This window comes from Micromys minutus (genome assembly GCF_963924665.1).
Source record: "Micromys minutus genome assembly, chromosome: 1".
NCBI classification, from domain to species: domain Eukaryota; kingdom Metazoa; phylum Chordata; class Mammalia; order Rodentia; family Muridae; genus Micromys; species Micromys minutus.
In genome coordinates this window covers 189,337,384-189,481,562 of record NC_137969.1, presented here as the reverse complement: position 1 = coordinate 189,481,562, position 144,179 = coordinate 189,337,384, and positions in this window count along the sequence as shown.

The window sequence follows — 144,179 nt, the reverse complement described above, 5'->3', positions numbered from 1 at the left end:
TTCTTTCACTTTTATGTCAACTGACTTTCTGTATTTGCATAAGGTGAAAGATGATCTCTCTGAACTCCTTTAGAATACATCACAGTAACTAAAAGAGCCTGATTGGTGACTTCTTGTCCTGATTCCAATACAATTAGTGCAAAACAACATGGTTGTCTTCACCTGGCCCTTTTCTTTCTGCCACTTTTGGCCACAGTGTCAGGATTGGTTTTAATTATAATGACTGACTTTGTGAAGATGGGTCTGTGAATGTTTAAAAAGAGAAGAGATGAACGATTAAATTTCTTTATACATATCCATTTCTAAAATCATAACACACACACACACACACACACACACACACACACACACACACACACACCATTCTCTGCTATAAATTACAAGAGGGTAGAAGAAAGGGATGGGAAGGAGGAGAAGATAGAGAAAGAGAATTTTAATAAATTAAGAAAATATTCTCAGGGGAATAGAAAGCAAACACAAGGGCAGTCATGCACTTAGACATGCTTTGAGAAGGGAGAAGAGGATAAGAATAGATAATTTTCTTTCTGCCTATAGGAGAGCTGCAGGAACATGTCAGGAAAATGAAAAAGAAAGAAATGGAACAATTGAAAATGTTTCAGTTTTGTCGAAAAGATATTCTATCTACCCCTGGAATGCTACTCAACCTTCTAGATCTCTTTGGTTTTACATTTGTCAGAAAACCTGACTGTAGATTCTGAGTCATTTAATCGAATTGTGAAACCTTTAAGATATATACCAATCACAATTCTAATTGAACTCTAGATAATGCTCACCTTTGTAACTTTTGGCTATGTTAAGCCATGTGCACCACTGACTCTACAAAAATAAACCTAATTTAAGATAAATTCATCCTGGCACATAGCTCTGCTTGTAGTCCTTCCAACTCTACCCAGAAATCTTTTTAGAAGATTAAAAATAATACTTTTTTAGAGTTCCCAAAGTTTTACAAAGAAATCTGATAGAGATATATTAGGCTTCTTAGAAGTCAGGGACTGCATTATTCAGCAGCATATATGGCATTTGTAACTGACATGCAAACTTCTCAATGTGTATTCCATTATATTTCCTGTTGTACGAACAGACAAGTACTTGCTCTGTTATTTCTAAAAGGAGAAGATGATGTAATATACTACTACAGACCTTTTATGTAGTTTTTAGGGTATAATCAGGTCATTAAAATAAATATAATTGCTACCAAATTGATTTGTAGTTTAGGCTTGGAGGTCTAGGAGCTCTTGGGTCATAAAATGATAGTCAAGGTTGAATCCACATAATGTATTCTAACTGCTGGTTTGTCCCTGAGAAATCTGCCCAGAGCTCACTGACACTCAAGAGATCAGAAATTATGAACTGCAGCCTTTCTTGACATATAATTTATTTCCTTTCATATGGCATTTACCTTGAATGTTGATAAATATATTAAAGTATCATAAATAACAAGTTTTATTAGCCAGCTTTATTCTAGAAAATTGAAACTAAAAATTTAGGGAAGAAAGGATACAGCAGTAAAATAAATTGGATCATCAAGTAACATTCTAGTAAAACAAGTTTTTAAGTGTGATGAGGGTTTCTTTATATTTACTCATATAATTAAAACCATAGAAAGTTCTAATTGTTAGGTTAGAGCATCTGAATTGAACATCTAAGGTTCTAGAATGCTCTATTCTCCTTTGAATTGTCAAGCCTAAGGAAAAGTCTGTATTTACTCTCTTCACAGGGAAGTGTAATGGACAATAGTCAAGGCTGTGTTAATTGGATAGTCTAGTTGCATTTGGCTCTGAACCATTCACTATCATCTTTGAGGACAGTCCTAGTGTAACAACTTTAGAGTATTTCAGAATTTTATTTCCAACTTCTTCTGTTTATTTAATAAGATACTACATGACAATGTTGCTTTAAAAATATTTAGGATACATGAATAGCAAGAGTGTCACCAAAAGTATTATCTAAAATTCCATTTTCCATGGGGGCAAAAAGGATAAAGTGTAAGAGACAAAGGCTTACATTTCGGTTTTGAATTGAATGTAACTTGAAACATGAGGCAATATATCCTTGGTTGACAAAGGCAATGTGTAAGATAAAATACCTTTCACAGAATCCATCTTAGAAAGTATAAGCCAATGACAGGCAATCAGTTGTTTCTCAAGATGAGATAAGAACACAGTTAAAAGCTGTAATGTTGATGAGAAGTGGTCTTACTGATGCTTCAGGAGATGAAACAACATTGTTGTAGGAAAAGAGGCTTAAGTTTGCATGAAAATTTTAAGGTCAATAAAATGTCATTAATATGAGTTGTTTCGGAATATTAACTAGCCAGTAGAACAGACCTAAGATTCATTTTCTTGGGTTCATCTTTGCCATGTTAAGGGATGCTCTGATCTGTGTGTAGTCACAACTGTGACATTTTGTGCTTTTATTTCTGTATAAGCCAATGAGTTTTGTATCCAGTTTGTACCCAGCTTTGACTACTTTCCTGGCCTTGAAAATCATAGCTATACAGTCCTGTGTACACCTTCCCTTGGATATCCTACGTATCTTGGCACTGTATTTTACATTTTTGTTCCTTTCTTCTTGCACTTCCCCAAAAAGTACACCATAGATCACTTATATTGCAGTTACCATTGATGATGATATTAGTCATCCTGTGCTACCGTCACTGTTGATGGTGTCATCATTCATCATTGTGCTGAAGTCAGAAAACCTGGAGTTCCTTATGCAGAGCATAGAGCTCTTCCTTCCTCGTTGGGCTTTGTGTAATACTGAAAGAAACAACCTTCTCTTGGGCACTCAACAGCCTGCAAAAAATCTTGGTGAGCTTAGGTCATTGGGTTTTAATTTCAGCTCAGTGGGGTTGTTGCTCAGAGCTTGACACCCATGGCTTTATAGGATGACTTCCATTCCAGATCATTCTACTTATTGGTACTAATCAATTTCAACTCACAAATATAATAAACTCTTTTTCCTTTCACCTTAAACAGCTTGGAAAGAAGAAGCATATAACTTACTATGTGCACTTTATAATCTGGTGAAAACCATTGATCTAAGAACCTCCCCTGAGCCATCACACTACTGGCATCTTACCCGGTTCTTTTTGATCTTTTCTGTCCATCCCACAGTTCACACTGCTTTCATTTCTCAGTTTAACTATTGCTGTAGCCTCCTAGTTTAATTTTAGCTTCCTAGTGTGTGCATGTCAATGCAAGAATAATATTAATACAAATTTATACATTTATACATTTCATTTTCCAGCTTAACTATCTACTGAAGCCTTCTATCCCTTAAGAGGAGACAAAAGTGTACAACATGTCAGGCATGGCTGTCTAAAATTTGTCTCAACACATGTGCTTATCTCAAACTTTTATTGTTCCAGTGTGTGGGCAGAACTAATAGTATGTCTCCCAAGAGTCCTCTCAAATGCTTTCTCAGCTTACCCAGCAAACCCTTTCTCAGATTACTGAGATTCTCTGCCTCTCTCTCTTTCTAGAATGCTAGGTCTTTGAAAAATTCAGAAAAATCTATTTCATTTATTTCTGTTTCTAATTTCATCTCTGGAGCATCATAGATTTCAACTGTCTGAGCTGAAATTAAGTTGAAGTTTTGGGTGGCTTCCCATTTTAGACAGCAGAGACAGCTAGTAGGTCTGATATGAAAGTGCTTTTCTGGGCTGTTCATGGAAAGGTCTACTCAACAGCCTGCAAAAAATCTTCTTGACACAGTGATTTCCTCTCTTTAGATTTGCCCCCTTGTCTCTGTCTTCCAGTGTACAGCTCGAGGGAGTCTTGGGAAAGGGTACTAAATTTCATCAACATTTAAAGACTTCTTTGCACTACCTGAGCTAGACAGCCCCAGAGAGCTTAGACATCTGTTTTATCAAAAAAAGTAGGAAATGGCCAAACCCCAGAGTCTCTGTATGCAGTTCTGGCTGGCTTCAAGCTTACTGTTTAGCCAAGGCTGAACTGAAACTCAAGATCCTATTGTCTCCAACTGTCAAATGCTGAAATTGCAGTCTGTTTTGGAACTTGATATACCGCCCTGGCTGGCCTCAAACTTGTGATCCTCCTGGCTCCTATGCTACCTAAGCATTGAGATTACAGTCCCATCCATTTGCCTACAAATCCTATGAATGTCATTTTTTAAAAACAAGCCTGAGCTGTTGCTGTTCTGTTCAAGAAATTGTCTCCTGTACCAATGTATTCCAGACTATTTCTGAGGGTGAACACCATCAAGACTCAGGACCCACCTGCAGATGGCTGAATCCCCAGAGAAGTCTTGCAAGTGCTCTCCTACCTGAGCCCATGGTAAGCCCTAAGCCTGCTACATACCCTCACATGCTGTCACCTGGTGATCTCTTGGGCAGATAGGGTGGTGAACTCTGGAATCTGGTCCTTTCCATTCCAGGGAGAGGGCCAGGGTGACTGTCATCAAGGTCAGGACCCACCGGCAAACAGTTCTCACAACAGCCTCACAAGAGCTCTCCCACCTAAGCCAAATGAGACAGAACAGAGTCACTGCAATAAGAACTCGCTGTCTGCTTGAAAAAAGCCAAACACCCAAAAGCAATTTCCTTCCTGAGCCCACAGGCCCCACAAGATCCACAGGAGAGACAGGGTCCAGTAAGAGACAACAAAATCACCTATAATTACAGATAACAAGATGGCAAGAGAAAAGCAAAAGAACTTAAGCAATGGAAATCAAGACAACCTGGAAATATCAGGGCCCAACTCTCCCACCACCGCAAGTAGTGAATTGCCAAACACACCAGAAAAACAAGACCTAGACTTGAAATCATACTTCATGAAGATGATAGAGATTTTGAGGAGCTTCTGGATAACTCCCTTAAACAATTACAGGAGAACACACATAAACAAATAGAAGCTCTTAACGAGGAAACACAAAAATCATTCAGAGAACTACAGGAAAACACAACCAAACAGGTGAAAAGGAATTGAAAACAGAAATAGAAACAAGAAAGAAAACACAAAAGGAGACAACCATGGAGATAGAAAACCTAAAATAGAAATCAGGAGTCACAAATGCAAGCATCACCAACAGACTACAAGAGATGGAAGAGAGGATCTCAGGGGCCAAAGACAACACAGAAAACAGACAAAACATTCAGAGAAGATGCAAAAACCAAAAAGCTCCTAATCCAAAATGTCTAGGAGATCCAGGACACATGAGAAGACCAAATCTAAGGATAATAGGAATAGAAGATGGCGAAGAATATCAACTAAAGGGCACAGTAAATATCTTCAACAAAATCATAGAAAAAAACTTCCCTGCCCTTAAGAACAAGATGACCATGAACATAAGGAAGCCTACCGAACTCCAAATAGATTGAACTAGAAAAGAAATTCTTCCTGACATATAATAGTCAAAACACTGAGTATTCAAAAGAAAGAAAGAATCCTAAAAGCAGTAAGGGAAAAAGAAATAGTAACACATAAAGGCAGACCAATCAGAATTACACCAGACTTCTCAGCAGAGACTATGAAAGGTAGAAGATCCTGGACAGCCATCATACAGATCCCAAGAGAGCACAAATGCCAGCCCAAGTTACTATATCCAGCAAAACACTCAATCATCATAGATATAGAAACCAAGATGTTCCAGGACAAAAGCAAATTTACACAATATCTGTCCACAAATCCAGCCTTACAAAGATGATAGATGGAAAAATCCAACACAAGGAAGGAAATTACACCCAAGGAAAAGCAAAACAAATAATCACACAAGGAAACCAAAAGAAGAAAAGCACACAGTCATCAGTCTATCTCTAACAACAAAAATAACAGGAAATAACAATCACTATTCCATAATTTTTCTTAAGATAAATGGACTCAATTCTCTAATAAAAAGGCATACACATCAGACCGGATTCGTAAACAAGATCCAGCATTTTGCTACATACAGGAAACTGATCTCAGAGACAAAGACAGACACTACCTCAGAGTAAAAGGTTGGAGGGGGACCCTTTCAAGCAAATGCTCCCAGGAAACAAGCTGGAGTAGCTATTCTAATATCCAATAAAATATATTTTAGCCAAACATCATCAAGAAAGACAAGGAAGGACACTTTTTAATCATCAAAAAAAATCTATCAAGATAAACTCTCAATCCTGAACATCTGTGCTTCAAATACAAGGGTATCCACATTTGTAAAAGAAATACTAATAAAGTTTAAAGAATATATTATACCACACAAAATAATAGTGAGAGACTTCAACACCCCACTCCCATCAATGGACAGATCATGGAGGCAGAAACTGAAAAGAGACACAGTGAAACTAGCAGAGGTTATGAACCAATTGGAACTAACAGACATCTATAGGACATTTCATCCTAAAACAAAAGAATATACTTTCTTTTTAGCACCTCATGGTAACTTCTCCAAAATTGACCATATAGTTGGCCACAAAACAGGCTTCAATAGATACAAGAAGATCAAAATACTCCCATGCATCCTATTAGTTCACCATGGACTAAGGCTTGTCTTTAATTACAACAAAAACAACAAAAAGCCTACGTACATATGAAAGTCGAACAATGCTCTGCTCAATGATAACATGGACAAAAAGGAAATAATGAAAGAAATTAAGGATTATTTTAGAATTTAACAAAATGACAGTACAGCATACACAAAATTATGGGATGCAATGAAAGCAGTACTAAGAGAAAAACTCATATCTCTGAGTGCCTCCAAAGAGAAACTGGAGAGAGCATACAGTAGCAGCTTGACAGCTCATCTGAAAGCTCTAGAACAAAAAGAAGCAGATATACACAAGAGAATTAGACAGCAGGAAATAATCAAACTCAGAGCAGAAACCAACCAAATAGAGACAAAAAGAACTATACAAGGAATTAACAACCAAGTGCTGGTTCTTTGAGAAAATCAACAAGAGTGATAAATTCTTAGCTAGACTAACTAGATTGTATGCTGTCCTGAAGCTGTTAGTGTTTTAATGTTAATTCCACTTCTCAAAGAAGGACTGGCTAGTCATGTGACTCCCACTCAACATTCCCATTTTAATTAGTAAAATAAAGGAAAGTGAGGGAAGTAGGAGGGAGAGGATGTCAGACAAAGGAAGGGAAAGATCATGGAAAAGTGTAGCTTCCCAAGGACCAGCTAGATACAGCTAGGAACATTAAGGATTTCATAGGTCTAGCATCTTATATGAAAGGCGCTTTGTATCATTGTCTATTTAATGTAATCTTGTTGTGTAAAGGGTTTGTGGATTGAGAGTTGAACATATAAACCTGTATAAAAGCTATTGGGCTGTTGAGTAGTGCTCGTGTGGGATTTTGGGGTACAGAAATAACTTCGGACAGAGGCAGAAAACAGGCAGTAAAAACCGCCAAGGGAAGGGAGTTGCAGAGACAAGTTGGGCCCTGTTGGCAGCTTGGACCAGGTGCCAGAAGAGCGTGAGACTCTGAACTAAAATCGGGCCTGAGTAAAGAGTTAAATATTTTTTAATATTTGGTGCAACACTACAGGGCAAAGAGTGAGTATCCAAATTAACAAAATCAGAAAGGAAAGGGGAGACATAACAACAGAAACTGAGGAAATTCAAGAAATCATCAGATCCTATTCCAAAAGCCTAAACTCAAAAAAACTGGAAAATCTAGAGGAAATGGGTATATTTCTAGACAGATACTAGATACCAAAGTTAAATGAGGATCAGATAAATCATCTAAACAGTACCATAACACCTAATGAATAGAAGCAGTCATCAAAAGATTCCCAACCAAAAAGTGCCCAGGACCAGATAGGTTTAGTGAAGATTCTATCAGACTTTTATAGAAGACCTAATATCTATACTGTTCAAACAATTCCACAAAATAGAAGCGGAAGAAACACTACCCAACTCATTCTTCGAAGCCACAAGTACGTTCATACCTATACCACACAAAGATATTATAAAGAAAAAGTACTTCAGACCAATTTCCCTCATAAACATTGATGAAAAAAATACCCAATTAAATTCTTGCCAACAGAATGCAAGAACACATCAAAACAATCATCCACCATGATCAAGTAAGCTTTATCCCAGGGATGAAGGGATGGCTCAATATATAGAAATGCATCAATGTAATCCACCATATAAACAAACCCAAAGTCCATTTAATGTACATTCATCCTTTTACTGTTTTTTAAACCCAGAGTCTGAGTTAACTTGAAGGAGGTGGTGTTAATTCTCCCCATGGTGCACAAAGCAAGTGTCAAACCCAGGGGACTTGCCTGGCATCACATAAACTCAGCTACTGAACAGTATTGGTCCAGGAAATCTTCAGAAAGGTTTAATTTAATCAGCATCCTGTATCTTCCCCTTATTTACCTTCCTTCTTTGCCCCTCCCTCCCTCCCCTCCTCCCTCCTTCCCTTTCTACCTCTGTCATCCTTCCATTCCTCCCTCTGTTCCTCCATCCTTCCTCCCTCCCTCCCTCTGTCCCTCCCTCCTTCCTTAGCTGCTAGCTGGGTTCCTAATACCCTAAAGCTGTTTTACTGTGCCCAGTAACAGTCCTGTGAGCCATTGCTCCTACAACAGTTTTGCTTGTCACAAAGTTTCCCTTCCTTCCTCTCTGATTTTGCATATATAATTTTTTCAGTCCACAGGCTCTGAGTAGAGGAGAAATCTCATTAAATTCATTCAATTAGTGTGTGAATACCTGTTATTTAGCTTGCTGCATGAACTATCTCAAGTGTGTCTCAATTTTAAAAGAGGAAACATATTTCTTCAAAGGAATGGGGCATAAACGAGGCCTTGCTCTGGGTGGGTAGTGCATAATCATGTTTTTCTAATCAGACAAAATAATGCACATGATTATTCCTTTTTCTACAAGCCGGCCTAGATTGAATGTCTAAATCTTCGACTTATTTCTTTAATAAAGAAAATAAAAAGCTTTATAAATATTATATGGTGGAAAATCAGAAGTACATAAAAAAAAAACTTTAAAACCAACTCAGTGATTCCTAACTATGGGTATTGTTACATTGGCGCCCATCCTGTACTTGAATAGTTGAGCTCACAGAAACAAGGGTAGGTCTGACCTTTCTTACTACCTCCGCAACTGTCCCAGACTGAAAAACCATTGTTAGCAAGGCAGGTTTTCCGCTTTTCTGCAGTCCAAGTGCATACTATCATGCTAACAGATGGTTGAAAACATTAATACATCTTTCACAGGGACAAATATTTGTTAAAAATATCCTTTTTTTTTTTCCAGGACAGTTGTAATGACTAAGACACGATTCCTATCATCACATAGTTTACTAGAGGTCTGGACGAAATTCAGGATGTGATCAATGCTACATAGGAGATACAAATAGCCCTACAATCTGAGGGTAAGATTAATTCTATATGACAAAGACAGAAAGGACATTGCAAAGGGTTGGCATCTGACAAATTGCTATAATCTCACAACATAGAATTGGACAAGGGCACTGCACACAACAAAGAAGGACCGTGAGCCAGACTCAAAGGCAGGAAAGAAGAGCAAGGCTAAGGATATAGTTTGGAGAGCAAATGTAAGTCAGGTACAAGAGGCATCTGAAGTCAATGTTGCTTTAGCTTTTGAACAAGAAAATGATCTCAGCACACAGAAACTCCTTTGCTCCTCTTAGAAAAAGAGTTCAATGTGTTCCCCTTTGCTACTTAACATACTTTTAATTTAGTTTCTTTCATTGTTAATGGTTTGCTTTTGGGGGTGAATATGTGTGGGAGTGTGCACTCTGTACCTTGCATACAGATGTGAGTTCATGTGGAGGCCAGAGGTTGATATCAGAAAGTCTGCCTGTATTCCTCTCCACCTTATCTCTTTGAGACAGGATTTCTCATTGAAGGAGGTTACTGATTCTGCTTGGATGGCTGGGCAGTGACTCCAGAGGCCTGTAGGCATCTATTCTCCTGCATATGTCATCATGCATAGATTCTTGGCAGTGTTAAAGATCTGGACATAGGTCCTGAGTTCATAGTTTTGCACAGTAGGCTATTTACAAACAAAGCCGGCTACAAATCCCCTCAATTGGTCTCATTTTAAGGAATACAAAAAACCTTTTATTATCAACCAGCAAGTTAAATTTAGCAAATTGCCTTCATTTAAATATTAAAGCATTTTTGTCTTTCAATATCTCACATATGTTAATGTTTAAATTTCCTATAATTTCTGATAATATTCAGAAAAAAGGTGGTGAGAGTTTTAATAGTCTGTGAGGCTTATTGTCACTTATAGCCATTTTTCAGTGGCCAAAGCAAGATAAGTCAGGTCAACAAATAGAATATGTACCTTCCATAGGGAGGAATATGAACTAGAGTGATTTTTTTTTGCAGGAAATAATCAAATATACAAAAAACATAATCAAAATACATATGGGTAAGTTTAAAATATGTAAGTATTTATGTTATATATATATAATATGTATGTATAATATATGTACATGTATATGATTATATATATGTTATGTGCAACATATACATATATGATATGTTCATCTATAATCTATATATAATATATACATTAATGAGATAATGTTGGATTAGAAGGAGAGCTTTCTTTTATATGAAGGATGAGGGAAGAGATGACTCTGTACTTGATACTCAATGATAAACAAGAGAAAGATGTGGAGAGGGGGGAAGACATTCTAGACGGTGGTATAAGTAAACAAGAAGGAACTGTGTCTTTGACATGCTTGCTCAAAGATGACTAATTTGATGATCAATAATGGTGATCAGCATTTAGAATGAAGACAGGTGTTACATGAGGTGTGTAGGCTATCTCAGGCGTCCACATTTTGCCCAAATTATTGGACTTTCATATCATGGTATTGCCTAGTCTAATTTGTGCATAAAACAATCTCTTGAGGTTGCTTAGATTGTGGAATGTGTGAGTAATCTTAGGCAAGGTTAGCAGAGATGACTAGGGAGAATTTTGGGAAGTCCAGGAAGGTGGGTATTTGAAAAAGTAATAGGAATGAGGAAGGGAATAAATGTAATATGGGACATATAGCAGGAATCCAGCTGAGTAGAATTATCATCATCTGATTATGAGAAATATAGTTATTTAATAGCCTAAACAAATGCAAGCAATTGTGGTAGAAGCGAATGCATTCTGTCTTTGAAATCTAAAGATCTTCTTTGTTTCCAGGTTGTGTTTGGTAGAACATGGTCGCCCAACACAACCATTCTGAGCCTCATTTACATAATTCTAATAACAACATATGCAAGTGAATCAATAAGTAAATGGATGCAGAATAACATCCAAGCCAGAACCTCTCAGAGATTCACGTGGGAGCTTATGTCTGAGCAAGCCTTAGATTTCTTTGCTTTAATATGACAGTCTGTTGGTATTTTCTAAAAATGCTCCGGAGGCAATTTTACAATTTGTGCTTTTGGAAAGATTTTGCAGGGTGGCAACACTTCCTTATAAATTCACCCAAGCCTTTAAATAAAATATAACTATTTGTGTCTCCTAATCTACAGGTGAGCATGGCCCCTGGCGAAGGCAGTGGCTGCTGAGGTCAGAAGTGTTTCCAATCATGGATTTATGATGTATATTCTTTGGAATCACCCTTTTATAGGTTGACCTGTCCCCTGCAGATGAGGATAAGAGGTAGCAGGCATCAAGGCCTATCAGTTAGTGCAGCAATTTGGCCTGTAATGGAGTGATTAAGCCATTGTTTTGGTGAAAACACTTTAGCGTCAAATTGAGCTGTCAGGGACTTGCAGGTAAATGTAGCAATTTTTCAGACATGGTTCTGGAATTTTCTGATACTATCAATGTTTTATATCTAATTATTGTTACTGTTATTTGATTGGTCCTTCTGAGAACTTCAGGTGGTTCATAAGTCTCAGTGTAGAGAGAGAGATGACACCTTCTCAAATGACTGAATATCTCTTTTTCTGTTTATATGCCCTCTCAATACTTGGGCTCCATAGTTTTACTATCAGCATCTTTAAAATTTTTATGACAAGAGGTACAGGCAATATCTCCTGAATAAACATTTTATTTGAGGTGGATTCTCACTACCCAACTGACCTTAAACTCCCCATGTAGCTCAGCTTGGCATCTTCTAACTTGTGTTCCCCTTATCTAACCATCCTGAGACATATGCAATATACCCAGCTTCTAAACATACATAAAAGCCACTTCTATTAGGCATTTTTAAAATAAAGATCCAGATAATTATAGTTATGGATACATGTGTGCAGCTTCAGAATTAAAAACTTCAATGAGTCATCTTAGTATAAATAATTATACTCTAATTACCCATTGTCAAACAATTGCCAGAAACAGAAGAAAAAAATGGTGGGAAAATCAGTTTCTTGGAGAACCCATACACAGGGGGTGAATGTTAAAGAAATCACCATGAAGATATCTATAAAGACTACCAAAAAGGAAGACCCACTATTCCTGAATGTAAAACAGTATAACTGAGGTTTTATGAGACTAGAGCTTTGAAGAAGGGATGGAATTTCTATTGTTTTCTATTTGCAATGGAACATGACCTAGAAGAAGAGTAGATGAAAGCACAAACAGAACAGACTCATTCCTTTCCCCTTTCCACCCTCTAGTTTCCTTTGGTGGTGCCCATTGGCCAAGCTCTACTTAAGCCAGACTGCCATGTGACTTCAATAACAAAGCCTAGAGAAGGACTGAGATTAAATTCACAGTAATAGTCAAACAGCAGCTATCCAAGGTATGCATCTCAATCTTTTGTTCTTTATGTGGAGTTATGCACCTGGTAACCTGAAAATGCTTTGAAATGCTTTCTAAATAGTAACTGACATCATCTTGTGCATAATGTTAAAAGATCAGTAGTTTTGAAATTCTCTAAACATTCATTGAATCATGAAAAAATTCAGAGCCTGTGGCTTTAGTTCTACACTGAGTATTCCCAATGAATACTCTAAATTCCATGAGGTAAGTTTACAGGATACGGACAGCTAGTCTCAGATTTTGGCCCCAACTGATAAGCTAATGGCTGAAGCCATTTAGTCTGACTCTGGACTTCTCTTTTGATGTGAGAGTGTCTAGTCCTGACGACCATAAACAATACTGAATCACAAAACAAAACAAAACAAAAACAAAAACAAAAACAAAAAAAACCCCACCAAAAACTTATGGAAAATAGATGTAGGAAAAGCAAATACACAGCTAGAATATTACATGATAGTAAGAGCTGTATTAAAAAAAAAATAAGTTATCACTTTGAGACTAACCATAACATCGCATTCAAAACAGCAAGGTTAGCTGCAAATTGGCCTAAACACAGATGTCTGTTGCATAAACAGTCTGCTATAGGTTTGTGATGTGAATTAAATGCAAACATTTGGGATCATAAAAAAATGAAGCATGAGCATTACTGGAATTCAAATACTGATTTTGTGTGCTTCTCTTTGAACACAGTCTTTCAGAGAAGCATCTGTGGGTAGATGCAGATAGCATTCATGAGGACATTGGTGGTTCTCATTGAGGTCAGCATTCCAAAGTCCCAGAAGAGCCCTCATTTTTGCTGTCCACTGGGCAAAGGTTATTTCCTCCTCTTTTTATGATTACTTCTCTCATTTTTATTCCTCTTTTTATGTGCAACTTCTGTCTTCTAAATTCTGTACATGGTCAGAAAGAATCTCATGGTTTTCTTCTGAGAGGAGATGTTATTTGCTGTTTGACTTATATTTGGGGAGGAAATGTTTACAAGAACTGCTTAAACACCGTGAAAAGGCTATTGGGATCAGAATGTTTGCTGATGCTGAGAACTGAAAGTGAATGGACGGACCCAGTGAGAGAGAAATTGACTTTTTGTTCAAAAGCATGCTGGGAGCTATGAGACAGAGACAGGATTAGGAGTTGTATTTTATGCTCACCACAACATGGGTGACATTGAAAGTTGAAGAATAACTTAGTCAGCCTCCCAGATCATGAAGATCATTCCAGCTGTTTTCTAGAGAATGGATTTTGAGAGCAACAAAAGGGAAGCAAAGAAAACTAGTTGAGGGAGATTCATTGTCAAGGTGAGAGAAGGTAATAGCTTGGGTAATGGCTTGGAACAATCTTCGTAACTACAGAGAGAAGACAGACTGTGGTGTGGATTCTACGCTGACCCATTAGATTCATTCTTGGGACAACAGAGCCTACTTCTAAGATGGCCCTTTGCCAATAGCTGTGCCTTATCCAAGGTTATTGCTGTTGATTGACCACTTTCAGCAACCGACAGAGTAGGTGTGCTAGAGTTCTTGTCTTAGTGAGACAAACCAGAAGAACTTGAGCTTCCTGTGGGAAGAACTCAGATCTCTTTTGAAACTATTTTGGTATTTTACCTCCCCCACTCTCATGGTGCCTTCCTATTCCATGAGAGAGACTGCAATGGGTGTGTCCCAATTAATCCCTTGGATACAAGTCTTCTTTTTCAAAGCCAGTTTCTAGTCTGGACCAAGGACAGCCCAGTATTGATTCAGCAGGTATGGGATTTGTAAACAATCAAGAAAGGTTTGATTATAGTGATGGGTGGCAATGGGGATAAATACAGACAAATAAATAATCTGTATGTTTCTTATGTCTCTGACTTTTACTATGGAGTCATTATACCTTTACAAAAGCTTGGAAAAATTCAGGATATCTGGCAAAGCAAAGCTTTAAGTTTGCTTTGTTTCAGAAGGAATTATGATATTCCTGCTCCATCAGGTGATATCAGGCATGTAGTGAAATCCTTCTTTAGGTATGCATTACTGGTCCTTTATTGAAGTCATCATTTTGTATTTAGAGTTCCATAAAAATCTCTTGATGCATCTTCCTGATTCTAGTAAATTCATCCTAAGCTCTTTCGCATTCTTTAGTTAGGGCAATATGATAAAGCTTGAAATGTTTTCATAGTTTCCCCTTGTCCTGAATACAAAATCAAGGCCCCTTGATTTGGCTGGCAGAACCCTGCCCATATGATGAGCCAAATATCTTGTCCCTCCTATATATGTCCCTGAATTACTCTAAATGTGTAAACATCCTGCTTTTTCTGATCACAGGACCTTTGCATATGGTTTTTATTTGCCCAGGACTATGGTTTCCATTTGCCTACTCTCCATGGGAAGGGCTCTTTCTGCTAATCTCTCAGGGTCTCATCTACTCCGGTGTTCTCAGTGAGGACTTTCTATTGGAAGATCACTGTTGCTGTGTATGTAAAGCATACTATACTTTTATTTTCATCATCTTTATTACATTCATGTTACAGGGATTTTGAGAATATATTTCTATATATTCAAGGAAAGGAATGTCTGGTATGGAAATCATATAAGATTCTGTTTCATTTTCCCATAGAGTCCTATTCTTCCTCTGATCTTCTTTTATAATAAAATCAAAAAGCACTTAAAAGTATTGGAAAGCCTCTATCTGAAACCCTATAGAGCACATTTTCATTAAAGTCAGCTCTAGGTCAGACAAAACTTAACAGATTTATCTTTCTATACCTCACTACTCTATCTCCTCACAGATGTAGTTAGTGGGAATTGTAGCAATACCACATTTTCTTTCTTGCCACCTAAGGCTCCCTGGGAAGAGAGGGGTGTCTAGCATCTGTCTGCTTTAGCTTGTTTGTGAATTTTTCTTTGTATGATGACATTCTGGCTGAAGTTATTCAAAGCTGTGTCTACCTGTGTTTACAGACACAACTTCCCTTTTGTATACGGGACTATGGTTAGTTACATTATATCAGTTTATTATTATTATTTTTAATCATGAGAGTTTTTCTTTAGTTGTTCTTTCTCAAAGATCTGTTTCAGATGTCATAAAAGAGACCAGAATAAAGGCAGACATTTTTTTCTCCCTTTTCCCTGATATAATTGGATATATTTTATTTAATTTCAAATGTTATTACCTTTCCCAGATTTTCCTCCATATCCCCTATCCCATCCCTACTTCTCCTGCTTCTGTGAGGGTGTTCACCCACCCACCCATCCAACTTCCTCAACCTACCTACCCTGACATTTCTGTACACCTGGACATCAAGCCTTGGCAGCACCAAGGGCTTCTCCACCTATTGATGCCTAACAAGGCCATCCTCTGCTATATGTGCAGCTGGAGCCATAGGTCTGTCCATGTGTACTATTTGGATTGTGGTTTAGTCCCTCGGTGTTCTGGTTGGTTATTGTTGTTCTTATGGGGTTGGAAACCACTTCAACTCCTCCTTCAATTCTAACTCCTTTAATAAATATCCCATTCTCAGTTCTATGATTGGCTGCAAACATCTACCTCTGTATTTGTCATGATCTGGCAGAAACTCTCAGGAGACAGCTATATCAGACTCCTGTCAGCATGCACTCCTTGGCATCAGCAATATTTTCTGGATTTCATGGCTGTATATGAACTGGATCCCCAGGTGGGGCAGTGTCTGGATATCATTTTCTTCAGTCTCTGCTACAAATGTTTCCATATTTCCTCCTGAGGATATATTTTTTTTCTACTTCTAAGAAGGACTAAAACATCTATACTTTGGTCATCCTTTCTCTTGAGCTTCATGTGATCTTTGAATTGTTTCTTAGGTATTCTAAGTTTTAAGCTAATATCTACTTACCAGTGAGTTCATACCATGGGTGTTTTTATGTGATTGGATTATATCACTCAGAGAGATATTTTCTAGATTCATCCATTTGCCTAAGAATTTCATGAAGTCATTGTTTTTAAAAGCTGAATAGTACTCTATTGCATAAACTGAGGAATACTCAATGACTGAGAAGCACCTAAAGAAATGTTCAACATCCCTAGTCATCAGGGAAATGCAAATCAACAATCCTGAGATTCCACCTCACACCAGTCAGAATGGCTAAGACCAAAACCTCAGTTGACAGCACACTCTGGCAGGGATTTGGAGTAATGGGAACACTCCTCCATATTTTGTGGGATTGCAACTGGTACAACCACTCTGGAAATAAGTCTAGCAGTTCCTCAGAAAATTGGACATAATACTATCTGAGGACCTAGCTATTCCACTCTTGGGAATATACCTAAAAAAGACTCTCCCAACATCTAACAAGGAAACATTCTCCACCATGTTTATAGCAGCCTTATTTATAATAGCCAGAAGCTGGAAAGAACTCAGAAATTCTTTAGTAGAGGAATGAATACAGAAATTGTGGTACATTTACACAATGGAGTACTACTCAACTATGAGAAACTATGACTTTATGAATTTCCTAGGCAAATAGATGAAACTACTAACTATTATATTGAGTGAGGTAGGTAACCCAGTCACAAAAGAACACACATTGTATGCACTCACTGATAACTGGATACTAGACCCAGAAAGTTTTGAATACCCAAGAAACTACCCACAGACCTTAAGAAGCTCAAAAAGAAAGAAGGCCAAAATATGGATGCCTTAGTCTTTATTAGATGGGAGAACAAAACACTCACAGAAGGAAATAAAAGGTAAATAGGGCACCAGGGGTTGAAGAAAATATCCACAGAAACTGCATCACTTTGGGATCCACCCCATATGGAGTCATCAAACCCAAGCACTATTGCTGATGCCAAGAAGTACTTACTGGCAGGAACCAGCTATGGATGTTTCTTCGGGGGCTCTGCCAGTGTCTTACTGATACAACTGAGCATGCTTGTTGCTAACCATTGGTCTGAACACGGGGACTCAAATGAAGATGCTAGAGAAAGGGAGAAAGGACTGAAGGAGCTGAAAGGCTTTGAAACCTCAGGGAAAGAAAAGGTTTATCAACCAAACAAACCCTTCACAACTCCCACTGACAAAAAAAACCAACCATTGAGCACACATGGAGAGATCCGTATCTCCAGTTGCATATGTAGCAGAAGATAGCAGTATCTGCCATCAATGTGAGAAGAGGCCTTTGGTCCTCTGAAGGCATATTTTCCCAATGTAGGGAAATGCTAAGACACTGAGGTGGAGAGGGTGATTAGGATCTTCATGGAGACATATGGAGGGGGAGGAGAATGGGAGTGGGAGTAAGGAAGGGGTTAACATTTGAAATGTAAATATAGAGAGTATCTAATAAAAAATAAGGCTGCTATGAATATAATGTAGCATATTTTTTTTTTTTACATGTTAGAGCATCTTAAAGGTAGACTTATAAGAGATGTGGTTGTAGGGCTGCACCTGAACATGGATTTCTTAGTCTCTAGAGTGCCTCTGATGGAACATAGTGTGAATAATAGCTTATCATTCATAATCTTAGCTTTCAACATTGAATATGGTGTGGCCTATTTGCTGCAGTATTAAAACGCACTTCTGCCCACTGGCAGAATTCATTAAAAGCATGGTATTAAGAACTTATGCCTAGACTCTGCCCCTCTACACTGACCTCTGATAAGTATATGGTTTGTAGGCCCTATTCCCAATTAGCAATTGTGCACTCCATGATGACTTATTACTTGCATCCAACAAGAACTAAGCTTGACAGTTGATATTCTGAGAGATTTCCATAGATATCAGGATTTCCTTACACGATAAGTAGAAAATCAACGATGAGACCTTAAATTCCATTCAGTGATTACTTGGACACAGGATGGGATCTATATGTGAAGGTGTTGCTAAGGGCCCCTGGTGCTACCCATTAGTCCCTAAACACTATGCTCACCTGGTGCTTATTCAATCTTGGGAGCAGGAGAGGAAAAATCAGATTTTTATTGTTAACCTGTTAAATTCACTGGTTTTGCCAGAAACAGTATGTTCAATGGCAACCTAGTTACCTTTCTATCTGAAAGTGAGAAGCTGAAACAGAAGTTGAGTCTGTTATTTACTTTGCATTTCTAGTGCCTAGCAGGGCACCTCTCCCCATAAGTCACTCAGTTGAATATCGATGCTTCCAATAGAAATGCCTGACCTTCAGATTTCAATCAGATGGCTCTATATCTGTGCATCTATTGGGCCTCCATTGGTGTTAGACAGTTTTTCTCAGTTATTTCTCCTTGATTCTTTGAAGTGCTGTTGTCTCTAACCAGCTCTGTCTACAACTTGGAGGATGCTATCAAATCTGGATCACTGAGGCTATGACTTTTCTGGTCTGGCACCTAAAGACATGAGAGGAGGATAACAGATCTCCTAGAACTGGAGTTATGGATCGTTGTGAGCCACATGTAGCTACTGGGTACTGAACTTGTATCCTTTGCAACAAGTGTTTATAACTGCTAATCCATCTCTCCAGTAAGCACATTTAATGTAAATTTTCAGCATGGTTTCTTTTAGGGTATAGACTTGAGGCTATGTGGAAAACTCTTCCCTGTTTGACCTACACATCATTCTCTTTTTTCTTTTATTGTCTGCAAAGTTTAAACTTCTTTTGAAGGCAAATACTTGACCTGCAGTAGGCTGAATAGAAAGTTGACCCCCACCCCACCTTCATCAGAAGGCTCGTGGGTTGTAGGGCTAATCTTCACTTGGTTGACCCAATCACTGACACGTAATTGAAGCACTGAAGTTCCAACTTAAATGTTTTAAACGATTGGGATCTATAAGTCAATGGCATAATGGAAAGGTGTTGGACAACTAGCAGGCATCAACTGAAGGGAGGAATTTTCATATGGTGTGTCTTGTTCTTTGCTCCTTCCACTACTTCTGCTTCCTGACCACTGTAACATAAGCAGCTTATGTATTTTCTTCTACAATGATACCTTGTCTTGCCTCCACTTAAACCAATGGATATAGACAAATCTACACGAAAACCCTTGGAAATCATGAACCAAAATGATTTTTCCTTCTTTTGATTATTTATGGCAGATATTTTGTTTTAGTAGCAGAAAGCTGGTTAACTTACTAGCAATGTAAGGATAGGGTTTGCAGCAGCCTGACATACAGTGAGAATGAAGACCTTAAATAGAGAGACAGTTTCTATAGAGCTAAGTGAATGACTTTGGAAAGTTTTCTTACCATTCTCTACCTAGTTTTCATATCATGAAAAGGAAAGGACAAATTCATATCACTAAGATTTGATCTGAATCTGGAAAACCAACAGTTGACTCAAGGGAAATCATTTCAGATCACTTGTAGAGCTTCTCCTACCCTTTCAATGCCTTTGTTATTAATCACCAGGATCACTAAGGCAATACGAGACAGAGGATACTAATTTTGAAGAGTGCATAAATCTGTATTCCTAAATTGCATCTTCCTCTTTTTCTTTGCCTAAGAAAATGACCGAATGCTGACTGTCTTTGCTTTTCTGAATATTGGACTATTGAATTAACCATTATTTTTAACTTATCACTGCAGCCTTCTAAAAGTTTGGGTACTTTGAAACTTTGTATTCAGATATGCTGACAACCATATTTGAAAAAAAAAATATTGGCATTCATCATCTATGCTAAATATCAGATACATTTCTTTTTTAAGATATATTTTATTTTATGTGCATTAATGTTTTGCCTATATGTATGCCTTACATTATGTGCATGTCTACTGGCCATAGAGATCATAGGGATCAGATTCCCTGGAACTCAAAGTATGTATGATTCTGAAGAACCATGTGGGTGCTAGGAACTAAATTTGCATTCTTTGCAAAAGTAACAAATACTCTTAACCAATGAGCCATCTCTCTAGCAAGTTAGTTTTAAAAACATGAATATGTACTTTTAATGTAAAATTCCAGTGTGGATTTTTGTTTTGAGGTTGCCATATATTTCTAACTGTTGTAGTTATTTTATTTAATGCTGTCTTAAGTGTTGGTTTAACTTACCCTTCATTCATGTATTTCTTTTGCTTTTCTTTCTTCTTCTTTTTAAAGCATAGAATAGTGTCTATTCAGGGCATGGGGAGGGGAGTTGGGGCAGAAAGAGAGAGAAGAGGAGAAGAGAAGTAGAAGTGAAGAAAAGGAAAGAGGAGAAGAAGAAAAGAGGAGAGGAAGAAAACAGGAGAAGAAGAGAAGAGGAGTCGTGGGTTAGAGGCTGGGCATGAGCAAATGGAGAAGGGGTGAAGGGAATGGAGAGAGAAGGGTCAGGGGCCTAGAACAAGAGAAGCAAGAGCAAAAGAAAAAGAGAAAAAGATCCATTCATAGATTTCTAGTGGATAATTCAATAAAACTGCTTCTTTATTCTGGATTTAGTACAATTCTAAATAAATTTCACGATTAGTGGAAAGTAAAATCCCGTTTTAAATATCATTAGTTAGCAACTATTTATTGGCAAACATCTGTCACTCATTTATTTCTTCTCTACTAATGAGATGATTTTTACTTACATTTCTTCTGACTTCTAAAAAATGTGTACCAAAGGCGATCTACATATTCAATGCAATCCCCATCAAAATCCCAACAAAATTCTTCAAAGACATGGAAAAGCAATTCTCAAATTTACCGGCAAAGGCAAAAAAACCCCAGAATAGTGAAACAGTTCTTAACAATAAAGAACAGCTGAGGGAATCACCACCCCTGACCTCAAGTTCTACTACAGAGCAATAGTGATAAAAACTGCATAGTATTGGTACAGAGACAGACTGTACCAATGCAATAACATTGAAAACCCAGAAATAAAACCACACACTTACACACACTTGATCTTTGACAAAAAAAGTCAAAATATACATTGAAAAAAAAGAAAGCATCTTCAATAAATGGTCCTGGTCTAACTTGCTTTCTGCATGTAGAAAAATGAAAATAGATGCATATTTGTCATCTTGCAAAAGCTCAAGTCAAGGACCTCAACATAAAACTAGATACACTTAATCTAGTAGAAGAGAATGTGAGTAAGAACCTTGAACTCATTGGCACAGGGGGGAATTTCCTAAAAACTCCAGTGGTTCATGCTCTAAGATCAAGAACAGATAAATAAGACCTCATGAAACTGGACAGCTTCTGTAATGCAAAGGACATAGTCAATAAGACAAATCAGCAACTTATAGACTGTGAAAAAAAAATCACTTTGTTAACTTCACATCCAATAGAGGGCTAATAATCAAAATATATAAAGAACTCAAGAAGCTAACCACCAAAATACCAAACAACCCAATCAAAAAATAGGGTATAGAGAATTCACAACAGAGGAATCTTGAATGGCTGAGAAGCACCTAAAGAATGCTCAAAGTTCATTGTGATCAGGGAAATGCAAATCAAAATGATCCTGAGATTGCACCTTACAAGAAACAGTATGGCTAAGATCAAAACCTCAAGTGACAACATTTGTGGAGAAAAAGGAACATTCTTCCATTGTTGGTAGGATTGAAAACTGGTGCAACCACTTTGGAAATTAATTTGAAGGTTCCTCAGAAAATTGGAAATACATCTAGCTAAATACCCAGCAATGCCACTTTTGGGAATATACCCAAAAGATGCTTCACCATGCCACAGGGTCATATGTTCCACTATGTTCATAGTGGCCTTATTTGTAATAGCCAGAAGCTAGAAACAACCCAGAAGTCCCAAGACAGAAGAATGGATACAGAAAATGTGGTTCATTTACACAATGCTACTCAGCCATTAAGAACAAGGACAACCTGAGTTTTGCAGGCAAATGGATAGAACTAGAAATTATCATCTTGAGTGAAGTAACTCAGACCCAAAAGGACATACATAGTATGTACTCACTAATATGTAGATACCAGCCCCCCCCAATACGTTATAGCCAAGATAAAGTCCACAGAACTCAAAAAGTTCAACAAGCTGAAGTTTCCAATTGAGGATGCCTCAGTCCCACTTGGGAGGGAGAAGAAAGCAACCACAAGGGGTGAGGAAGAGACCTGGGAAGAAAAGGTGATGGGGGGGGTGATCTGGTATTAGGTTGGGGAAAAGGACTGAAGCCTGAAGGCCAACAGAAAGAATGGAAACAGGTTACCTCAGGAGGTAGGAGGTTGCGAGAACCCTACAGAGGTTCTGGGAGGTGAGAGACTGTCAGGACTCAAAGTGGGGTGTATGTGCTAGATGAAATGCCCTACAGTGAAGAGAGGGAACTTGAAGAGCCCAACTCCAGCAGAAAGACAGGCATCAAGTGAGGGATGGAGTTGCTATCCCACAGTCAAAACCCCTGTCCATAATTGTTCCTGTCTGAAAGGACAGGTGGGAGGTCCTAAGGCCTGACACCATTACTGAAATTCCATGCACTCACAAAAAGTGACCAATCATGACTGCCCTATGAAAGACCCAACAAGCAGATGAAAGACTCAGGTGCAGATATTTGCACCCAATCAAAGGACAGAAGCTGATGACCCCTGTGGTTAATTAGGAAAAAGCAGGAAGAAGTTGAGGAGGAATACGACCGTGTAAAAAGACCAGCAATCTCAATTAACCTGGACCTCTGAGATCTCTCAGACACTGGACCACAACCAGGCAGCATACACCAGCTGATATGAGGCCCCAACACATATACAGCAGAGAACTCTCGGGACTAGGTTCAGTCAGAGAAGATACACCTAGCCTTCAAGAAACTGGAGGCCCCAGGGAGTTTAGAGGTCTGTAGGGGTGGATGGGGTGGGAACATCCTCATGGAGACAGGGGTGCAGGGAAGAGATATGGGATGTGGAATAGTAGGAAGGTATATCGGGAGGGGAATAAAATCTTGAGTGTAAAGGTAAAATAAAATAAAGAAATAAACAAACATTGTGTATAGTAGACCAGACACATGTGGCAAAACCCATTGCTATCACCCCTGGTATGCTACCACCCCAGGCTCTCACCTCCCAGTCTTTAAATGGAGATAGTGGGATGAATGGAAAGACTTCCAGAATGGCATGCTGTTCTATGCATCCGGGATAAATTTAGAACAAGAGCAAAACAAAGCCTCTAATGCATACAGATACATCGCACCTGCTCAAGGCACCTCCCTGTATGTATGCATTCACTATGGAGTGCTGATGGTTCATTGTTTCTCAGTGGCTGTTCAGTGCTTGCTTTAGAAATTGTTTCCTTCTTATTTCAAGAGCATCTCCTTTAGTACACCAAAGATTTTAAAGCATTTCTTTCTTCCTGTTTTTTATTCTTCTTAATCATTATATTGGTATAAAATTGTGCTTAGATAGTATCCAAGCCAGAAGTTTTGCTGTTTTGTCAGTAGGCATAATAAAAGCATGAGTAGTCAGTGATTTTTGGGGTCTATAATGAAGATTCTGATACCCCATTACAGATAAAGCAGTTGCATCGGTTTGGAGGAATATGGGAGCTGTGGTGGAAAGAGGCCAAGTGCTCTTTCAGATGCCAATAGTAAGATGTGAGTAAAACAGAATTAGCGACGGGATGAGTTTTACCATGTGTGCCAGGAGTGAACAATGAGCCCATGAAGATTCCTTGTTCTCAGGTGTGTGGTGCTTTGAGTGCTGGAAGATGCACGCCGCTTCAGGGGCCTCATTAGCATCAGTCTTGAGTGCCTGTCATCATGCCAAATGCAGCTGAGTGCTGCCGTGGGCCTCTCAGCACCTGCCATACATGGATCACTGATCAGAGCCAAGCTTTCATTGCTTTTGAATGCCTACCTATCCGTTCAGCTTGAGAAGGGAAGAGAAGTACACAGAAGCAAAGACAGTAAACAGTGTTTTCAGGAAGTGCTGGCTCAAAAGTCCTGTCTTTTCCTTTGTCTTCACAGTACATGAATGACAAGGGCATGCTTACTGTCGGGTTCTCTGAATACCCACTTCAGGAATGACCTAGCTGCATGTGCTCCTGGGGATTAAAGGTGCTGCTTCTCTGGAGCCTGCCCTGCCAGTCTGCACTGTCACCAATATCAGCAGTCACTGTCAATTTTAATGACGGTTCTTGAGATCCCAAGGGAACTAGTGTTCTGTATACTGAAATAGAATTTTGGTTTTCTATTCAAATCTCAAAAAAAATTTTTTTTTTTATTTTGCAACTCTAGATGTGGACAGGGGATGAGTGAGTTAGTCAATTTTAGACAAGCATCCACAAGATCATTGTCTATATGTGATCTTATTTTTTTAAAAGAAAGTGTTCTGGGCGTATAGACTTCCATGTTACAAATGTTCTTATGGAATAAGTATTTCCCCAAGTATATTAATTTTCTGTTTTGGCAAACATTATGTCACATACTTGAAATATATTTTTCAGGAGTAGTGCTTTATTATGCAGAGCTCTTAACTTTTCTTTTATAAAGATTGCATACATTTTCATCTTATCTTGACCAAGTCCTTATGCCACTTGGAGCCAATGGCAAAATACTTCAGGGTTTGCATGTACAAACTGTTTCCTTATGATATGATTCTAAATCACTAAGTTGACTGATATGATTTTAGCACCAGCTAATCTTCTTGGTGAGCAGCATTTGTCGTGGCTATGCTTCTTTCTTGCTTGCCTTTCTTTAATTATCCTTCTATTTAGGGGAGGAACAGGACTGTCCAAATGGCCAAAGCCAGGGACATTATCTGTATGCAGCACAAATTTCCTGTCAGCACTGATAATCCAGTAGCTTGGAAATAGTGACAGTTAAAACTGAGCACAGAAACCACTTTGCAAGCAAAGAATCAACCCTGGGAAGGAGAACCAGTTCAAGCTGCAAAAATGTTGGTATCCTTGCAAGTCTAACTGATATAGGGTAGTTATGAAAAAAACCCATGTTCAAAGAATGAAAGTGCTATCTTCTGGGAAAAGGGGAGCCACTGCTTTCTTATCAGCCAACTTCTAAATGATCTATCGCAATAGAATTCGTTTTTTGTTATAAAAATGTTATATAGTTGCAAACACATGACTATACTTTCTTGTAGAAACAAAATGGGGGGTTACATGTGATCCCTCCAAAGGCTGACTCTGTCTAGAGGTCAAAACGCATCAGGATACATTTGTGTTTTGTACTCAAATGACCTTTCACCCTCTCTACATCATGGTAGAATCTATCAGGACCTATTGGGCCATCTGAGAATCCAGTGCTTCTTGATAGTTCACGGTTCTCACCCTAAGATGGCTGTGCTTCTGAGGGTTCAGTGAAGAGCGGAATTTGAAAACTCAGAAGTCACTCTATGACTTGAGCTAAGAAACTGTAATAAATATAACACACTAAAACTTTCTATGAATATAGCAGTAAAATATTCATTAGTAATTTGAAGCAGACACCAAAGACTACATTGAAGGAATGTAAGGCATGAATAGATTATCTTAAAGATATTATACTGGTGGCACTTTCATCCTGATATGAGTCACACAGTGACCCACATTATTTGCTGTTGCTGTGGATATTTTTTTATGATGTCTCCTGCCTAAATGTCAGGAAATGCCAGGTGGGGTCTGGGACTGGAAGTGAGAAAGATGAGGGATGAGAGGTGTATTCATTTTTTACCTTGTTGCAGGATCTAAAATTTGAACTCTTGGAGGAAGGGGTTACACAACAAGCAGAGAGAACCACTTGAGAGTTGAAGAGATTTATGGTTATAGAAAGGATTATGTGGGAGACAGATTTTGGAGACAGTGTTCTTTTGCATATGTGAGAAACTTTGGGGCAGGAAACTATCTGGGGAACCGAGACTGAACCAAGAACAGGTTGCCTGATATTCTCTGTTAGCCATGAGTTTTCTACTCACTGGCTGTTAAAAGTATTGACTATTGCTTGTTCTTCCTCTTCACCTGGATGCTAACTGTCGTAGCCTCCTGTGTGTCTCAGATCTGCTGCCTTTCCACAGGGAGCCCACAGAGCTCTTTGTGGGTTCCCTTCCTTGCAGTCTAGATACTCTATCTGGACATTCTTTATTTATTTCTTTTCCCCTAGTGTATAGTGTTATATGACCTGAAGAGCAATATCTAACAACCATTCTCTTTATACCTTTTTTCACTGTTCTAGGCATGGGGAATCATTTGGCCTCTTTCTCCACCTTAGCTAGATGGAGAAGGCCTTAGGTACTTCTTCCTATTTTGCTGGCTTTTCTTATCCAGCTTAGTGGGAAGAACTGTAAATGTTCTGAGACTTTGCCTTGCATTTAATACAGCAAGTAAGTTTGCCACAGTTTAGTGTGCAGGAAGAAGCCATAAGAGTCTTATCAATGTGAATTTGCTGCTTTTATGATTTCCTCTTGTTCTCTTGACTTGTTATGGGGCTGTGTACAGTGGTAGATGTAAGTAGCATGCCCATAGTGGACCCTTGCCACAACTGAGGAATCTGCAGCCCTAGGCTTATAAAAGAGGCTGCCAGCTAATTTGTCAAACTTTGTCATGAAAGGACATATTGTAAAAGTACTTTTGTTGTTATATAAACCTGCTGCTTCCCCAGAGGGACACTCTATTTTTATCTTTTCAGGACTATTTGACATGCAATCATTCTTGGAAAGATAGGACAAAAGTTGTCACAATGCTATGGAGACTATCACTGGGACACTGCCCAGGTTAGTGACCTTGGTGAGGGCTTTCTATATGATGATTATGTCAACTATATTTAAAAACCAGATATTATGAGATATTTGTACTTGTGCAGGGAGACTTACATGTCAATAAATTTCTAAGTCAGTTTGACAATGAACATTTGGTATATACACGATTTTTTAGCATTCACAGGATTAAAAATAAGGAATTTAATATAGATTTCACTAGAAGGAACTCAAACATTTTATTTGGCAAAAGCAACATAAGAAACAAAGCTTAGTGCTTCTGTCTTCCTTCCTTCCTTCCTTCCTTCCTCTTTCTTTCTGTCTGTCTGTCTGTCTGTCTGTCTGTCTTTCTTTCTTTCTTTCTGTCTGTCTGTCTGTCTGTCTGTCTTTCTTTCTTTCTTTCTTCCTTTCTTTCTTTCTTTCTTTCTTTCTTACTTTCCTATTTTCCTCCTTTCCTCCTCCCCCTTTATTTCTAGATTTATTCAGGATCTCAGCATAGGCAATGTTTGCTGCATGGATTCAAATGCAATGATTTGATGCTGAACTTTAAAATGATGTGATGGCACAATTGAATACATTGAAGATGATTCCCATCTTTATCACACTCATGATTCTCTTGAACATTTACTAAACTGGAAAGGAAACATTGAAAAAAAGAAACCTGCCAGGGTTCAGTGAGTACCTTGACTTTACACTATAGACAATTTTGGCTTTTGGTGAGCCTTCACCTGCGATGTGAAAGAAGAGAGTCTAGCAGAGTATTGATACACCATGACTAGATTCAAGTATAGAAACAGAGCTGATTTATTGACTCCATTGTTTGAAAAGCACTATGAGAAGCCAGAGCCATTAGATAATATTATCTTGAGAATGTCACTTTCAAGTTTACAGAAGCCATACAAAGGCTTATGTGGCTCATATAGCAGCTTAAAAACATTGCATTCCCTAAAGAGATGGAGAGGCCTGCTTGTTTTTTTTTAATCCATTTTCAAGATATAACCACATAATTAGAAACACATCATTCTTGCTACATGTTTATCTGGCAGCAGAAAGGGAAGAGTCTAACATCTGTAAATGACTTGAATGATAAGTTTGTGTATTTTTGCCATGTCATGGATCTTAAGCTGGTTGTGACTGCCTTGGGGAAGTATGTAATTTCTTAACAACCTGGGACTCTTACGTGGTTAAGGAAACACGATGTTTTGTATAGTTAGTGCTTTTATAAAATTTGGTGTTGATGGGTATGCTTTTTCCTTTTTCTTCTTTTTTAAAGAGGGATTAAGACTTTAATTTTTTGTTTTATTTTTGTTTTTTTTTTAAACCAAATTTATAAGGGCCAGCCACTGAAGGTTAAGAACAGTGCTTCAGTGCCTAGAGTAGTAAAAGAGAAGCTCAGAGATATCATGTAGGTATTTATTTAGACTTTCTCAGTTCTTTTGAATGAAAATGTCCATCCAAACATTAGCTAGTGGAGCAGTGAGAAGACTCAGTAGGTTGAAGTGCTTGGCATCAAATCCAAGAACCCGAGTTTGATTCCCAATTCTCGTGGTGTAAGGACCATATACTGAGGGGTATTCATGACAATTGATTTTTGCATGTTGTCCTCTGGCTCTGTGAATACATTGTGGCATATGTGCTTCCCCCACAACAAACAAGCAACAAACAAGTAAATATTAAGTGTTGGTATGTGAGTTGGTAGATGAAGTATAGGACAAAGTTAAAAATGAGATGGAAAAAGAAAGGGGCAAGGGAAATTAAGAGAACTGTATTAATTTGAGAGAAGAAAATATGACTTGCATATTTTAAGAGCAAAGAATTTTCTGGTGGCTAAAATATAAGACAGTCTGGAGTTTTTCTTTTGAAGTAGCCAACTAGGGCCAAAAATATGCATTTGTATTTGCTGCAAAGTTCTCTAGAAAGCCGTGGGAGCCAGGCCAAGGGGTATACACATCAGGCATGTTCTTTCCACAGACTCGCCCACCAGCATCTGCAATACTTGCTGACCACACCGAATGAAATTTCAAGGGGAGAATTCATGGCCACATCACTTCTCCTCCTGTGCAATGCTCTCTGATCATCAACAACTCTGAGCTTGAATTAAGCTTCACATTATGCCTGTCTCACCATGAAGATCCTTTCATTAAGTTCTGTTAGCTTAGAAATGTTGAGTCATCATTTCTCACATTGTATTTTAAAGGAAAACCTGGATTTAAGAACACATGTTTTTATTATTGACTATTACACAAAACAATTTCATATTAATTAGGAAAGTGTCAAAGACACACAGACACATGTGCAGAATAGCTGCAAATAGGTGGGACGTGTGCCAAGATGGAAAGGTACAGCACCAGCAACAGCAGAAACCATAAACAAACAGAATATTTGTTTTTTTCTCACTGCTATAAATAAATACCTAATAAGAAGCCATCTGAAGGATGGGTGAAGAGTTACAACCTATCATGCAGGGAAGAAAGTGTGGGAGGCATGGAAGCAGGCTGCTCATATTACATCCACAGCAGTCTGAAAGCACTTAACTCACTTCCTGTTCTTTATTCAGATTCCTTTCCCCAACCATGAAATAGTACCAACCATGTGGGTACTTCTACATGTATTAAATTAATCTAGAACCTCATCCACAGACATTTGTTTTCATGGTGACTTTCAATCCCATCAAGCTGCAATCAAGATGAACTGCCACATTATTGTTATTGCATGACATCTCCAAACCAAGATAAAAAATAACTGTAATAAAAAAGAAAAAATACACATCTATAGAAAATTTGAAAGTGTAAGAAGATTGGATAAAAAATGAAAGGTACGGTATTGATGTTTTATTCTTTATCATAACAATTTTACTGCTAATTTTAGAAATCAGGCATTAAGCTCAGGTGCTGCTAAAAGTAGTATTTGATCTGGGTCCTTTAGATGGCCTGTCTCACTTTTCTCCTGATGTATCATATTTTGCATTTTGTGGTACTATTTAAATTACTATAAGATTTATTTGAAACAAATAAGGCAGAATGTCAATTAATAAAAAGCACGAGTACAGTCTCAGTGGAGCTATGTGTATAATTTTGAATTGCATATTTTAATGCTCACAGTGATGAATTGTAGACTGATTTATGAGCATCTCAACCATGTAGATGAATCAGCAGCTTTGCAATATTGGGCCATAATAAATTTATTGCCATTTTTAATCTAAAATCTTCAGTTTTAGGAAAGATTTAAAAAAAACATCACCAATGACTATTCTTCTTGATGAAATGGAAGTAAGGCTTGCCAAAAAAAAGAGAAACAGTTAAAAATGGCTTAATGGTCTTAATGGTCCTTGCTTCCTATCAGGGGTTTCTCCTGAATGTTTTCCCATTAGCTGTCATCAAAAAGTGGGGGGGGGGGGAAATATGGTTTCTATAAATTATGTTGCAAAGCAATTGCAGTAGAAAAATGGCGGCCACTATTTTATCAAATTATTTTTTTATCTATAGGACAGTTCTCCTTGCTGCCACTTTGTTGTAAATTGGGTGTAAAGTGTGAAAGGGGAGTTGTTCCTTTATTTCTATTATCTCTTATTACTGACAAAATAACTTTATCTCTTAAGTAAAGTCTCATAACATTGTACTGATCCTTTGTGGTTTTGGCTTCTGCCCTTGTTTGGTGCTGATACATCCACTAGATAAGTATTAGGCTACAGAAGGCTTTCCTTTTAGTAGTCTATGGAACAATGGCAGTTAATTAAGCACCCAGTGTCTATGTCTCTTGGGAGCCTCACTTCAATTTACTTCAATGAATGGAAATTACAAACTCCAACTTAATACTTCTTCATAAATATTATTTGTTTGTGAGCAGAAGTGTTAGTTTAGAGGAAAAAAAGAAAATCCCAATACTTGTTCAGAGTTGCTGATATATTAGGTGCTTTATCTACATCAGCATCCACAATTCTATACCTTATAGATATCCTGTAGCTGTCTAAGTACATTCTTATTTTAGATGATCATTTTTTTCTAATACAAAATAACATAGTTACAAAGAAGCAGATTCAAGGTTTCTCAGATGCTTAAGCTATGATTTTGCACAACCTGTCTCAATCACGTTGCGTTGCTATAACAAAGCATCACAGAACGAGAAGCTTACAAGGTGGAATTTGTTTCTCGGGATTCTAGAGGTTCCAGGGTGCCAATGAAGTTGGGCTTCAGTGAGGCCAATTTCCTGGGTCTCAAGCTGTTGTCCTTTTGTGGTATCCTCACGCGGTGGAACAGAGCAAGGGCAGTCTCTGAGGTCTCTGCTCATTCCATTCATAAGGACTCTGAATCTTTCCCTTTCATAAGCATTCACCCTCATGACCTAATACCTACTAAGACCTATCCTCTAATGCTACCAATTTGAGAAGCAGGAGTTTGACATATGAATGAAAGTAGAAAATACAAATCCTCTCATTGTTCCATCCAATATCATCTTCACACATTTTGCATAACAGGAGCTGTAGAAAAAAATGAGGATAATTTTGCTTTCCAGTTAATCAAGAATATAAAGCACATTTTAAAGCAGTTTTCATGAGTAAGGTGAACAGTGGAATGTGGAATAGTTTTAGGTACTTTGCTTCTTTGTAGACAGAGAAAACCTATGTATAAATAAACAACACAGTGGGAACACACGTGGTCTTCTAAGAGATTCAATACTTGATTTTAATATTTCTAAGTCTGACTTGTATTGAGTCTGTGATGGTGAAGGATTGTTTATTCATTTACTACTATTGTAATGTTGGATACAAGGAGAAAATGCTACGGAAAATATATGTGCACTGAAGACAATGCTATAATCAGAGGCCATGGAAACACTTTTCTTTCTGCTTCTCATTCATTCTATTCTTTATCTCTGGCACATTCTGATCTGGAGTTGATCTTTATCCAGCCATTGGGAAAGTGTGGCCTTCTCAAGTTTCTGGGTATCATTATCCATCTCAGTGTCTCAGCACTTGTCTAATGTAAGGGCAGTTGTCACCATCACGTTCCTTGGGATCCAGTCATTGCCTATAAACTCAGGCAATGACTGGAGACCATCAAACCAGAATAATATTTACCTCCCCTCAGGGCTCGACTTTACATTTTAAAAATCTTGGTGTATAACTATGCTGGGAATGAGACTCAGTTTCCAGTTTGATATTCCCTCACATTGCTATACACACATCCTCATTTTATTAGGCTTAGAAAGTTTGGTTTTCTGGAAGACAAAATGTTGTTCTTTCTATTTTATTATTTTTAATCTTTGTGTGTGCATATGTCATATATTCTTGTTATTGCAAGATTGTGCTCATATGTGTGCACATGCATGTGTAGGCCCAAGTTTGATGTCAGAGGCTTTTCTTGATCATTCTCTACTTCTCTCTTTTGAGGCAGACTCTCTCATTTAATGAGAAGTTAATTGACTTGAATGGGCTGGTTGGCTAATGAGTGTCATGGAACTGCTTTTCAGTGCTCTCTAGTGCTAATATTATAGATACCATCCCTGGCTTATTAGTGTAGGTGTGGGGGAATACTAACCCTGTTCTTCTTATGTGTGCTAGTAGCCATTTCACTATTGAGATCATTTTCTGCTCATTGTATCTCTTTCTTTTGAGACAGGACCTTACTATGTATTCCAGGCTGGCCACAAATTTCCAATCCTTCTCTTTTCTCCTGAATACTGTATTACATGTATATGCCATAATGCTTGGCCCAAAATTCTGCCTGAGCAATGTACTTTTTTTAGCATGTACAACTCTGACGTTGGGGCTATCGTCATGACAATTCTTGGAGTGTTATTACTCTACAGTAATTCAGTGTGATTGAATTCTGTTTTATAGCTGAAATTTACTCAGTTTCACTTTTCTAGGTGAATGTGTCCTTTGTGTCAGATCTATAATAAATTTTAATCTAGTATACAGTAGAATATATCACCTAAACATATCCTGCCATATTCCTTTTAAGGAAACTTACCCATGTGTCACCATCAGAGAACCCAGTACAGGGAATCAGATGTAACTACTAAAGTTTCACAGCATCTTGAATTATTTGTCTGAAAATTTTAAACACAGTATTCAATCAACATATAGACACACTTTACAGCCATCTTTTATGTAACCTTTTGGTTAATCATCTCCCTTAAAACACTTTGAAATTTCTTTTCCTGACCAACTCAAGATATTAGGCTCTCACTTCACAAGGCTTTTAAAGTTAGTATGAAATAAGTTGTGCTTGAAAATATGGAAGAAACAGAGAAACAGGAACTTCTATTTTAGGAGTTACGAAAATCACATGGGATTAGTAAATGTTGATTGGGAGTCAGATTATAACTGAAAATCTTAAATGAAACTCACAGAGAATAGAGAACTGAGCTGTGTCTTCAGGGGTGGCTTTGTCAGTCTGGAAGAAATAGGAGATTAATGGACCTTTATAAGCCAGTGAGTAAAGCTTGATACTATGTTTTTTTTTTTTTTTATTTGAATTCTTTCTGAAGAATAAGACCAGCTAGTTCAAGCAGCAGAGTATGAAGTAGACAGTGTTTTAGAAGGAATGTTGCCTCCTCTTAAAGAGATTAATATTTAGTCAAGTGTTGTGAGGGAGGTTATAAGAGGAATAAAATGTTAGAGCTAACTAAAGTAGTGAATTTTTAGGTACTACTTCTTGTGTTCCAAGCAGATCACATAAACACACCTGCGCAGGAGCTATTTGGATTTGCGAATGAAACACACACACACACAAAGACACACACACACACACACACACACACACGCGCATACACATTAATTTTAAAATACCTTGGGTATTGCTGTGATGAGACATCAAAACCATGGTAACTCTTAATTTTATTTACTTATTTATTTTTATTTATGTATGTTACATTTTACTTGTGCCCCCTCCCAGTTACACCTCCCACAATCCTTCCTGCCATCTTCCTTCCCTTCTATTCTGAGTGAGTAGGAGCCCTCATGCATATCTCCCGTTCCTGGTACATCCTCTTCCACTGAGGCCAGACAAGCAGACCAGCTAGAAGAAAATATATTTCAGATATGCCTTTGACCATGGCAACTATTATTTAAAAAATGATTAATTGGGGCTGGCTTATAGTTCATAGATTTAGTTCATTATTATCATGGTGAAAAACATGGTGACATATAGGCAGACGATGTGCTATAAAGGTAGCTGAGAGTTCTATATCTAGATCAGCAGGCAGTAGGAAGTAAGAGAGACACTACACCTTGCTTGAATATTTGAAACCCTAAAGCCCACCTCTAGTAACAGTCCTCCTTCAACAAAGCCACACACCTACTTCAACAAGGACACATATCCTGACACCAGGATGCAGGCCTTGAACTCTCAAGGATAATCCTGCCCCACCCTCCCAAGCTTTTGGGATTACAGGCATGCACTACCACTCCTGACCAAGGACACATATCCTAACTCCATTCTCTACACATTCAAATATATGAGCCTATAGGTGCCATTCTTACTCAAATCATATTCTACTCCCTGTACTCCACAATTTTATATTCATATCACAGTGCAGAAATGCATTCAGTATAACTTCAAAAGTCTCCATGCATAGTCTAGTATAGTCTCAAGATTGTCTTAAAAGACCAAAGGTAAAACTATATGTTTTTCTTTTTTCTTTTGGAGAGTCATGGCAGTCTTTTATCTGTAATCCTCTATAAAATCAAAATAAAAAAGCAAATCACATTCCAACATTTCAAAAATGATGAGAGGGAGTATAGTTAGGAAATACTGAACCAAAGCAAGACCAAAATCATCTGAGCAAACTTCAAACTCTTCATCTTCATGCTTGATGTCAAGGTGCTATTCGGCATCCAACTCCTTTCACCTTTATTGACTACAGTGCACTTTTTTCTTTTGAGCTGGTTCTACTCTCTGTTAGCAGAGTTCCTTGACAGGTATCCCATGACTTCGGCATCTATGACATCTTGGGGTTTCTAAGGCAATACAGGCTTCATCTTCAGAGCACCACACAGTGATCTCTCTGGGCCCCCATGCAGAGGCAACCCCTGACATACACCTGGCCTTGGTATCTTTCCTTAGTCATAAAGGGGAAATCCATAATCTTTTTTTGTATAGCCTTAACTCCAAAAACAGAATCACATGGCCAAGTTCTGTTGCTTGCTGGGGCTAGAACTTGGTTCCTTTGTTTAAACACATTTTCACTAGACTTCTGTTTTGAATTGTTTCCTTCACTGTCTCAGCTTGTTTGTTCTGGAATTAATCCTGCAGACCAAATGGTCTCAAACTCAGAGACCTACCTGCCTCTGCATCCTGAAAACTGGGACTAAAGGCATATAACAACATTCCCAGCCTTAAACTTTTATTTAATTCATTTTCACAAGTTGAAAACTTAGCTAGGTGGGGGTTTTACCCAGAGGTTGCAACTCACTTTATTCTACTTAAAGCCAGGCTTTTCTTCAAAAATTGTTTATCTCCTTCCACAATGAGCTTAGCTCCATATGCTTCCTGGTGCCCCCTTTCTCCTCAGACAGTATATTTTTTATTTTACCTTGCTTTCCTTTCATCATAGATCTACATAAGACTAGCTATGAATAATTATGTGATACAATACTAGGAAATCTCCCCTGCCAGTGCCAAAGCTCTTAAATTTATCCATAAAGAGAATTTCAACAAGGACAAAAAGCAGCCACATTCTTCAAAATATCACAAAAATGATCTCTAGGCTACTTATTAATATTCTTCTCCTCTGAAACCACTTGAACCAGGTTGTGGATTGCTGTCTATATCCAGGTGAGAGCAGGGACAAGATAAGACTAGAGCTTGTGATTGGGCAGTGGAAAAAGAAGGCAGGCTGAGAGTTTTAGAGATGGGACAGAGAGGACAGAAGGACAGAGAAGATGAAGGAAGGAGAGGATGAACCCAAGTCACATGGCTTTAAATAGCCAAAGGTAGCTATGAATATCATAGAAGGAATAGAATAATATAGGATAATTTGTCCAATCTAGGTGGGCAGCCTGTATTAATCAATATCAATTGGCTCTGAGTTCATTGCGGACACTTAGTAGGCTGAGAATTTACTGATATAAATCTGACCGATAAATTACAAGCCTCTGCATTTCCTTAATATTTCTGAGGTGGGTGGTTGGCCCTATCCCTCAACTGGGGTCAATGCCCATTCACTGAATATGATCTTTATAAGTTCTATTTCTCCTTTGTTCGAAAATGCAGGGACAAAGAGGGAAGCAGAGACTGCATCGCCTGGGAATTCATCCCATCTACTGACATCAAACCTAGACACTATTGCTGAAGCCAAGAAGTGCTTGCTGGCAGGATTCCTGTATAGCTGTCCCCTGAGAGATTCTGCCAGAGCTGGACTAAATCAGATGTGGATATGCACAGCCAACATTGGGCCGATCTCTGGGACCCCAACAGGGAAGTTAAAGCAAGGACTGTAGGAGCTAAGGGGTTTGCAACCTCATAGGATGAACAACAATATCAACCAACCAGAACCCCCAGTGCTCCCAGGGACTAAATTAACAATTAAAAATGCACAGGGGGTACCCATGACTCCAGCAGAGGATTGATTGCCTTATCTGGAATCACTGGGAGGGGAGCCTTTTGGTCATGTGGAGTCTTGATGACCCAGGATAGGGATATACTGGGCCATTGAGGCAGGAGTATGTAGACAGGTTGTGAAGCACCTTCATAGAAACAGGGGGGAGGTAGGAGAAGGAAGGGGACTTGTGGAAGGCAAACTAAGAAGGGGGATAACATTTGAAATGCAAATAAAGTTACCAATATGAAAACCAAAAAAAAAAAAAAAAAAAAAAAAATTACATGCCTCTGGGGTTTTGATTTTACTGGGTTACAGGGATTTGTGGCAGCTGACCACAGTGGACATGTGACTGGGAATGTGAGCAGGTTGTGCAGTAAGGAAACCCTGAGTTGGGCAACCACAGTGTGGGAACCATGGGGGTGGAGAGACCAGTTTATAAGAGCATAGCTGGTGATACCATGGACTGTTTTTTTTTTTTTTTTTTTAAATATTACATACCATCATAATCTTCGTTGTTTTCAGCACCACTCTTTCCCTTGCCCCTCCTGGTAGGAACTCATTCAGCCCCACTAAAAGTGTTCAACTACTTTCCTAATTTGAAGTCCCAAAATCTACATTCTGCCAAAAAGAAGCATGTCATGCATGTCAGAGCAGTACCCCACTCCTGGTATCCACTTTTGTCTTAGGGCATTCATTTCTATAAAGAGATGCCATGATCATGAAACTCTTATAAAGGAAGACCTTTTTTGAGTGGCAGGCTTACAGTTTAGAGGTTCAGTCTATTAACGTTATGATTGGAAACATGTGGCATGCAGACAGATGTGGTGCTAGAGAGGTAGATGACACACTTCTTCCAACAAGGCCACATGCATTCCACAAGGCCACATTTCCTAATGCACTCACTAAGCATTCAAGTATGAGCCTATGGGTCTCTTTTGTTCAAGCCACCACAGTTATACAGGTAAATTATTTAAAAAAAAAAAAAAAGAACTTCAAAGTGGAAACATTGGAGCTGTTTCTGAGAATTAGTGCCACCTTAGTCATATATTAATATACCCCATTTCTTTCTAAGTATCTTTTAGTGAAGTCATATAGAATTTTCATTCTGCTTACAAACTGGAGAAATAGGAAATATCTAGCAGTAAATGAGTAAGACAAGTTTTTAGAAGGGACTGAACGCCATATAGAAAAGCGTGATTATTCATTCATTGCATGAATTTCATTAGCTTCATGTATTATATTGATATTGGTCTGTTAGGCATAGAAAGAACAGAACAGCACAAGACAAAACCTCTTCTTGTACCCTTTGCTTATTTTTATTAGAAGAAAAGGCCATATATAATCAAGAATGGTTTGCTGCAAGGTTGGCAGTAGTAAGACCACTACTGCAGCTCTGAGGAACCCTACCTTCAGGACATAAGAATCAAGAAGACTTTTTAGAACAGGATCCTTACAGTTTCTGCACCCAGTGCTGACCCTGTGCCACAGCTCTCTCTACCCTGTTCCTGCTGGGAGAGAGCTCGTCCCCCATTAGTACTGACATATGGGCTTATAGGAGGGTCAAGCCACTGTCAGAATCAGTAAGACCAGCTATCACCAGAGATAAGCAGATGGAAAGGGACAAGTCCAAGAACCCAAGCAATAGAAACCAAGGCCACTTGGCATCATCAGAACCCAGTCCCCCACTACAGCAAGTCCTGGATACCCCAACACACCAAAAAAACAAGATTCTGGTTTAAAATCACAACTCATGATGATGTTATATTACTTTAAAAAGGTCATAGATAATTCTCTTAAAGAAATACAGGACAACACAGGTAAATAGTTAGAAGCCCTTAAAGAGGAAATACAAAACCCATGAAAACCCTTTAAATAATTATAGGAAAATATGAGCAAACAGGTGAAGAAATTGAACAAAACCATTCAGGATCTAAAAATGGAAATAGAAATAATAATAATAAAAAAAACCAGCCTACAGAACTCTAAATAGACTAGACCAGAAAAAAATTCCTCTTGTCAAATAATAGTCAAAACACCAGATGCAGAAAACAAAGACTATTAAAAGCAGTAAGGGTGAAAGGTCAAATAACCTATGAAGTCAGACCTAAATCACACGAGACTTCTCAGCAGACTATGAAAGCTGGAAGATCCTGGACAGACATCATACAGATCCTAAGAGAACACAAGTACCAGCCCAGGCTACTATACCCAGCAAAACTCTCAATGTCCATAGATGGAGAAACCAAGATATTCCAAGACAAAACAAAATTTACACAATATCTGTCCACAAATCCAGCCCTACAAAGGATAATACATGGAAAGCTACAACACAATGAGGAACACCACATCCTTAAAGAAGCAAGAAAGTAAACTTTTTTCAACTAAACCAAAAGAATACAGCCACACCAACACAATTCCACCTTTAACAACAAAAATAACAAGAAACAACAGTCATTGGTCACTCATATCTCTCAATGTCAATAGACTATTTTCTCCAATAAAAAGACATAGACTAACAGACAGAATACACAACATTTTGCTGCATACAGGAAACTCACTTCAGTGACAAAGACAGACATCACCTCAGATTAAAAGGCTGGAAAACAATTTTCCAAGCAAATGGTCCCAAGACACAAGCTGGAATAGCCATTCTAATATTCAATAAAATCAACTTTCAACCAAAAGTTATCAAAAAAGATAATGAAGTACACTTTATACTTTCCAAAAAAAATTCCACAAAGATGAAATCTCAATGATGAATATTTATGCTCCAAATTCAAGGGCACCAACATTCATAAATGACACCTTACTGAAGCTAAAAGCATGCATTAAACCTCACACAATAGTCAGAGACTTTAACACCGCAATTTCATCAATAGAACATGGCAAAAGTAACTAAACAGAGACATGGTGAATCTATCAGAAATTATGAACCAAATGGATTTAACAGATTATGTAAAGAACATTTCATCCTGGAATAAAATAATATATCTTTTTCTTAGCACCTCATGGTACCTTCTACAAAATTTGCCATATAATTGGTCACAAAACAGACATCAACAGATACAAAAAAATTGAAATAACCCCATGCATCCTATCAGATCACATGAACTTTAATAACAACAAAACATGAGAAAGTCCACATACACATGGAAGCTGAACAATGTTCTACTCAATGATAATATGATGAGGAAAAAAAAAAATAAGGAAATTAGAATTTTTTTATTTAACGAAAATAAAAGCACAACATACCCAAACTTATGGGATGCAATGAACGCAATACTAAGAGAAAAACTCATAGCTCTGAGTGCCTCCAAAAAGAAACTGGAAAGAGAATACAGTAGCAGCTTGACAGCTCATCTGAAAGCTCTAGAACAAAAAGAAGCAGATAGACCCAAGAAAATTAGACAGCAGGAAATAATCAAACTCAGAGCAGAAACCAACCAAGTAAAAACAAAAAGAACTATACAAAGAATAGTTGTATAGTTCAGGAGCTTTTTATTTGACAAAATCAATAAGATAGATACATTTTTAGACAGACTAAACAGGGGGCACAGAGACAGTATTCAATTTAACAAAATCAGAAATAGAAAAAGAGACACAAGAACAGAAACGGAGGAAATTAAAGAAGTCATGAGATTGATCCATTCTCATCTCCCTGTACGAAGCTCATATCCAAGTGGATCAAGGACCTCCACATAAAACCAGATACACTCAAACTAATAGAAGAGAAAGCATGGAAGAGCCTTGAGCACATAGGAACTAGGGAAATTTTTCCGAATAGAATGCCAATGGCTTATGCTCTTAGATCAAGAATCAACAAATGGGACCTGATAAAATTGCAAAGCTTCTGTAAGGCAAAGGACACTGTCACTGGGATAAAATGGCAACCAACAGAATAGGAAAAGATCTTTTCCAATCCTACATCTGATAGAGGTCTAATATCCAATGTACACAAAGAACTCAAAAAATTAGACTTCAGAAATTCAAACAATTCTATTAAAAATGGCGTACAGAGCTAAACAAAGAATTCTCAACTGAGAAATATGGAATGAATAAGAAGCACTTAAAGAAATATTCAACATTCTTGGTCATCAGAAAAATGAAATCAAAACAACCCTGAGATTCTACCTCACACCAGATAGAATGGCTAAGATTAAAAAAAAAACAAAACTCATGTAACAGCAGCTACTTGCAAGGATGTGGAGAAAGAGGAACACACCTCCATTGTTGCTGGGATTATAAGCTGGTACAACCACTCTGGAAATCAGTTTGGCATTTTCTCTGAAAATTGGACATAGTACTACCTGAGAACCCAGCTATACCACTCCTAGGCATATACCCAAAAGATGCATTAACATACAACGAGGACACATGCTCCACTCTATTTATAGCATTCTTATTTTTAATAGCCAGAAGCTGGAAAGAATTCAGATGTTCTTCAATAGAAGAAAAGACACAGAAAATGTTGTACATTTATATATTTGAGTCCTACTCAGGTATTATAAACAATGACTACATGAAATTCTTATGTCAATTAATGGATCTAGAAAATACCTTCCTGAGTGAGGTAACCCAATCACAAAAACAAAACAAAACAAAAAAAAACAAAACAAACAAACAAAACAAACAAACAAACAAAACAAAACACCACCCATGGTATGTACTCTCTGATAAGTGGATATTAGCACAAAAGCTTTTAATACCCAAGATACAATTTACAGACCACATGAAGCTCGTGAAGAAGGTTGACCAAAATGAGGATGCTCCAGTCCTTCTTAGAAGGGGAAACATAAATAGCTTCAGGAGAAAATATAGAGACAAAGTTTGGTGCAGATACTGATGAAAAGGCCATCAAAAGACTGCCCTACCCAGGAATACAGCCCACATACAGCCGCAAAACACAATATTGGGGATGCCAAGTAGTACATGCTGACAGAACCATGGCATAGCTGTCTCTTGAGAGACTCTGCCAGAGCATGCCAAATACAGAGGTGAATGCTTGCAGCCAGTCTTGAACTGAGAAAGGGGGTCCTTAATGGAGGAGTTAGAGGAAAAAAACGAAGGAGTTTAATGTGTTTACAATGTCATAAGAAAAATACCAACCAACCAGAGCTCCCAGGGACTAAACCACTATTTAAAGAGTACACATGGATGAGCCCAGGGTTCCAGCTACATATGCAAAGAAAGAAAGAAAGAAAGAAAGAAAGAAGAAATATAAAGCTGTGAGATTTTGTGTTTTATCCTGAAGTCATAGAACATGTTTGACCGACTTTAGGCAAAGAGATATTAGAACAGCTCTACATGACATTTGATTAAGCCTATGCAAAAGGGGATGCATTTGGAGTATATAATTGAATAGACAGAGGGCTGGCTACTTAGTGTACAGTCAGATTTTAAACACCTCCAGGATAATTTTGAATTTACTTAGAGCAGCGAGTCCACTTTTTCTTTATTAGAATCGTCTTGAAAACTCACTGATTTATTTTAGCTTTTTCCTCCTCAGGTCACATAGAAGAAATTCAGTTGTGTTTTTATATAATACTATGTCTTTAGAACTGTGGAAAAGATGTCTCAGGAGTCTTCTCTTCAGCTGAGTCTTTCTCACCTAATGTAGGTTGAGTGACATGACTGTGAACCATTCACCATGCAGCTAACTTTCAGGCTTGCCCAGCTTCCTTATCTCAATGTGTTTTTCATTACATTTTACTGTATTTTTACTAGCATAATAATGAGACAACTTATTCTTTTCTCTCTGTAAATACATTTTAAAATTCATCTTCTTATTTTCCCAAAAACCTGTGGAGAGCTGTTAGGTGCCACACCCTGAAGTCGTAAACAACTCCTTATTTGGCTGTGCCTGTTCAGTTTGCCTGCTTCCGCATTGAAGCAGCCTATCTGCAGGGCCCACAAGGCTTACAGTTGGCGGGGTGCAAGGGGATTTAAGCCTGTGTGGGTGTTCCCCTGGGGGCGGAGGCAGAGGCAGAGGCAGAGGCAGAGGCAGAGGCAGAGGCAGAGGCAGAGGCAGAGGCAGAGGCAGAGGCAGAGGCAGAGGCAGAGGCAGAGGCAGAGGCAGAGGCAGAGGCAGAAGCTTGTTCAAGGATCCTGAATAAACTGCTTGAAGATCTTTCCCGGGTCATGTCTTCCTTGCTGGTCGAGGTTGGGCCTGACAAAAATTTTTTAGTAGGTTTCCAACATTTTTGTGTTTACAGTCAACTGAAACCTTCATTTTTTTTTTTCAGGTACATCACTGTTAAGTTTCTCCGTATATTTACAAATTTACCTGAATAAGTTTTGTCTATATTGTCCTATTTACTTGATTTCTGATTTGGCAGCAAATATATTTATTTTCTCATCCATCCAAGTTCATGTCTAAAGTCATGTGCATGCTACAGATATTAGTGGTTAGCGGGCTTTCATTTGTTTTCTTCATGTAGAAGCTCCATACTTTTTCTCCATTGATCTGTCTTTTAAAAAAGAACCCTGTGGGTTTGTTTGAAAGTTGGAAACATAAGAGGTCGAGTTCGGTCAAAGCCCGGAGGACAGGTGACTGTCAACTGGCAGGTGCTTTCTGAACTCCACTTTGCCTGGATGCACCACAATGGGGCAGATGTACAAGGCACTAGGCATGCCTCAAACCCCACCTCCACAGGAGAGAGTGACATAGACTCTAGCCAGATCAGCCACTCCTAAGTCCCTCCCCTGCACACACACACACACACACACACACACACACACACACACACATAGCATTAGAAAAACAATTATGTCCAATTTTAGAGGCAAACGTATGGGAATCTGGTGGATGGATCCTGGGCTATTTAAAAAGAACAGAACAAAGGAGAAAGGCAAGCGAAAGTAAAGACACACTCTGTAACCTTCTCCTTGGTCCTGGCTCCTTTGTGGTCCTGACGCCTTCGTCTTCCATGAGCGCTTTATCCTAGAGCCTTATCGCATGCTCTGCACTTCTCTAACAGGAAGGTAGGGGTTAATGGCCCTGGCCAGCTGGGCTATAAGTTGACCACCAGGCTGAGCATTAGCCTGCCAGAGTTCACAGGCCTGGTGGCACCCAGCTGGGATTTGTTCCCTTGCCTCCCAGTCTGAACTCCTCTGGGCCAGGCAGAGGCCTCCAGAAGCAGCCTTCCCTTGGACCTGCAGTGTGAGGAGCTACCTTCCTCTGGAGGAGCAGAGCGGCACCCCTGCTCCCCTCCAGACCGACTAAGTGCAACAGAACCCCAGTATCATGCACTATACTAGAACCTTCTAGCCTTTCTGCCAACTCCATATCATCCTCCCTGCAGAGAAGTATAGATTCAATGTGGAACATGCTCTAGGTTCTGTGTAATAAATACTTCTGATATTGCTTTCACTTGTCAAAATGCTTTCTCTTTTAATAAGGTCTTTAATAATAGACTCTTTAAACAGGAGGTTATTGTACATGTTTAAATTACCTTGATACATTAGGTCTTTTCCCCCCTCAAATCTAGGAACTGAATTCATTCATTCAATTTTTTTTTTTTTTTTTTTTTTTTTTTTGAGTATCTGTTCCATATTAACAAATGTTCTCAACATGGTCATACGTAAATGAGAAGGACTTCCATTTTTATGGAGTGTGTATCCTAGTGGTTGGGAGAGATTCTAAGTAGACAAATGCTTTATATCAGTGAGGAAGAAATGCAATGGAGAAAAATGTAAGGGAAGGAAAACATGGGACTCTGAATGCTTGCTGCTTTATAATGTTAGTTAGGGAAGGATGCTTCTGCAGGCTGGTGTATGGAACCAAGATGGACACAAGCTACATGGACATTACAGCAAAGAGGTTTCTGAGCAGAAGTGCCAACATGTACAAGAAACCCAAACTAGAGGTAAATGTAAGGACTTTTACCTGGATCTGTGCAAAGAAAGCAAACAGGAAAACAGGAGGAGAGGATGGAAGACATGGTTTTCTGAGGCTGATGTTTTCAGACATGAGCTTTTTTCAAGAGGGCGATTGAAAACATACTTCTGGTCCCCAGAGTTACATATATATACATATATATATATATGTATATATATATGTATATACGTATATATATATACATATATATACATATATATGTATATATATACATATATATGTATATATATGTATATATATGTGTGTGTATGTATAAGCTGTATATACTCTATGGTAAAGCAGGAGTTCTGTTAAGTAGTATGGAGCACACTTGGTGAGAGAATGTGGAGGAGAGACCTAACATTACAAAAAGTATGTTTGTACATATTATGTAGCAAAAAGATACAGAGACTCAAGAGAAAGCCAAATGTCATAGGAGCTATTATTATGATCCAATAAGGCAAAATTCTGGTTTTGTAGAGTAAAGAATTGGAGAAAAAGTAAGGTCTGAGTAAATTTGTAAGGAAAGCTTACTTCATTAAAAAATACCCAGGTAAATATTAGTAAGCCATAGCAAGAAGAGTTTCTTTGCTACCGTATCTTAGCTGATTGGTCCATGTAAACTCTCTGCTATACGACTCAAGCCAAGGCACTGATATACACAGAACACGTCAGAGACACTGAACTCTACTGATCAGATTCAAGTGCGTTCTCTTAAATATTCGGCATGTTCTTTGGATTTTTACTTCGTTTCACCTTTGTTATTTTGACCTACTTTATATATTGCTGACAACCTCAAATTTCGTGAAGTTCCTTATTTTATAGAGGAAGACAACTACATAAGGGTCTGGTTCTCCTTTGTTCTTTTATGTGATTCCTGGGAATATCATTATGATTACAGATATTTGCTAAACAAAAACTGTAAGAGCTGCTTTATATTTATAGAAGAGATAATATCTCCTCCTTACCTAAGTTTATATCACTGCCTATGAGTCATAATGCATCTGCTCATAATTTGCTTACTCAGGCCATGGCGATCTCAGTCCCAGGGATCAAGTCCGTTTGTCTCGTGCCAGATCCATCCACTCTTTGTACCTATTGTTCAAAGCTATAGTTATCTCTAAACGGCCATGCAGGATGGTCATTGCACTTCGTAGCTCAGCCAAGTGAAACCGTTAGTGTGTGTTCACATCATGGACTGTTGAAGCTGACAGAAGGCCGTAAATTGTCTTGTCTGCTCTCTCATCTTATGGAAGTGGAAAAGGAGGCTGGGAGTGGCTAAGATGAAAACATTATTTTTTTTCTTATTTAGTTTTATCATTATCAGCAAGAGGATGTGTGCATTTAAAAAAATCTATTATCCGGGGCTGAAGAGCAGAGACTAATAAGACATCTTTGTAAGATGTCACAGCAATCATTCTTGGGTAAAAGCCACGGTGCTAGAGTGTGTGGAGAAATTACATCTGCAACAACTGTACAGAGCAGGTGCCTAAGAGATGTGCCTCAATCTCCCTCTGTACAAAGTGGTACTTCATTTCTTCTTGGAGACAAAATTTATTTTTGAGCTCTTCCAAATTAATTTTGAAAGACCGTTTTATTAATAACAGCTAATACATCTCTGGGGGATAAAAACAAGATTAATGTTCTGTAATGAAAAAGGAAAAATAATGTAGGATGTTACCTTAAGCTCGTATCGTGTCTTCAGGCATTTCATATCTGTCCTCCATTTAGCCATCAGCCCAGCACTGATTTCATTTTCTCAGATATGTCTAAGCTCTGAGAGATGGCTGCCTAAAAGGCAATCTGGGAAATGTTTCTAGAATAAGGTGAAAATTGACTCTGGGAAAGAAAACAACAGAAATTTCCTACAGTGGGTGCAAGAAGTGGAGCTTCCTTTAAAGATTTTTAATGTAGAACTGAGGCTTATCCAAAGCCCAAATTTGCTTTTTTTTTCTTTTTTTAAAAAATATATTATGTGCATCTGTCTACCTGTATCGATGTGAGTTTGTACATGTGAGCTCATTGTCTCTGGAAGCCAGAGGGCATCAGATTCCCCTTGGGCTTGAGTTATAGGTAACCAGATATAAGCTACACAACATAGATGCCAAGAACAGAACTCCTGTACTATGCAAGAATTGCTACTGCTTTTAATTACTGAGCTATTGCTCCAGCTTCTTAGAATTATTTTCTCAGAACTTAATAACAATTAGAAAAGAAAGTTATACACTAATGTTTTTTGATGGTAGAAATTATTTTTTTTAAACTTTATTTTAAAAAACAAAGATAAAAGAAAAAAAATTTTAAACATTTTTGCATAAATGTATACAAATACAATTGTGTCAGTGCTTGGCTTTTTTTTTTCTTCTTTTTTTTTAAGGTTTGATACTCTGCATTAAGGTCTTACTATTTATAATGAGCAAAAAGTACATGTAAAACAGGGTGTAACCCGGAATTAGTCAACGTGTTCTTGTTGTGTAAGGATTGAGCATGACTTTTTTTTGTTTTGTTTTGTTTTGTTTTGTTTTGTTTTTTTCTTGAACTTCACACAGTCTGTGAGTTGTTTCTGGGGCAGTCCGAGCCTCTGGGGTTAGCATTCCACTATCAGTGACTGCATATTATGTCTGTTCTTTTGTGACTGGGTTATCTCACTCAGGCCAGATTTGCTTTTTAATAATTGTATTTGAGAATGAAGTGGGACCCAAATGCTCTTTCCATTTCCCTCCCCATGAATCCAAGGCTGGATTCCTTGGTTTGCATTTTTTTTCTTCAGGGAGGTTTGCAATGCTGGGAATTGGGATCAGTGTCCATGAAAGGCTGATGTGCTAGAGTTAACTGAGATGCCACTGGCAGGCAATGGAGCCAAAGAGGTGGAGCTTATTGGGAGTGAGGTGCCCGTGAAAGGGATATTGAGACCATATTCCCTATTCTCTCTTTATGTTCTGGTAGCTACAAAGTGGGAAGCTTCCTTTGCCCTTTGATTTTACTCCCTCTTCCCGAGACCAAAAGCTATGAGGCAGTTGGCCCTGCTCTGAAACAGGTAATTCTGTGAGCCAAATTAAACTTTGTCAAATTTATGTTTCTCAAATATTTGTTATACCAATGGAAAACCGTTTAATTCCTCCTGTCTTGAACAATACCTTTCATCTTTCCCTTTGCAATTTGTCCTTTTAGCATGGCCCTGCTGTCCTGAGCTTTGTAGCATCTCCACAAGCCTATTTTACTTCTAGGTGAAGAGAAAGGCTTAGAGAGTGAGAGGAAGAAAGGAATGCTGAAACAGTCTTCTTGCTTTGTTTTTTTTTTTTTTTTTCACTACAAGTCATTTTAATTCGAATACTTATGTCAACATATACATAAACAGCATAAATCACTCGTGTTATAAAAGAATCATTCCTTCAACTAGAATGTGAGAGAAAATACAGATATTGGTAAGCAGGAAATAGGAAACATAAATACCTCAGTGTTTACAATAACTGAGGCATACTATATCCTCAAGTGCAACTCTGTGCATGTCTGATGTATATATGTTGAGTACATGGTGTGGACCAAGAGGACATCTTCAGGCACTGGTCCTCACCTCCTAACTTGGGACAGTCTTTTGTTTGCTGCTGAATGGATCAAGCTAGCTGGCCCATGGTCAACCTTTCTTTCTGTACTAAAAATTTACAGCAGCAATGGGATAAATCTTAAGTAACAGTATATTCAGATACACTGTGTAGAGCAATAAAAAGGTACAGTGATGTATTCTCTTTCTAAAGACACACTATCGTTCTGGGGATGTGGCATATGCCTCTAATCTGGCACCATGTCTAGTTTCATTATGTAAAATTAGCCTTTACAAAGATCTACATCAACATCTAGAAGAGATCCACCAATCAGTGATTAGGAAAATTGTATTTGCTCTTCTTTCTTCCTGACTGGGGAATTTTCTTAAGCTACATTATTATGGAATAACTGGAGAACGAACAAAATTAAAGTGAAGGTGAACAGTTGTTTTCATGGTCAGGCACCATCTGAAGGTGTCTAGAACAAAACCTGAGAAATTCTTTAAAAGGACATCTGAGGACAAATCTGATAGATAAAGTTTATACTTACTTCCTAAGCAGCAAGGGTTAAACTGCAGAACCCTAATGCCAGCATCACTTAAATGGGAAAATAGTTAGGTTTATCTTAAATTGCAGAGTCTAATTCACAAAAAAGTCTCTCATAATATCCTAGAAATCATTCAGTAACTAATTTCTTATATACCAGAAATATAACGAACATATTAAATAGAAAAATCATTTTTTCTTTTTTTCTTACAACTTTATTTAATAAAGAGAGATATATGTACAAATTTTTAAAGCATTTTGGCATAACACTATATGAATATATTTTTGTCAGTATTTAATTCTTTTAGAGGTTTGATAGCATGGATTGAAATCCCACTAATTACCATAAGCATAAAGTACATGTAGAACAGAATATAACATGAAAACACTCAGAGTTTTCTTGGTGTGTATAGATTAAACATAATGATCTTTGAATACCTAAAATTGCCACAAGGCTATATTTCTAGTTCTTGGACTATTAATGATTTAAGGTCCAGGTGTCCAACACTCTGAGAGGTGCTATATACTTTTTTTTTTCCTAAAAAGGACTGAGGCTTTCACTTTTTGGCCTTTGTTTTTCTTGAGCTTCATATGGCCTGTGAGTTGTTTCTGGGGTATTCAAAGCTTTCTGGGGCTAGTATCCAATTATCAGTGAGTGCATATTATATCTGTTCTTCTGTGACTGGGTTACCTCACTCAAGATGATATTCTCTAGAGGCATCCATATTCCTAGGAATTTCATAAAGTCATTGTTTCTAATAGTAGTACTCCATTGTGTAAATATACCACAATTTTTGTATCCATTCATCTACTGGAGGACATCTGGGTTTTATCCAGCTTCTGGCTATGACAAATAGGGCTGCTATGAACATGGTGGTGCATTTGTCCTTATTGTATGTTGGAGCATCTTTGGGGTATATGCCCAGAAGTGGAATAACTGGATCTTCAGGTAGGACTGTGTATAATTTTCTGACGAACCACCAGACTAATTTCCAGAGTGGTTGTGCCAGTTTACAATCCCAACAGTGGAGGAGAGTTCCTCTTTCTCTGCATCCTTGTCAGCATCTGCTGTCATCTGACTGTTTGATCTTAACCATTCTGGCTGGTGTGAGGTGGAATCTCAAGGTTGTTTTGATTTGCATATTCCTGATGACTAGGAATCTTGAGCACTTCTTTAAAAATCATCTCAGCTATTCCATATTCTTCAATTGAGAACTTTTTGTTTAGCACTGTACCCCATTTCTTAAGAGGATTGTTTGATTCTCTGGCATCTAACTTCTTGAGTTCTTTCTATATATTGGATATTAGACCTCTATCAGATGTGGGGTTAGTAAAGATCTTTTCCCAATCTGTTGGCTGCTGTTTTGTTTTCTTGACAGTGTCCTTAGCCTTACAGAAACTTTGCAATCTCATTAAGTCCCATTTCTTGATCCTTGGTCTTAGAGCACAGCCATTGGTGTTCTGTTCAGGAAACTTTATCCTGTGCCTATATGTTCTAAGGTTTTTCCTACTTTCTCTTCTAATAGTTTCAGTGTACCTGGTTTAATGTGGAGGTCTTTGATCCACTTGTACTTCAGCTTTGTATAAGGAGATAAGAAAGGGTCTATTTTCATTCTTCTGCATGCTGAGTGCCAACTGAAGCAACACCATTTGTTGAAAAGGCTGTGTTTTTTTCCGATGAATGTTTGCAGCTCCTTTGTCAAAAATCAAGTGACCATATGTGTGAGGGTTCATTTCTGGATCTTCTATTCTGTTCCATTGATCAATGTGCCTATCTCTGTACCAGTACCGTGCAGTTTTAAACACAATTGCCTTGTAATATAGCTTGAGGTCAGGAATGGTGATTCCCGCAGATGTTTTCTTGTAGTTGAGGATGGGTTTTGATATCCTAGGTTTTTTTGTTATTTCAGATGCATTTGAAAACTGCTCTTTCCAACTCTATAAAAAACTGGGTTGGAATTTTGATGGGGGTTGCATTGAATCTGTAGATTGCTTTTGGTAAGATGGCCATTTTTACAATGTTGATGGGAGATCTTTCCTTCGTCTGAGATCTTTTTCAATTTCCTTCTTGAGAGGTTTGAAGTTCTTGTCATACAGGTCCTTCACTTGCTTAGTTAGAGTCACAGCAAGGTATTTCCTATTGTTTGTGACTATTGTGAAGGGTATCATTTCCCTAATTTCTTTCTCCACATGTTTGTCCTTTGGGTAGAGGAAGGCTACTGATTTCTTTGAGTTAATTTTATATCCAGCCACTTTACACAAGTTGTTTATCAGCTGGAAAAGTCCTCTGGTAGAATTTTTGTGGTCACTTAAATATACTATCATGTCATCTGCAAATAGTCATATTTTTACTTCTTCCTTTCTGATTTTTATCACTTTGATTTCATTTTCCTCTCTAATTGCTCTGGCCAGGACTTCCAGTACTATATTGAATAGGTAGGGAGAGAGTGGGTAGCCTTTTCCAGTCCCTGATTTTAGTGGGATTGCTTCAAATTTCTCACAGTTAATTTTGATGTTGGCTATTGGTTTGCTATATATTGCTTTTATCATGTTTAGGCATGGGCCTTGATTTTTGTTCTTTTCAAGACTTTTAACATGAAGGTGTGTTGAATTTTGTCAATGCTTTCTCAGCATCTAGTGAGATGACCATGTAGTTTTTTTCTTTGAGTTTGTTTATATGATAGATTATGTTGATGGATTTCCATATATAAAGCATTGCTGCATCTCAGGGATGAAGCCTACTTGATCATGGTGAATGATCCTTTTGATGTGTTCTTGGATTCGGTTTGCAAAAATTTTGTTGAGTATTTTTGCATCGATATTTATAAGGGAGATTGGTCTGAAGTTCTCTTTTTTTGTAGGGTCTTTGTGTAGTTTAGGGATGAGGAATATTGTGGCTTCAAAGAATGGGTTGGGTAGTGTTTCATCTAACTCTGTTTTGTGGAATAGTTTGGAGAGTATTGGTATTAGGTTGTCAATAATTGTCTGATATCATTCTGCACTGAACCCATCTGGACCTGGGATTTTTTTGGTTGGGAGGCTTTTGATGACTGCTTCTATTTCTTTAGGTGTTATGGGATGATTTAGATTGTTTGCCTGGTCCTGGTTTAACTTTGGTATCTGCCATCTGTCTAGAAATTCATCCATTTCTTCCAGATTTTCCTGTTTTGTTGAGTATAGGCTTTTGTAGTAGGATATGATGATTTCTTGAATTTACTCACTTTCAGTTGTTATGTCTCCACTTTCCTTTCTGATTTTATTAATTTGGATACTCTCTCTTTGCCCTCTACTTAGTCTGGCTAAGGGTTAATCAATCTTGTTAATTAAGAACATTGTATTTATATGAATATATTTTAATTCTGTTTCTAGAATCCTCCATTTATAAAATAGGAACCACCTTTTCATTAAGGTATGGCTTCTTATCTTTCAACCTAAACTTAGTTTAAAGAAAACTTTTCTTGTACAATAATATAACTAAATTTAATCAGTACATAGTAATTAATTATCCAAAGCCTCAATACCATAGCTAACTTTTTGGAAATGACTTAACACAAACAACCTACTTAGCAATGTAAAAAATATTTTGTGTTAACAATTACCTTTTTTGAAAATTTCTCTATTCAAGTATGGGAACAGATTTACTTCTCTTTTTATTTCCATTTTCTATATTTTGGGTATGTCTTTGAAAAGTAAAACTATATATAAGCATTGTCCACTATTATATTTCTAACGTCAAGATAATGGATTATCTCCTCTAAGTATTTAATTTCTGCAATGACTAATTTTTAAAACTCAAAATCGCTACCCATAAAATTTGAAAACTGCACTGTAGAATTCTTTTCTATGGGTCGCAACAACTTAAAGGATAAATGAATGAATAGAACATGAAAGTATAAAATGGCATGGCTCCACAAATATAAAAATAGCTATATTCTGTTTGACTCCACATGCAGACTTACTTTTCTGTAAGTCAGATGAGAAGTCTCAAATGTAGCCAGATGATTAATATAGAGGTGTGTGCTGAACTAGGACTTACTTCTGCTCACAATGGTCACCTGCTGACAAAACAGTCATGGGCTAGATATGAAGCGTCACAAATGGCAAGGCAGTCTCTTAACAGTGCACACTGCTGTGCCCTAAGTTCAATTACATTGATAAGCACAAAATGTTAACATGCCACTTTAAGATAACTCAACATTTTTGGTTTTCAAAGAAATATATTACTTCAAAAATAAAATTCATCAATTTGCATTAACAAGTCATAAACATGCCAAATGAAGCTTTAATTAACAGGTAAAGGTCAAGATCCCAATTGTGCAGAGTTATCTTCAGAGAACTTAGAATGTAACATGTTAAGGTCAGGTTAGATATCATCAATGTATTCATCATCATCTCCAATATCATCAAACTGGATTTCATGATCATCCCCAGGACTAAATGCGTCTATTTCATTGATTTTAGCATGTTTTGGAAGCTCTCCGTATGCCTTTAGACTTCTTGCTTCATCTGCAGTCAACAGATTTGGAAAAGATCTTTACCAACCCCACATCTGATAGAGGTCTAATATCCAATATATACAAAGAACACAAGAAGTTAGATGCCAGAAAAATCAAATAATCCTAAATAAAAAATGGAGTACAGACCTAAACCAAGAATTCTCATTTGAGGAATATTGAATGGCTGAGAAGCACCTAAGGAAATGCTGGACATCCCTCCATATCAGGGAAATGCAAATCAAAACAACCCCGAGATTCCACCTCATACCTGTCAGAATGGTTAGGATCAAACACTCAGATGACAGAATATGTTGGTGAGGATGCAGAGAAAGAGGAACAATCCTCCACTGTTGGTGGGGTTGTAAGCTGGTACAGTCACTCTGGAAATCAGTCTGGAGGTTCCTTACAAAATTGGACATAGTAATACCTGAAGACCTAGTTATTCCACTTCTGGTCATGTACCCCAATTGTTGGTAGGGTTTTAAGCTGGTACAATCACTCTGGAAATCAGTCTGGAGGTTCCTTACAAAGTTAGACATAGTACTACCTGAAGACCCAGTTATTCCACTTCTGCTCACGTACCCCAAAGATACTACAACATAGAATAAGGACACATGCTCTACCATATTCCTAGCAGTCTTATTTATAATAGCCAGAAATTGGAAACAACCCAGATGTCCTTCAGTAGATGAATGCATGCAGAAATTGTGGTATATTTACACAGTGGAGGACCACTCAGCTATTAGAAAAAAATGACTTTATGAAATTCCTAGGAAAATGGATGTATCTAGAGACTATCATCCTGAGTGAGGTAACCCACTCAGAAAAGAACAGATATAATATGCAGTATCTAACTGATAATTGCATACTAGCCCCAGAAAGCTCTGACTATCCAAGAAACAACTCACAGGCCATATGAAGCTCAGAAAAAGAAAAGCCAAAATGTAGAAGCCTCAGTCCTTCTTAGAAAAAAAAAAACACTAATAAATATATAGTACCCTCTCAGAGTGGGATACACGTAGACCCTAAATCATTAATAATTCAAGAGCTAAGAAGATAGCCTTCTGGCAATTTTTGGTATTTAAATATCATTATATTAATCTTTCCACACCAAGAAAACTTTGACTATTTCCATGTAACATTTTGTTTTACATGTACTTTATGCTCATTGTAACTAGTAAAATTTCAAGGCATACAATCAAACATTTAAAAAAATCAAGTACTGACAAAGTATATTCATATAGTTTTATGCCAAAATGCTTTTAAAAATATGTATATGTATCTCTGTTCTTTTAAAAATAAAGCTGTAAGAAAAAAAAAAAAAAAAGAGCAGACTCCACCTCCCCTAGCAACCATTAACTGCCTATAGTTTCTCCTGGAGGAGTGAGGATTCATGAACCTCTCCTTCATTGATGTCCCTTACACTTTTCTTATTTTTCCATTTCCACTTGCATTACTTGCAATTAGAATGACCACTTGGGACCCTGGGAGGTGACTTGGAGTTAAAAATGCATACTACTCTTGTAGAGGATTTGAGTTTTGTTTCTAGAACCCCTGTGTGGGCCATCACAACCACTTCTAATGCTTCTGCAGGTTTATGAGCTTACATACACATACCCTCTACCCCATATACATATATTAAAAATAAAAATAAAATAAAAATGACTTGTCAAAAAAAAAAAAAAACCAAAAACAGTTTTCATTGTCAATTTGACTTGAAACCATAGATAGTTTTGCATGTTTCTCCATTTTTTTTAACAGAGGTGTTGTCTGTAAAAAAGCATATTACTGTGTGAAACACTTTGAAGAATGAAGAAAGTATAACTCTGTTCTTCAAAACTATTAAAGGCTTAAAGGCATGTACAGGTGTGTAAATAGGTAATTCTAGACCATTAGTAATATTATATTAGAAAGTAGATGTTCGATAGAGGCTGAGCAACCGGTGAGTGGGAGACCAAGACTGCAGGGGAGCAGAGAGATCTCTGCAGAGTGCACACGGAAAGTGCAAACCGTAACTTGCCCTGCCCCGCCCTGCCCAATCCAGCGATTGGGAACAGAAAATTAGAACTTCTTTTTCCACCTGGAGGTGACTTCCGGACGCAGAGCGGAGCCTGGCCTACCTGCCACCCGGATCAGCGGCTCATAGAGGCTGAGCAACTGGTGGGTGGGAGACCTGGGCTGCAGGGGAGCAGAAAGATCTCTGTGGAGTACACAAGGAAAGTGCAGCACTTGCCTTGCCCAGCCCTGCCATGCCTGATCCAGCAAACAGAAACAGAACATTGGAACTTCTGCTCACACCTGACAACTCTGAGGCATAAAACAGGGCTCGGCCCATCTGACACCTCAACCAGTGGACTACCAGGGACACAGACCAGATACAAGGGAAAGGTAAGAACATATCACTGACAACAAAATGGCAAGAGGAAAGAGAAAGAGTATATCCCAAGGGAACCAAGACAATCTAGCAACACCAGAGCCCAGCTCTCCCATAACAGCAAACATCGGAACTCCAAACACTCCAGAAAAAGAAGACACAGACCTGAAATCATGCCTCAAGACGATGATAGAGATACTTAAACAAGAAAAAGAGGAAAAGGAAAAAGATTCAGAAGCTTTTAAAGAAGAAACAAGAAAAACACTCAAAGAACTCAAAGAACTAGAGGAAAACAGAACCAAAGAAATAAAGGAATGGAAGAGGGAAATTAAAACAGAGATTGACACAATAAAGAAAACACTAAAAGAGATAACCCTAGAGTCAGAACACCAAAAAAAGAAATCAGGAGTCACAGAAGCAAGCATTTCCAATAGATTACAAGAGATCGAATAGAGAATCTCGGGGGCAGAAGACAACATTGCAAACATAGACAAAACAGCCAGAGAAAATGCAAAAAACAAAAAGCTCCTAACCCAAAATGTCCAGGTAATCCAAGACACAATGAGAAGACCGAACCTAAGGATAATAGGCATAGAAGAGGGAGAAGAGTATCAACTAAGGGGCACAGTAAATATCTTCAACAAAATCATAGAAGAAAACTTCCCTACCCTCAAGAATGAGATGACCACAAGCATAAAAGAAGCCTTCAGAACTCCAAATAGGTTGGACGAGAAAAGAAATACCTCCCGACACATAATAGTAAAAACATCAAGCGCCCAAAGTAAAGAAAGAATACTAAAAGCAGTAGGGAAAAAGGTCAGGTAACATATAAATGCAGACCAATCAGACTCACACCCGATTTCTCAACAGAGACTATGAAAGGTAGAAGAGTCTGGACAGATATCATGCACTCCTTAACAGAGCACAAGTGCCAGCCCAAGCTGCTAACCCAGCAAAACTATCAATAACCATCAATAGAGAGACAAAGATATTTCAAGACAAATCAAAATTCACACAATATCTGACCACAAACCCAGCACTACAATGAATTATAGGTGGAAAACCCAATACAATGAGGGAAAATACAGCCTAGTAAGAACAAGAAAACTCCTAAACAAGAAAACTAAAAGAAGAAAAAAACACAGACACAACTCAACCCAAAAAAGCAATAATGGCAGGAAACAGAAACAACTATTCCTTGATACCTATTAACATAAATGGTCTCAACTTCCCAATAAAGAGACATAGACTATCAGAATGGATACATAAACAAAATCCAGCCTTTTGCTGCATACAGGAAACTCATCTCAGAGACAAAGACAGACACTATCTCAGAGTAAAAGGGTGGGAAAAAAACTTCCAAGCAAACAGCTCCAAGAAGCAAGCTGGAGTGGCTATTCTAATATCGAATAAAGTAAATTTCCAACCAAAAGCTATCAAAAAAGATAAGGAAGGACACTTTTTACTCATTACCGGGGAAATCTGTCAGGAGGAACTCTCAATCCTTAACATATATGCTCCAAATAAAAAATCACCCACATTCATAAAAGAAACCCTACTAAAGCTCAAAAAATACATTTTACCCCACACAATAATAGTGGGAGACTTTAATACCCCACTCTCACCAATGGACAGATCAGGGAAACAGAAAGTGAACAAGGACACTGCAAAACTAGCAGAGACTTTGAACCAACTAGAATTAATAGATATCTACAGAAGATATTATCCTAAAGTAAAAGAATACACCTTCTTCTCACCACCCCATGGCACCTTCTAAAAATTGACCACATAATTGGACACAGAACGAGCCTTCATCGATATAAGAAGATTGAAATACTCCCATGCATCCTCTCAGATCACCATGGTCTACGGCTGGTCTTTAACAACAACAAAGACAACAAAAAGCCCACATACATATGGAAACTAAACAACGCTCTGTTAAAGGATAGCAGGGTCAAAGAAGAAATAAAGAAAGAAATTAAGGATTTTCTAGAATTCAACGAAAACGAAAACACAACATACCCAAACCTATGGGATGCAATAAAAACAGTATTGAGAGGAAAACTCATAGCCCTAAGTGCTTCCAAAAAGAAACTGGAGAGAGCTCCCATCAGCAACCTGACAGCACAGCTAAAAGCCCTAGAACAAAAGGAAGCAGATATACCCAAAGAGAGTAGACGGCAAGAAATAATCAAAATTAGGGCAGAAATAGACCAAATAGAAACAAAAAGAACCATTGAAAAAAATCAACAAAACCAAGAGTTGGTTCTTTGAGAAAATCAACAAGATTGATAAACCCCTAGCCAGACTAACTAGAGGGCAAAGAGAGAGTATCCAAATTAACAAAATCAGAAAGGAAAGTGGGGACATAACAACTGAAACTGAGGAAATTCAAGAAATCATCAGATCCTACTACAAAAACTTATACTCCACAAAATTGTAAAATCTGGAGGAAATAAATGAATTCCTAGACAGATACAAAGTCCCAAAGTTAAAGCAGGACCAAGTAAACCATCTAAATAACCCTATAATACCTAAAGAAATAGAAGAAGTCATCAAAAGCTTCCCAACCAAAAAAAGCCCAGGTCCAGACGGGTTCAGTGCAGAATTTTATCAGACTTTTATTGGGGATATAACACCAATACTCGCCAAACTATTCCAAAAAATAGAATCAGATGGAATATTACCCAACTAATTTTTTGAGGCTACAATGACCCTCGTACCTAAACCACACAAAGACCCTACAAGGAAAGAGAACTTCAGACCAATCTCACTTATGAACATTGATGCAAAAATACTCAACAAAATCCTTGCAAACCGAATCCAAGAACACATCAAAACGATCATTCATCATGACCAAGTAGGCTTCATCCCTGGGATGCAGGGATGGTTTAACATAATGAAATCCATCAATGTAATCCACCATATAAACAAACTCAAAGACCAAAATCACATGGTCATCTCACTAGACGCTGGGAAAGCATTCAACAAAATCCAACACCCCTTCATGTTAAAAGTCCTGGAAAGAACAGGAATCCAAGGTCCATACCTAAACATAATAAAAGCAATATACAGCAAACCAACAGCCAACATCAAAATTAACTGTGAGAAACTTGAAGCAATCCCACTAAAATCAGGGACTCGACAAGGCTGCCCACTCTCCCCCTACCTATTCAACATAGTACTGGAAGTCCTGGATGGAGCAATTAGACAGCAAAAGGAGATCAAGGGGATACAAATCGGAAAGGAAGAGATAAAAACATCACTCTTTGCCGATGACATGATAGTGTACTTGAGTGACCCCAAAAATTCCACCAGAGAACTCCTACAGCTGATAAACAAGTTCAGCAAAGTGGCTGGATACAAAATTAACTCAAACAAATCAGTAGCCTTCCTGTACTCAAAGGACAAACATGTTGAGTAATAAATTAGGGAAAACGGACCCTTCACAATAGTTACAAAAACTATGAAATACCTTGGTGTGACTCTAACTAAGCAAGTGAAGGACCTGTATGATAAGAACTTCAACCCTCTAAAGAAAGAAATTGAGGAGGATCTCAGAAAATGGAAAGATCTCCCATGCTCATGGCTTGGAAAAATCAACATCTTAAAAATGGCCATCCTACCAAAAGCAATCTACAGATTCAATGCAATCCCCATCAAAATTTCAACCCAGTTCTTCATGGAATTGGAAAGATCAATGTGCAATTTCATATGGAATAACAAAAGACCTAGAATAGCGAAATCCATCCTCAACAACAAAAAAACATCTGCGGGAATCACTATCCCTGACCTCAAGCTATATTACAAGGCAATTGTGCTGAAAACTGCATGGTACTAGTACAGAAATAGGCATGTGGATCAATGGAATAGAATAGAAGATCCAGAAATGAGCCCTCACATATATGGTCACCTGATTTTTGACAAAGGAGCAGTAAACATTCAATGGAAAAAGGACAGCCTATTCAACAAATGGTGCTGGTCCAACTGGCACTCAGCATGCAAAAGAATGAAAATAGACCTGTTCTTATCTCCTTGTACAAAGCTCAAGTGTAAGTGGATCAAAGATCTCTACATTAAACCAGATACACTGGAACTATTAGATGAGAAAGTAGGGAAAACCTTAGAACACATAGGCACAGGAGAAAATTTCCTGAACAAAACACCAATGGCTCAAGCTATAAGGTCAAAGATTAACAAATGGGACTTAATGAGATTGCAAAGTTTCTGTAAGGCTAAAGACATCGTCAAGAAAACAAAATGGCAACCAATGGAATGGGAAAAGCTCTTTACCAACACCACATCAGATAGAGGCCTAATATCCAAGGTGTACAAGGAACTCAAAAAGCTAGACACCAGAGAATCAAATAATCCTATTAAAAATGGGGTACAGAGCTAAACAAAACGTTTTCAGTTGAGGAAAACCGAATGGCCGAGAAACACCTGAGGAAGTGTTCGACATCCTTACCCATCAGGGAAATGCAAATCAAAACAACCCTAAGATTCCACCTCACACCAGTCAGATTGGCCAAGATCCAAAACTCAGATGACAGCAGATGCTGGTGAGGCTGCGGAGAAAGAGAAACGCTTCTCCACTGTTGGTGGGGTTGCAAGCTAATACAACCACTCTGGAAATCTTTCTGGCGATACCTCAGAAAATTGGATATAGTACTACCTGAAGACCCAGCTATTCCACTTCTGGGCATATACCCCAGAGACACTTTAATACACAACAAAGATATATGCACCACAATGTTCATAGCGGCTCTATTTATAATAGCCAGAAGCTGGAAGGAACCCAGATGTCCTTCAGAAGATGAATGGATACAAAAATTGTGGTACATATACACAATGGAATACTACTCAGCCACCAGAAACAATGACTTAACCAAATTCTTAAGAAAATGGCTGCATCTAGAGAATATCATCCTGAGTGAGATAACCCAGTCACAAAAGAACAGACATAATATGCAGTCACTGATAGTGGGATGCTAACCCCAGAGGCTTGCACTTTCCCAGAAACAACTCACAGACTGTATGAAGTCCAAGAAATAAAGAAAACAAAAAAATATACATACATTTACAAAACAAGAAGACTTTGACTATTTCCATGTTTCGTTTTGTTTTGCATGTACTCTAAGCTTATTGTAACTATTAGGTTTTCAATGCATACTGTCAAGCCCTTGAAAAAAATTAAGTACTGACTAAAAAAATATATTCACATGGTTTTGTGTAAAAATTATTTCAATGTCTGAAAAAACAGTACTGACAAAAATGTATAATTTTAAGCAAAAAATGTTTAAAATCTGTACATTTATCTTTGTTTTGTAAAATAAAGTCATTTAAAAAAAAAAAAAGAAAGTATATGTTCTGCAGGGCTGTTGCTTTCAGCAAAGCCCTTTGATACTGCAGTGGTCATTGTTTCACAAATGCACAATACACACTTTCCTCTGAGCAACTAAGCTTATTCCTGTCCTGCAGTCTCTTGTGACTATCAGTGCTTACTCTAAGAGGTTCTGAGAGATTTGCCTCTCGATCCTTTTGCTCAGTTTTTCTGGGCTGTCAACAGTGATGCCTTTATTTACGGCATTCCGTTCTGCTCTTGCAAAGGGTAGATGTTTACATTCACATCCACAACCCCAGACTGTAGTTTTAGTGAGCAATGGCACATTATCTTGTCTACCTGACAGAGTGATTATTGTGACATATGCTTTCTGAATGAAAGAGGTAGCTGACTAATTTTACTTTCTATTTTCTAGTAGGATCCTGAAGGAAGTACAGAGGCCATATAATGTTTAAGCTTACACATCAAGAATCAAAGACAGAAATGAAATACATAGCCTTGATTTCATTAAAATAATGTTATGATGTTTTCAGTGCACATATCCGTTCATCTTTTATGTGTCTAAAAACATGTGGTTTGGTTTTTGTTTTCTTGTAAAGTTTTCTTTGTTTTTTCAATTTTAAATAACATATTATTGAGCCAAAAAAACCTGATAAGATACATCATGCATATTGTGTCTAATATAACCCTGACTGCAAATAACATGGAAAAAATAAGAACATAAAAATATTACATATGAGAATTCAAACATTCCCTGTAAAGTTTTCAAATAAAAAAGGGTGAAAATTTGTTTACTTCGGTCACTTCCCTATTCATAAAGTATGCCTTTATGCATGTGCATGCACATGCACACGTACATGCAAACAAACACAACACATATACACGTACATTTAAACACAAAGAAAGACAAATATGCAACACATACATATATATTTAGTCAATTATATAAGCATCATCATAAGTGTTGCTGTAAATGAAGACAGTCTATGCCTTATGGATTTGAGAAGACTGAAGCATCAGGATAAGGTTCGAAATTTAACAGCCATTTTACTCTCTGTGGTGTCCTCCTTGGAAAAGTTATGAGTATATTCTTACTTGTAAAGAGAGTGAGTATGTAAATGAACCAAAGATTATTTATAATCACAAACCTTTGTTTTTTCCAAAAGGTTCCAATTTCTCCTTTTCTTTCTTCTGTCCTTTCTTCTGTCTTTTACTCTTCATTAAACATCCTTACTGTCTTTGTTCTTTTTAGTCTTAGTTCCCTGTTCCTTCCTTATATAGATTCTTTTATATGTTTCACAAAATATTTTTAAAAATCTCTAGGACCTAAAACTAATGTTATTGTTTTGTTTTTAAGTGATGGCCTTGTGTGGCCCAAGCCAGCTTTAAATTTCTGGTCCTTGCTTTACTAGGTGAGAGACAATAGAAAGAGAAGAGGTGGGAGAGTATTTGGGGATGAAATAACCAGAATTTGGTGGCTGCACTTCAGCGTGAGGGTGAGCATGTAAGGGAGGCTAGGATAATTTTCATTTGCTACATCAGTTGGTTGCTAATAGAGAATTACTAAGAAACTTGCAACCTTAAAAAAGATGGAGTACATTTGAAAATAGGAAAAAAGATTTAGATTTGAACATTGAGTATGAGCTCAAAGTGTGAGCCAACTTAATAGAGTTTTGCAACAGTATAATCTATACACACAGCACTAATGTTATAAATTCTTACTTTAGTTAATTTCTATTGTATGACACAACAGAACACTATGAGCTACCCAACTGATAAAAGAATTAATTTGGGTCTTAGAGTTTCAGAGGGTGAGTCCATACCATTGGGGCCAGAAGCATGTCAGGGAGGACGGAATGCCTCTGGAGCAGTAGTTGAGAACTTATGCATGCGTGTGTGTGTGTGTGTGTGTGTGTGTGTGTGTGTGTGTAGGGAGCCGTTTGTGCCACACCCAAACATGGCGCCGGCTTCCCGCCGAGAACTTGGCAAACAGAGCTGTTGCCCAGCCAAGAGACTTAGAGCGCATGCGCCATATACGTCACAGCCCGCTCTCGGGGCATGCTATTGAGTTACTGGAGGGCATTATACCAATCAGGTAGCGACACGAGTCTCCTGGGCATATATGAGCAGTGCATTTCTCTCCCACGTGGAGAAGTCCCCTGCTCAAAGGAGAAGTCCCTTGCTCGGGAGATCCCCTGCTCAGAGTATTGTAGAATAAAGGTTGTTCACAGAAGAATCCTGTTGTTGCACGCCTATTCCTGCCGGCAGGACAGGGGGCGCGAGATGTGTGTGTGTGTTTGTGTGTGTGTATGTGTGTGTGTGTGTGTGTGTGTGTGTGTGAGAGAGAGAGAGAGAGAGAGAGAGCACAAGCGAGAGCTATGTGGCATGTGCTTTTGAAACCACCAATCTCACTGCCAGTGACTCAACTGTTCCAACATGTCATATACCCTAATTCACCAGAAACAATTTCACCAGCTGGGGACCAAGTATTCAAATATATGACCTTATTAATGTGTTTTTTATTAAAAACTTTACAATTCTAATTATCAAGATATGGGGAAGTCAGACTAATGGGCATGACGGAGATAAACCAAACAAAATAGACAATGCATGGTAGAGATAAGCCTTGAGACTATTCTGCTTGTGATGTTGTGGCTAGCAGTTTGTTTGAAGTTCTTCATTTAGAAGTTTAAGACTTCTAGCTGATAAGAATTGTAATATGGTTCTGAATGTGGAATATTAAGAGGGGTTAAATGGAAGGTGACCAGATGAATCAAGAGACCATGAAACTGCCTAGTAATATTGGTGACCGGACAAAAGTTGAAAGTGATTTGGGTGATCAGGATTCTAGCAAGTACAGTTGAGTGTATAGTGATTTTGAAATGATATCAGAAGGGGATGGGGATCTGTAGAATCTCCTCTCATGTAAATCCTAAGAAGAGTGTTTTCACACCCAGGAATGAAATAATTTGAACATTCTCCCTGTAAACCAAGAAAATGAGCATCTCATCTCCCTTTCCTGATGGAGGCAGGTTATGAGTACATGAGCAGCTTCCAGAAGGGAATCTTAAGAGAATCCCCACCTCAAGAGAAGACTCATGTTTTTCTTTAAGCTCAAAGAGCTGCAAAACATAATGCAGAGACATCAAGGTCCACACAGGGCACTGGTAGTAGAACTGAGTGTTCAATAACCGCCAAGTGTTAACAGGGTCAACGGGAAGATAATGAGCATCAGTAGTGAAGGAGTCTGTGCTGGGGAAATAGGGGAAACATGCACAGAAGGATGAGAGGCGATGCCTGTGCTCTGTGGAGTTCACGGGGGAATGCGGACGTTTACAGGGTTATTCAGAACTCATGAGTCAGGGTGTTTAACATACTGCATAAATAGAGAGCAAGAAGGGGCTAAGCAGCGACGATAGAAAGATTACATGACTTTCTAAGAAGCATTTAGAAAAGTTCACAAAATGGTCAGACCTGAAAAAACATACATACAAAGCAACATATGGATGCAACTGCTCATATTTGGGTAAAACAGGCTCACAAAAGGATGTAATAGGAACACATGAGCATTGTGTCACTGTGACAGTAAACTAGGACAGTTTCTAAAATCCTTTGATGGACTCGCTGCTCATGGTCTTCTAGGAAGTTCTGGAAATTTTGGATGCCCAGATTTGTGTTTTCTCTGTACCAGGTCAGATTATGATGATGAGATCTCTCTTTTTTCTCTTTCCATTAAGTTGTATTTTAATCTTATAACCCTACTTCACTTTGATACTACACTTTCATGGCAGTAAACAGACATGTGAATAACACATGACCAATAATGACACAGAATAGGTCTCATTTGTAATGTTAAAGAAGCAGGGACAATTTGTTTAGAAAGTCGTGGGACATGTTTTATTTGAAAAAGTACTGATGCTGTGGATGATGAATGTTAAGAAAATATTCTTTTATCTGTAAATAATATGAACTAATAAACTTCTGGTGACAAGCAATTATTCTATTTGTGTAATTCAAATGAATGCACTTACTATGTTGTGATTTCAAATAAACGTACTAAACGTTTGGTAGAAATAAAAATCACATCTGTCATTCTCTAAACATTAGTTTTGTTCAATGTTGAGAAACATTCACTATTATTATTTAATACGCACAGCTATATTTATCTACAATAAGATATTTACTTACATAGAAAAGCGGAATGAAAGCGTAAGGTTTCTTCGGAGAGTCAGCTGTGTTGGATGGTGTTTTACTGGGGCAAATGCATGGAGTGTTTTCCTGAAGTAGGCACAGGAAAGTGGACTAAGGCAGACTTGTGAAGGAACGTTTCATTGAAGCACACACCGGAGAGAGGATGCTCTGCTAAAGCAAGCACGTGTAAGAACACGTGATGAAGGACTCTTTCCTAACGACACGGTGGACCAATACATTGTGTTGGTCTGCCTTATACTGTGTAGTTGAGCTCTATTTGTTGGGCTTTTCAAACTCACACTGATTGGACACACATGCTGAGGCAAGACAGGAGGAAGACACATGGTGTTTGGAAGATATAGAAAGGACTCCAAGGAGTAACAGAGACAGAACTTGGCTTGCGGGTACAGCTAGCTTTGCAAGGCTTTCGGGGTCTCGCATCTTTGCTCACCTTCACTTCCCTGAGAGAGTCACAGTCTAGGCACTGCTCTTCCTTCTGGTCCCTCCTGCTGACTCAAGCCTAGGCTGAGGCCTGGCTGTCTCTGCTAGGTCATGCTACCCCTGCTGATTCCTGTTTGTTATCCAGACTCTACAGAACTGAAAGGCTGGTGTGTCTGTGTAGTGTTTGGGAGTGGATCGAGCTGTTGTTGTTAACTTGTGAACTGAACTGAACTGTCAATTTCCAGATAACAAAGACGAGTTGCTCCAAAGAACTCTTTTTTTTTTTTTTTTTTTTTTTTTTTTTTTGGATTTTTAAAAATTTACATTTTAAATGTTATCCCCTTTTCCGGTTTCCCCTTCGGGAACAACCTATCCCACTCCTCCCCCCCATCTGTTTTCTAGGGTGCTCTCCCTCCACACTCTCTTCTGCCTCCTGCCTTGGCATTCCCCTACATTGGGGCATCAAGCCTTCACAGGACCAAGGGCCTCTCTCCTCCCATTGATGCCTGACAAGGCCATTCTCTGCTACATATGCGGCTGGAGCCATGGGTTCCTCCATGTGTACTCTTTGGATTGGATGGTGATTCAGTCCCAGGGAGCTCTGGAGGTCTGGTTGGTTAATATTGTTGTTCTTCTTATGGAGTTGCAAACTCCTTCTAAACAGGTCCCTGTCCCTCAACCCCCAATCCTTTTTTTCCCACTACATCTGGTGGGTGATAAGCTACAAGAGAGGTTACAATGTTTAAGAACCATCTTTGAAAATAAAGTTTGAAAAAATTAAAGTTACAGAAAACCATTTATTTTTCTATAATATTGATTTCCAGTTTCTGTGAATTAATAGCTATTAACTTCTAAACTTATAAATATAACTTTCATAGTCCTTTTTATACCAAATAATTATCTTTAGCTTTGATCTTCTGACTAAAGAGAATTTCTTTTAGTATGGTAGATACTCTTGAATCACATAGTAACTTATTTTATGCTGTGTATGTATTTTATGATCTTTGTAAAAGCTTTGTGGCCAACTTTCAGACTTCTGCTTGCTTTTGGATCTGTCTCAGAAGCTACCATTAAGAACTACCTAATTCTGATCAAGAATTCTGTTTCTCTCTAAAAAATGTCCTCCTGTTCCTGATTTTGGGTGACGTGGTAATGATTACCTTTGTTCTTGCTTAGATGTATTGAAATTGCTTCAAAGCTTTGATGTTCAGAGATTTCAGGCAGAGTTGGAATGCAAATATATCCGCGCTGTTTTCATATGGAAATGATATTCCGAATCAGAAATATACTGCTTTGTTGGCCTACACTGAGTCTTACAGAATAAATTAAAAACACTTATAAGCAGGCTTGTGAGTTTTTTTTATTAACTATGCCAAAATATATTATTAAGTAACTAGATTCTAAAACTTCTAGGATTCTAGAGGATGACCAAAATTTTTATACATAAGAATTTGAGGGTTTTATTTGTTTATTTCCACATGTGTAGTTTGTCTACTTCAGTGTTAACGTTCTAATGTTCACCGTTTTTGGAAACAAGCTTTGTATTTCACCATTACTGATTGATCAAGCCGTTAATCTGGTTATGAAAAAAATCAAATTAGTCAATAGGAAAGGTGCAGTAAAAATGACCTCCAGTCTCTACCCCAGGACTTCACCACTACTAACCACTTAGTTTATCTCCTTCCAGATTCTTGATGTGTTATAGAAGTATGTGTGTGTGTGTGAGTGTGTGTGTGTGTGAGAGAGAGAGAGAGAGAGGGAGAGAGAGAGGGGGAGAGAGAGAGAGAGAGAGAGAGAGAGAGAGAGAGAGAGAGAGAGTCAATGTGTGCATTTCATTATGTCTATTTGTATTGGACTGGTTCTTTCTTGGTTGAAAATTCACTAATTTTCAAATATTATCTCTATTCAGTCTAATTGATTGTCTCTGCCTTTAATCTTTATTGTTCTGTCTGTTATGCACATTCTATCTTTCTGTTATCTATAGATATCCACACACAGTATATGTTCAAATGCCTATGTATTTATATAGGGACATATATGTATTCCATATTATGTTATATGTTATGTATTCAAATATGGGACTGTACACATATATAGCATAACTAGGTGGGCTGTTTAGTTCTTTGTCTTTTATGATTATTCATTCTTTCTGTGAATACCTTTATATATTTATACAATATTTTCTTCCTTTGTGATTGAAGTAAATGCTAAAATAGTTTTTAACAGTTTTTTAAAGGACAGGATGGTGACATATTTCATTATAATTCTGAGTTGCTCAATTTAGTTTATTCTGCTGTTTAGTATGAAATAAGACATCATCTTTTGCAGAAAACCGATGTAATAATATTTGTCTTCACAAAAGCCCACTGTTTGTGTTATCTGATACTGAAATGGAGGATGATGTAGTTTACTTATTATGAGTGCTATTTTCCCTTTCTGTGAAACCTTTGGTTTTCTGGAAAAGGTTTATGTAAGTGAAGATGAAAAAGGAAGGTAGACTCTAGGTACACTCCATAGGTACATTCAGATGGACTGTGTCATGTATAGCATGTATCTGATGACAGAAGAGAAGTGTCTTGGCTTCTCAGAGATTTGTGGGTTAGGATATGAGAACAGGGTCCCAAATGGAGGAGTTAGAGAAAGGATTGAAGGAGCTGAAGGGGTTTGTAACCCCATAAGAACAATACCAACCAACCAGAGCTCCTAGGGACTAAACCACAATTCAAATAGCACCAATGGTCAGACCCATGGCTCCAGCTTCATTTGTAGCAGATGGTGGACTTGTTGGGCATCAGTCGGAAGAGCAGCCCTTGTTCCTGCCAAGGCTTGAAGCCCCAGTGTAGGGGAATGTCAGGGTGGGGAGGCGGGAGGGGGTTGGCTGTTAGGGGCACCCCATAGGATAGGAAGAGGGGAGGTTTATGGAGAGAAAAACAGGAAAGGGGCTAACATTTGAAATGTAAATAAAATATATAAAAAAAACCAATTAAAAAAAAAGAATCATGGACTTTGTACAAGGCTGTTTTGCTCAGTCATGTGGTGAAATTAACTAGGAGACACTTCAGGAAAGAAGTTAAACAATCAATGTTCAGAAAGAAAAAGATGGGAATCAATATCAAATGCATCTTCTAAAAAGATATTTTTGGAGGCTGTAGGATTTGAGTAGATGAAAAAAGTGGCCTTGAGTCATAGCAAAGAAGTTTATTTCAAGGAAGCTTGTGTAGTACACCAAATCAAATTTAAAACCCCAAACAAAAACAATAAGAACAAAAGTACCAGGGTAGTCCCTTCCTGAAGTAAAGTTCAGTCTATGTACAGATCTCTGAGCCTTTTGTGTAACTGTCAGCTTAGCTTGCTATATAAGGCAAGAATGCCCAGGCTTTGACCCAGGCTTTCACTAACACAGGGCTTATGGCCAAAGTTCCTATTCAAGGTAGAGGATTTAAGGGAGTGAAAACTAAAAGAAAAAGGGGATGGAGGAGTAGAAGAATAACCCAGTGATCATGTATATGTAAAGTATTAAAGAGGAAGGTAGGCCAGAAAAAGGGAGCTGTTAAACCACAACACACTACAAGGATACTATTGAGATACTTTACAAAACAACTTGAAAGCATGATCACAAACATGCCATTTTATCCACAACTATTTGTTAATGGTGTTCCAGGAATTACCGATAATTTAAAGTTTAAAAACCAAGATGGTTAAAAAAAAAAAAAAAAAAACCAAGATGGTGAAAATGACCAAGAGTCATACAGGGAGAGAGAGATAATTAAGGACACTGAAGTACAATAAACATGTATTTTACTAATAACTTCAAGCTTACCTGAGTGTTATATTTGTATAAAACAAAAGTGGTGGCTCCAGAAATAGAATATATTACAGGGAGTCAAAATGTTACTCAATAAAATATACATGGATGTACTGAATAGTAAAACTATGGGAAAGCTCGTGTGGAAGGAAATAGCATTACTAAGGTGAAGAGAATGTGCCAAAATCAAAGCAAGAGAACTAATGGATAGGATAACAACTCTGAGCTCGAACACACTATTTGGTGAGCATCTGAAAATAGACGGAGACAGTGGCAGGGAAGAATTTACCAATTCTAAGGACCATTTCACTGAGCTAAATAAAGGCTTAATAATAATAATAAAAAGATATATGGAGGCCTGGCTGGGAAAACAAACTTGGACACTAATTTCTAATTGATACCAAAAGCTGGTCAATTTTCCAAAGTGGAAAGTACTATTAAGCTGCAACCGTGTTTAGTTATTTTGAGAGGATATGCTCAAGAAATTCTGCTTTCTAAAGCAAATTTAATTTTGAAAGTAACCAAAATACTTAGTATTATCCTGAAATAAGGCATTACTTGCCATGTAAGCACTCCAAATCTACACCGCCTATGTGAAGAAGTCACCAGGTGAAGTACTTTCCCACAGGTATGTAGTGGAGTTTCCTCAGATGGTTACCCCTTCTTAGACTTTGCAATAGATATGCCTTGCTGCCAGATATACAATTTGAGTGTTTGCTAATGTATAGAAAGAAAATGTATAGAAAGAAAAGAAGGAAGCATATCTTGATCTTTCTGATTTGCCCTCCAAGAATCCTGCACCATTTTCTTCTTTGCAGTGTATCCTCTGACTAGCCTGAGAGGTCCTGTTAAGGGGTAAAGAAAGAGAAATCTGAGTGTTTTCTCTATCGACTCCAAATAGTCAGGAACTACACAGAGTATTTTGGCTATGGTTAGAAAATAACCTCATGTGTCTTAACTAAGTTTATTTAAAATATCTAAAGATATAAAGTCATTTGAGGCCCTATTTTTAAGTCAGTCTTTATAATGGCTAAATTGCCTATGGCTCTATTTAGTTTTGATGACATAATATGGTACTATAATTGGGTAAACTTAGAGAATTGCACACAAGATTTCAGAGTTTTGGCTTCCTTTGGATGGTTATAACATGGGCATCATAGAGTTTATCTTTCCTGGTATTATCAACCTTTCTGAGGGACATCTGCCTCCTTAGATTGGATCTCTATGACAATGCATCTCTATAACAATGCATCTCTATGACAATGCATCTCTGTGACAATGCATTTCCATGACAATGCATCTCTATGACAATGCATCACTCTTCAGCACCACTCTCTCATACACAAATGCTCCATTTCAAATTTTGTTACTTTCCTTGCACTGCAAATATTGTAGTGGACCCCATAAGTACCAGACTAAGTTAGATGTTACAAGATATATAAACTAAAATTCAAGTTAGACCCAATTCATGCTCAATATGGTTTTTTATTGGAGTTATTTTAGGAAAGGGCAGATTTTTTTTTAATAATTAAAATGTCACAAGATGTAGTTAACCAATTAATGGTGAGATGTATTATTTATTATTATTTTATTGTTTGGTTTTTCTCACACTGGGTATATTCCAAGTGATCTCCTTTATGATCAACAGGGAGCAGGTTTTGAAAATTCCATCAGAGTTACATCTGCTACTTGTGAATGCAACTTACTTCTTGGTCCTAACTACTCAGATCGATTCTTTTCTTTTCTCAGTAACAACAGGCCCTCCTCTTAAGTTTCACTTCTCTGTTATTTATCTAAATAATCTCTAAGCTGCTTGAGACAGGGTTCTTGTTTTCAGTGTTTTGTTTGGTGAAATACCATATGCTCACATGACATTTTGTAGATAATAAAAGCAGTAGTGATTATGGGCTTTTGGTCGTATTGTGTTGATAACCCTGCTGGTAACAATATACAGAGCTATCACTTGACATTCCATTGAGTTAACAGAATCCATTGTGATGATTTTTTACTGCTGTTAAGAGCAAGAAGAATATTGATTTTAATCAGAAGAAACAGGGGGAGATTGCTTTAACATGTGTTTTTCACTTGGTCACTGAGAATGTCATGAAGTAATGAAAAGAATAAATAATAATCTGTGTTGAGTTCTTTCAAGAGACCTGTAAGGTTGTTTGAAAATAGGGACCCAAGGATGAGAAATTCATTTTTGAAATGAAATGTTTAATCATCTGCCTTAGAGCAAGCTCTTGCATGACTAATAGAAGTGTCTTACTAGAATATTAAACCATGGTGATTTTCATTAAATGGGTTAAAGTGGAAGAAAATAGCTTTATTTATTTATTTTCCAAGTGTATATTGATTTACTCATTCAACAAATATGCAATGAACAATTATAGTATAGTTGATGTTGTCCTAGATCCTGAGTTATAACACAGAACAAGGCAAAGTCCTGCACTTGTAGGAAGCTCAGAAAGGTGAGTTCTGGAGTGTTTGTCAAATCACAGGTTGGAAAGGTCGGAAGTGAAGAGCAAGAATGTGTAAAATGACTGAGGTACAAAAACCACCAAGGGGAGTAATATTTTAAAGGCCAAGTGATATAACTTTTCTGGAAGGAAGAAGAGATATGCAGTCAAAGCTCTTGGTGGTCTTATGGAAAAAAGATGGGGTCTGGCATGGAGATTGTTACTGAGCATATTGTGACTCATTCAGAGTGATGGAGGTGGCGAGGCCTTTCTGAGATGATTTAAGAAGGTAATGATGGTAAAAATATACATAGGAAGTTTTGATCACATGTTTTAAGGTGGTTTTCTATAAAAAGGAGGATGGCACTGTTGAAACAATGGTGCTGTTGGAATGGTACCATTGAGTGAATAGTTAGGTAACACACATAGCAAGTCTCCTCGCAGTCTCTTGAAGAGATCATAAAGGGACACCCAATATCAGAAGAGTCTCTTGATTTATAGGATGTTTCTTCTTGGAGAGGGCTTGGGTTACATATGTATGCCACTGGGTTTGATACGAAACCAGAGCTCTGTAAATAATCAACCAACCAAACAAACCAACCAACCAACCAAAAAAAAAAAAAAAAAAAAAAAAAAAACTCCAAAAAGTATGAATCACAATGCTCATTGTATTGTAAAGCAGTATGCAGAGAGAGATCTACACAGTCTGAGTATCAGGTGAACTCCAGGAGCAGCACTGGAACCTGCAGGTACTTACATGATCATAGAGTGCTGCAGTTTACTGGTCTTGGCTCAGGTTCTTTCACTTCTTGCCTTGATTGATCACAGGTCTGGGAGTCAAGCCTGTTATTGAGCAGGTGTTAATGATAACATGCACTTGGTCCTCAGTTCTATAAGAGCTCTGGAAGACAACAAATCCACTTCTCTCTCTCTCTCTCTCTCTCTCTCTCTCTCTCTCTCTCTCTCTCTCTCTCTCTCTCTCTCTCTCTCTCTCTCTCTCTCCCTCTCCCTCTCCCTCTCCCTCTCCCTCTCCCTCTCCCTCTCCCTCTCCCTCTCTCTCTCTCTCCCTCTCTCTCCCTCTCTCTCCCTCTCTCTCCCTCTCTCTCCCTCTCTCTCTCTCCCTCCCTCCCTCCCTCCCTCTCCCCTTCTCTCTTAAGCTCAAAAAAGAAGAATGTCCAGAATGTTGATGCCTCAGTTTCTCTTAGAAGGGAGACTAGATCACCCATGGGAGGAAATACAGGGACAAATACAGGAGCAGGGATTGAAGAAAAGATAATTCGGAGACTGTCTCACCTGGGGATCCACCCCATATGCCCATATGCAGACACCAAACCAAAGCACTATTGCTGATGCCAAGTAGTGCTTACTGTCAGGAACAAGATATGGATGCCTCCTCAGAGGCACTGCCAGAGTCATACAGATACAATTGAGGAAGCTTGCAGCTAGCCATCGGTCTGAAAACGGGGTCCCCAAATAAATTAGAGAAAGGACTGAAGGAGTTGAAAGGGTCTGCAACCCTATGGAAATAATATTTTCAATCAAGCAAAATTTTTTGATGCTTAGCCTAAAATAAGTTAGTATAGGAACCGTGAGCCTTGTAAAGAAGAGAGGTGACGTACAGGTGTAGGAGGCATCTCTGAAACATTTGCCATTTGTCTCCTCTCTTTTCTTTTCCCTCTTCTTTCCTCCATCTTTCCCCATACTTTGTATTTCCTTATCTCTTTCTCTCTACTTTTCTTCTTTGATATATTATAATTTAGACTATTTTATATTGCTAAGAATCTAATTGGAGGAAAAAGTCACTGTAAAAAATACACAGAATGAATTTGAGAACTGAGAATATTCAGGGTAAGTTGAGAGTGTGGCTTCTGAAAGGAGAACAAATTGTTCATTTGTATTAAAGAGAATTTAAAGAGTTTGGAGGTATAAATGTAATATCTCTACCTACCTACCTACCTATCTATATCTATCTATCTATCTATCTATCTATCTATCTATCTATCTATCTATCTATCTATCTATCCATCCATCTATTGACTGAGATTTGGCATTCCTTTAGAACAAGTTAAGTTTCTCAGTAAACTGTGAACTTTAAATGCTAAGAAGTGAGAAAAAGGCTTGGGAGTGACTTTAAGGGTCTAAAATTAATAATTCTGTTTTCTTAGAGCGAATTTCATCCAACATGTGCCCTTAATAAAGAAGCTTCTCTTTTCCTGAGGATTCTGTTCTGTGGGTTTCTAATGGGCAGTCTTGGTTAAGTCCATTTAGAATTTGACTTAATGTCTATTTCTACACCCAATCTTTTATAGGAAAAAATCTCATTGTTAAAGTATTTTGAGATTTGAGCCATGTTAGATTATTCTATCTATAACATAAAAATGCACACGTAATTATACAAAATGTGAAGAAATAGCTGTGTTTATCAAACATAAAATATGGTTAAATTCACTAACATGGATGTAGCTAATTGCAGGCAAAAATTATGATATTTGAAATTACATCTTCATTGCATTCTGAGGGCATGGGATGATTGCATACCCCGACCTAAGTGTGGCTTGGAACCAGTTATATATATCAGCTCATATGTTTATATATTGCCTTTAGACAATAGATTAAATTATAAGAAAATAAATCAAGCAAGTTCTATATACAGTCTCTTGAATGGACCAGAAATTTAGCTACTCTAGCAAAATCTGGGCACTTAAAAGTGTCTTATTGTGTATGATTCTTGAGAAGTATGGAAAATGATACATTTTAAAATAAACAAATGTCCATTTCAAGGTAAAGATAATAACTGGTTTCTCTATCCATTGGTATTCTAAACTTTAACACAGAGGTCAAGTTAAGGTTGCAGTAATTGACTTCTGTAGGATTGTTCAATTACAAAATTTATGATCACTAAAAGTAGTTTTAGTTGGTGACCCATCTGCATATGTTATTAAATTACCAGATGCTATATATTGTATTTCCAAGTAATCTCTGTTTTCTCTAAGATGACCTTGCATGTTTACTTTAAGTTGCTTCTTTCTTTTCTATGCATGTGAAGACACTTTGCAGGGTCACAGGAATTGACATAGCCATATGAGTTTGTTTGTCTTAGTCACACTGACAAGAGTATCCAACTGTCTTGATGCTTAACCTAAGACTAAAAAATGTAGCATATTAACAAATGAACATAAAATAAAGCACAGTAGATTTTCTGGTTTCCTATGGTTTTGAGACAAGTTTTCTATGACCTTCTTCATTGATGGATTAATCTATTTTAGAATTAGAATCCTCATTTTTCCAATTACCAATCAGTAGTTCTACCCGGGACATAGTTTTTGGGACAGAGAATTCTAAAGGATGTTCCAGATTCAAACCATGAAATCTCTGTAGTTTCTCCTCATTTACTTCCCATCTATGATGACTATTCTGGAATTATTTTTACCTATTGGAAGACTTTGAATGGCTGAATTTTAAAAATATAATCTATTCTATAAAAACAAATCAATGAAAGAATGGATTTAATAATTAATCATGTTAATTTTTTATACATGCTAATAAATATTGAAGGTTTTAAAATATATATCTTGAAATATATATTTAAGATGTATTTTAACATTGTAATGCATACATACATCATATTACATGCATCATATATTGTATATTGTATATATTATATACATGTGTATATATCCCCAAATTTATCTCAAAACCTAGGATGTATACACTGCCCTTTGGGAAAGATTTAGGTGTTTAGGTGACTTTCATGCCCAATCCACCTGAAGCTCAGCTTATATCAGGATGAACACATGCATCAGACATTACAAGGAGTGTTGAGAATGGTAGTACCACTCTAGAGGCAGATGAGTAGGTTTACACCCTGACCTGTCACTCCTGCTATCTATCTGGAACATATTAACTAACCTTTGGAAGCCCATCTTTCTCTTTTGTAGAATGGCCTAACAATAGTTTCGACTTAAAACCATTTTCTGTGTAGTTATCAGGATGATGTATAGAGAGATAAATATTTATTACTGGTTTAGCTCTCTTCCTCCTCTCCCTATCATTAAACCAAAATCAACACTTGCTTGATTCACTTATTCCAAACTATTTCCATCAGGCAACTGATGAGAACAAAAAGTAAACTGAGATCAAGTCACAGTGTACTCTCGTGGACGTTTTTGTTTTGAAACAAGTACAGCCATATTTTGCTTTCCTGGATCGTTAAAACTAAAATGCTTCAGAGCCATGTTAATGATGTATAGTTGCCTCTGAGCATCCTTTCTTTACCTGTCTTGTCTAATCTATAGAGTTGCTTGACAAAGTCCCAGTGGAAATGAATCTGAAGAGCGTAGAGTCTAACTTATTTTTCTACAATAGCTTCCCCTTTAGCCATCCCATTGCCCAATGAAAACTAGACTAGAAAACTGGAAAATGAACATCTATTTCTGTTTTAGGATTAGAGAACAAAGAAATCGGTTCCACCTCTTGGTCTTCTTAACCCTTCCAAGTCTCTCATGTCTAAGGATTCTTTTCTATACACTGTTGTATTCTTGAGTTCTTTCGGAAGCCCTTTGGGTGTAGAACTGGCCTCTTTCTTTCCTTTTGTCTTTATATTCTTTGTATTTATTTGTATGAAAATCTTTTGTGAAAAAAACTAAAGGAAGTACAGAGAAAGATAAAAGCACAGGGGAACAAAATAACAAAAAAGGAACAAAAAGTCAAAAGCTACCTGACATTCTGTGTTTCCATGATATTCATCTGAAAATAGTGGTTTTCTGACTGTGTGTAAATGGCTTTATATTTCTTAGTAAGTCCCCTGGGAAGAAATCATTTCACTGTTTGCCTTGGAATTGTACCAAGGACAGCATGGACATCCTGTAATGAGGTACCTCATGTGTTCATGTTTGAATTTAAAGGTGCTTTTTGGAATGTGAATTATGCACATGTGAAGGAGAATGCCTTCTTTCAAGTCTGATCCATTCCAGTCATAAGTATTGACTAGAGAAAGATTCAGGGTTCAGTCTTCTTTCTATGCTAGCATAAGGGCAATGATGGCTCTTGCTTTCTTTTAGAATGTTCCCAATTTTTTCCTAACATTAATAAAAACACTTCTTTTCTATGTGGCTGCTTTTTGCTGAATTTATAGTTGCAAGCTCTTTAGTAGACTTCACAGACTGCTAACATTTAACCATCATGAACCTGATATTTGAGATGAAATAGGTGGTATGACTCGGATACTTGAAAAGCCAAGGCTGCAGCATTTCTCAAAGACCTAGTTTCAAGTTCTCCCGATCCTTTCAGAAACATTAGACCTTCTGATCCAATACAGTGTTTTGTTTAAAAATAAAATACAATTAGGTTGTTTGTCAATGCTCATTAAATGAAAGGCCATTTCTTTTGTTATGAAATATTAATTATGGATGATAAAAAAGTTAACTAAATAATTTAAGTTACATTTTGAAAGAAGTTCATAGGTTAGTTTAGTAAATGGGTCTTAGGTAAAATTGATCAATTATGTTAAGATAATGGCTATCTGAATACAGAAGCAGATTGTACTCCCTTTGGCATTGATTCAATTCTTTATAATTTCCACCAAAAGTGATACATCAAACACAACATTGCTTTTATGCTGTCATAGAAAAAATCAGTAAATATTGTTTTTTCAAAGTTATTAACCTCTCTAGAACAGCACACCAATTTTAATTGCCTGTTTTCATAAGAATTTTGTAGAATGAAATTGGGTAAAACAGAAGACAGCATCTTTGACCAAGAATACGTGGTAGAATGTTTGGTACCTTGGGGAAGCAGACTGTCAAAGGTATTCAGCTAGTCATCTAAATTTTAACAAGTAAAATAAAATGCATATGTAGCTTCTAGGAAGATAAACAAGTTTAGTTCCTTTTGTAAAATCCTCAACTGCATAGTCTTCCCCCTATTAAATAATTAGTGTACTACTATGAAGGCCTTCCAGGCAATACTGCCTTCCTTTCTAAAGCCTGGAAGCCAAGTGGGAGGGGTTTGGCTTTTATGAGGGACAAGATCAGCTATATTAGGGAAAATCTGGCCATGGGTAGGATCTGGACTCCGCTAAGGTAGGTAGTTCTGGAAGCAGATAAGACTAAGACTAATTAGATAACGTCTAATATCTTGCTGTTTTAGCACTGCAACTATCTTTCTGGAAAAAATATTGTTTGAGGTTGAGGAAGGCTCTAGGCTAGCAGCTGAACCTAGCCAAGGAAAGGTGAGATCAATATTGTGTGGTTCAGGGCCACATGCATGGAGACTAACTCTTAAGAAGTGTACCTCATATCAAGATGGAGTTTCCTGTATTGAGAAATGAGGAACACATGTGTTATGAAGATCTCAAAATGTAAATGGTAGTCCACTTGGCTGGAGGAGATAAGGGAGGAGGAATACAAAGACACACTTTAGAAGGCTGTATAGTTTTCAATAACTATTAGGCATGGATACTATGAACTCTCAAAGTATACTCCACTATGTAGTTATAAGTTATTAATGTGAGTTAAAAACTTCAAAGGCTCTGCCAGATCATGACAAATACAGAGGAGGCTCACCATTGAACTCAGAACATGGTCCCCAAATGGAAGAGTTAAAGAAAGGAATGAAGGAGCTTAAGGAGTTTACAACCCCATAAGAACAACAATACCAACCAACCAGAGCCCCCCAGGGACTAAACCACTAGCCAAAGAGTACACATAGAGACTGGATGCCTCAGTGTAGGGGAATGTCAGGGCAGGGAGGTGGGAGAGGGTGGGTAGGGGAACATCCTCATAGAAGCAGGGGGAAGGAAGATGGGATAGAGGGTTTATGGAGGGGAATCCAGGAAAGGGGAAAACATTTGAAATGTAAATAAAATATATCCAATAAAAATTCCAAATGCATTAATTAAGCAATGTGGTAAAGTAAAAAGAAAATAGGTTGAAGGTACAGGTGACTGGCAACTATTTCCTCATATCTCCAACCCCACGTCCTTTCTCTAAAATCAGACTGATAATGTCTACTCTATCAAGTATTTGACTACTAAATATAATATTCTTTTTAAGAATATTAAATACCTATTTTGCAGTTCCTGGTATACATCAGGACCTCAAAAAATTGTCACTACTTGTAACAATCTCTTGGGTAAGTTTCCAGTGACCATGAGTTAGTTTAAGGAAGTAGTAGCAAGAATGGGTCCAGATCTGGCAATAACTTTGTGTCTGTAATGAAAATGTCTCCTCATCTTTTTTTTTTTTTTTTTTTTTTTTTTTTTTTTTTTTTTGTGGTGAAAATAGCCTTTTCTGAAAACCCCGCTTGCCTTTAGAAGCTGAGCTTTACCAGACCTATAACCAAGTTAACACTGTTTTGAGACCATTTAAAACTACATACTCAGTTTCCCTGCTGCATATTCAGCCTATTTAAATTTAACTGTCCTTTATGAGAGCAATGTAACCAACCTTATGATAGCTTAGACTTTCCATGCAATTGCCTTCTACAACCTAAGCAAAATACAGTCTTTTATGTACTTTTCCATACTCCAAACACCCAGAATTGTGTGTGTGTTGACAATTATGGTTGGCTGCTTAGAAAACACAGAGATTTTATAAGAACATGTCTTTATTTTAATCCTGGGTGTGGGATATGGGGCTGCTCCAGACTGTCCACAGCAGCTGACTATTATTTGGATCATGCTCTGATGGAGGCATGATTTTGCCAGATGCAGATAGTTTCTACAATTGTGTAATGTTTGGAATTCTGGGGACTTTTTGAAGTGTATGTAAATGCTCAGGCTTCCAGAGGCATTTGGGGCTAGATATTTGTTGGTTGTTGCTTGCTGCTAGTCCCTGTTTCTTACTGTCTGTTAAGTAGTATGCAAAAAAGAAATAACAACAGGAAGTAATTAGATATCCTGATGGTGAAGATTAAATTTGTTCAAAGGAACTCGATGTCCTTAATCAGTTTAATGATAACATTGCCCTTTTCAGACCTCCTATTTTATTCAGGGACCTGTTTCTTTTCCTCTCTATTCTTTTGTCTTTTATCTAGCATCAGGTTGTACAGAAAAGGAGTGAAAAAACCCACAAGGTAGAAAAGACCTCTCTGTCTGTCTGTCTCTTTCTCTCTGTCTCTGTCTCTCTTGCTGTGTCTCTCTGACTCTCTCTCTCTCTCTCTCTCTCTCTCTCTCTCTCTCTCTCTCTCTCTTTCTCTCTCTCTTTCTCTCTCTCTCTCCCCCTGCCCCCCAGGCCTTGGGTCTGAATTAAAATCGGTCTTTACATGTGAGGATACATGTTTTCTATGGCAGTACCATAGGAACATAGTGAAGAATTGGTGAGATTATAAAGGCCATAGAGAAACATCTCATTCAATCCAGGATTGTTCCCACACACTTTCTCACAGGTAGTGTTCTGAGGGCGGGGGGCGGTGAAGGGCTTCAGAAATGGCCAGAGAATTAAACGAACTCAGAGTGGCAGAGGTATTCTGAAAAGATGAGATAAATTTAAAAGTGGGAGTGGGTACATGGTGAAAGAGGTGCTGTACAGTTCTCTCCTGCTTGAAGCAGCAAGTGTGGAGAGGGGCTAGAACAAAGGTCAGTAAAGCTGCCCAGTAGTCTGGTAAGGGATGTGGATGTTTCATATTGAATAGCCATACATCCCCAGGCAAAGGAACGATGCTTTTTGGTATGAGAGAAGGGTGTTCTGGAAGCCTCTGTCTTCTGGATGTGTCCTCTCCTGTTTGCCTTTCTGACATTTGTGTGCTCCAAACTGTAAATACGTCTCACTTATTCTGAATGGTCATTTTCGTTTTGAATGTGTGCTATTGTTGTAATTTCTCCAGCTCTGCCAAAGGTAAACTAGCTTCTGTGTCCTGCTCCCTTTGGGGGCTGTCACTGTCTGGGATTCATTTCATTTTTGTCCCAGTGAGTTTGATTTTCTGCCTGACTCATAAAACATTATGATTTTACAAATGTTCCCGTTCCATTTTCTTCTCCTTGTAGAGGAATGATGGCTTGGAGTGATGCTATTTTGTTCCTTTCTGCATCCTTGGTGAAAGTCACTTCAACACCTGAGACTTTTTGGAAGTTACATAAGAGATAATTGATTCAGGCTTTCATAGCTGGGAAGTAGTGTTGAGCTTCCAAACTTACTTCCTTCAGTTCTCTCTATTGAATTATTGAGCTCTTCGTAGACCTGGTATGATGTTGGTAAATTATATTTATATAGGGGTTTTCCAGTTAGGAACACTTTAGCTTTACACTTAATAACTAATTGAATCTACATAGGGTTTTAATTTATATGTTATTAAGGTCCCCAGTCTACAGGTGAGAAAACTCATGATTTAATAGCTAAAGCTAGTAAAGTAATAAAGATAATCTACCTCCCAGCACAGAAAGCTTTTTGAAATTTCCACACCCATGCAGCAATTTAGAGTAGACAAAGCCAAGAACATTACTTAAGTATTGCATTTATCCCCTAAAAGGTAAAAATTAGTTAAGAAGAAGTTTAATTCCTTGGCTGGAAAGCTAATTAGTGAAAAGTGACATTTAATACAAAGTATATTAGTTCTTGACATTTATATCTATTTATACAGATATAATTATTTTTAGATTAATATGAAAAGGATGAATTTATACTATTATTTTATCAAACAATTTTTGCAATAAGCTAATAATGTCAAGATGTTAAGAAATAACATTTGTCTATCAGTGGGACACCACTTAGAGCACAAATCACTATTTTATTAATATCATCACTTACACATACCATTTTAGCAACCCACACCACTTGATGTATTACCAAGATGCACACAACAAGATGTGAAAGCCAACATCAATTTGAACTTGAATACATTAGACTCATAGGATTTAATGTTGATACAAGTAGATGATTCATTTATGCCAAACATATGATAGCCCAAGTTTAAGTACAATGTTCTTTTAGTGTACACTATAAGTGAACTGCACTTTATTTCTAATTTTTGTCCAAAGTCAGGCAAAGGAATGTGAAAAATTATTATGTTGAGTTTTAAGACAGGAAATGTCTTCCCCTATCATTAACCTTTTGATATGTTTTAGTTCAAGATTCTAGAAGTAGTTAAGACATGGAAGAGTTTAAGTAAATAACAAATCTTATCTCTTTTGAAATGTGTTCTAAAGTATTTAAATTCAAACTAGTGAGGTCCCTTTGCAGGGTTACTACCTTGCTTCTAGATGAAAGCTGACATCAATTTACAAAAATGATGGTGACCTTGCAAGGGTGGGATTGTGGCCAGAAAAGTATGATTAGGAATAGACCAGAAAAGATACAGAAGGCAGAACACTTTCTCAGAAAGAAGGCGCTCCTGCATAATGACATTGATCATCTGAGATAAATTACAGTACTACTAATAAAGGAAAGAATTGTTTTCAGTCTCCAGAGTGTAGAGAATTCACTCATAAACATATATAGCATGTATTCCCATGAATACCAAACTAAGGGATGCATGTCTTTTACAAAATAGCCATCACAGCCACAGCATTACTCTAGAAACCATGAGATGTAAAATGAGAATATTTTTTATTTAGATAGTCTTTATATGTTTGGGGATATATTGGTACAGAGTGGAGGGGGAGCAAGGACAGATAACAGCAAACATACACATTGACTAAAGTTACAGAGAATTTCACCAAATGATCCAGCCAAATGACCTTTTTCATTCCTGGAATCAAATCACTGAGACCAATGAGGCAGTAAGATATAAAATGGTTTCAGATGATCAGTGAAGATAAGAGACTGAGGATAGAAAGGGCTTGTAGCCTCTGTTGCTCATATCTCTTTTCCTGGTCTTCAAATATTGGCACTGCCTTAGTCTATAACCTCTAACTCTTTCTTTTGCATAATTTCTCCAGAGATGCATACTCTTTCAAATATTCAGTTACGAAGAATGTGTTGACAGTGTTTTATCTCTGGCCACTTTCTTCCTGTATTGCCTACAGACTAGTATATCTAACCTCTAAGCATACTTAATAATTTGAGCATCTTACTAGCAAGAATATGACAGTCCAGTCTGAGTTTATAAATATTTTTACAAAAGCTCCTTCTATAATCTTGTCTACCCTACTTTATACCTGGGTGACACACATGTTATTCTTTGTATTTTGATTGCTGCATTTGGGAAAGAAAGATAAAATATCTTCAGGCACGTGCTAGTTAGTTTTTGTCAACTTGACACAAGCTGGTGGCATTCATGAAGAGGGAACTTAGTTGAGAAAAATCCTTCATTATTTTAGCTTCTAGGTAAACCTTCAGGCCATTTTCTTAATTGATGATTGATGAAGGAAGGCCCATCCCACTGTGTGTTGTGCCACCCCTGGGCAGGTGGTCCTGGGTGGTAGAAGAAAGCCAACCGAGAAGCCATGGGGAGCAAGTCACTCAACCATTTTCCTTTCTGTCCTGTTTCAGTTTCTGCCTCAGGTTCCTGAATGAGTTCTTGCCCCAATTCCCCTTTATGGTAAGCTGTGATTGGGACATAGGAGCTGAAATGAATCCATTCTTCTCCAATTTGCCTTTGGTTGTGGTGTTTTACTACAGCAATAAAATGTTAAGTATATAAGGATTTACCTTGAAGCAAAAAACAAGTCAGTCCACATAACCGTCCCCCAACTAATGTTGTCAGACATAATCAAGTTTATTCCAAAACTTAGTTGGTCACAGAGCTATCAAATATATGCCTCTCTATGACCTGCTTTTAGTGTCATCCATTGATCTATAACAACATTAGTTCAGTTGTTTATTAATTTTTGGCAGCATTGAGAAAACTATTAAAAACTGGTAAATATTCTCCCTGTCTTCAATTTCCCTTCTTCTCTGACTCCCATATCTCACTGCTATAATATTTTGGGGCTGCCTGGAGAAATACTTCAGGGAATCATATGTCATGCTCATAAGAAGACTAGATTTCCTTGACTAGCATTTCTACCCCCTCCTTTGGCTACTTGTTCTATTACTTTTCTGTGTGTCCTGATGCCCCAGGCACGTCTGATACATTCTCTACATTTTTGTAGATGCAATTCCTCCCACCACAAAGACTGTTTTCCACACTGTTCTGCACTGTGACATTTCCCAACCTATTCAAAATTAGGTAATAGTTCTAGAATTCATAGATGGGGATAGAAAGATGACTTAGCCATTAAGAGCCTGTTTTGCTCTTAAACAGGACCAGAGTCTGATTTCTAGTTCCTAGATTGGGTGGTTGAAAACCATTCATAACTCAAACTGGCATGCACAGCTTCTGAATTTACGTGCTCAAACACATATACATGCATATACATGGTTTAAAATAATAAATATCAATCTTTTAAGAAGAAAAATGTCAATAGGAAATAACACAGAAATTTTAGTAGAATTTTGTATTGAGTTTATTTATAAAGATATGTATCAAGTTAAGGGGACCACATGTAGATTAGGATTCTAGCATGAGCAGTAGCTGAGCACCATTATTAGCTCTTTGCTGGGGCGAGAGTAGTGCCTTTGCTTTCCCCTTACAAGAGACATGACCTACAGTTTCCCCTTAAGGGGGAACTGGGCATAATCCTTCCCTGGGTTTGTGCTCAATATAGAAATAGAACTTACAGTAGTTAAAGCTGCATTACTTCCCTTCTTGAGGACACTAAACACTCGAGGGAGGTTGAGAAGAGACCTTCTGAAGAACAACTGAAGGACATTCACCCCAGATGCTTCTGCTCGACCTCAGAACACACCTTCCTTATAACACTCCCCATGAAGTGCTTGCTGGTCATAGCTACTTTGTTATAAGACAGGAAGCCATTGACCACAGGGACTGCCATAAATACTCTTAGCATTTTGTCAGAAAAACAATATTAGCTAATTGAATGAATGGGTGAATGAATGAATGGTAATGTCACAGTGAGGATGGGATATGTTAAGAATGAGGTTAAGTATCTATTTTACCTCCAAGCCCTCCAGGTTTGAGTTTCACATCTTTCTATTTCATGTCCCCTCTTCTTGAGTGAGATGTGTAAATGAGTACAAGTCTTCTTCATAATTTTTAAAAAACGATGGTAGGTCAGACAAATACCAGACAAATCACAAGCTGTAGATAAATAAGAGAAAACAATTCCACTGAGAAAATGATCCCCATGTAGTCATTTATTCATTGGACTTAACCCCATGCTGCTATTAGTTATGCAGTGAAAATAGTGTTTTAATGACTCTTCAGAAAGTGTTCACTGCAGGAAGAAATACTGTATGACAGGAATAGACTGAGAAATTATTTGTCTTTCTGTGCATTCTGTGGCTCTTAATGTCATCATACCTTGGTGCTCCTAGAAAGATACTGCAGAGGAACAGGTGCAAGAAGCTGCATGTCATTCTTATGCAAATTAAGACATCAAAACACATTCAGTTATCCAAACAACAAAACTGTCACCATTTGCCCCTTCGACTGAACAGTTTGACTGTGGCTGCAATTAAAGATAACTTAAAAAATGGGAAAAGTTAGTAGTGCAGCTCTGCATGCTGTTTTATTTTTAATGAAGTTCTTTCACCAAGAAAGTGTTATTAAATAGTTATGATATTTATGAACAAGTTAAATTCTCTTATGAAAAGAAAAGCAAGTCTCAAAAAATGTAGAGACAAAGTAGTTTTTGTCATAAATTAAGAAACCAATTTTTATAAAATTGGATGCAGGGTTGGATCCCAAATCTAGATTTTTTACTCAGGACATTCTTTGTCATATTATGTTCTATCCTAATAGTATGCTCTTAAACAAAAAGGTATCATCCAAAATTTGGTAGAGCTGGTTAGATGACTCCACAGGTAAGACAACTTACTGTCAAGCTTGATGACCTAAATTCAACTCCAAGAGCCTTCACTGAATAAGGATAGGACAGATACTTGCAAATTGTCTTTTGATTTCCACACATTCCCAGTGGCACCCAAGGTCCCTCTGCCTAATGGATAGATAAGATAGATGGTTGGATAGATAGATGATAGATGGATGGGTGGATGGATAGATAGATAGATAGATAGATAGATAGATAGATAGATAGATAGGTAGGTAGGTAGGTAGGTAGGTAGAGACAGATAAAGTAGGGGTCGGATTCCTCATAGCTTTTAATGTGGGGTTATGATTTCTGAAGGCAACCAGGGATCTTGTACTTCATACAATAAATTGTTTATGAAGTGCTTGAATACAGATGTCTATATCCACTTACAAACTATGATACAATAAAATTTTCTGTTAAGGAAATATTATGAGTTCATAATTGTGAGATAAGAGTAATTATTATTTCACTTCATCACAGGACAGCAGAAGTAGTCTACTTTTGTCTGAGAAAAATGGTTAATTTCTATTGTTGTAAGAAGAAAGGACTATTGTTATCTAAAATACTTCTTACAGTAGTAAATTGGTATGAAAATTCTACTTCTAGTGACATTTTTTCTTGTTAGTTTGATGGAAATATGGCTCTAATTTGGAACCTAGAACCTTATCCTACATTCTCTTCATAATTGTATTAGTTACAGTACATCTAGAAAATATTTTTGTTTCTCTTTTAACATTTTATTTAAAAAAATACAATGTAATTATGATATGTCTTTCTTCCCTTTCCTTCTTCCAAGCCCTCCTCTATATCCTTCCCCATTCTCTTTTAAATTCATGATCTCTTTTTTTCACCAATTGTTATGGTATGCCTATATGTGTATACATATATGTTTTTAAATATAACCTGCTCAGAAATTTAATGTTACTTGAATATATTTGCAGGGCCAACCTTTTATACTGGACAACCAACTGTTCTCTAGGGAAGACCATCAATCCCAGTTTTCCCTCTTGCCTATAGTTCTTTGTGTATGATTTGTGCCTCATGAGTTTTTCCCTGTCCTGCTTGACATGTCCATTGGTGCCATCCTTGTTTATCTCTCATTTGGGCAGTCACGTTGATGAACATTTATAAGTATTGCTTCTGATATTACTATGAGACACAATCACACACACAAATCACACACACAATCACACACAAAAGAGGTTGCTCCTCCATTTTTTAGAAATTTAAAAGTCATTGAGTATTTCTTTTTGCCTTGAGGCACCAACTACACCTACATTCTAATGTGAGAAGAACTGAGACTCTGTTGTCATTTGGAAAGCATCTTTTGATGGAAGTGTTATGACTTGTCTGTGAAAAGATACGCAGAAAATTCAATGCAAACTCAATGTGAGATACATTTAAAAAGTAAAGGTAAAACAAGGGCTGTGGTTACAGTTTTTTGATAGAGTATTTTCTTAACGTGAACGAAGCTCTGAGTTCAGTTTCCAGTGCAGCATAAAACTGAATGTGAGAGAGAACATGTCTGTGATTCCAATACTCTGGAGAAAAAGTAGGAGAATCAGAGCAAGATCATTGCCAAGCATTGGAGTAGGCTTGAGGCCAACCTGAACTACACAGAATTATGGATCAAACAAGCAAACAAATAGAACAGTTGTAGTCTGTTTTGTGAATAGTGTCTTTTAAAGGGGAATCTGGGAAATGTTAGAGAGAAAATTCGGTTACTTCTTTCTAAGGTGTTTTGTGAAATAATTGGGAACAGAGAAGGGCTTGGCTTTAACAAAAATTGAAAAGCCTTTAGAGCCAGCATTTGATGTCTATAATGGGAAAAAGTTGACTGCATGCCATAAATCATGCCAGTTTATTGGGAGTGGGTGGGATAAATCCTGAACTATGTGAAGAGGAAATTAACAAGAAAGTGCCTTATTCTGAAAGCACTTTATAAGATATATAGCAAGTGAAACAGCTTTAAATAAAAATCTGGCAAGAAGAGCAAAAGGGAGGGCTGCAGGCAGGTGCCATGCTCCTAAACTAGGTATCTGCCATCTGCTAAACCCTTTGATTTGGGAACCTGGGTTACCTGAGGTTGCAAAAATAGTGGGTTGTGTATCTGAAGAGACAATACAAAAGGACAGCCTGGGAAGAGCCAACTATTGTGTTTAAAAGAATTTAGTATTGTCTCATAGCACAAGTGAACTGAAGCTATTTGAAAGATATTGAGACATTAAAATAAAGAAAAGGAAAACCTGTATGCAGAACTGAGCCCCATTACTCATGATTACAGTCTCCACACCGACCTGCTTCACTTCCTCTTTGATATCTTCAGAAATTTCTTCTTCACTGGCTCTTTATCAGCTTGTCAATATGTAAAAGCTGCAGCATTTATTGATACTCATCTCAATATTTCTGTAGCCAAATTATAAAGATGCATATATGTTCACCACTTCAAGTTACTTCAACCTTACCAGGATTTACACATTCTTTTCTGCTGAACCCCATGTCTTGAATGTCCCTGATAACCCCACACTGCCATGTCTACTGGTTGCTCAGCTGCTAATCTCCTGGAGTTCTGAGTTGTATTTACCATTGCAAAGCAGTATAGGGCTTCTGTCACTGTCTTCTTCCTCTTTTGGTCCAATTTTTTTTAATGTTCTTCATTCCTTTACTTTCAGAGGTCTTTAGAAGCTGATATTAATCAAAATAGTGTCTATTGGTTAGTACTGTTCTCTGTCCATTGCTGTGCAGGTGACCATGTTGATTTCTGCTAAACTCTGTCCTCATCCAGACCTGGTACTAAGCATCCAATATCATCAGACTTTTTTGGCCTTGGGCTGTCTAGGAGGTCATACACCTAGCTCTTGTTCTTTCTTACCCATTCTCCACTTCTGCATTTCAAGCCTTTAGTGGGATTCTTTTGCAAGTGTATCTGGTGGAAATTTAGATAGCTATAACTTTCATTTCTCACACCCTCACAAACCATATTGGTAAATGTAAGTTTATAAATATATTTACTTTAAGGTGCTATATAGTTCAAGGGATCTAAGAAGTAGGTAGGAAGAGAGAGGGAGGGAGGAATGAGAGGGGGAGAGAGAGGGGGAAGAAAGGGGGACAGAGGCAGGGAAGGAGAGAGAGGGGGGAGGGAGGGATCGAGAGAGAGAGAGAGAGAGAGAGAGAGAGAGAGAGAGTCTATATTCATAAAACAATGAACTATATCTGTATATCTGTGCTAAGAGGGAGAAGAAGGTGTGGTTTTTGAAATTGGAGCTGTTCCAGGTATGATATAGAAGGCCTAACTAGAGTACAAGGATAAGAAACATGTTCAGAATAGGAAACAGAGGTTCAAGCCCAGACCAGTGAACAGAGAGACAGGCCGGCAGTTCAGTAGGCCCATGAACAGTAGGGGAAATAAGCCAAGTCATAGTCCTAGGGACAGTTGGGCAGTCCTTGGTCCTTGATATACACAGAAAGTATCAGGTAATACATTAGTATAAAGTCATGCCATCACAGAATTATATGGTTGGTGTCCATCACTTTCTGGAGTTAGATAAAGGTTTTACACCTTTTCTGTGGTTTGTTGTGTTCTATAAATTCTTGGACCTAGTTTCCTTGGCATGATTTTAATATTGCCCTGTGGCCCTATAGTCTCAATCACCCCAATAAATTTATAGAGTAGTTCCATTTCTATTTCTAAGAATAAGTCATTTATCTGTCTTTTGGTTGGTTGGTGCCTGACATGTGCTGCTTTGGGGTCCACTCTAGCCATTATTCTCTCTCAAAATAAAGTCAAAGTTGCTTGTAAAAATGAGCCTCCTGGGGTAAGGCACATCTTGCAAAACTACTGTGTTTATACAATATGAAATGACACAGAGTAGGGCATTACCTTATCTCAACAGATTATGTGAATTTTTATCATCCCTTAATTTGATGTTAATGATATCAGAAAGGTCATATGTTCTGAATTAACATTTACTATTAAATGTGAATTTGATAACCATATAACAAATATTTAGTGGAAATTTAGAATGTTCCAGACTTTTTATTTCATGTAAAAGATACAAGACTGATTTAGAATAAGGAACTTTTGGATGTAGTGTAATTACTTGCCTTCCAAGTGCTTCCTAGTAATCCAAATCTCCTGAGAGGGTTTGATGCTTTGACATGAGAGGCAGGATGTGGAAGTAGAAGCATAAATCTGACTGTCACTGTTTCTGCTTCTCAAGATTGTTTTATGCAGTAGAACAAAGAGAAAAGCTTCTCCAAAGTCCATCCAAAAGAGAATGTATGGGGTATGGAAACATCAGGCTACAGCATTTATTGCCCCATTGGTCATCCAAGTTGAATTGGCTGATCTGGCTCGCTAGGTAGGTGTTTATTTCCTTTCTCACTGCTTATGTATGTCCTTCCCAAATCTACCTTTTTTGGTGAAGAATATACCTACCATAGCTGTATTCTTCTACTAAAAACTCCAAATAGGTTCTGAGAAGACCTGCATGTGTGACTGATCATTCATTTATAGCAGAATGATAAACTCAATACTGAGAAGACAAAGATTCATGGATATTAGCCATAAAGTAAAGGATAACCATGCTAAAATCCACAGACCCAGAGAAACTAAGTATAAAAGGTGGTCCAGGGGACATGCATGAGTCCTACTTTGAAGGGGAAATACAATAAATATTGTAGGTGGATATCTGGGTGATTGTGGCAGGCATGGAAACAGGAAGGATCAGGTGAGGATTTCATTGAAGGAAAGACAACTGGAAATGGGGGCATCTCTGAGATGAGCTAGAAACCTAGTGCAATGGAAACTCCCAGGAATCTACTGAGGTGATCCTAGTTAAGATTTGTAGCAAGGGGGGAAACGGAGCTGAACAAGTTATTTCTTATAACTAGGAAAGACTTCTAGTGGAGACATTGGAATACAAACCCAGCCACAGAACCTTCGAAATACAATTTGTTCTGGATATAAGATGTGCTGGGATAAAGGTTGTGAAAAAATTGTGAGAGTGGCCAACAATGGCTGGCTCAACTTGAGAATTATGCTGAGGGTTCCAACCCATGACACTGTCTTCACAGCCAGGACCTAGAGACTAGATAGCGCAGAGACATAGGATAGAGCCAAACACAACTGGAAAAAACATTTATGAAATTATTCCTATGATATTCTGCTACCCTAACAACTTAACACTTATAATTTTTTTTCAGTGCTTGGATTTTTTTTCTTCTTCTTCTTCTTCTTCTTTTTTTTTTTTTTTTTTTTTTTACAATGAGCAAAAAGTATATGTAATACAGGGTGTAACCCGGAATTTGTCAATGTGTTCTTGGTGTGTAAGGATTGAGCATGACTTTTTTTTGTTTTGTTTTCTTTCCTTTTTTTCTTGGACTTCACACTGTCTGTGAGTTGTTTCTGGGGCAGTGCGAGCCTCTGGGGTTAGCATCCCACTATCAGTGACTGCATATTATGTCTGTTCTTTTGTGACTGGATTATCTCACTCAGGATGATATTCTCTAGATGCAGCCATTTTCTTAAGAATTTGGTCAAGTCATTGTTTCTGGTGGCTGAGTAGTATTCCATTGTGTAAATGTACCACAATTTTTGTATCCATCCATCTACTGAAGGACATCTGAGTTCTTTCCAGCTTCTGGCTATTATAAATAGAGCTGCTATGAACATTGTGGTGCATATATCTTTGTTGTATATTAAAGTGTCTCTGGGGTATATGCCCAGAAGTGGAATAGCTGGGTCTTCAGGTAGTACTATGTCCAATTTTCTGAGGAATCGCCAGACTGATTTCCAGAGTGGTTGTATCAGTTTACAACCCCACCAACAGTGGAGAGTGTTCCTCTTTCTCCATAACCTCACCAGCATCTGCTGTTTAACACTTATAATTTATCCTTATAAATTGACCCAGTTATCAGAGAGGATTTGCCGAGGAACTGATGGAGACAGATGCAGAGATTCAGAGCTAAATAGGTGTAGTTTGGAGAATTCTGCAGAAGAGTGGCAGGAAGAATTGTAGGAGCCAGAGGGGTCAAGAACACCACAAGGAAACCCACGAAAGTCAGTTAATCTGGGTTCATAGGGGCTCATAGTTACTGAAGTGGCAACCAGGAAACATGCATAGGACTGACCTAGGGCCTCTGCACACATATTATTATGGTTGTATAGCTTGGTCTTCATGCAGGACTCCTCGGCGAGCTTTATCCAACACACTGTCTTAGATGTCTATGAAGCTGACTTAAATTTATTCATTTCATTCTTTAGGCTCACAGAATTTCTCCTTGTCTTGAAAATTGCAACTGATTTTGTTATCATAATTTCTTTACACAATTTTTGTATAAGGCTACCCCCTCCTGCCTTCCTGCCACGTGTACATTAAAGGTAATAAATAGAAGCAGCGCTGTCTTCCTGACAGTCTTTCGGTGGTTCAGTCAGCCTTGTGCTTACACTTCTGAGTTTGCTCTGTTTGGAGGAATGGTCATATCTTCAGACTCTCTCAGCAAGATCAGTCAGCATGATTCTGAGTAGAACACAGTGGGAATCTAAAGGGCTTTTCTTCTTTTCTATGTCCTAAAAGGATAAAAGCCATTGGCACTTGCCTAGCAGGATTGCTATAGGGCTTGAAAGTTCTCCACATGCTGTGCATAGCTGTCTTGCAGTGAACTTTGCTTCTAGACTTAACTCCTGGAGATTGTAGTTCTAGGGGAGACCCTGCCTCACAGATTAGTTTGCTAGAGACAGTTGACAGGGAAACTTATGAAATTTTTACTACGGTTGGCTTTATATTTCACTTTTCTTTCTTTTAAAATGTTTGTTTTCTTGGAAGGACCCAAGAATATTACTAGTGATATTATGATGTTAAAAAATGATCAATTTCCTTATGACATACTCAAGAAGGACATAAGGAGTATGTCATAAGGAAAATGACAAGGAATAAAACTAGGTGGGTTTTACTTAACCCTCACCGAATGCAGGGAATTCTGTATTCTAGAAACTTTTCTGTGATTTTATCAGGTCTCAGGGAGCCCCTGCTTTATCCTTTAGAGAAGGTAATATTTCTAAACATTCTAAATCCATATTATACTCTCCCCCATAAAATTCTTCGCAGTGTCTAAGTATGTTGATAGTATGAAACTTATATTAAAAGACTCACTTTTCACATAATAGACAACAATTTTTCCCACACTTGTCATTACCTACCCTCCATGTCTTTTCCTGAGGCTTGCCTACCCCCAGCATCCTATAGTTCTCTATCACTGACCTCTGTACCCACCAACTCTAGGTCAGTTGCAATGTTATCTGTTCAGGGAAGGCTATCTTCACTGATAATGTTTTTCTCCCTTTATATCTAGTTCTGTATCCCTTCTTTCATAAAACTTACATATCCCTTGCCTTGGCCCAAGAAGTGTTTTAATTCCTGATCTCATTATTTATCAGACTAAGAACACGATTATAAATTCAGGCATATTTGTAGCTTTTATTCCTCTGTGCTTAATAGTGTCCTTGAGATTTAGTATCATAAACCAACTTTGTTGCATAAGAATTAAAAGTGATGAATAAGGGGCTAGATAATCAATGTTTAAGAATGCTACTGTTTAAAAGGACCAGAGATCAGTACCCAGCATCCACAGGTAACTCAAAACCACTAGCTGCAGGGCCAAGGTGGCCTCTTTTGAACAAACCTACATTTACATACACACATATACATAATAACAATCAGAGAAAACCACACAAGACAAAAAAATTTCCAAGTTCAAGTACAAAACGATGCAATCTTTATTTTAAATGAAGACTCACATTTTTTAAAATTATCCCCCATAGACATCATTGTATTTATAGTGTCATACTTTGTAGATGACTTGTTGCATGTTGAAGTTGGACTATCCAGCTAAAATTAATTTTAAATACATGTTTATAGGTTTCTTAGTAGCTTCCAAGAAAGTACCCTAAACATTACTGTAAGTTAAACCCTACTAAATGTTCCCAACTGTTACTAGCTTAGCCTCTTAGGAAGTTGGCAATACTGTAGATGCTGCTTTTCTTTTCATCAGGGATGGGATTGGATCAAGACTAAATTTTTATGTACCTCTTTGTAGAACATAGAAAAATACAAAGTTTAACTTATTTTCTCATCCTGACTGAAATAGGGGAGATTCGGAAGACTTTCTGCCTAGGTTCATGTAAAAAGGCAACCCAGAAACACAAAAATTAGAGGACAGTGCTCTCCTATGCTCAGATAGCCATTTTGTTTTCATTGTTAGCCCTGAATCAGCAAATATGAGTATGTTTTCTTAACATGAAGAATTTCCCATTTTTCAGGTTTACCAAAAAGTGTCAGACTTCTCTGATCTCGGAAGGTGTTAAAATGAGAGTCTCCCTGACCAAGAGAGCCCAGTGGTGATGAGCTGTATCAGCCACAAGATGTCACTGAATTGTCAAACAAATGGCTTTAAACAAATTGGCTTAAAAGGTAGCAGGAGACCCACATTTTCTGTGTTCTTCTTCATGGCATCTATGGAGTAAGTAATGGAGCTATCATTCATCAGAACACATTTTCTCCATTTAGGTTTGGGAAATTATTTTACCTTACCCAACCATTGCATTGGGAACTGGCTACAATTCATGAGTGATGTTTTTCATAATGCATTGCCGCTCCTATCTTCACTTACAAAGATATGGAAAATATTCAGAAGAACAAAACAATATATATTTAATAGCCTTTCCATTATAGAAAGCTAATAAAAATTCCACCATGAATAGATTTTACTTAGGAAATTACATTTCCATTTCTCTTGGGAAAAATAGGTACTTTATTTTTATGTTCCTCTGTAAATGACTACAAAATCTCACAACTTCTGCGCCTTCTAGTTGTGCAGCAATTTCATCAACTTTTAGAAAAAGTGCTAGTAGATTATTGTCATCAATTATAAACTTTCTTCTATGAACTCCTGACATTATGTTAGTTACATTTGATCAAGGGGCTGAACATGCATCTGTTTTCCCACAAGAAAAGTAAGATTAAACTTAAGAAAAGGTAATCAGTGAGGCACAGCAATCTCATCCTTGCATATTTTATAGTCTCTGATCACAGCAGGGATAATAGTTATCTAGCTGCATATTTAAATAATAAGCTTTAAAAGTCCCAAACCAAACAGTGCCATTCTGAGCTGATGCATGTTTCTCATTTATTTTATTTTAGTTTTTGCAAAGATTGTTAATAAGTTGAACTTCTTACAAAAGACTGATCTTTAGTATTGGAAACCTCATTTCCTGCTCAAATATTGTTACCCTTCTGTCTGTTTAACTGCAGGACATAGACATTTGCAGATCTAAACCTGAATAGAGATCTCCCTTCAATGCCTTCATCCTATTTAATTAATTTTATTTCTACACCATTCCTGCAATAGTGGAATTGCTTCCGGGATAGTCAATTTTTATCAGTTAAAACCTCTACATAAGTGAATGGCTATTGTTATAGTTAGTATTCTAAACTCATTCACCACTGCTAGTTAAGTTGGTCAATGTTCAGATAGATTGAACACTAATCAAGGCCTATCCTGGAATCATGTACCCCTCTGAAACTGTCTCTGTGGGGATGAAATGACTGGTACTTCCTCCCTACAGTGGTCCCTTCAGGGAGTCATGGAAGTATCTCCTTGTGTTGTGAACAGTATATAAGGAGGGTAATTTTCACCTCTGTCAGAATACAGGTGAGTGACAGATAGACTTTCTAATGAATGATAAGGATCAAAATTATTATTGTCCTGAGCAGATGATATTATGCACTTGGCACCTCAGTCTCACTGGGCAGTTTGTCACCCTTTGCCCATATGTAATGAAGGAGCTGGATAGACAGTTCAATTATAAAAGGAATTTAAAAATACATTTTGGTGTTTCTTTGCTACTACTATGAGGTCATTAATTCTGTTTATAAAAATTATGCTATGGTTTTAGTAAGAAAATGTCTTAACATGGTACAGGCAGTGTCATAAATTTAAGAATCTTCCAAGGTAGTTGAATTTGGTGATGGTTAGATTATGGTCTCTTGTTCTTCATTGGTTGCCTGCATTGCTTGAAGAGAAAAGGCTGGTATAGGGAGGACAATATACTTTTATGGTATATGTACTCTTTTCATAGTAATATGAAAAGAAAGGTCCTCAGAAGGAGAAAAAGGCTGTGCATGTGTAAAGGAGTTTACTGCAGCAAAAAAATGCAAAAGTTGTCCTAGAAAAAAAAACTTAAGTTATGGTATCTACCACATGAAAGCCAAAAACATGACTTTAGCCATTTGAATGCATGCTTCTGTCCACTGTGATAGTCAGGCATTTCTTGGTTAGTAGAGAAGAGTTATTTGCTCACATTTCCCCACCATCATGGCACATCTACTGCACTTACATGTCATTGTTCTGAATGTCTGCTGCTGTCATAGGGCTGTTTCTGTTTGATATTGTACCTCTGCTTGAGAATAAAAATGTCAAGAAATTGATTTTTATCTCTTTTAGATACATATGCATTCTAGATACAGTCTGAGGAAGTTAAACATACAAAGGTTATGTGAACTTAAAAGAATTAGTTGATAAAGGAAGAGAACTTCACTGAGTTCTTCTAAGAAAAGGTGCATTTCTAGACGTTTATTTAGAACAAGTTATAAAGGAAATTTCACACAGAACAGAAGACAATATGCAGGATCCTATTCATTTCTTTCCACCCAAGGCAACTCTACTGCATCCATTTATCCAGCTTCCATTGGCGCAGAGTGTGACTGGGATACTGAGATCTGCCTCCTGGGCTCTGTGTCCTTCCATCAAACATGAGTTGATTCATACAGTTAACTTGATCTCAGTATCAGGTATCATCAGGTTATATTGTAACCTTTGAAAAAACTGATAAATACATTTAAAAAGTTCCAAGTGTGTAAAAAACTCACTGTTGTTGTTGCTACTAGTACTGTTATTATAGTATATTTCTACCTACTAATTATTTTTGAAAAAAAAAGTCAATTTTCTTCAGCTAAGGAAATTTGAACCCTTCCAGGTTTGACTATTATATGAATTTCTCTTTCACTACTCTAAGCATTTTGCCTGGTAAAATTGGAATGGGTCCTGCAGATCAAAGCAATGAAGAGCTGGGTCAGTGCTCAGTGAACTCTGAAAATCGTTCCTTGATGAGTTGTCATTTTCTATTCTTAAAAGAGGCATTAAGAATTTATAACAATGTTCTAGTTACATTATCATTTGGATGGTGTGTTTATGGTAATTTCTACTGCCAATCCTAATTACCAGATGTTAAATTCATTAAAAATAATATTTTTCCAGTCTCTTGTCTGATTCACCTTGCTTCCTAGAATATATCAATTTCCTTGTGGTACACTTGCCACAATTATGAAATAATTTATTCACCAAGTGGAGGGACTCTGACTTATTCACCAGGCTGTTTTCAGACACTTCTGGATGCATTGTGGGTGTCCACAAATTTCTTCTAGTACCTTAAGGGTGACCTAGTTTAACAGATCAAGCTACGTCCATGTGCTCAGTGGCAGGTGATTCTCAGTCTGCTTTCTTGTTCTTACTTCCTTCATTCCTTCCTTGCTTGCTTTTCCTTCCTTCCTTCCTTCCTTCCTTCCTTCCTTCCTTCCTTCCTTCCTTCCTCCCTCCCTCCTTCCCTCCCTCCCTCCCTCCCTCTCTCTCTCTCTCTCTCTCTCTCTCTTTCTTTCTTTCTTTCTTTCTTTCTTTCTTCTTTTCTCCCTCCCTCCTCCCTCCCTCCCTCCCTCCCTCCCTCCCTCCCTCCCTCCCTTCCTTCCTTCCTTCCTTCCTTCCTTTTAATGGGGTGAGGGTTCTAGCCTGGAAATTGCATGCACAATAGTTAGAGAGACTATCTTAGAGGCAAAGTAAAGTTATAAGCCCTTACTCATTTTAGTATGATTAGCATATGGATCTTACTAACAAATGTCACTAAATGTGTTGCGGAGGGTCAGGGAAACTATTTCGATGTTACAATACTAAAACACACTACTGTTATGCCACTTTTTCTCAGAGCAATTGCTTTCTATACAAAGTGTGATCACTGGCAGTTAGATGGTTAGGTAGGCTAAGGCACTAGACTTTAATAAAGAACATTTGTTTCTATGTTCAGACACCCTAGGTGTGAGGCCAGAGTTTGTTACTACAACAGACATGTGAGATATATAAACCCCCCCCTCCTTTTTTAAGGCACTCTGTCTTTACAGTGGAAGAAAAAAAGAACATAGACTGTTCTGGCTTAGTCTGGAAGCATTCAGGTCTCAATGTTGTAAACCACACACTTGCTATTCCTGGGTGACCTGGGAAGAGGCCTTTATCTTATAAGAATTTTATGATGAGGAAAATTCCTTTTTTACCTCCATTCAAGAAAATAGTGGATCTGCTATTCTTTTGGGTGAGAAAGCTTATAAAGGGGCTTTATGGTTTCTATTTCGAAAACCAAATCTCTATGGGATTTGAAAGCTGGTAGTTTCTCTGCATTAAAAGAACCCATTAAAGACTGATGGGGAGTAGGGAGAGGACTGTAAAACACACACACACACACACACACACACACACACACACACACACACACACACACACAGAAAGCTAGAGGGTTACATGCTCTCACAGTTTCAAAGAAGTATGGGAAAAATTGATTCATGTTTCAGAGAAAATATGAAATGAGCCCCACAATTTGTTAATTACAGAAGGATTACAGTGATTTTTAAAGTTTTGAAAGCTGGTGAGCCACAAGCATGAGGACATCTCAGTGGTTCCCATCCACCTTCATAAACAAACATCTTGGTCTCAAAATCTGCTGTGCCTCCTTAGCTGATACCATGTCCTGGGGATGGTGATGGATGCCTGTAAATGCTGTTTGTGTTCTTCATTATTGGCCTACCGGTTTTTGAATAGATTTTAGATGTAAAGAAAGTGAAATCATTAAATGGCATTTCTGCATCTGCTTCTCCTTTGGATCAAGTTCTAAGTCTTTTATAGGCTGTCTTAGTAAGAAGATAGGACTCTAGTCAATTCTGGAGATGCAGGTTAGTCACAAATCCATTTTCTAAAAAAATTGAGCATAGATCTCAATACTCTTTTTAGTCTGAAGGAACATTCTGGGGATATCTTTCTCCAATCAAATTTATTTTGTTCAAAGTGCTGAGCTTATAAAATCTATCAGGATGACAACCAAGTGCCGTGATAAACAATGTGAATCCTGTCCTCTGCTTCAATAGTAGTGAAGACAAAATAAATTATGGTGAGCCATAAATTACGCCCTTACAGGATAGTGTTCCACATGTCTTAGTCACATATACCTTATCTGTAGGCTGAGAACCAGCCAATGAGAAGTTAGCCAAGCATTCTGTCTTCTAAATGTCCATCTGCCTTGTGGTGACTGGTAGCCTGGCCGGCAAGTCTTTCTGCTCTGTTCCACCTGACCATAGAAACCTTGGCCATGTGGCTTCCTTCCAGGCTTTGAGCATTCATGGTTCCAGCTTGGTCTGCTGCCAGGAAATCTGCTCAGATTCTCCTCTGGGAACCCTCAGCTTCTCCCATGCTCACTGTGTTTTTTCCTTAAACTCCAGGATGCACAGGACTGGTGAAAAAAATTACCTTTCATTTTAGAAAAGGGAATGGTGATTTTTCTCTCAATTATAATAGCGCAACTATTTTTCTTTCTTCCCCATGATGTCTGGCATCTCCTATCAACCTGCATTCCAAAATCCCTGACATAAAGCTCAACTCACAAATCATTTTATGAAGCATACAGTGCCTCTAACAGAGTGGGTTTTTTTTTTTTTTTGAAATAAAATAATTGTATTCATAAAACTTTGATTTTTTTCCGAACTAATTGAATTTGAGAGGAAAAAATGTTAGTTTTGAATAGAGGAGAATAAAGCAGGCAAATGATTTTGGACTTTTTCAAAAGCTTTAGAAATCAATAGCTGCTATTCTTTTTGTTTCTTACATTAGAGTAACTGTGAGGAAGTAGAGTCCAGGCTATAATATGCAACTGCACTGTAGGATAAAGTTCCATCAAAAGACTCAGATCATCTGTCAAACAGTCCTCAGAATCAGTACAACTGGGAGTCTGATGGGCATCTGCAGCTGCTGCCACCGTGAGCAGGAAAGGTTGAAATGCTTATATCTCTTGCTGCTGTGAACAGGCATCTGGTCTGTGGGAAGACCTGCTTTTAGCTGTGAATCTAGTCATGGTGTTTATGTTTTCCATAAACATAACATAAAATCTTCATAAACAATGAGAATGTTTAAGACATTCAATGTTTAGTTGCTGTTCTTATCAGATGGCAGCCAGAACATTGGAATCACAATGAGACTGTCAGGCTGTTCTGCAGAGGAGATTCATAGAGTATTCTAGAGGACACTTTTAAAGACGCAGAACTAAAGATGAACTCTAAGTGATTACTTGCTAGAGATAACCTGGGTATTCATGCCTGATGGTGTGCTTCCTCCCCTGGAAATCCTCATTTTCTATTTATTGCCATCATCATAAAGATGACTAAGGTTTCTGAGAAGCCACATGGTATAATTTCGGCTTGGTCTATTATTTCAGGTTCATTACAAAATACTTTCACTATTTCTCAACCTAGTCCTGTAAAATCCCACACATTAGCTGTATGGGATAACTTGTTGCTTGAATGTACAGAACAGAGTGATATACTTATACATAAATCCATATGGTAGAATATTAATAAAAGTATATTCAAATCATAAAACCTTATGTTAGTATCCAGACATGAATTTGTACTGCTTAATTCTACTAATCAGAAATTCAGGCAAAAGGAATTCATGGTGTTATAAATTAGAACAGAGTTGGAAAATGGCTGATCTAGACTGACTTAAAGAAGTTACAGGAGCTCTGAGGGAGGCAATTATGCATATTTGTAGTATGAAGAACAGAGTTGAGTATGTTTGTCAAATTTCACCAAGGAATTTCTTATATTGAAAATATCATCTCCTCTTTGTAGGTCAAAGTACACTACCCCAGGAGTCAATCCTTGTGCTGATTCCTGGTGCTGAGACTTCTCACCAGGCAACTTCAGACATATCTCAAGGACTAAATTCTTACTATTCTTGTTTCTATAAGATTATTAGTTAAGTTGCAAAGGAACACTGTGGGCAACATCCTCATTGTCTTTTCTAAAGCTCAATGTAGGGATGAAGATGATGAAGGTAAACTCTGCTGTCAGTTTCGGGATCCTTCTTTATAAGAAGCAAAAATTAGAATAATTTTCCTTTTTTGCTACAAAAATTGCAGTGCTTCTTCTAACTAGTATGTGCATATGATCAGTGTTATTGTTAAATTGTAGAGTTTGGGCTTTTTAATTCATACATTAAATGAATGTATCAGGAACACACATTTCCATGATAATAATGACTAACACTAATTATTGAGGAAACATGGCATGAATGAAGGGGTAAACGAGGCATAGAGGTAAAATAATATGTTTGTATTAGTTACCTTGCTTATTGTTATAAAATACCTGATGAGGAGCAATCCAGAAGAGAAAGCTTATTATTGTGTATAGCTTGAAAAGATGCAGCTCATTGTTATTTGGAGAACATGGTTATAGAAGGATACATTATCTGCAGTGAGAAGTAGAAAGAGGTAGATGCTAGTGCTCAACCTGCTTACTCCCTTCTCATGATGGTGCCTTACCCCATGGAATGGTGCCACAATTTAAGGATAGTCTTTTCTCCTCAGTTGAGCTTCCTGAATACACCCAGAGAGATAATGTTTCCACGGTGATTCCAAATCCAAGCAAGCTGATGATGAATAGAAACTAACTATCATAATATGTGTTTTATATGAGATAAAGTCAGGGCACTTAATTACTGTAATATGTGTGAGGAGGGTAGAAAGTATGGGCAATATAAACTGTCATCTATGCCTTCAAGACAGAAGAAAGGCAGCTCTTTCAAAGAAGACAGCTATTCACAGTGACGCCATAGTCAGGAATAGTGAGAAAGAAGAGAATTTGGAGCTGCCCACAGGGAAGGTGATAGAGGGCAGCAGTAATCTGGAAACAGACTAGTGGGATATATGATCCAACATGCTCCTTAAAATTATGTCTTCCAATGCATCTGTTGTTATTCATAGGACATTGAGTGTGGTGCATTTCCATAAGAAGCACAACTGGAAAATTAACATTGTTGAGACACTATTCTGTTAGACGGCTCCATGCCTTGATCTGTTAGTCTCTGATCCAATCCTAGCTTCTAATGATACTTTTAATAAGATTGTAAAAGATCCACTTATGTCCCCTGTGTTGTGTGACAGACAACTCTCTCTCTCTCTCTCTCTCTCTCTCTCTCTCTCTCTCTGTCTCTCTCTCCCCCTTCCCTCCCTCCCTCCCTCTGTCTGTCTGTCTCTCTCTCTCTGTCTCTGTCTGTCTGTCTGTCTGTCTGTCTCTCTCTCTCTCTCTCTCTCTCTCTCTCTCCCTCTCTCTCTCTCTCTCTCTCTCTCTCTCTCTCTCTCTCTCTCTCTCTCTCTCTCTCTCTCCCCCTTCCCTCCCTCCCTCCCTCTGTCTGTCTCTCTCTCTGTCTCTGTCTCTGTCATTCTGTCTGTCTCTCTCTCTCTCTCTCTCTCTCTCTCTCTCTCTCTCTCTCTCTCTCTCTTTTCTTCTCATTTACTTGAAAGGAAACTCACTACAGACCAAGGTAATGATCTCACCAAAGTCCAGCTTCATTAACCAATGACTTTTTATTGGGAGTACTCAGAGGTATCAAAATGAGGAGAGATGGGTTGCTATAGAAACAAGGGTAACTCAAATGCAGTTGCATTATCAAAAGGCCTGCCCAACATGGGTGACCTCTTTCAAAAGCTGCATTAGCATGACTTAGAGGTAGACTCTACAAGTCTGAGACATCTCCATGCAGTACCTATGCTGGTTAGAGTCACAGCCCATAGTAATTGCTTACTACTTCTATAACTCATATCTCATGAACCTTTTTCTATGTTTCAGTTTGGAGGAAACTGCCATGTAACAGCCCATTGGTCTAGATTTACAAACAATATTAAGTAAGATTGAGTAGCTGAGCCCATTTTTATAAATTATAAATATTAGTTGTATTAAATATACTTTGTGTCAATACATGAAGAAATGCACTATATGAGTGGGAATGAAAAATTTGGATGCCAAGAAATATTCTCTTGTGGTTTTGTTCTGAGTTTTCTTTTCTTTCTTTCTTTTTATTTTTTTTTAAATTCTGTGAATAATCTTCTATGTTTTCTATTATCTTTCTTTATAATGTGTTTGAATATATGCTGATTATCTTATTCTTGGTTATTTTATTTGTAATTGATAAAAATTCACTAAGTATAGGTTTTGATATTAGTCATCTTCTTAATATGAGATATTGTGTGCTCACCATGAGGATTTTCTTAACAGAAACAGTTAAGTGGTAATGGCTACTTAATAGTCAGCTCGTCAATAAATTATTCTTTACCAAAGCCCCATGAGGCATCCCCATTTTATTGTTGGGAATGTCAATATTATGCAATATGTCAACAAATTAAATTAATTTAGGAACTTAATAAACAGATAATAAATCAATATATATTAATTTCATCAATAATCATAGTAAATTATTGATGTAATTAATATACACACCTGGTATCTAGACTCATGAACCAGGTGCCTTTATAGAGTATATTAGTGCAACTCCTGAAGTGTCAGAGTGATCACATTTGAGTGCCTTGCTGAATAACTTGAAAGGAAGATTTTGATTGTAGATGTTGAATATAAAGCAAGAGTTCAGAAAATAAGCAGAGAACTCTGTTCCATGAGGAATAAGAAAGTGATAGGAAGACTGGGATGGAGAAGTAAGTTTGAAGCCTGGCTTTGAGAAAAAAATAGATTTGAACTTATATCATGATACTAAAGCAATGTAGGTGAGTGAGAGTCTGGGACATGTTTAAAGGGAAAAATGAGCAAGATGTGGATCATCTGCAGTAGTTTGTTGCACTTTTTCCCTACCCAATCCAACAATCTCCATTATTATGAAGCTGCTGTTTGTTTCTGAGATAATTTTAACTTCTTTTACAAATGTTATCACAGCTTTATCTTTATTGTGACCAAATGTGACAAGATTCCAAGCAAGGGGAATTGTCTATAAACATTAGAATTGTGCAAAGCAGTCACACTAGTCAGAGGTGGACGGTGTTAGATGGTAAACAAAACCTAAAACACTTTGTACAAATTACAAAATGGAGAAACAAAAATCTCCATCAAGACACACTGCTAGTTGTATCAATATATCTGTTGAGTGTTATGCCACCTAGTTTATTAGATTGTAGACTTCCTATAAGCCATTATCTTATGAGCTAGTGCTATTTAGGATTAGTCATTCATTTGTTCTTATATTGGAGGTAAAAGCCCCATAAAGCATGAGAATCATAAGGACCTGAGAGACTATTGGATCCAAACCTGTGTTTTCGCAAATGAAAAGGTAGAGTTACAAACAAGTGAAATGATCATCCCATGGTCATGCCACTGGAAAGTAAGAGAAATTCTGGAGTTATGAAATAAGTACTTGTTTTCTAAAGACACACTTGGGTGGTCTCAATGACAATATTTGTAAGTTAGTACTTTAGGAAACTAGTATGAATCACACCATTCATTATACACAAGCATTAAGGTGAATTATAAGTCATTTGAAGGCTTTATGAAATAGAATAAAATATAAGCAAGATTGAAGCTTTGTTTTATAACACATTAGGGAAATTGGAATTAAAGACAAGGACAGAGCATTAAAAATAAAAGAAATTTATATAGTGGCAGATCAAAGAAGATTCTTCATCAGGGAGTGATGCGATTATTATTTGTTCTAGAAGACGAGTCTGCCTGTTATACAGATATTGGCAACAAGCTACTTATAAAATCAAGAAAAGTGATAACAGAGGCATCTGAGATAATCTAAGCTTGAAGCAAAAGTGCATCATACAGGGATGGTGGAGACAGTATTGGCTCTGGCTTGCCTGTGATTAGAAACTAGATAAGGGAAATATGAAAGAAGATAAAAATAATTTTACTCAGCATTGTTCCTTACAAGGGCTATTTGAATCTCTAAAAAGTTTAAAAGTTACAGCTACCCAATCCTCAACATTTGTGACTGTGATTTTGTCCTGAGTGAATCCTGTAAAATGAAGTTTATATAGTAATAAATAAGAAAATGCTGGGAGTGCATAGGAAAAGGATGAGTTTTTAAAGTAGAGTTAGGAATCCCAAAATTTATAAAGGAATTTTTATTCCTTTTCTTTATGAGGTTTTGAGTCAGTTAAACAAATAAAGGCTTTGGTGTTAATGAGATAAATTATGAATACAGTGAAGATTAGGGCTGTATGCATAGATTCCTAATAAATTTGGTTGTCCATTTAAAATGAGTTAGTATTACAAGCACACACTTTGAATGTCTTTTAATCCATACTTCATCCTTCCTCTCCTTTTTCATTATCTTTCTTAAATTCTTTCCTATCACCTGAACTGTTGTAAGAGTAGAGAGTTCAGTAATGATAGGGAATGTTTTTATATAACTGCACCTATATCTTCCTTGTTTTTAGATATACATATCAGGCTTCAGTTTACATAGAGAGTCCTCTGTGAGAAAGGGTGAGAAAGGAAGTTAACAGTACCAAACTTCTTATATAAATTACAGGAAAGATGAAGTCCATTGTACCTTTGCTTTGAGAGTAGTCAGAGTGGTAGGAATTGCTAAAAACACATTTTTTTTTTCTCTGTTTACCTTTTGCTCTATATCCACCAAAAAGCCCTAGATGAAAACATGGAGGACATTGAAGGATGTCTTTAATTTAAAGTTTGTTACTCTTTTAATTTTAAGGTAATATGCCTCTCCACCTTACATTCTCTAATGTCTAGGCTAAGCTCTCACACACTCATGCTTCCATATTGTATTAATTGGAACCACAGACATTTATATTTTACTGTCTACTCATCACCATTTTCATAACAAATTGAACTTTTGACAAATCCCCCCATGTGCGTGTTTATGTGTGTGTGTGCTCAGATACAAGTGTGACATGAGGGGTATTTGGAGACCAAATCACAACCTCAGTTTTTAGTCCTCATTGTCCCCTTGTTCAAAACACGACTTGTAGTTTTGTACCGTGTGTACATGTCTATCCTGTGAGCATTCAGAGTGTTCTAGTTTCTTTTATTTTCTTTCACTATGTAAAATATGCTGACAAAAATAACACAGTGGTAGAGTAGATTTTATTATGTTTATGATATTAAGTTTTGGTCTTGTCATTTTAAGGATGTCAAGGCAGAAACTCAAGCAACTAGTTTATATACTGGGGCCTCCAAGATGGCCCATGAGGGAAGAACATTTGTTACACAAAGCTGAAGAGCAACCCATGAAGTCACTGGGGAAAAAGAGAGAACTAACCAGGGTATTTATGCACATTGATCTGTTACTGGAGATGACAATGGGGACAGCTTAGTCACACAGATGTGCACTGTTGACTCAGCTGCTGTGGCTGAAATTATGCTAAAGACCATATTCAGGAAAAATAGAGGAGAAAAAGTGGAATCTAAAGTAAAAACTTAATGGGAATTTGAGAACAAAAAATTAATAATTTTTCCAGTAGCAATATTTTTTAAAGTCCTTTTTGTTGTTCTTTTTTTCTTAGTAAATCAAAGAGTTTTGAGGTGTTTTAGAGATCTCTAAGAATTCACTTTTGATGGAGTGATGGTCTCTAGAGAAGCAGTTTTAATCACTGCCTTGTTTCTAGTAGACAGTGGTAAAATATCCAATAAGCTGCTCACGACTCAGTTTTTACTTTTGGAAAATAAAATTTGTAGATTGAGTGTTTTATTTCTTGGGTATTGAATGGTAATGAGAACTATGTGTTTAATGGCCATACATTGAAGAGGATTGAGGCTTTGGAGAGATGTCCAAGCTTGAGTTGCCAGCTAGACAGTATCATCTACTAGGATATGTGAATTGAAAGGTAGAGGATGAAACAGGAGGGACAGCATGAAAGGGACAGGAGAGTTCATCCCCAACTCTATGCATTCTAAATCACCCTTATCAATCTTAAAACCAGATAGCTAGACAAACTTCTAACAGGTTGAAAAATAGAGTAGGGAGTTGCAAGTCATCTGGCATGAAGATACAGTCACATGAGAAATAAACTAGAGTTTCATCCTGTTACATTGTATCTATAGAAAAAAACAAGGTCCTTCATACTTACCATTTTTACTATGGGTAAACTTAATGTTTTAGTACAATAAAATATAGTTTTCAATAATTCACATTATCAAATGACCAAAGTACATTATATATGTACTATGGATTGCAGAGGAGACCCTGACTGACTGTGTGATGTTGAAATGGGATAAGCAATGTCAAAAACCCAGTACCTCAGACACATGGTAATGGTAAAGACTTCTCCTGATCCACATTCAGATCTTGACCTTTTTTTTTTTTATTTTTATTTTTTTAGAAAATGTCAGTTGGAAATTTCTTCTCTAAGATGTATACAGCCTAACATTGCTCCCTTATAGAGACCCTCTACCTAGGTTATCTAAACTTGCTTCCTTGTTTAGCTGTATACCATAAAATATTCCTCTGTTCACATGGATAAAATAAATGTGGTGCTGTGTCACATTGCCATCAGAGTGCATGGCCCACCCAACTCCAGATTTTCTGTATGTATGTATGTATGTATGTATGTATGTATGTATGTATGTACGTACGTATGTATGTATGTATGTTTATTTCTTCATGCTCCATTGTCCCATGTCATTCCCATTGGCACAGTTAGGTCAATCATATAGGTCTCAGAAATGGATGACACTTGTGAAGAATATGTCACACCAACTCAGTAGCCTTTCTCTACCCAAAGGACGAACAGGTTGAGAAAGAAATTAGGAAAACTACACCCTTAACAATAGTCACAAATAATATAAAATACCCTGGTGTGACTCTAACCAAGAAAGTAAAAGATCAGTATGACAAGAACTTCAAGTCTCTGAAGAAAGAAAACAAAAAAGATCACAGATAGAAAGATCTTTCATGCTCATGGACTGGCAGGATTAACAGTAAAAACGTCCATCTTGCCAAAAGCAATGTACAGATTTAATGCAATTACCATCAAAATTCCAACTCAGTTCTTTATAGAGTTTGAACAATTTGCAAATTTATTTGAAAGAACAAAAAATCTCGGGATAGTGAAAACTATCCTGAACTATAAAAGAACTTCCAGGGGAATCACCATTCCTGACCTCAAGCTCTATTACAGATCAATTGTGAAAAAACTGCATGGTATTGAAACAGAGACAGGCAGGTATATCAATGAAATAGAATCAAAGACCCAGAAATGAACCCACAGACCTATGGTCACTTGATCTTTGACAAAGGATCTAAAAACATTCAATGGAAAAGGGACAGCCTCTTCAACAAATGGTGTTGGTACAACTGGCAGCCAGCATGCAGAAGAATGCAAAGTGATCCCTTTTTATCTCCTTGTACAAAGCTTAAGTCTAAGTGGATCAAAGACCTCTGAATAAAACTAGGTATACTGAAACTAATAGAATAGAAAGTGGAGAAGAGCTTAGAACACAAAGGCACAGGGGAAAACTTCCTGAACAGAACACCAATGGCTTATGTTCTAAGATCAAGAATTGACAAATGAGACCTCATGATATTTCAAAGCTTCTGTAAGGCAAGGAACACTGTAAAAAGGACAAAACAGCAACCAACAGATTGGGAAACGATCTTTACCAATCCTACATTTGATAGAGGGCTAGTATCCAAAATATACAAAGAACTCAAGAAGGTAGACTCTAGAGAATCAAATAATCCTATTGAAAATGAGGTACAGTGCTAAACAAAAATCTCTCAACTGAGGAACATCAAATAGCTGAGAAGCACCTAAAGAAATGCTCAATATCCCTAGTCATCAAGGAAATGTGAATCAAAACAATCCTGAGATTCCACCTCCCACCAGTCAGAATAGCTAAGATCAAAAACTCAGGTAACAGCAGATGCTGGCGAGGATGTGGAGAAAAAGGAACACTCCTCCACTTTTGGTGGGGTTGTAATCTGGTACAACAAGTCTGGAAATCAGTCTGGCTGTTCCTCAGAAAATTGGACATAGACTACCTGTGGACACAGCTATATCACTCCTGGGCATATACCCAAAAGAAACTCCAGCATTTAACAAGAACACATGTTTCACGATGTTCATTGCAGCCTTATTTATAATAGCCAGAAGCTGGAAAGATTCCAGATTTTCTTTAACAGAGGAATGGATGCAGAAACTGTGGTATATTTACACAATGGAGTAGTACTCAGCTATTAGAAACAATGACCTCAAGAAATTCCTAGGCAAATGGATGGAACTTGAAGCTATCATCTTCAGTGAGGTAAACCATTCACAAACAAAACAAAACAAAACAAAACAAAACAAAAAAACAAGAAAACACTCGTGGTATACACTCACTGATAAGCAGATACTAACCCAAAAAGCTTGTATTACCCATGAATCAATTTACAGAAACTATGAAGGTCAACCAGGAGAAGGGCAGAACATGGATGCCTCAGTCCTTCTTAGAAGAGAGAACTCATGGGAGGAAATAATGGGACAAATTGAGGATCAGGTTTTGGAAGATCATCCAGAGAGTGACTCACCTGGGAATCCATCCCATATGCAGCCATTAAACCCATGCACTATTGCTGATGCCAAGTAGTGCTTACTGGTGGGAATCTGATATGGATGCCTCCTCAGAGGCTCTGCCAGAGTCATACTGATACAGAGGAGGATACTTGCAGCTAACCATTGGACTGAACATAGGGACCCTAATGAAAGAGCTAGAGAAAGGACTGAAAGAAATGAAAGGGTTTACAATCCCATGGAAAAAACAAAATAATCAACTAACCAAACCCACCACAATTCCCAGGGACTAAAACACCCAGTATAGGGGAATTCCAAGGCATTGAGCCTGGAGAGAGTGGTTGGGAGAGAGAGTACCTTTATGGAGGTAATGGGAGAAGGGTGGTGGGATTTGGGGAAAGGGGAAAACATCTGAAATGTATATACAGAGAATGTCCAATAAAAAGAAAAGGGGAAGTTGAAGAGCCATGTGTAGCAATGGGGGATGGGGAACTGGGGTTAGCCACCAGAAAGTCCAGAGGTCAGGAAAGCAAAAGGATCCTAGGACCCAACAGGGAAGAGATTAGCTGAAATTCCCAACAAAGAAGATGGAGAAATGGTAAAGACCATATCCAGAGGTTAGGCAAGGATCACGGATGGGATATGGGGCATCTACTCATCTCCAAATATTTAGTCCAAAATTGTTCCTATCTAAAAGAGACATGGAGACAATGTTTGAAGCAGAGACTGAAGGAAAGGGACCCAGAGAATGCTCCACTGGGGGATCCATTCCATATACAAACACCAAACCCAGACACTATTGTAGATGCCAAGGAATGCATGCTAAAAATAGCCTGATGATATAGCTGTCTTTGGAGAGGCTCTGCTAGACCCTGGCAAATACAGCGGTAGATGCTCACATCCAACCATTGGAATGAGCACAGTGTCCCAAATGGAGGTGTTAGAAAGTAGACTGAAGGAGCTGAAGGGGTTTGCAACCACATAGGAAAAACAACAATATCCACCAACAAGACACCCCACAGTGCCTAGGGACTAAACCACCAACCAAAGAGTACACATGGAGGAACCCATAGCTCAAGCTGCATATGTAGCAGAGGATAGCCTTGTTAGACATCATTGGGAAGGGAGGCACATGGTCCTGTGAAGGCTTGAAGCTCGAGGATAGAGGAATACCAGGGCAGGAGGCAGGCAGCAGTGGGTGAATGGAAAGCACCCTCATAGAAGCAGGTAGGAAGGGAGAGGGGATGGGTTAGAGGGTTTCCAGAAGGGAAATCAGGAAAGGGGATAACTTTTCTTGGAACAACTTTATTTTAAAAAACAAAGTTAAATGTACAGATTTTAAGTATTTTTGCATAAAAGTAGATGAATACATTTTTGTCAGTGCTTAGTATTTTTTAAAGGTTTGATAGTGTGCATTAAGATCTTACTAGTTACGATGAGCATAAAGTACATGTAAAACAAGATGTAACCTGGAAATAGTCAGAGTGTTGATGGTGTGTAAGGATTAAGCATAATGGTTTTTTCTTTTCTTTCTTTTTTTTTCTTTTCTTGAACTTCATATAGTCTATGAATTGCTTCTGGGGTGTTCAGAGCTTTATGGTGTTAGTATCCAATTATCAGTGACTGCATATTATGTCTGTTCTTTTGTGACTGGGTTATCTCACTCAGGATGATATTTTCTAGATGCACCCATTTTCTTAAGAATTTTGTAAAGTCATTGTTTCTGATAGCTGAGTAGTACTCCACTGTGTAAATGTACCACAATTTTTGTATCCATTAATCTACTGAAGGACATCTGGGTTCTTTTCAGCTTCTGGCTATTACAAACAGAGCTGCTATGAACATTGTGGTGCATGTGTCTTTGTTGTATGTTGGAGTGTCTCTGGGGTATATGCCCAGAAGTGGAATATGTCACCACCGTCTCCGACCAGCGGGGATGACACTGAATCTGTAGATTGCTTTTGGTAGGATGGCCATTTTTACAATGTTGATACTTCCAATCCATGAGCATGGGAGATCTTTCCATTTTCTGAGATCTTCCTCAATTTCCTTCTACAGAGATTGATCTCCCATGCTCATTTTCATCTGGAATAACAAAAGACCTAGAATATGGAAATCTATCCTCAACAACAAGAAAACATCTGCAGGAATCACCATCCCTGACCTCATGCTATATTACAAGGCAATTGTGCTAAAAACTGCATGGTATTTGTACAGAGAGATAGGCACGTGGATCAATGGAATAGAATAGAAAATCCAGAAATGAGCCCTCACATATATGGTCACTTGATTTTTGAAAAAGGAGCTGTAAACATTCAATGGAAAATAAACGGCCTCTTCAACAAATGGTGTTCTTCCAACTGGAACTCAGCTTGTAGAAGAATGAAAATAGATCCTTTCTTATCTTCTTGTACAAAGCTCAAGTTTAAGTGGATCAATGATCTTCACATGAGTAAGATCTTAATGCACACTATCAAACCTTTAAAAAAAAACAAGTATTGACAAAAATGTATTCGTATACTTTTATGCAAAAATGCTTAAAATTTGTACATTTATCTTTGTTTTTTTAAAATAAAGTTGTTCCATTAAAAATAAATAAATAAATAAATAAATAAATGTGGGTGAAAAAATGGGGTACAGAGCTAAACAAAAGTTCTCAATTGAGAAATATCGAATGTAGGAGAAGCATCTAAGGAAGTGCTGGACATCTTTAGCCATCAGGGAAATGCAAATTGAAACAACCCTGAGATTCTAACTCACCCCAGTCAGAATGGCTAAGATCAAAAATTCAAATGACAGCAGCAGTTGTCTAGGATGCGGAGAAAGAGGAACACTTCTCCATTGTTGGTAGGGTTGTAAACTGGTACAACCACTCTAGAAATTATTCTGGCAGTTCCTCAGAAATTTGGATATAGTACTACCTGAAGACCCAGTGATTCCACTTCTGGGCATATACCCCAGAGATGTTCCAACATACAATAATGGCACATGTACCACAATGTTCATAGCAGCCATATTTACAATAGCCAGAAGCTGGAAAGAACCTAGATGTCCTTCAGTAGATGAATGGATACAAAAATTGTGGTATATTTACACGATGGAGTACTACTCAGCTATCAGAAACAATGACTTTATGAAATTCTTAAGAAAATGGGTGCATCTAGAGAATATCATCTTGAGTCAGGTAACCCAGTCACAAAAGAACATACATAATATGCAGTCACTGATAATTGGATACTAACCTCAGAAAGCTCTGAACACCCCAGAAACAACTTTCAAGCTATATAAAGTTCAAGAAAAACAAAGTCCAAAAAAAAAAAAAAAAAAAAAAAGAAAAGAAAAAGAAAGAAAGAAAGAAAGAAAAATCATTATGCTTAATCTATACACACCAAGAAAACTTTGACTATTTCCAGGTTACATCTTGTTTTACATGTACTTTATGCTCATTGTAACTAGTAAGATTTTAACGCATACTATCAAACCTTTTTAAAAAAATCAAGTACTGACAAAAATGTATTCATCTACTGTTATGCAAAAATGCTTTTAAAGTCTGTACATGTATCTTTATTTTTAAAAATAAATTTGTTCAATTTTTAAAAAGACACTATCATCTACTATTTAAATCTTTCTTAAAACATATGGGATTCATGTATATGTTTGTATATGAATGTTTAGATTAAACTATAAATGAACAGAAAATTTTGTATGAACTGGTATCAGCTCAGAACACAAGACCAAGTTCTTAGCATAATGGAGATTTATTTGCTCCAAAGGGACCATAGGTGGAGAATAAGAGAATAAGGAGATAGTAGAAAAGAAAGGGAGAAGGGAAAAGGTTTTGTCTCAGGGGCAGAAGGGTAGGGGACTATGATGGGGTAGGGGAAGACCACAAAGGACTGTTGCTTGATATAAAGACAAGTGTGATCTATAAGCAAATGGGAGGTTATAAAATTAAAAGGAAAAACCCCTTGTTCAGATGTGCTCTTTCATTTTAATTTAGCATTTTAACTAGTTAAGTCTCAGGGGGCTTTTGATTGCTGCACTTCAGTACTTTGGAAGATGGACCTTGGTAGTCAGTCTCAGGAGGAGGAAGTGGCCAAATAAAGAAATAAACTCTGGTGGCTAATTTTTGGAATGTAATATAACTGTTCTTAGCAACGAGAAGGGAATGGGGAAAGAGGGCAAGGCCTGTCAAGGGGCCATGTTTGCTATTTGCTGCCTGGTTAGAGTTTTTTTCAGTTTTGAGGTAACAACAGTGAAAACGTGTTTTAAATGTCTTGGTGGGTAAGGACACCTGCCACCATGCCTGATCTTCCTTCTATCCTTAGGACCCACATGTTGGTAGGAAAAAGCTGACTCTTTCGTATATCCCTACTCTCTCTCTCTCTCTCTCTCTCTCTCTCTCTCTCTCTCTCTCTCTCTCTCTCTCTTTCTCTCTCATTATTTGAATGGCCTGGACTAACTCTAAGGAATATGCATATGGGGAAGTTTCCAGATGCATATGACTTAACAGCAGGTGTTATATTACTAGGAAAAGATTCCATGTGTCTATTGAAGGCACATATTTATCACAACTTATGTTGTCTTTCAGTTATTCGCTGTGCGTAAGATTGAGTGCTTTTAATTTCTTGAACATATTGACCATAGTGTGTGAACCTTATGAGATATTAGTCAAAGGCCTCTAATCTCAAATTGGAAACTGTGCTGATCTGGCATGCTGTGTAAGAAGTTCTCATCTTCCTACTATTATCAAAACCCTGACAAGCTTTTCAATAATTGTTGAAATTAACTATGACACCTGCTTTAGTATACACATTGCCTTACAATTTACAATGTATTTACCATACTAGAAGATTGATTTCAGATGGGCGTAGCTTGTCTAGCTGGGGAAAAATTGTCATTCTGTTTTATGGAACTAAAGCAAGATTCCACCAGACACATTCAGTTAAAATGAAGCAAAAACTGCAGTGTTTGAAAATGGTAATGCCTTGTGTTATCTGGATTTATTGATCAAAATAAAATCAGTGTTCCATTTCAAATCAGCCTGCAGCAGCATGCTTTTCCCCCCAAAAGTTCAAATTTTTGAAAGGCTTCTCACTGTACCACGCCCACTTTCTTTAAGCATTTAAGTTCTTGCAGAACTTCGTACTAACTGGGAGGTTATTGAGTTGGTTTCTATAAAGTTAAGATAGAAAGTGAGCTGATAAATTAAAGATCCAAGGCAGGGCAACTGTTAAAGGGAACTTTTGAGCACCCGAATCATAAAGTAGTTTCCATATTACCCAATAGGTCAGATGTGAAAAAACATGTAATTTTTACGTTATTTTCTCATATCAGCAGAGAATGTAGAGAACTCTCAGGTAGGCTTTTACATTTTCATTTTGAAATGAAATTTTATAAATGATGTGTTGATTATTAAATATACTTTAAAATTTTTACTTACTGTGTCTCTGTGTGGATGCTATGTGTGTAGATCAAAGGATTACTTGCCAAAGTTGTTACTCTTATTTTAGGTCATCATTCTTGGTAGCAAGGACCTTCACCTACTGAACCATTTCTCTGGAACAAGATACTTAAATTCAATTAAACAGGAGAGAAATGCTGAGGAAATAAAATAAGTACCATCTATTTTAGATAGCTATTGCTTTTAACAACTCCACAATTAATGTCTAAAAGGACTCCTTTGACATTTCACCTCTAAATTACAAGGATGAAGAATCATAGGAAGCTTGGTTGATGTTGGCATTGATGATGGAGATGACTTGGAGGAACTTAGCTGACAGATGTAAGCATTTGAAGGATCTTATTTCCACTGGCATTTCTAAACACCTGATGTGAAAGGCTGAAAGGTCACTCCTGCTATTTCTACCTTTTTAAAAAGAATTATGCATTAATCTTTTGTTTGTTTGTGACATAATTTAGCTGGCCAGAAAGTCACTGTGGACTTTAGTCCATGACAATCCTCCTGGCTTAGCCTACCTAATGCTGAGATTATAGGAGTGAACAGCTATACCCAGCTGATTTTCCTTTAACACAGCAAAGACAGGAGGTCAGTGCAATTGGGTATTCAAGTTATCGAGAGGAAACATTTGTGAAGGCTAAAAACCAAGGAAGCAAGATAACTCCGAGTGCCTTCCCACCACCATGGAGGTTAATGTGCATGAACAAAAAGAGCTGTAGAAGACTTGGATAGAAAAACATAGAAAGTTCCGTAAGTCTCTGACAAGTCTCAGCTCTGTGGAGAACTTTACCCTTCGAGGCAGAAATAAGTACTGATTCATTGGCTGTGAGCAAGAAGATAATCCAAAAAGGCAGCAAGTAGAGTTGTCAATCAGCTCTGTGTTTGACAAGTATTTCCCACTGAATTTCTATGCAAATGAGACACTTCCATGGCTAGAATATTTACAGAGTCAGGGAATATATAAACAAAATATGGAAGATGAAGGTAATAAGAAGAAGACTTAAATTTATGGCTAACAGTCTACAAAGAGAGAGGGAGTTCAGCTCACTCTCCTCGTGATCTAAGAGAAAATCAGCAAGCACTCAAGTTTTGAGCAGGCCAATCTTATGGGATATTTCTGTCTTAATACCTACCCTTCCCAATTTTGTCATTTCACAGGATATTGGCCTGGGCCAGAGCTGTCAGGATGATTAGGGACTAAAGTGGTTGAGGCTATAGGGAAACAAATGTAAGGGAAATACCACTGAACACAAGCCACATATACCAAGCTAAGAGCCATTATGCAAAATCACTAAGGCCAGAACAATTCTATTTGACTTATAAATTATTTATGCCCCCAGGAAAAGTGAAAATAAAGTTTCTTGGCAGCGGGATGCTAATTTTCTTGCTTTGCTTTTCAACTGGAACTGTCTAAATGACTTCCGGGACCTCCTTTTACCTTCCACTTTTGACTGCTCTTTTTCATTTCTTTGTCATCAAGAGAAGCGTGCCAGTTGTGACCACCATTGATTGTCCTTTGCTGCCCTGGGTAGTAATGGGCTTTCATGTCTACGCTCACAAAGAGGAAACAAATAAGAATGGATATTTGGTCTTTGTCTTGAGACAAAAAGTTATTTTTGTTAAATCTTGAGGCCACAGTGCATTACTCAACTCAGCAGCCTATCAAAAACATGGACATCAAGGCTTTTAGCCCTAGAGATTCTGGCTCAGTAGTCTGGAGGCTTCATTTCCCTAACTCTAAGAAAACTTTACTGGTATTCCTGGTACACAGAGAACTTCCAGATAATTGGTGTCCAAATTAGGAAAAACTAGTTTTTAAAGGTAATTACCTAATTTCTCATTAATATCCAATTTATCGTTATAAGGTAACTATGGGCCTATCTGTTTTCAAATTGGTCCTTTGTAAAATACATCGTGAATAACTGTTCCATACTTGGAGCTCTTTTAGAAGATGAAGGTAATCCCAAAGAATAAAACACTGTATTTCCCTTAAGAGACTCAGAGTTCATCGAGGCAATAGGCAAAACATACAGTACAAATGTGTCAGAAGCAGAAAGTTTACAAAGGGAAGTTATACGGCATGAAGCCATGGATAGAGTCTTACAGGGGAAAGGATGTATAAGCAAGATTTTTAAGGATGCATCGATAAATGCTAAATATATTAGGACATCAATAACTTAGAAAGAAGTTCTGCTTTGCATTCATATAAAATAGGGGTAAAGAGCAATGGGATAAACAGAATGAACAGTTTACTTTTTGTACACAAAATAAATTGAATGAGTCTCAGAGGCAGGTAGTGAATAGACTATGAAGGGTCTTGTGTTCCTCACTAAATATTCTAGTGTCATTATTTCGAACTTTAATAATTTTTAAATAGAATTACTGGTCCAAAAAGTTCTGTGGGATAAACAGTCACTGGGTTACACGTTTACAGTCGAAGAATTTTCATTTGACTTTATGATGGGAGTTCTCATTGTATGAGCCTTTCTTCCAGGCAATGAAGCTTTGTGTTTTAGATTAACTGCTCCTGTTAGTGACAGTTCAATAACTTGTGCTAGATGAGAAAAAGCCCTAGTGGAGTGAGGGAAATGTACTTGGAACAGTGGCCCTAGAATGAAAGCATCAAGATGACTAGATTTTGAGATTGTTTACATTGAGAAAATAAGATGGTGAATAACTTTCTCAGGCATCTTGTGGGGGGGGGGGGAATCTACACACACGTGTGGTGTATGTGTGTGTAAAGATGTATCTGGTCCTGCTTTCATGCAGAAATACCAGTTGACAATGTTCAGTGTCTTCTCTATTTTTCTCCATAGTTTTTGAGACAGGGTCTCTCCTTGAACTTACACCTGATAGATTTGACTGAGTGGCTGGCCAGTGATATCACAGGGTTATCTCATCTTTCTACAATCCCGTAGTAGTTGAGTTATGGATGTTTGCAATCATGTTCAGCTTTTATGCAGACACTGCATACAAATATTTAGGCATGCATGGAAATGTTTTTCCCACTAGGTCATCTCCACACCCTCCCCTCCTCCCTGGGATATTTTATTATTTATATGGAATGTGACACGATGCAACAGGACACATAAGAAGATCTTACAAAAGAGAAGGGCACAGAACTTTGCTGAATTTGGCAAAAAAAAAAAAAAATGGACACAGTTGTACATGAGTCATAAGTTTCTGGCATGCAGCAGTGTAGAACATGAAGCCTTTACTGTATCCATCCTTTCTTCTTGCTGACAGAGTCATGCATTTGTGCCCTTACTCTCCTCTGCAGCCACATGTTCTGTGAAGAGGACACTCCTGAAGAACTTGCAGCAGGAAGGATGGAGGTCTGCTGTTGCTGCCTTACTTAGACTCACTTAGCTTACTTCTTTGGATAGCCCAGGACCACTTGCTCAGGGACCACTCACAGGCAAATCTAAGACAGTTATTCAGATGAAATTCTTTTGTTTTCCAGGTGATTCTAGGCTACATCAAGTTGACAGTTGATACTAACCAGGGCATCACTTTCTAAAAGTGAGATACCATTTACACTCATCCCCACCAACTCATCTCGCCTATTCCCAACTTTATGCTGTAGTGAGCATTTCCAGGCAGCATGGCATTAACTTGAATGAGCAAATGGATCTAGAACAATTTTGTGCCAGGTTTGCCTTATCTTGGTAAAATCAGTGATTCCTTTGGCTTACACTTACTGAAGCACTGGGGAACAATTACTGTATCTTTGATAGTTAAGAGTTATAGGGGCTGGAGAGATGGCCCAGCAGTTAAGAGCACTGACTGTTCTACCAGAGATCCTGAGTTCAATTTCTAGCAAACACATGTTGACTCACAACCATCTGTAATGGAATCCAGTGCTCTCCATTGGTGTTTCTGAAAACAGCTATAGTGTACTCATGAATAAAATAAATCTTTAAAAAAGAAAGCAGTAGATGACCACGAGCATAAAAGAAGCCTGTAGAACTCCAAATAGGTTGGACCAGAAAAGAAATACTTCCCGACACATAATAGTAAAAACATCAAGTGCCCAAAGTAAAGAAAGAATACTAAAAGCAGTAAGGGAAAAAGGTCAGGTAACATATAAAGGCAGACCAATCAGACTCACACCCGATTTCTCAACAGAGACTATGAAAGATAGAAGAGCCTGGACAGACATCATGCACTCCTTAAGAGAGCACAAGTGCCAGCCCAAGCTGCTATAACCAGCAAAACTATCACTCACCATCAATGGAGAGACAAAGATATTTCAAGACAAATCAAAATTCACACAATATCTGACCACAAACCCAGCACTACAACGAATTATAGGTGGAAAACCCAATACAAAGAGGGAAAATACAGCCTAGCAAAAACAAGAAAACTCCTAAACAAGAAAACTAAAGAAAAAAAAACACAGACACAACTCAACCCAAAAAAGCAAAAATGGCAGGAAACAGAAACAATTATTCCTTGATATCTATTAACATAAATGGTCTCAACTCCCCAATAAAGAGACATAGATTATCAGACTGGATACGTAAACAAAATCCAGCATTTTGCTGCATACAGGAAACTCATCTCAGAGACAGAGACAGACACTATCTCAGAGTAAAAGGGTGGGAAAAAAACTTCCAAGCAAACAGCTCCAAGAAGCAAGCTGGAGTGGCTATTCTAATATCGAATAAAGTAAATTTCCAACCAAAAGTTATCAAAAAAGATAAAGAAGGACACTTTTTACTCATTACCGGGGAAATCTGTCAGGAGGAACTCTCAATCCTTAACATATATGCTCCAAATAAAAAATCACCCACATTCATAAAAGAAACTCTACTAAAGCTCAAAAAATACATTTCACCCCACACAATAATAGTGGGAGACTTTAACACCCCACTCTCACCAATGGACAGATCAGGGAAACAGAAACTGAACAAGGACACTGCAAAACTAGCAGAGACTTTGAACCAACTAGAATTAATAGATATATACAGAACATACTATCCTAAAGTAAAAGAATACACCTTCTTCTCACCACCCCATGGCACCTTCTCGAAAATTGACCACATAATTGGACACAGAACGAGCCTTCATCGATATAAGAAGATTGAAATACTCCCATGCATCCTCTCAGATCACCATGGTCTACGGCTGGTCTTTAACAACAACAAAGACAACAAAATGCCCACATACACATGGAAACTAAACAACACTCTGTTAAAGGATAGCAGGGTCAAAGAAGAAATAAAGAAAGAAATTAAGGATTTTCTAGAATTCAACGAAAACGAAAACACAACATACCCAAACCTATGGGATGCAATGAAAGCAGTATTGAGAGGAAAACTCATTGCCCTAAGTGCTTTCAAGAAGAAACTGGAGAGAGCTCACATCAGCAACCTGACAGCACAGCTAAAAGCACTAGAACAAAAGGAAGCAGATATACCCAAAAAGAGTAGACGGCAAGAAATAATCAAAATTAGGGCAGAAATAGACCAAATAGAAACAAAAAAAAAAAAACCATTGAAAAAATAAACAAAAAAAAGAGTTGGTTCTTTGAGAAAATCAACAAGATTGATAAACCCCTAGCCAGACTAACTAAAGGGCAAAGAGAGAGTATCCAAATTAACAAAATCAGAAAGGAAAATGGTGACATAACAACTGAAACTAAGGAAATTCAAGAAATCATCAGATCCTACTACAAAAACTTATACTCCACAAAATTGGAAAATCTGGAGGAAATGGACGAATTCCTAGACAGATACAAGGTCCCAAAGTTGAACCAGGACCAAGTAAACCATCTAAATAACCCTATAACACCTAAAGAAATAGAAGAAGTCATCAAAAGCCTCCCAACCAAAAAAAGCCCAGGTCCAGACGGGTTCAGTGCAGAATTTTATCAGACATTTATTGGGGATATAACACCAATATTCGCCAAGCTATTCCAAAAGATAGAATCAGATGGAATATTACCCAACTCATTTTTTGAGGCTACAATAACCCTCGTACCTAAGCCACACAAAGACCCTACAAGGAAAGAGAACTTCAGACCAATCTCACTTATGAACATTGATGCAAAAATACTCAACAAAATCCTTGCAAACCGAATCCAAGAACACATCAAAACCATCATTCATCATGACCAAGTAGGCTTCATCCCTGGGATGCAGGGATGGTTTAACATAAGGAAATCCATCAATGTAATCCACCATATAAACAAACTTAAAGACCAAAATCACATGGTCATCTCACTAGACGCTGAGAAAGCCTTTGACAAAATCCAACACCCCTTCATGTTAAAAGTCCTGGAAAGAACAGGAATCCAAGGCCCATATTTAAACATAATAAAAGCAATATACAGCAAACCAACAGCCAACATCAAACTTAATGGCGAGAAACTTGAAGCAATCCCACTAAAATCAGGAACTCGACAAGGCTGCCCACTCTCTCCCTACCTATTCAACATAGTACTGGAAGTCCTGGCTGGAGCAATTAGACAGCAAAAGGAGATCAAGGGGATACAAATCGGAAAGGAAGAGATAAAAACATCACTCTTTGCCGATGACATGATAGTGTACTTGAGTGACCCCAAAAATTCCACCAGAGAACTCCTACAGCTGATAAACAAGTTCAGCAAAGTGGCCGGATACAAAATTAACTCAAACAAATCAGTAGCCTTCCTATACTCAAAGGACAAACATGTGGAGAAAGAAATTAGGGAAAAAGTACCCTTCACAATAGTTACAAAAACTATGAAATACCTTGGTGTGACTCTAACTAAGGAAGTAAAGGACCTGTATGACAAGAACTTCAAACCTCTAAAGAAAGAAATTGAGGAGGATCTCAGAAAATGGAAAGATCTCCCATGCTCATGGATTGGAAAGATCAACATCTTAAAAATGGCCATCCTACCAAAAGCAATCTACAGATTCAATGCAATCCCCATCAAAATTCCAACCCAGTTCTTCATGGAATTGGAAAGATCAATGTGCAATTTCATATGGAATAACAAAAGACCTAGAATAGCGAAATCCATCCTCAACAACAAAAAACATCTGCGGGAATCACTATCCCTGACCTCAAGCTATATTACAAGGCAATTGTGCTGAAAACTGCATGGTACTGGTACAGAAATAGGCAAGTGGATCAATGGAATAGAATAGAAGATCCAGAAATGAGCCCTCATGTATATGGTCACCTGATTTTTGACAAAGGAGCAGTAAACATTCAATGGAAAAAGGACAGCCTATTCAACAAATGGTGCTGGTCCAACTGGCACTCAACATGCAAAAGAATGAAAATAGACCCGTTCTTATCTCCTTGTACAAAGCTCAAGTGTAAGTGGATTAAAGATCTCCACATTAAACCAGATACACTGGAACTATTAGATGAGAAAGTAGGGAAAACCTTAGAACACATAGGCACAGGAGAAAATTTCCTGAACAAAACACCAATGGCTCAAGCTCTAAGGTCAAAGATTAACAAATGGGACTTAATGAGATTGCAAAGTTTCTGTAAGGCTAAGGACATCGTCAAGAAAAAAAAACGGCAACCAACAGAATGGGAAAAGATCTTTACCAACACCACATCAGATAGAGGCCTAATATCCAAGGTGTACAAGGAACTCAAAAAGCTAGACACCAGAGAATCAAATAACCCTATTAAAAAATGGGGTACAGAGCTAAACAAATCATTTTCAGTTGAGGAACACCGAATGGCCGAGAAACATCTGAGGAAGTGCTTGACATCCTTAGCCATCAGGGAAATGCAAATCAAAACAACCCTAAGATTCCACCTCACACCAGTCAGATTGGCCAAGATCCAAAACTCAGATGACAGCAGATGCTGGCGAGGCTGCGGAGAAATAGGAACACTTCTTCACTGTTGGTGGGGTTGCAAGCTAATACAACCACTCTGGAAATCTGTCTGGCGATACCTCAGAAAATTGGATATAGTACTACCTGAAGACCCAGCTATTCCACTTCTGGGCATATACCCCAGACACACTTTAATACACAACAAAGATATATGCACCACAATGTTCATAGCGGCTCTATTTATAATAACCAGAAGCTGGAAGGAACCCAGATGTCCTTCAGAAGACGAATGGATACAAAAATTGTGGTACATATACACAATGGAATACTACTCAGCCACCAGAAACAATGACTTAACCAAATTCTTAAGAAAATGGCTGCATCTAGAGAAGATCATCCTGAGTGAGATAACCCAGTCACAAAAGAACAGACATAATATGCAGTCACTGATAGTGGGATGCTAACCCCAGAGGCTTGCACTCCCCCAGAAACAACTCTCAGACTGTATGAAGTCCAAGAAATAAAGAAAACAAAAACTATACATATATTCACAAAACAAGAAGACTTTGACTATTTCCATGTTGCGTTTTGTTTTGCATGTACTTTACGCTTATTGCAACTAGTACGTTTTCAATGCATACTGTCAAGCCCTTGAAAAAAATCAAGTACTGACTAAAAAACATATTCACATGGTTTTATGTAAAATTTATTTTAATGTCTGAAAAAACAGTACTGACAAAAATGTATAATTTTAAGCAAAAAATGTTTAAAATCTTTAAAAAAAATAATAAGCTGTTAGTCTTTTGTGTAGATGGAAATATCTCAAGAAACACTTCTTGTTATGATTAATAATTTGAGTCTTATTTGTAACAGATAAGAGACCAATGTATTTTCCATGTATTTTCATGTTAAAAAAAAATAAATCTTGTTTTGAAGACAAAAAAAAAAAAAAAAAAAAAAAAAAAAAAAAAAAAAAAAAAAAAGAAAGCAGTAAAAAAAATAAATAAATATGAGTGGAGTTTGTAATATAAACATTGTCCTAGTCTTTAGTCTGTCTATGATGGGAGACACATTTAAATCTTTATATTGCTGTATCTAGAAAGTCTCATCTGCTTTATAATTAAAACACTTTATTATAATCTTTTTATATTCCTGTTTACAGTGGAAAAATTAGTTTTATATAGTAACAAAAACCACTTTCTCTTCACGTTTTTCCTCTGTGTGTACAAATGAATATTTTACAAAGGATTGTAATCAGTTTAATTATAAACCCAATGATAGTCAAGCCAGTTTGGTGTGCTAATGATATTTATTCCTAAAATTATAAGTGTAGAATATTTCTAAGAGATCTTGTATATGTCCAGGGTAACTTTGAAAATAAATATATTTTAAACTGCTTCCTCCTAACCAGAGTGAATTTTTATCTTCTCTTAAAGAGATTAGTGGACAAAGATGACCTTGAACACAGTGGAAGAGACATCAGCATATTTCAATAAGAATCAATCCTAAGAAATTATGTTGAATATGAGACTTGGGTATCATCCATAGACCTCTCACTCGATCATTTAAAATATATTAAATAAAGAAACTTCAATGTATAAGACATTGAAGGCATGTATATTTCAAAGATGCCCTGTGTGAAAAACCAATGTTTGTAACATTATTTTTCTGGGGGAAAATGGAGGGGGTGCACCTGGAGGAAGGGGAGGTATGGAAGGGGGAAATAGGAAGAGAGGAAGGAGAAGCTGCAGTTGGATGTATTGTGTGAGAGAAGAACAAATGATGGTGATGATTATGATGATGAAGATGATAATGACAATGACGATGAGGATGACGAGAATCAAACAGAAAAGCAAAACAACCAACTTGGTGTTTTTGACAAATTAATTTATTCACACTCATGCTTTTTAGTATAGGCACAATATTAGGTGATTCTTCTCTGGTAGAAAATGCTTCTCTTCCAGTTCTAAATCACTACTTCTGACTTCCCATCGTAAAATGATTCCCTTGACTGCTGCTTAAAATTCAGAAGCTGACTCAAGAGACTAAGTATTATTAAGGCATTCAAACTCTTTGAAATATGCACTAGAACTCAGAATGTGAGTGAACTACCTTTGAAATAGTGTGCTTAAAAAACAACCTTTGTAGAGAGGAAACAACCTTTGGAGATAGAGATTGTTTCATGGAGTGTTTTGTTTTTCAGTGAATGAAATAAATTTTGGAGCAACTCGAGGCAGTAAACAGCAATTAATTCCCACAAGGATAGACACATGTTTAGATAAAATAGAAAAGGATCTGGGAGAGCAAATCATCTTGGGCTTCTGACTATAAAAATGAAAATATCTCACTGTTCTTCCCAAATAATGGTGTTAAATAAAAGGCAGCTCCTGTAAGCAATTCTCTTTGTGTTTATGTTGCTGTTTTGCAGTTAGGGTGTTAGCTAGAATCCAAATCAGATGTCTGTTTATTCATTTGCTCAAACCCCATAAAGGCCTCAACCTTTCTTCCTGACCTTTATTTAGCCTCTGTGTGTTCTTGAGGTTTGAAGATTGAGTCCTGTTCGCCTTATTATGAAATAGCCCGTGAAGCCATATCTAACCTGAATATCACTTAAGAGAACCCTTAGCTCTCACCTTGATGATTTTAATTATTATTGGTGTCTTGTAAAATAGAAAGTCAATCTAAGCTGTCTTCAAGAATTTCTTGCAGTGGGAAAGGTAAGGAACACATTTCTAGGTTGGGGATGTCAAGACAGAAAGGCAGCCTGAGCACAAATAGACATGAGCCAATAGACATCTGTTCCTTCTTCAAATTACCAAGAAAGACAATTTAGTCTGGGAAGGATTTCCCTGCAAGGGAGCAGGCATTATTCTCCCATTCTTAATGATGAGAATGTATGTGTTTAATTAATTAACGTTATAAAGTAAAATTTGTATATAAATAAAATTAATTAATAGTAAAATAAATTATTAACATTATTGTGTTTTTAAAAGGAAAGAAAACCAAAATCCAAAAGGAAAAACGAAATAAACTCTATGAAGTGTTTAGAACTCAATAGGCCTGCAGAATGAGTTTTGTCCTGTGCCACTGATGTCCAGTCAGTTTCAAAGCTCTCACTGAATATCCAGGGAAATTTTTTTGCTATTCTAAATTCATATAACAATTGTTGTCTGCACTATCCATTTGGAAATTAATCATGAACTGCCTCATGACATCTTTTCTTTTATTTCTTGAGCTGTTGGTTAATTTTTAATATGTCTAAGACTTTTAACTTGTTTTGAACCTCTGATCAAATTTTAACTCCCTTGGTGAAGAATCTATGTCTTATATCTCTCTATTTCACCCCAATTCCAAATCAATGAAGCCCCAAGAAACTAGTATCAGTTTCTTTTATCTCATACAAATATCTAGTTTTATAAATCTACATTCACTTTTTTTCAAGAGTATCAGGAGTATTGCAAATGAAATACTTATTGAATGTTGTTTATTTTACCCTGGAAATTACTTCAGCATTTTTAAGGACACAAACATTTGAAGAAAGTCAGTAACTGATTCACACAAAGCTCCTGCTTTTCTCTTTCCTTCATTACAGTGTGAGTCGGCTGATAGATGGAGGAGGCATATGTACCCAGCTCTTTAATTCTGACAGGTGTATCAGCAGTAATTCTGATTCCCAGTTTAAAGCTGTGCAAACGAGACTTAGAGAAGTAATAAAGAAGGTTGCCCAGCTACCGTGAAAGGTTGGACTTTTCAAAATTCTGTTTGCTGAGCAAAATTTAACTATTTTGTTTTACCCAGTCAGCTTCTCCTACCTTCTCCAAGGCCAGAGATGCTTATAAATGTTCAAAGTGAAGGAGTCCTGGTCCAGGATCAACACTGTACCAAAATGATGATCCACCTGTTTTTCTTCAGCAGCTCCCTTCTCCTGTTCTCCCTTTTTTGCATCCTGCTGGCTTCATTTCTCCATGTTCTCCATGAATTTAATTCTCAGTTCTAGGACCTCACACAGAATCCAGTATAGGTTTTGAATTTGCCACATTCTTATTCAGCTTTATTTAGCTCCTAGCCCTTTAATTGTTTTTATTAGGTCAGTTTTTACATATTGATGATTGTTCCTGGGGAGAAAGCAGGTCTGGTTAGGAATTTTGATTGTGATGGGAAGCAGGTTGGAAATTATGTCTAACTCTTGATTAGGAGTGGATGGTTTTCATCCCAAGTTCATACGGATTTACATGAAAAGAGAAAATGCTTCCTTTATCAGGTACTCATTCAAATTTCTTATTTTTCCATAAATGAAGATTAATTAAGCAACAAAAGCTATTTTAGAATTACATTTATTAATCCACTTATATCACTCCTGGGCATATATACAAACAACTGCATCCCACCACAGAGGTCCTTGTACATCAAAGAAAACAGAATCAGCTTAGAAGCTGAAAGGGTTTGCAACCCCATGGGATTGCAACATTATCAACCAACCAAACCCTCCAGAGCTCCTAGGGACTAAAAACACCATCCGAAGAGTACTCAAGGAGAGCCCCATGACTCTAGCTGCGTATATAGTAGAGAACAGTATTGTCTGGTATCAATGGGAGGAGAGGCCTTTGGTCTAGTAAAGGCCCATTTTCCCAGGGTAGGGGAATGTCAAGATGCTGAGGTGGAAGAGGGTGGTTGGGAGAGGGAGCACCTTCATGGTAGCAAGAAGACTGGAGGTGAATGGGGTAAAAGGGGATAACATGTGAAATGCAAATACAGAAAATATCCAATAAAAATTAAATAAAGAATTCTAGAAAAAAAAATCTACCAACTGATGAATAGATAACAAATATCTGTGCAATGTAATTTTATTTAACCACAGAGTAAAATGAAATTACAAAATTTCTTGGGAATGGGATGGAACTGGAGAATACTATATTTAATGAGACCACCCACATTTAGAAAGACAAATCCCACAAATTCTCCCTTAGGTGCAGATTTTCATAGGAACATTTACATGAGCATAAATGTGGGCAGAGGAAAGGATGCTAAAAGAGAAATAAGAGGAAAAGAGATTCTTTAAGTGTGGTGCATAGTGATATGAATGCAGAAGGGGAAATACTGGGGACAGAGAATGAGAAGGTGCAAGGAAATGAGGGAAATTAAGGGGTTGAGCAGGAATGCCCTGTGTGGTGGAAAAAGCTGTTCCCAGAACCCCTGAGTCTGTTAGATAAAATTCCCAGTGCCAGAGGTAGGGTACCTTCTTATGAGTCAATTATGAGAGAGGTTTGATGGTCCCCCAAACAACATAGGCAACTGATGCTACAGTTACTTGCCCCAGAACTAGGTTGTATGAAGGCTAGTTTTATGTCAAGTGGATGCAAGCCAGTGTTATCTGAGAAGAGGAAACTATAATCAAGAATATGCGATTATCCTGTAGGCGAGTCTTTTGGGCACTGTCTTAATTAAGGATTGATGTTAGAAAGGCCTTCCTTCCCATGTTTCTTGGTGTTTTATCAGAGCAAGGCACTAAGGTGGAGAGGGTGGTTGGGAGAGGGAGCACCTTCATGGAAGCAAGTGGAGGTGGAGGAGGGAGGGGAGGAAAGTGTAATATCTGAAATGTAAATACAGGAAATATCTAATAAAATAATTAAAAATAAAATTCCAAGACAAAGAGTCAGACCTTTCATTAATGATCCCACATTCCCTGGTCATGAGATATAGAGAAATGTACCTAGAACTATGTTGGGAACTTTTTACCTGCTGGCTAGCCTTTGTAATGTAGAAAAATATGCCAGCTGCTGGGAGTGAAAATTAACAATCTTTCTCATCTGTGGACCACTGATTCAATACTGTTGACTTTCAGACAAGATGTAACTTAGGTCTATAGAAGAGCAATACCATCGGATCAATAGAGAAAATGGTTCCTTGTCTTCCTTTTCTGTTTGCTCTTTAAGACTTCAATCTCATTGCATCAAACTGGCTGACCTCAAATACACAGAAATACATCTGCTTCTGCCTCCAAGTATTAGAATTGAAAGTGGGTGCTACTATACTCAGCTTATGGGAAACATTTTTTACATTAAACTTTATGTGTGTGTGTGTGTGTGTGTGTGTGTGTGTGTGTGTGTGTGTGTGTGTGCATGCGTGCGTGTACATGCATGCATGTATGTTTCGGTGTGTTAAAGATGGTAGGCTAGCTTCTTCCTATAAGTGACCAGAGGTGACCTGTGAAGATGGCTGGCTATTCTCTTGACACAGAAAACCCCACAAAATCATGCAAGTCCAGAGGTTCAAACCTTCATGTTCACTTTAAGAACACCCAGGAAACTGCCCAGGCCATCAAGGGTACACATATCCACAAAGACACCAAGTATCTGAAGGATGTCACTTTAAAGAAGCAATGTGTGTCATTCTTGCAGTTTATTGATGGAGTTGGTAGGTGTTCTTAGGCCAAAGAGTGGGGCTGGACACAGGGACGGTGGTCAAGAAAGAGTGCTGAATTTTTGCTGCACATGCTTAATGCAAAGAGTAATGCTGAAGTTAAGGATTTAGATGTAGTCATTGAACACATCCAGGTGACGAAGGCAACTAAGAAGTGGTAGACGTGGGATGGAACCATGACTCATGAGTATGGGATGGTTGATTTACTTCTGAACTTATGGCAGCTGTGATTTCCTTGTAATCAGACAATATTTGGCTCATCAACGTCCTATCATGGGACAAGAATGGGATTATGTATGGGTCTCTTTTGACCTTCCCTAAGGTCATAAAATTAATGATTAGTGGGGAATAGATGGACATTTTCTTCAGTGGTCTAGCCATTGCTAAAGTGTTCATCCTCCAATATGCAGCCTTAATGAAACTCATTGGATCATATATATAAAACAAACATGAAAGTAAAAGAGAGGGCTAGTTAGGAAGATGAGGGCTCTCAGTGACTCAGAAGGAATGGGAGTACAAGAGAGGGAAACTAGGATGGGTAAATGTCATTGTAAATGAGGGACATTATGTATGTGTACGAAAATATCATAATGATATTCATAATTATCCAAATTAGCATTTGCTAATACAATATTTTTCAAAAAACGCATATGTCAGAAGGACAAAATTTGCCCTTTGGGGATCAGATGGACTTCAGTACTCTTTAGTTTTCTCCCTGCCTTTGTCAATCAAGCTAGGTCTCCTGATTGATAACTCGCAGTGGTTCTCAACCTTCCTAATGCTGCTGCCCTAATATGCGGTTAGTTCCTTATGTTGTGCTGACCACAACTTTAAAACTATTTTGTTTCTATGTCACAACTATAGTTTTACTGCTGTTATGAATTTCCATGTGAATTTCTGGTATGCAGGATGTCTGATATGTGCCCCCCTCCCCAAAGGTTAATGAGCCACAGGTTGAGAACATATACATTAGGTCTTTGGAATTGGTATTAGACTTTAAATTTAATTAAAGATAACTGGTATTTATCTTTAATGCCATGCATTAGAGGGCATTCATAAGCATGCCTGGCATTTACTCACCCTATGCTAACAGCAATACCCTCCTCAAATCAATTAGAGAGTTCTCCAAACTTGGAACAAACACCTTTTGGTGGACAAAAAGCTCCAGGTGAAACTTCATGGGCTAGAGTTAGAGTGTGAAATAAGGATCTGAGTTTATTTACTTCTAGACATCTACCTTTGCCAACCGCATCTATTAAATAACTTCAGTTAGATGCAGTGGCTCATGCCTAAAGGGTTTGTTATATAGGTGGGTGAGGCAGAAGGATTGTCATGCATTTGAGGTCAGCATAGACTATATGTATGTAATCCTCGATTACAATCACATTCACCCATCCTAGTTTCCTTTTCTTGCCCTTCCATTCCCTCTGAGTTTCTGAGGTTTAAATCCTAACACCTGTCTTATAAAATATTAAAATGAAGTAAATAAAATAAAACAAAGCAGGAGCCTGCATGATAGCTCCGTAAATAAAGGTACTCACTCGATCCTAAGCCCGTTGCTCCCTGGGGGCCCAATGGTAGAAGAAGATAAGCAACTGTCAAAAATTATCTTCCGTTGCTACAGACTGTCCATCCTATTTAAGGGTGAGCTCATGATAGACTCTGACATCAGCAAGGTCCAGTTGTTCCTGGAACCCAAGGTTACTGGAAACTTGGAATGATTCGAAACCTCCAGGGGTACTTTAGGGGTCTGGATCAGGACACTGTAAAAGCTGATAGCAAGAAGCACCTTGTGCCTTAGGCCTTGAAAGTATTACCAGTTTTTAGATGGACACTCTTTGAGTGATTAATATTCTTATGTGCAGGACTAAGCCAGTGACTGACCTCGAGTAAAGTAGATCAGTACTGAAGGCTTAGATGCCTGGCTTTAATCTGGTTCTTAGTCATCACGTGGGCCCAAACGGGTCGTCACTGCTTCTCAGCAAAAGCACTTTCTAAGCACTTGTTACAGAAACTTTTAAAGTGATGGTTGAAACTCTGTTTGCAACAGATACTTTGGGATGATTACATTTACTTAAGTGAGTGTTGATTTAACAACACCACATGCATGAAAGTGCTGCAGAGGCATCTGTCTAAAGTAAGTGTCTTAAAATGAGGGCAGGAGAAAGATTACACAAAGGAGGGATAAAATAACTTTATGGGCAGCCAGAGGCTCAGGTGGTTCCAAGCCCAGGTTCTCATGCACACAGAATGAGACTTAAGCCCTGCCACCAGGAAGGGCTGACTGAGCATTAGTGGAATAATCAGGGATTATCCACTGGGATAATCCAAAAGAGGCAAGTGCTCAAACTCTAACTAATCACAGAATTGCTTCCCTAGGCTTCCAAATGCATCCCTAGAGCCTTCCCTTTATACTCCTCCCTCAGAGCTTCAAATCACTTTTAGTTAGACACCACCAAACTCACATGCCCACACGGGCACATATATACACATCATTAACCAGGAAATAAAATCTTTGAGTTGTTGTTACCCAGATTCAAAGGATCATAATTTTTAGTTTTTTGAAGTGTGGTGGATGAGAGGAGGAGATGGAAGCTGAACAGTCAGTGCCCTGCCAGGAACCACACAGTGAGCCGCTCTAACTCTTATCTTTGGCCAGAAACTGGTCGTGGCTTTGGTTCTTTCTTGGCCAGAGGTAAGAAATGTGTTTAAGGGCTTTTAGTTTCTGGTCTAGTCTCTTGTGACCTGTCTTTTCCTTTTCCACAACTACCAGAGCCAGTTTCTACCTCCTGTTTTTTCCAATGAGAGCAGGAACCTAAATAAGGAGTCCAGAGTTCCTTGGAAATATTTCCTTGGGCTGGTGAGGTGCTGTCTTTACAACCTTCCACAACTAATTTCACCATCTCACCTGGGAAGACACAGTTCTTTAAATGACTTACATTGTTCACCAGTGCCAAACATGAAGACAAAACTCCTTAATAAAAAAGGGTATAGGACAAAACATTATCATTACTATGTCACCATAGTTTAAAAGAATCTACACAGTTGTTTTTTTTTTTTTTTGTATATTAAACACAGGTAGCATGCATATACTGTTCACATTGCGCAAAACTACGGTAAATGTTTATCTTTTTTGTTTATTTGTTTTTTGCTGTTTCTTGAGACGGTTTCTTACAGCCTCCGATGTCCTGGAACTTCCTGGACAGACCAAGCTGTCCTCAAATTTAGAGGTCTGTCTACCTCAGCTTTCTTTCTTTCTTTCTTTCTTTCTTTCTTTCTTTCTTCCTTCCTTCCTTCCTTTCTTTCTTTCTTTCTTTCTTTCTTTCTTTAAAAAAAACAAGCAAATTTATTTTCTTTAGTAATTTTCAAACCAATCAAAGGCATTCGATTTCACACTCTATTCCAATCACAAACAGCAACAAAATGAAGAGAAATAATGCTTTCTTTCTTTTGGGGGGGGTTGTTTTGGGGTGGGGACAAGTTTCATTATGAAGCCTTGAGTGGCTTGGAATTCACTATGTAGAGCAGGCTAGCCTTGAACTCGCAGAGATTTGCTTGTGTCTCTGAGTGCTGGGAGTAAAGGCACGTGCCATCACACAGGGCTCCTATTATTAAACTTTAACTGATTTTTAATTTAGTTTTTGAGATGGAGCCATGCTATATTGCCCAGGCTGATTTCAAGGTCTTTAACTTAAGCAATCCTTCTAGCTCCTTTTTTTTCTTACAACTTTATTTAAAACAAACAAACAAACAAACAAACAAAAAACCAGATACATGTACAGATTTTTAAAGGCATTTTGGCATAAAACTATAAGAAACAACTCACAGACCATATGAAGCTCAAAAAGAGAGAAAGGCCAAAAAGTGAAATCCTCAGCCCTTCTTAGGAAAAAAACCCCAATAAGTGTATAGCGCCCTCTTAGAGTGGGGGACATCTAGACCTTAAATCATTAATAATTCAAGAGCTAAGAAGATAGCCTAGTAGCAATTTTTGATATTTAAAATTTATTATATTTAATCTATACACACCAAGAAAACTTTGACTATTTCCATGTTACGTTTTGTTTTACATGTACTTTATGCTTATTGTAACTAGTAAGATTTCAATGCATACTATCAAACCTTTAAAAACAAAATCAAGTCCTGACAAAAATACCTCAGCTTTCTTAGTATGGGATTAAAGGCATGCACCACCAAAGCCTGACATGATTGTGTATCTTAACATTTCCCGAAGGATGACTGATATTACACAAGGCATGCATCCCTGTACAGCAGCCATCTGTACAATCACTTAAAACCTCTGTTTAATTGTTGAGTGTTTCTTTTATGTTCTTTTTCTTTGTTTTTGTTCTGCAAGCAGTTGTTGAAAAAGGTGCTAAATTAGCATTGGCTGAGTTGGTTCCTTGCTAAGGTTATCATGGTGTTTTTGTTGAAGTCTCCTGTGAGTGGTAGTAAGCTCTACACGTCAGAAAGCATGGCTTTGGAGCTCTAGGCCATTGGGCAGTGGGCTGATGTTCTTCATCCTGGAATGAGGAGGCTAGAATGGCCAATTTCTGTTGTCCTTTCCAGTTGTGCCTTTGAGTAATCAGAAGAGACTGTCTTTGTAATTTTTCATGTTAGAATATGCTAACATTTTCAAATAGCTTTTACATTTTCACTATAAAATAATATGCATATTTTAAAGAGATGACTTAGAAACAAAACATAAAATGTATCATTTGCATTTAAACTAGTTAAATAAGATGGAAATTACCTATTGAAGCGAATCAGCATTTTCTCTTACAATGTATTATGCCATCGCCCATTTTTTAAGTTAATCACTTTAGGAAGATGTCTGTGGAGGTGGTGGGTGGGTCGAAGCTAAACAAGGTAGTTTAAAACATTCTCTTAATGTGTATCTGCTTAAATTAGTGCCTTCTTTAAAAAAATGAGTCTGGTCAGCATTTCAGAGCAAAATCAAGCAGAAATAACACTAATGCATTCTCTTCCTTACTGTGTTGTTGTTCCTTGTTACATTTCTAGGGAAAATGGCTTTATAAAGAGAAATCTTAAATGTAGAGCTCTATCTGTACATAAAATGAGCAGCTCTCTCCAACATGCATGAGCTATCTCTGACTAATATCACAAGAAACCATAGTCCATTAGGAGGAAGTTGACCCATATAAAAAATGGATAAAAACCTTTTGAGAATTTCAACTTTGGAGGACCATTGTGGGGCCATATGTGGTTTTATCATTTGTATTTCTTTTATAGCAAAGAACTTATACTAGAAATGTTAACTCTGACTTTTCTTCCTTGAACTTGCATCATTAATTTCAGTTTCAGTCTGTATTTCTTCGTAGAGATTTGTGTGTATCCTTTTGACAATTCTGAGAAACTTTAGTATAAAAATGAACTGTTGGACAAGGCTCTGGTTTTGATCCTTCATACTAAAAATAATCATCTGTAAATGTATTTAGTTAGGTAGATGGCCTGAAATCCACTCGCCTGAAATCTACAGAGCTGGTGAAAAGGATGAATTGAGGAATTCCCACCTGTTGTGAGGATCTTGCATCAGACTGATTTTTCCTAGGAACTCAGAAGAAGCAGTGTAGAAGGTAGGTGGGGTTTATTGTTTGGAGCACAATGGTCCTTGCATTCACAGATAGGCTCAAGGGTGGGAGGGATCCAGCAATGTTAAATATATGGGGTTGTTTCTTCAAAGAAATAGAATAGAGGTGGTTAATAGCCCAAGTAACCTCTGTACTATCTATAGGGCCAGGCCTACCTGGTTCTTTCAAGCTCCCACAAGCAGGCCAGGAGGTAGTTAATAGTCTAGGTGACCACTACACTATCTGTATGGCCAGGGGTTTCCCTAGGTTCTCACATACAGAACTAGAGAGAATTAATAGCCTAGGTGACCCCTGTGCTAGGCTATGACAGAGACTATACCAGCTCCTCCCCTAGGCTCTTAAGATAACACAGGTAGTCTTATCTATAGAACTCCCTCTCATTGGAGAAATGACATGTACTTTGTGGAAAGTTTCAATGGAATGATGCCTCCTTGTGCACATGGAATTATGTTACACCAAGAAATATATTTCAAATTATATTGTACTTAAATATGCACAAAATAAATTGCCCGAGGCCAGACTCTAGATGTTTGGACCAACACTGTCTCCTGGGTTGTGTTGAATCTGATTTCCTTCTTGCCTCACATATTTGGCACTCTGCCAATCTTATGTTGGCTCAGACCCCTGTAGTTTATTAGGAGGTAAAAATTGAGCACTCTTAAGGGTAAAGACAGACAATGGCCGGAGAGGTTGTACTAACCTTTTGGTTTACATAGACTTTGTACTGTTTATAAAGTCTCTGAAACAGACAGCGTCCCCTTCCGGGCATTTTCCTGACCTCACGATTCAGTAGACCATTGTATTAACTCTTCCAGGGCTTTAGTTGTACATCTCTGTATTTTACCAGAAAGACTCCAGCTAAATAGCAACCTTAAGATCTTCTCTGCAGTTCAGGATGTCATGTCATCATCCATTGTCCGAGGTCCGACTCAGATCCCATTGTTCTGACCAGTATTCAGAGGCTGGTCATTTTAGTTGCTGCTTCACAAACTGGTTATGAGAGAGGGGTCAGTTCTCAGTGACTCTCAAGCCTGCTGACATCTGACACTATCTAGAAACAATACTTTTCTTAGTGTTTTGTGCATTAACTATGTGACATGTGATTTGGACATATGGGTGGGAGCCAAGATTCTTTTTACAGTTACTAATAAGCTTAATTGGCTTTTTAAGTTCTAGAATGAGGTGACTGGAAGTTCAATATTTTCTTTCCAAGCTCTGCTTCCAGCATTAGTGCATGCCCTTATAGCCAGGAATACAAAGGAGGGGTCACTTTTTAGTGTCACAATTAGTAACAACCATAAAACAATTATAAGACAGATACGATGTTTTACCTTCTCTCCTCTGATCTTCCAATAATCAAGTGTGTGCTTGCTTAGTAATAATTAAAATGAAATGAATTGAGATGGAGAAGAAGGGAGGAATCTCTCTACCATTACCATTTCTTCATAAACATAAGCTGGACTCTGAGTTTGCACCTGTGTGCTCTCTGGTCTCCTCAGCCAGGGATTCTTCCCGCTATGACAGTGATACTGAAGTGTGTGTTGATAAAGCCTCCGACACACAGTAGTTCAAGTGCAAATTATGTTTTCTGGTAAGAATTATAATCTTTCCCACAGTAGAAAATCATCGAAATAGAATATGCTGCAAGGCTTTTAGATAAAGATTAATACAGTTGCCCAATGGCTTGTGTTGACAGTTGAGAGCCATGCACATTTTTTTCTTCTGTATTCTCTGAGTCTTAGCTATTCTCTGGAGCATTTTGTGTTGCCTATAAAGCTCTGAACACCGGTGTTAGTTTTGCCCTGAATAAACATGTACATTCTGCCCACATTTTCTCTCTCTCTCTCTCTCTCTCTCTCTCTCTCTCTCTCTCTCTCTCTCTCTCTCTCTCTCTCTCCCTCCCTCTCTCTGTGTGTGTTGATTGTCTCGGTAATCTCATGGCTGCTTTTTAGTGCTGAACCTTATTTTCCCCAGAGTGAAACATTCTGTCTTCAAATGCATTTGGCACTTGCTGGTAGCAGAGTTAACTGAAAATGGTGCATTTTTTTTTCCCAGGCAGTGATTTGCTTTAATCATGAAAGAACATTTCCTGGGATCGCTCTGTGATAGTATGAGAAGAAAAATGATTATCACAAACGCAGTTTTGATATCCATCTTTAGATACACAGTCTCAAATGACTGTGGTACATTTAATATGTCAAAGGTACATAAACTCAGGAGAGAGGTTTATCTTATTTAAGGACCTGGAAATTTTTAGAGCTAAATAACGTAAAAGAAAAGTGAAAAGGCTTGACATTTTATAAGCATTCCATGTTGAAAATGAAAACTCACAACCCACAATTCCACAGTGTCATTTTCAGAAAGAGAACAGAGGAAAGCTTGCCACGACAAAACACTCTTGCAGTGTTATCTGCCATAAACCAGGAAGGGAAGTTATAACCCGTGCTTCTACTTGGATGCAATTATTGAAAATTGATTTTAAATCTAAATTATATAAGTGATACATTCTTCTTGTATAAAAAAAAACTAAAAACTTCCCCACTCTTCCCACAGACCATCTGCTTCTAAAATCCTACTCCCTAGATTTCCAGAAGAAGCCATTACTACTATTAAACATTTTATACATATGTTTTCAGGTATTTTGTGTGTATAGTAGCACACAGGAGACTACATATCTGCGTGTGGACACACACTGTTTAGGGGTTAGTCAACATTCCTGGAAGGAGGAATTCTGTATGCAATAATTCGAGCACAGTATGGATCACCATCTACATAGACATATGTTCTTTGAACCTACATGAGCAATTCCCTTCCCATTTTCATTTAATCTCCCAGGATGATGTAGTATCTCTGGACAAACTTTCTTTCATTTTCCAATTATTTATGCATCTGTTGCCCAAATTTTCAAGAGTAGGTGTTAAAACACTGTACTTACTCATTCTTAATTGCTAGCTAAGAGCTTTCTTGATTTCATTTTTCTATTTTCTCAAAATTCCTTTGAGCATTTTTAAACTTGGATTTAAATCAACAATGATAGATGTGTTTTTCTTTGTAGTAGGTCTAGTAGTGTCAATGATAAACTGCTTTGATTCAGATATAGAATGTTTCCTATAGGCTGTAGTGTTTGAATATGTGGTCTCTACCTGGTGGCAATGTTTAGGAAGGCTACGAATCTTAGGAGTGAGGCATACTTAGACAAAGTAGGCCAGCCTTGATGTATAATCTCCTGGCTTTACTCTTTGTCTACCCTCTGCTTTGGGGCTGTGGATGCAATATGACCAGTCACTTTATATGCATTCTGCCTTCCCTTCTCCAGTGTGATGAACTATATTCTCTCAGTCTAAGGCATCACAAATACTTCATTCATTTTAGGCCCCACACTGTCATAAAGTGGTCATAGCAACAAAGAAAGTAAAACAAAAACATTTCCTTAATCATGATGAATTTTGTTTCCCTGAAGATAAATACTTAGAGATTATCATAATACAAACAATAACTTAAATAAAACTTATTCAACTTGTAACAGTAATCCTCATTAACAGAATATGAACTAATTATTTGGAAATTTATAGTACTAGATAGTTCTTTGTAAGGAGTGTATGTGGAAAATACAGAATCTTCAGATTACAGGAAGATTATTTGCATCCTTTTTTAATTATCAGTTGCTTGCTATTTTTGTACTATGTAACACCTGGCACAAATCATAATTGCATCAAACAATATATGTTGTGTTAGAAAGCTATGCAAACAAATCTGTAAGTCCAGTAAACAATATCCGTTCATGATTTCTGCTTCAGTTCTTGCTCTGGTTTTCCACAATGATGGATTATGAGCTGCAAGTATAAGCTAAATAATATCCCCACTACCCTCTTGCCCATAATTTTTTTTGACAAGAGTATTTTATCATAGCAACAGAAATGCTGAAATTGGATGAGATATTGGTACCAGAAGTGGTTTTGCTGCTGTGCTAATCTTCATTATGTGGCTTTTTAATGCTATTGGATTATTTGTTTTGTGGAGGATTTTGGAATTTTGAGCTGGAAAAGCCTATGAGTGCTTAGGGACTAATATACTGTGTTGGTGAGATCTTGGAAGATAAGAATGCTAAGAGAAATAAAGACAATTAAGGCTCTACCTGAAGTTCAGAGAGAAGCACAGACTGTTTTGGAGTCATTTCAGTGCTCCTTTGTATTAAGAATGTAGGACTTCTGGTAATGACAAGACTAAGAATTAGCCATGATTAATAAGAAATCAGCACACTGAAATGAAAGCCTACATCAGGCCCAGTCTTCTCTGCATATGTGTATCTCTGTGTGTCTCTGTCTCTGTCTCACTCAGTCTCTTTGTCTGTCACTCTCTGTATCTGTGTCTCTGCCTCAGTCTTTCTCTGTCTATCTCTCTCTCTCCTTCCTCCTTCTCTCCCTCTCTTCTTCCCTCTGCTCTAACTTGTAGATAGGATTCAAGGTCTCAGTAATAGCTCTAGTGCCATACCTGCCTACCTGCAGCCATGCTCCATGCAAACATGGTCATGGACTAACCATGTCAAATTGTAAGCAAGTACCAATTAAATGCTTTCTTTTATAAGTTTTCTTGTCCATGGTATTTCTTTATGTCAAAGGAAAGGTAACTAAGAAAGAGATAGGGACTCTCTGGCCTACAAGCTGCCTATATATTGTACAGGTAATTCCAAAGATGTGACTTTCAGTGTTGTCAACCCCACTAGAGTAGGCTTTTCAGCAAGGCTGCCTTCAACCAGCCCTGTTCTTATAAGTAACCCTAATAAATTCACTACTTCATTGGTTTAGGCCTGAATGGAATAAATTCTTCAGTCTTCCATAGGTGCCTAACTCTGGGTGAATAGAATTTTACTCACATCATGACAAGACAGATAATACAACACATACAAAGAAGTTACCAATTTGGTCAAGGATTGACTAGATTATCTGAACCAATATTCCACCTCCCTGAACACACTGATGTTCCTGATTTGTTCAGGTAGCCTTGGTATTTTGTGAGTCAGAAAAACTCCAGAGTCTGAAAGCTCATAGGCAAAGACTCTAAGTACATTTCCAATAGTTACTGCAATGGAGGCCAGGAAGGAAAATGCTAATGGCCAATGAAAGAGACTCACCCTTTGGGTGGGAAAAATCACCAGAGTTGCAATTTACAAGGGCTGGGAAGATCGAACATTAATCTGCCTTTATCTTTACTCCAAGATGCTGGGTATTGTTCTTTGGGCTTTTCAAGAACTTTTGAAATGCCCTGCTTTTCCTCTTCAGGGACGAGTATATATAAGGTGTGAGACACTAAACTTTTTCATCAACTCACAAAATGAGAACCCTTCCCAGAAAGAAAACGGTATACTCCTATTGTCTTTAATTTCCAAGTGCCAGAGGGGAATTGCGTTTAATAAATACTTTTACACTGCACTTCAGAGGAATTGCCATTGTGTGAAAACAGACCTGAGGAGAGTAACACATTGCCAAATTCCCTCCAGTGAGTGCAACATTATACTGCAGGTTCTGGCAGAGAAGGAAAGTGGAAATCTGATTACTTTGTTTGATTCTGTGTGGAGATAATGTGTGAGCACATTTAAATACATAATCCAGTGTGTTTCAGCTCAGGCCCCAGATGATGAGTTAAAGTCAGTTCTACTAACCCTATAACAAGAGAATTGCATTTGGAACTAACAACTAAAAAGAAAGTTGATGGAATTACTTGTTATTCTATTTTCTGCAGAGCTAAGCACACCTGTTTATTCCATTTCTAATGCCAGCAACCATTATAAATTTAAGGACACTAACCCTACCCAGAGAAGGCCATACATATTAATAAAACTGAAAGAATTGGCTGCCTACCATATCAGAGCACATCCAAGCCAGGAATAACAAGAATAATAAAAAACAATAAAAATGAAATGAAGAGATCAATTTCATGGATCAAATTATATTAAGTGATGTAAGCCCCAAATCTATGGTAACTTTCTATCTAATTATGCAAAACTCACAAATGTATAAGTTTATATATGGGCAACTCTTTCTGAAGAAATGGGGAATTATTTTAGGAAAATTCAGCACAATTGTATTTTGCATAAATGGCTATAGAGTTTTCAAGGCTGTTACTAAGCTATTAGATACAGAATATTAATATTCTTATGTAGTACTGTAAAAGAGCCAAATGTCTTGCATTGGAAAATAGTTTTAAGAGTAATCATTACATGATGATGATTTAAAACTTGATTCCTTTAATTTATTGTCTTTATTAATTTGGCTACTCATAGGCTTTGAGACAATGGGCAATACTGGCAAACTCGAAGCTCAGCACTGATGTGCAGTTTGTGTTACTAGCAGCTTTCCGAGTCTAGGAATTAGAGGGGTAAAAGATTTTCTGAAGCACACACAGGGCTTAGATGTGGCAATATTCACATGTGAAAGGCAGGATATTTTCAGGATATTTTCATGGGGGACATTTTGTGATTTATAGTCAAGAAGATAATTGTACCTGCAGGACCCCAAAGAGTCCAGTAATTTTTATTTTTTATTTTTTGCTGGATGGTATCAACATGGAAATTAATATAAATAGATGACAACTATTAAGTAATAAAATAGTATTGGACAGTCAAGTTCACTTGGTTATTAGTGGGTAAAGGATAACAAGATTTAATCATATTCAAGGCCAAACTCTTGCTATTTAATCATAGATACAGGAAGGGCTGCAAACAAGTTATCTGTGACATAAACTTTCAAGTTCAGATCCTTTTTTTTAACTGATTGGTTACTTCCTCTATCTTACTGTTAAGTTGAATCAATATTTATTCATGTTCAACTGATAAATTGTAACCACCTTTGTTTCAAAAGAAGCATGTGGAGCATCATGTCCAAGAACAACCACCAATAGGTTTATATTTGAGTTCACTTACATGTATTTCTCTAGTTTACAACCTACAGATCTGTACTAAAATTTATAGTTATCCCTGTTTCCATTATGCTTCTACCACGTGCTCCTTTTACTACCTCAGATTTATAATTACAGAAGTTACATCATAGTGTCTTCTGAACATAACCAGACTATTACATATATGAACTCACAACAGCTTTGATTACCTGCCCAAGTCCTAAACTAATCAAATATCCAGTATAGATCGAGGAACTCGTTCTTGAGGCCCTAAATTTTGCTGAGGAACTAATTGGAACTTAGGGATTCTGGGGACAGGAGTAGTCACTTTCTGGATGGGGGGTAATGTAGGCTGCCAATACCCCAGTGAAATACCTCGCATTTACGTGTCTATGGGGCAGCATCAATAAGACTAAGTAGGTTATTAATTTTTTTCACTGGATATTTTCTGTATTTATATTTCAGATGTTATTCCTCCTCCCCCCAATCCCCTTCCCCTTTCTCCTCACATTGCCTCCATAAAGGTGCTCCCTCTCCCAACCATCCTCTCCTCAGTGCCTTGGCATTCCCCTACACTGGGAGAATAAGCCTTCGCTGGACCAAAGGCCTCTCCTCCCTCTGATGCAAGAAAATGCTATCCTCTTTTACATACGCACCTGGAGCCATGGGTCTCTCCATACGAACTCATTGGTTGATGTTGTAGTCCCTGGGAGCTGTGATGGGTTTGGTTAGTTGATAATTTTGTTCTTCCCATGGGGTTTCAGACCCTTTCAACTCCTTCAGTCCTTTCTTTAGCTCCTTCATTGGAGTCCCCATGTTCAATCTGATGGTTAGCTGCAAGCATTCTCCTTTGTATCAGTATGGCTCTGGCAGAGCCTCTGAAGAGTCATCCATATTAGGTTCCTGCCATCAGCAATAGTTCTTGGGTGTAGTGGCTGCATATAGGGTGGATCCCCTGGTGAGGAAGTCTCTGCATGATCTTTTCTTCAATCCCTGTTCCTCTATTTGTTCCTTTATTTCCTCCCAAGAGTGTTTTGTTCTCCCTTCTAAGAAGGACTGAGGCATCCATCTTCTGCCATTCTCTTTAAGCTTCATAAGTTCTGTGAACTGTTTTTTGAACTTTTTGGGCTAGTACCCACTTATCAGTGAGTACATCCTATGAGTGTTCTTTTGTGACTGTGTCACCTCACTCAGGATGATAGCTTCAAGTTCTATCCATTTGCCTAGGAATTTCATACAGTCATTGTTTCTGATAGCTGAGTAGTGCTCCATTGTGTAAGTCTACCACAATTTCTGTATCTATTCCTCTACTGAAGGACATCTGGGTTCTTTCCAGCTTCTGATTATTATAAATAAGGCTGCTATGAGCATGGTGAAACATGTGTCCTTGTTAGATATTGGAGCTTCTTTTGGGTACACAGGAGTGGTATAGCTGGGTCCTCAGGTAGTACTATGTACAATTTTTTTTAAAGGACATGGAGTTGGTAGGGAGATGGGTTGGAGTTCCTGGGAGGGCTGACATAAAGTGGCAGGGGTGGTTATATCCAAAATGCATTGTACACAAGTAGGAAGTTTTCAATTAATTAAAAACTGATTCCAATTCCATCTATCTTCTTGTAAAATTCACAATTAAAGTTTTATAGCTGAATAAGAGTTCATGGTGTTTATGTACCACATTTTAATCATCCATTCATATGCTGGTTCATATTTAGGCTGATATTCCTTCTTTGCTATTGTGAAAAGAACAGTCATAAAGTTAGACGTGCAGGTGTCTCTGTGTAATGAGTCCTTTGGGTACATGAGCATAGTAGCATAGCTACTGTGAGAAGTAGCATAGCTCAGTCATGTGGCATTTTCTTCTTGTAGCTTAGAGAAGAATTTCCAAGAATAAACAATAGCCAAAAGTTCTCCTTTCCTCATATCTCCTCTACAATTTGCTGCCCTCCTTGAGCTTCTTTTCTTTTGCTTAGTCATGTTTTTCTTGATGTGGCCATTCAGACTATGGATGCATTTGCTCCATGGAAGTAGCATGGGAAGTGATGTATCTTCTTTCATTTCTTTTATTCTGTATCAAGTTTTTCTCACAGAGGCCCTTCACCTCCGAGGTTACTTGGCTTATTCCCAGAGAGTTTGGGGGCTTCTGGGAATGGATATTTCCCTGATTTCTTTCGAGACTTTTATTACTGATGCATATAAAGCCTATTGATTTTGTATGTTAATTTTGCATATTGCTACTTTATTAAAAGTATTTATCAGATTCAGATGTTTTGGTGACAAGTAGAAATAGTGTTACTTCTTGCTTTCAAACCATTATTGCTTTTACCTCTTCCTTTTATCTTGTTGCTCTACTTTATGCTCTAAAAATTACATTAAATAAGAGTGAAGATGGTGACCACCCTCATTTTATGCCATAAAAGTAGCTTAATAATTTTTATAGATTTGTCTTATATATTCTTTAATATTTTAAGGTATGTTTTGCGTGTTCCTAGTTTCATTAGCACTTTTGTTATGAAAAATGTTGAATTTTGTGAAATAACTTTTCTGCAACTATCATAATGAATGTCTGATTTCTGTCTCTAAGTATATTATTATAAATTATTGGTTTACTGACTCTAATTTATCATACCTTGCATCCCATGAATGGAACTAACTTCAA